Source organism: Spermophilus citellus, assembly GCF_964194105.1.
Source record: "Spermophilus citellus genome assembly, chromosome: 14".
Taxonomy (NCBI): domain Eukaryota; kingdom Metazoa; phylum Chordata; class Mammalia; order Rodentia; family Sciuridae; genus Spermophilus; species Spermophilus citellus.
The window spans coordinates 103,984,046-104,101,867 of record NC_138194.1 but is presented as its reverse complement, the minus strand read 5'-3'; the positions used below and the strand labels follow the sequence as shown (position 1 = coordinate 104,101,867).

The 117,822-nt window shown below is 59.7% G+C and overlaps 10 protein-coding genes and 1 long non-coding RNA gene across 25 annotated transcripts in view; 8 read left to right on the top strand and 3 right to left on the bottom strand.

The window, feature by feature from the left end:
* Positions 1-15,558: 15,558 nt before the first annotated feature.
* LOC308633800 (ly-6/neurotoxin-like protein 1) lies at positions 15,559-22,455 on the top strand (the record flags this gene model as incomplete). The annotated part of the gene is made up of 3 exons (XM_081266887.1): positions 15,559-15,610; positions 19,008-19,106; positions 22,244-22,455. The coding sequence occupies 3 exons, from the start codon at positions 15,559-15,561 to the stop codon at positions 22,453-22,455; spliced, it is 363 nt and encodes a 120-aa protein (XP_081123013.1).
* LOC308633801 lies at positions 15,590-31,026 on the bottom strand. Its single transcript, XR_014018869.1, has 3 exons — positions 30,552-31,026; positions 16,271-16,344; positions 15,590-15,719 (listed from the first exon to the last, which is right to left on the bottom strand). It is a non-coding gene; the product is annotated as an uncharacterized lncRNA (long non-coding RNA).
* Positions 26,875-34,328, top strand: LY6D (lymphocyte antigen 6 family member D). The gene is made up of 4 exons (XM_081266886.1): positions 26,875-30,440; positions 32,054-32,141; positions 32,879-32,977; positions 33,159-34,328. The coding sequence occupies exons 1-4, from the start codon at positions 30,360-30,362 to the stop codon at positions 33,389-33,391; spliced, it is 501 nt and encodes a 166-aa protein (XP_081123012.1). The 5' UTR covers positions 26,875-30,359; the 3' UTR covers positions 33,392-34,328.
* A 7,700-nt stretch (positions 34,329-42,028) lies between these two features.
* On the top strand, positions 42,029-47,436 carry LYNX1 (Ly6/neurotoxin 1). The gene is made up of 4 exons (XM_081266260.1): positions 42,029-42,274; positions 43,128-43,280; positions 43,473-43,574; positions 43,736-47,436. The coding sequence occupies exons 2-4, from the start codon at positions 43,229-43,231 to the stop codon at positions 43,930-43,932; spliced, it is 351 nt and encodes a 116-aa protein (XP_081122386.1). The 5' UTR covers positions 42,029-42,274; positions 43,128-43,228; the 3' UTR covers positions 43,933-47,436.
* An 811-nt stretch (positions 47,437-48,247) lies between these two features.
* LOC308633434 (secreted Ly-6/uPAR domain-containing protein 2-like) lies at positions 48,248-51,728 on the top strand. The gene is made up of 3 exons (XM_081266261.1): positions 48,248-48,595; positions 50,947-51,051; positions 51,366-51,728. The coding sequence occupies exons 1-3, from the start codon at positions 48,544-48,546 to the stop codon at positions 51,500-51,502; spliced, it is 294 nt and encodes a 97-aa protein (XP_081122387.1). The 5' UTR covers positions 48,248-48,543; the 3' UTR covers positions 51,503-51,728.
* A 3,548-nt stretch (positions 51,729-55,276) lies between these two features.
* On the top strand, positions 55,277-60,687 carry LOC308633676 (ly6/PLAUR domain-containing protein 2-like). 4 transcript variants are annotated; one of them, XM_081266643.1, is made up of 4 exons: positions 55,277-55,433; positions 56,199-56,310; positions 60,023-60,142; positions 60,423-60,687. In XM_081266643.1, exons 3-4 carry the CDS (start codon positions 60,025-60,027, stop codon positions 60,626-60,628), a joined length of 324 nt encoding a protein of 107 aa, XP_081122769.1. In that variant the 5' UTR covers positions 55,277-55,433; positions 56,199-56,310; positions 60,023-60,024; the 3' UTR covers positions 60,629-60,687. The 4 variants fall into 4 exon arrangements, with proteins under 4 accessions (XP_081122769.1, XP_081122768.1, XP_081122770.1 ...); XM_081266642.1 differs by having other exon boundaries at positions 56,165-56,310; XM_081266644.1 differs by lacking the exon at positions 56,199-56,310.
* Positions 60,688-64,972: 4,285 nt separating this feature from the next.
* LOC308633561 (uncharacterized protein) lies at positions 64,973-66,846 on the top strand. The gene has a single exon (XM_081266408.1). It carries the CDS (start codon positions 65,987-65,989, stop codon positions 66,827-66,829), a length of 843 nt encoding a protein of 280 aa, XP_081122534.1. The 5' UTR covers positions 64,973-65,986; the 3' UTR covers positions 66,830-66,846.
* Positions 66,847-69,361: 2,515 nt separating this feature from the next.
* Positions 69,362-73,770, bottom strand: THEM6 (thioesterase superfamily member 6). 7 transcript variants are annotated; one of them, XR_014018836.1, is made up of 3 exons: positions 72,272-73,770; positions 69,723-70,897; positions 69,362-69,690 (listed from the first exon to the last, which is right to left on the bottom strand). XR_014018836.1 is itself a non-coding variant. In XM_081266614.1 (3 exons), exons 2-3 carry the CDS (start codon positions 72,846-72,848, stop codon positions 70,845-70,847), a joined length of 630 nt encoding a protein of 209 aa, XP_081122740.1. In that variant the 5' UTR covers positions 72,849-73,333; positions 73,488-73,515; the 3' UTR covers positions 69,362-70,844. The 7 variants fall into 7 exon arrangements, 4 of the variants coding, with proteins under 4 accessions (XP_081122740.1, XP_081122739.1, XP_081122742.1 ...); XR_014018837.1 differs by having other exon boundaries at positions 69,362-70,498; positions 70,721-70,897; XR_014018838.1 differs by having other exon boundaries at positions 69,362-70,498; positions 70,721-70,897; positions 72,336-73,768.
* An 8-nt stretch (positions 73,771-73,778) lies between these two features.
* On the bottom strand, positions 73,779-82,763 carry PSCA (prostate stem cell antigen). Of its 4 annotated transcripts, XM_081266622.1 has the most exons (4): positions 82,527-82,763; positions 77,143-77,290; positions 75,862-75,969; positions 73,779-75,497 (listed from the first exon to the last, which is right to left on the bottom strand). In XM_081266622.1, the coding sequence occupies exons 2-4, from the start codon at positions 77,192-77,194 to the stop codon at positions 75,286-75,288; spliced, it is 372 nt and encodes a 123-aa protein (XP_081122748.1). In that variant the 5' UTR covers positions 77,195-77,290; positions 82,527-82,763; the 3' UTR covers positions 73,779-75,285. The 4 variants fall into 4 exon arrangements, with proteins under 4 accessions (XP_081122748.1, XP_081122749.1, XP_081122747.1 ...); XM_081266623.1 differs by lacking the exon at positions 77,143-77,290; XM_081266621.1 differs by lacking the exon at positions 82,527-82,763 and having other exon boundaries at positions 77,143-78,703.
* Positions 82,764-82,816: 53 nt separating this feature from the next.
* Positions 82,817-87,317, top strand: JRK (Jrk helix-turn-helix protein). 3 transcript variants are annotated; one of them, XM_081266610.1, is made up of 2 exons: positions 82,817-82,877; positions 84,401-87,317. In XM_081266610.1, the coding sequence occupies exon 2, from the start codon at positions 84,813-84,815 to the stop codon at positions 86,481-86,483; it is 1,671 nt and encodes a 556-aa protein (XP_081122736.1). In that variant the 5' UTR covers positions 82,817-82,877; positions 84,401-84,812; the 3' UTR covers positions 86,484-87,317. The 3 variants fall into 3 exon arrangements, with proteins under 3 accessions (XP_081122736.1, XP_081122738.1, XP_081122737.1); XM_081266612.1 differs by lacking the exon at positions 82,817-82,877 and adding an exon at positions 82,895-83,288; XM_081266611.1 differs by lacking the exon at positions 82,817-82,877 and adding an exon at positions 83,967-84,077.
* Positions 87,318-117,383: 30,066 nt separating this feature from the next.
* Positions 117,384-117,822, top strand: part of ARC (activity regulated cytoskeleton associated protein) — a 3,783-nt gene continuing 3,344 nt past the window's right edge. Inside the window, exon 1 of the mRNA XM_081266528.1 lies at positions 117,384-117,822. This exon is cut by the window's right edge and continues 2,023 nt beyond it. The gene's annotated coding sequence lies outside the window, so the exon portion shown is untranslated.

Sequence of the window (117,822 nt, the reverse complement as noted above, 5' to 3'; positions counted from 1 at the left end):
GGCCCTGGGGTGGATTCTCAGCACCACACAAAAATAAATAAAGATATTGTGTCCAATCACAACACATATCTATTTCCCTTTGTGTGTGTGTGTGTGTGTATATATATATATATATATATATATATTCAAATAAATACCACTGCGTTTATCATCCGAAGACCATGAGAAAGGAAACACTAAAGCAGAAGAAAAGTGATCTCAATCATAAAAGAAGGAGAGGAGAAGTAAAAGGCAGTGGGAAGGAATAGTTAAAAGTGAGCGAGCCCCGGTTTGTCAAGACAGCAGGAGTCTGAGAGGGCTGGAATACTGGGCAGGTCGACAGCCATGCAGAGGTTGGATGAAATGCCTAAGAATGCTGCTCAGAGCTCTATGCCACCAGCGGAGGGGCGGTCCCCAAGATGTGCTGTCAAAAGGTCCTGGGCACAAGCCGGGTTTCTCTCCGACAAAGCCCACTCGAGAACACGGAGGCCCGGATTTCATAGACATTGACAGAAGATTCTTTACCTGCCACCAAACATTTAAGTAAATAAAACAAAAACTTCAAACACTTTTAGCTCCCAGAGCTGACAAAAACAGCAGGGACATCTTCCTACAGGTGGCACTTTGCCACAGACACCAGCAGGGGCCAAGCCTGTGCGTGTGACAGCTCTGCGGCCTGGGATAAGAAGGAATGTCGCCGATTCTTAAAGCTAGACCGTCTTTGGAGGCCGAGCCGCTGGCAGCACAGGGAGGCTGGCTGCACCTGGGTCTAGTGGAGGAAGCAGTACCCAAGCAGGGTCTTCCCAGGGTCTGGGGTGGGTACAGACCCTGAGAGGGGACAGATTTCGATCTGAGCTGCAGGATCCAGGATGGAGCAGAACGTCGGGGTCTGAGCTCAGGGGTCTAAGGTGGGTGTGATATCTAAGCTGGAGCGGGTAGGTGGGTGCAGAGCCATGGAGGGACAATCTGTGTTTGTTTTCTGTTGTTCTTTGGTCCTGGGGACTGAACCCAGGGGCGCGTAACCACTGAGCCATATCCCCAGCCCTTCTTTATTTAGAGACAGGGTCTCACTGAGTTGCTTAGAACCTCAGTAAATTGCTGAAGCTGGCTTTGGACTCACGATCTTCCTGCCTCAGCTTGGTCCAGCTGCTGGGATTACAGGCGTGCGCCACTGCGCCCGGCGGCCACCTGGGTTCTGAGCTGCAGAGGCTAAGGTGGGTCTGGCCCCTTTCCCGGACCTTCTTCTGCTGGGGTTGGGGTCACAGCAGTGTGGGGAAGCCAGGTCGTGTGCAGAGGAACCCCCGACCTTGGGCTAGTTGTCGAGAGAAGTTCCTTCCTGCCTGGTGACTCGGAGTGGCAGGCCAATGTGCTGCGGCGAGGAGAGACTGGCAGGAGGCGCTCAGGCTCCTTCCTGAGCCTCTGCTGCTGGGGAGGCGCCCGGCACGGTTTCCTACCGTGGCCAGCGGCCAGAGTTTGGGGAGCCAGGGTGGCAGAGGGAGGATGGGTGGGGAGTCAGTCTAGTACCTGGAACTCGACAAAAGGACTTTGTAGAGTTCCTGCTGTCACACCAAGGAGATGGCAGGACAAGACACATCACTGTAATGGAAGGCTTCTCCCCTCTGCAAAGGGCAGAGCCCACTGGTAGATACAATTCCTACCCCAAAATATGTAAAGCAAGCATTAACAGAAACAAAAGATGGAATAGTAGGTTTCAGCATACTTCTTTTGGTGTGCAATAGACTAAATCAGCAAATTAATAAAGACAATATTTGCACATCATGATCGACAGTCTTGGCTCAGCAACAGAGAGCCCTACACTCAACAACTTAAAATCATGCATTTTCCATATGCCTGGAGCATTCATCTATTTTTGTCCATATGCCAAGTATAAAACTAATCTCAACAATTTCAATTGATTGACGTCACCTAGAGTTTTCTTAATTATCGTCACATCATGATCATACATAGTAATGAGATTTGCTGCTACATATCCATATCTGCACATGTCATGGCAATGGAATGGGTTCACTGGGTCCTCTTCCTCTGTGGAAGTGTGTTTTGACCATAGTGAAATGAAATACAAGAGTAATAACAAAATTAAAATATCCCTATGTGTTTGGAAGTTAAACAATACATTTCCAAATTCCCTAAGACTGAAAAAAAAAATCACAATGGAAATTAGAATGGATTTCTATTTGGTTATAATATGTACATGATGTATTATCATTTGTGTCATATTTAAGAGAATTTTGTGATCTCGAATCACGTTTTAATGAAAAAATCTGAGATCTGAGAATTAATTTCAAGAAATTAGAATAGCAAATAAACCCCAAAGAAAGTAGAAGGAAACAAAAACTAATGAAATACAAAATTCACAAAAGAATCAATAAAGTTGAAAGTTGTTGCTTTGAAAAATGAGTAAAACTCATAAATTTCAAGAAAGGCTGATGATAAGAGAAAAACCACAAATTATCAATTTCATGAATGAAACAGATGATATCTTTTATGAAGAAGACATTAAAAAGTTATCAACTAGGACAAAGAGTTTGTACTAATACCAAGTACAATTCTTAAAAGGGAAAAATGATGACTTGAATTTCACCAAAATGGAAATGTTTGCTCTGCTAAAGTTGGTGTTGCCGGATGGGAAGACACGCCACGGACTTGGAGGAGGCCGCAGGTCTGACAAAGAATCACCATCCAAACTCTATAAAGAAATCCCAAATTCAACAGTTTAAAAAACCTAGTTGAAAACCTGGTCAGGTGTATGAACAGTTATTTCATGAGAAAGCAGACATGGGTAGAAAATAAGTGCATAAAAATTGTCCAGTATAGGGCGAGGTGGTGGCTCAGTGGCAGAGCGCTTGCCTTGCACATGTGAGGCACTGGGTTCGATCCTCAGCACCACATAAAATAAGTAAACAAGTAAAACAAAGGTACTGTGTCCATGTTCAACTAAAAAAAATCAAAAATAAAAAAATGTCCAGGATTGTTATTCTGTATGAGAACTACACACCTATGAGAAGAGCTAAGATAAAAAATAGACTATATATCAAGTGACAGGGGTGTTGAGAAGTGGGGTCACTCATGCACAGTGGGTGAAATGGGAGGCTGTGCAGGCACCGTGTGAAATCATTTGCCAGTTTTCTATAAAACTAAACATGGAACCTCCATATGACCCAGAAACCGCACTCAGAGGTGTTTTTCCCGAGAGGAAGGCTTAGGTTCTCACAAGGAACCTATTGGTGAATGTTGGTAGCAGCTTCACCCATAACAGCCCCCCCCCAAACAACCCAGACACCCCCAGTGGGCCGGTGGTCAAGCCAGCTGTGGTATAGCCACACCACAGAGAAGCATGCACACCCCCTGTGGCCCCTGGGGGACCCAACTCTGGGGAGGCCTCATGGCAGGACCACAGGAGAGAGGGAGCCACTGGGCGAGACAGCAGCCAGCACTGTGAGAACTAACCACAATCCCTCGGGTCCCTTCCAGGGTGCGTTCCCAGTGACCTGCCTGCCTCTCACCAGGTCCTGCTTCCTAAGAGTCACCATCATGTGACAGGAGCACGTTCAGACCTTCTCCAACCACAGCACATGGCTCTGGGGTCCTGCACGCACCTCCTCCTGCTGGGCCATAGACTCCCCGAGTCCCCACAGCTCCCGGGACTCTCTCCTGCCATGTGTCCGTGTGTCCGTCCGTAGCCTGTGCGGGCGCTGAGGGTGTGAGTTTGGCTTCCTGGGAAGCCAACCCTGACTTGCAGGTGAGAGAGCCAGAGGCTTATGCAGGAAGTGACATCCCCGGGAAGGAAGGCAGCGCAGAGCCATTTGCCACTGTAGGTCACCAGCTCCCTCCCCAGGAGTCCCCTGGAGCCTGTGGAGTCCTCAACCTAGAAACGTCCACCCAAGGAAGCAGGGAAGGGTGTGTCCTTACCAGCCCCAGCATCATCTCTGGGGGCTCGGGGATTCCTGGCAGGCCCAGTTTTGAGGAAATGGGCTCCAGACCAAAGGCAAATTCCAGTCAAAGACAGGCAGCTGCCAGTGTTGGAAGCTGGGTGTGGCCCTGGTGGTGGGCGGGGTGCAGGGGCACCTGCTGGCCCCACCTCACTGAGTCTGCAGGAGTGCCTGCTAGGTTGGCCATGCAGGGCCCCTGGGAAAGATGATGAGCGAGCCGTGGGCAGCAGGAGCAAGCGCCTCAGGCTGGGAGGGCACAGCTCGGCTTGGGAGCCAGGTGATCCTGTGCCCTGGGCCAGGAGGATGCTCGCCTGCGAGATTCCTCAGCCGCCGGTACTGTAGGAGCACATTCCTGGCGTGGGAGTTATTCCCTGTGGCCTGTGTTCTCACCACCTGCATCTCCCCCACCCCAGCCTGTGCCCTCAGGGGTCCAGTCAAAGCCACTGTGGCCCACACCAGACCCACACCCCACATCTCAGAGGTACAATAAATATTTGTGGAACTAATTAATAAATGAGTGGTTTCGTGCATGGAAGCCACACCTGTTTCCTGTTTGCGATGCCCAAGACCTGCAGGGTCCGGGAGGCGCCAGGAGGGCTGAGCCCCAGCCTGCGTGCTGGTCAGGCCTCTGCAACAGAGCCTGGCCCACCAGCTGCCCACGGGCCTTCCAGCTTCTGGGAAGCCTGCTGACCCTCCTGAGGATCCCCAGCTTTCCTGGGCCACCTCACCCCATGTTCCAGAGCCCTCCATGGGCCAGCCTACAGGTTGGGCCTCCAGGCTTGGAAAGGCACCCCTCTGCTGAGTGTGCTCAGTGTTTTGCAGGCTGGTCTCCTGAAGGCTGCCAGACAGGACAGTGCAGTGGGAGCAGAAGAAGAAGGTGGACCCTAGCAAACCTCAGAGCGACTCTGGGTGCAGATTTTCTTCAAAGCTGCCCCCGGCCCTCGGGCATTCTCCAGGTGGCCAAGACCCTTTCCCTGCCTGGCAAAGGTCTGGCCCAGCAGAGAAGCCTCTTTCCAACAGTCCTGAGGGCATGTGGCCTCAGCTGGGCCCTGGGCTCCAAGGGCTGCTCCACCTGCATCCTGGATGGGAAGCCCAGGCCACCTGTCAGTGGCCCTCAGCAGACCCCTCACCAGCTTCCAGGGACCTCCTCCGGGCACTGCACTCTGCTTCTGCTGCCTCCTGGTTGCAATCCCCACCCCTCTTGCCTCCTCTGTGCTTTTCCACCATGCCCAGTGGGACCAGGGACCCCTCAGATCAAGTCGACACGTGTAGGGCTTGGCATGGCCTGTGCGTGGTGGGGAAGGGCAGGTGGAGGGGAGGAAGTAAGCTGCACCACAGACAGGACTAAGCTACAGCCCTGCTTTTGGTAATCTCAGGCTCCAGTGGCCTCAGGAGCCAGGACTGCAGCTGCCCAAGGGTGCCCCAGTGTCTACCCTCAAGGAGAAGGTGCAGGGAAGGTTGATTGACGAGGGGCTTCAGACCCTTGCAGAGTGGGCCCAAGCAGAACAGGGAGGCTGAGCAAAGCCCAGTGTGCACCTGGGGATATGGTAGCTCATGGTCCCCTCCCCTGGAAGCCAAGAGACCCAGAAATCCAGGGAACAGAGGGCTCGGTGTGGGGTCAAGCGATGCTTCCTGAAGGAGACAGGGAGAAGAACTGGGGGGGAACGGAGGGGCAACTGTAGCTCAGGAGCCCAGCCCTTGGGAGGGTGGCCAGCACAAGAGGCTGGCCAACATGAGGCCGAGCTCCATGGGGTCCGCCCACACTGAAGCAGACCGCCGATAAGCTGGGCACTCCAGGGGCTGGGCTGTGGGAGTGCCTGGAGGGTCCTGGGGCCCGTCGGAGGCCCAAGCTGGGGGCCAACAGGCTGGTGTCAGCTGGCAGAGGGAACCCCTGCCAAGATGATCACCACTCCACTGTACCCCGCCTAGTTTCCCTGAGGTGCTCAGAGGAAAATCGTCTTGCCAGGGCTCCTCTGCACAGGCATCTGCTGGTGCCTGGTACCCCTAAAGCTGAGCCTGCCCACAGAGGCCACGCTCCCTCCAAACACTCCTCGGCCACCCGAGAAAACCCACTCCTTCACCTGCAGCGGTGGCCAGGGTATCCGCTTGGCAGGTGGGCACTGTGTCTGAGGGTCCTGGGGAGGCGGGAGAGCCAGGGCCACCTCCCAAGGCCCTCAGTGGGGAGAAAGCCTGGGCCACCATGGGACCTGTGCAGTGTGGGAAGTATCTCAGGCAAGTCAATGCCCGCCTGGGCCTAGCCACGTCCTCCGCTCAGGGGCCACGCAGACAGCAACGCCCTGCACACCCAAGCTGCCCAGTGCCCACCCCCTCCTTCCCAGGTCCTTCCCCTCCCCTCCATACCAGTCAGATGCCACTGCCTCACCCCTGGCACGTGGCATGCCCAGAAGAGTCCCTTGCCAAAATGAGTCTCTGGGCAGTGTGTCCATGTGACCACCTGGAGCCCTGGGTCCAGATGCTGCCCGTCCCCACTGTCACCAATTGGGCATCTCTGGAAGGGGCTCCAGGAGGCCATCCCTGTATGCGGGAACAGGAGCCGTGCTGCGGGACTCAGACCAGTGGAGCAGCCCGCTGGCCCGGTGCAGGTGGGCAGCCTCAGCTCTCATCAGGCTGCCCCACCCTGAGGGGACAGCCCCGCCCCAGGACAGAGCCCAGCTGGGATCCAGACTCACCTCAGACCACTGCTCCCAGACCTGGGCTTCCTAGGCTTCACACATCACCACGCAGGCTTCCTTTACCAGGAGTCAGTCCCTGATGGCCACATGACCTGTCCCTCAGGGATCAAACTGAGCCCCTGAAAAGAAGTGCTGAGTGGGTACCAGAGTATGCATCAGAGGGATACCAACTGTGGGAGTGTGTCAGGGTGTGACTGTGCGAGGGCGTGTGCACATCTGCAGGCACGTGTGCGTGTGTGAGAGTGTGTCAGGGTGTGACTGTGCAGGCGTGGACACATCTGCAGGCACATGTGCGTGTCTGGGAGTGTGCATGTGCCTGTGCATGTATGACTTTTGGTGGACTCACCTGCAAATGTGTGAGGGTCCTGAGTGTGCAGGCATGTGTTAACATGTGCATGTGTGTTTGGGTGCCTATGCCTGTGTGTTGGTGGGTGGTGAGTGCCTGTGGCGTGGGGCAGGGGCTGTGACAGGACGCATGCTCTCTGTAGGAGGACTCCGTGCTCCGCGTTGGTTCACACGAACCTCGACCTACAGGAGCATTTAGGGGGCTGTCTGTGAAGAATGAGAGGGGCCAGGATGGATGTGTGAGCCATGGGCCACCATGCCTCTGACTGGTGTGGAAGGAGAGAGGCAGAAGGGTCCCGCTGGAGGGCCATTCTGAGGTCCAGCAGCCTGGCCGAGTACCTGGAGGGGAGGTCCAGGGTGCGACTGCCCGCTGTGGCGGTCATTTGTTTTAAGCAGGGAAGGCACCCATAGAACTAACAGGCTGAGTCCACAGGGACAGTGGCTGGGGTGACTGTCCACTCCCAAAGCTGGCTGCGCAGACAGGGTGCTGGCAGAAGTTCCGGACTCACACCCGACACTGCAGCTGCTCTGCAGGCAGGGGTGGCTGGAAGGACCCTGGACGCTGGGGGCTGGGGGCTGTCCCTCAGTCTGGCTTAACCAAACAGGATAACTGAGCGTCCATCCCTCAGATGTACCCAGTGTGGAAACCTCTATCATACGATTCTGGTCAAGAACTGAAGGGCTCATGTCCCAGAGGCCAGTGGTAACCACACTCCCCAGGACAACTTTGCCCGATTCTCTAAGCACTGTCCTCCTGGCCCAGCAGGCCGGTGAGCTCCTATCCGTCCTTCCTGGCCCCCCTTCAGCGTCCCCCACTAGAGGCCCTTCAGGACCAGCCTGTGGCTCAGCCCCAGCTGTTGGGGAGGGGCACACAGAGCTGTCCCAGGTGCACCCCAAAGAGCGCTGGGGCCTGGGAAGGAAGCCAGAAGCCCTTGTCACCCAGCTGCCACCTCCTCACTGCTGGAAAACACGGGCCGCTCCCTGGCTCAGAAGCACCTGCACAAGCGCCCTGCAAACTGGCTCCCGGCCGGCCTGACTGGCTGAGCCTGGTGCAACTGGACTGCTTGGGAACCCAGGACGCATTATCAGTGTCCACACCCCACCCCGCGGCCTCCTACAGGAGCCAGCAAGGCTCAGGGAGGGGCACAGGGACACGTCTGGACAAGCAACTGGCTGGTGCAGCTACCATGGCACTTGGCGAACCCAGACCGAGACTGGCCCCTCTGGGTGGGCCTAGGGAAACTGGTGTCTGCCCCAGAGGAGAACAGGAGGTAGCAGGGACAGAGGTACAGGGCTGGGCAAGTCGAGGCACCTTGGATGCCCAATTTTTACCTGGCAACTCCCCCAGTCGGGATGCTCAGCGCCCATGGCCTGAATCCGCAGTGCTGCTGAGCCCTGCGTGGGGAACTCTGTGCCCAGGCAGACGGGCACTGCCTTGTCCCCAGGTTCTGTTCTGAGTCCATGACCTGAGCCAGGGCCAGCAGGTGAGCAGGATTGACACCAGAGATGGGGACATTTGGCTCAATGACAAGAGACATGAAGATGGGCCAAAGGGTATAAAACAGGGAAGGCTTTCTAGGAGACGGGCTCACCCAGGAGGGCAGCGCCGCAGTGGGGAGGAAGCCCGGGGAGGGAGAGGCTGGCCTTCCATCAGCCAGCGAGGCAGGGCGGGGGCTGGTGATGTGGGGGAGATTTTAAAAGAGCTTCCTGTGAAGGAGCCTCAGGGTATCCAGACGGCCATGTGGGCACCTGGTGTTTATGGTTGATCTGATTAAGAAAGTGCATTCCACAAGAGCTAGACAGTGGGGCAAAGGCTCCAGTGTGGAAGTTGTCGGCTACAACAGGTTCCGAATCAAGGACCAAGAGCGTCTCTGTTCTCTCCCATGACTATCTCGGGGTCAGGGCTCAGTGTGTGTCCAGGGTCAGGACTCACTTTGTGTTTAGTGTTAGGGCTCCATGTGTGTCCAGGATCAGTTCTCATGGTGTGTCCAGGGTCAGGCTCAGTGTGTGTCCAGGGTCAGGGCTCAGTGTGTGTCCAGGGTCAGGGCTCAGTGTGTGTCCAGGGTCAGGGCTCAGTGTGTGATTGGGGTCAGGGCTCATGTGTGTCCAGGGTCAGGGCTCAGTGTGTGTCCAGGGTCAGAATTCAGCATGTTACTAGGGTCAGGGTTCAGTGTGTGATCAGGATCAGGGCTCAGTGTATCAGCAGGGTCGATCGAGGCTTAGTGTATGAATAGGGTCGGGACTCAGTGTGTGTCCAGGGACAGGGCTCAGAATGTGGCCAGATATTAAATTTTAGCCATTTTCAAAGTCAGAATACCCTCTAAGGGCAGTGGCTGGAGGGCATGTTGTGGCCTCTGCCCATGGTCTTCACATTTGTCTCTTGAGGAGCCATTCCCAGGGCTTCTTCAAGCTAAAGAGATGGTGCCACTGCCCGCACAACCAAGCCATGCCAGTGGGACGTTTGAGGTGCCAAGGCAGCACCCACTCTAAGGTCTGTGGGAGACCAACCTTACACGTGACTGAGTCACACTCCCCAGCTGGGTGCTGAGGCGCTCAGTGTCACGTGCATGGGTGTGTCTTGCTACAGCCCCATGGGTGAAGCTACGCTCACCTGTTCCTTTGTAATCTAACCCCTTTCCCTGTTTAGGATAGAATCTTCCATGGAAGTGCCTTGTGTGTGTGTCCCCTTCTCTTACTGTGCCCTTGGGTGTGGCCTACCCAGGTGTCCGTCAACCTGCTGACAGTGGACATCATGAAGATAGACTCAGCCCCCTGAAACCTGACCCCTGGCCTCATTTGAATAGCTTCTCCTCAATAAAAGGGGTCAGCGTGTGCTCTCGCTTTCTCTCTCTTCCTGTGGACCCTTAAGGTCAGAGGAGCCGTCACAGCGACCCCGAAGAAAAAGGTCTTTGTGTCTCTTGTGTGGTTATTTCGTGCAGCCCAGTCAGCCCAGTTTACCTGGAGTGACCCCTGAGCCTTTTAGTCGCGAGAACAGAAACCCAGCCAAGGTCGACCAGCTTGGGTGGAAGAAGGGCCGTGGCTGCCCGTCGCCCTGCCAACCACGTAAAACCTCGTGTGAGGCTCACCTTCTGGAGGCCGTGACTTGTTTTTTATGTAAACTTTCCATTTTAGATTGGGCCTGGGTCCTCAGAGTGGTCGGAGGGACAGCGAGCATGGTGCCGTTTCCCCCTGGCACCCGCACGCGTTCTGCCCTGTGGTCCGTGAACGGACATGGCTGTCTGCTCCCAGGGAAAGTTCAGACCTCCCTGCTTCTCCCTGCGGATGTTTCTGCTCCAGGGTCCCTTCCAGGACCCCCACGACACTTATTCACCGTGACTCCTTGGACCCCTCAGACTGTGACCCTGGCCCAGATGCCCTTATTTCCCATGACCCTGACTGCTGGTCAGTAGTTTTTAGAATGTCCCTCGAGGAGGTTGAGCCAGATGGACATGGCCAAGAAAGCCCAAGCAGAAGGGAAGGGACTTTCCTGTCAGGGCCTCACCCTCTCGGTGTGACTTGTCACCCAGGACGTTGGCCTTGGTCTCCTGCAGGACCACGCTGGCCATATTTCCCCATCCCAGGGTTCTGTCCACACCACACTGCACTCCTGGAGTGGAGGTGTGGACTGATAAACACAATCAATGAGAGTGTGAGTCACAGGTTATGGATTAGTAAAGAACATAGACCACAGGTACAAGGTTTTGATAAGTGAGACAAGACAATCATTTTGCTTTAGCAAGACTGTCCCAGGCCTCAGCCTCCATTTTGCTGCCTTCTCTAAAAACGGTTCCAAGAGCTGTTTCTGAGAAGCTGAAATGAAAGCTGTTTTCTTATTTTGAAAACTTGTTTTTCTGCACTTTGTACCCCAACCACTGAGCCCTACTCGGGATGCAGCGGTGGTCTTGGGAGCTCCACCCTGGGTGTGAGTGCCCTTGGGGGTCTACGTGACTTTGAAGTAGATTCTTGTCCCAAGTTCAGGGGGTGACTGTCTAGCACCTGCTTGAGCCCGGGACTGTGGTCATCTGAAGCGCAGAGCTCTGCATTTTTAGCTTCTGTTTATCGCTCGCTTGCTGACTGGAGTCCTGCCCAGAGCCCACGGTCCCATTATTAATGTTTTAATTTCTGTGATAAGCACGTCACTGAGTTGGGGTTTTGTGCTTTCTCCTTGGATGGACAGGAAGCTGCTGTCCTCCCACAGAGCTTGAGTCTCTGCGGTGGGTGGCAGTCCCTGGCCAGGTCATTCAGACTTAGTGGCTTTCTGGAACGGCTCCCCATGGCACTGGGAGGCAGGCCCAGCTGGCTGGGGGGGGTGAGAGCTGGCCGCCTCCTGAGGGCCGAGGCCCATAGAACCTCTGAAGGGTCAGCCGCATCTCGCACCCACTGTGTCTGGCTCTGCTCTTCTCCCGTCGTCTGTTTGTGTCGTGGTGGACTCAGGTGGACTCAGGTGTTCACTTGACACATGGGGCTATGACACAGGGTAGTCCTATTAGTCACTTGGCTGTTCAGAGTGGTCCTGGAAGATTCTTTGGTTGCCTCATGATTCCCTCTGTCAGAACACCATCATTTTTGTCTTATGTTTTAGCATTTTCTCATTTTCTGTCCCACAAGATGCTCCACGACCCAAATGTCCACCAGTGAGACACAGCGTGGCCCATCCACATGAGGGAACATCACCCCATCTCTGAAAGGAAAGCGGGACGGACACCTCCTACCACGTGGGAGAACCTCAGGTCACCAGGGGGTTGTCCACAGAGACTGTCCTGGGCTGGAGGGAGGCAGGTGGCTGCGATGACACGGGGCTTCTTTTCTGCAGTCATAAGAATTTGGACCTAGACTGTGGCGATGGCCACCCAGCTCTGGGAAGGCTCCAGGAGCGACAGTTGCTCTCAGGCTGTGAACAGGGTCTGGACCAGGAAGGTCAGGCAAGGCTTCTGGCCCTTGCAGCTCCTCATCTGCCCCAGACCCACCACCTCTCTGCCCAGTGACACCCCTGTGTTGGAGCAGGTTTCGTGGGCCAAGGGCTGAGCGGTGGAGGGGCTCCCTGGGCCCCATCAGTCTGCAAATCCACACCCCTGAGGCCCTCCAGTGCCAGTGCCGGGCCACTCAGTCTTCCGGATGACAGCTGGATGCTGGTGATCTTGAGGGACAGCCCAGAGCCTCACAGTGCAGGTGGAGTGAGCCATGCCACTGGCTTTGGGTCCTCCCTAGATGTCCTCGTCTGTCCCCTGAGAGGACCTGAGATTCTTCCATACTCCCTCTGACTGATGCCAGCCCAGGGCCTGGACATTCTGCTGTCCTCAGCATAGGGGTCCTCCGTGGGTACAGAGCCCCCAAGTCCAGTTGTCCCAGTCCCCAGCACAACCCCTTTCCACACTTGCCTCCCAGTGGAGATGCCTGAGTTCAGCCCGGGCTCCTCCCCAGCCTTCCCTGTGTCCCGACTGAGGGGGCCTCCTGGCTGAGCGCCCAGTGCCTTCAACCAGCTGGACCAGTGTGCCTCTGCCTGGGGCGGGGGGCACATGATGGGCACAGGGGGTGCTAAGAGGTCTCAAGTGTTGTTGGGGCTCAGCAGGCAGCAGGTGGTGAAGCGGGGATGCACACAGCCTGGACCCTCCACATCCAGGGGTCTGGGTGCGTCCAGCCACCAGACCACACTGAGAAACCCCGCCAGAGGCTTTCCTCAGCGCGGCTCCCTCCCCAGGGCTGTGAACGGCATTCAGACGGCATCAGGTGCCGTGACTCCAAGGTACAGGAGGAGATGCGTAGGTCCAGTGCAAATGCTGAGCCATCCTGTGTGAGGGACTCGAGCATGCAATCATGGGTCCTGGACCAACTGCTGCAGAGACCAGCAACATGTGCTGCTGCCCCTGCCAGCCGAGCAGGAGAGTGCGGGGTGCCTGCCCACCCACCTCCAGCTCCAGCCCCCCCCCCCACAGGTGGGAGCAGGCAAAGTGGAGGCTGGGAAGGGCCTCAGGGGGAGAGAGCAGAGCGGGCCTGGGCCCTGGCTCACTGGGGAGTCTTGGGCTCCTAAGGGGACGCAGGTCCTTCCTGACAGGCAGCTTGAGCTGGGCCTGGTAGAGCCGTAGATGTCTGACCAGTGCAGCACCCCACCCTTGCCCCGTCCCTCGCCTGCCCTGCACATCCCTGGTCCGGGAGGCCTATCCCTTGTGGGCTGCTCTGGGAATGGAGGCCAGTGCCTGGTTGGTGAGGCCAGGGGTTAATTACGGCCCTGAGTGAGCATGGGCTACAGCTAGTGCACACCCAGCTCATAAAGGAGTGAGTCTCCGATGCCTGATTAGATTAATGAAGAGTTCACAGCCAGGCCGCAGCCTCCCCAGGTCCCCCGCCCCACCGGCCCCCAGATTAGAGGTCTCCCTTTTCTAGGACCACCTGAGCACCTCCCCCTGGGGGCTGAGGAATCCTTGCCCCTAGAAGGCCCTTTGGGATTTGTTGAGTGCAGCATTTCTCATTGCTTACTTTCATGGGTTCCTGACAATGTAGACCCCAATCTCGGACCCTTCTTGGGCAAGGAGTAAATCCCGGCCGACTCTGCCGGCACCGAGACCGTGGCATCCAGCAGGCCCTGGCTCACCCTGTCTGGGTGGCTTGTCCTCCACTTTCAAGGGTCCATTGGGACATCCACCTTCTCCAGAAAGTGCAGCCTGCCCCTGCCCTGCTGTCACCTGGCTGTGATCACTCCTGCTACTGTGGGTCCCACCACACACACAAGCCACCCCAGGCCCCTTGTCGCTTCACTGGTCAGGAGTCCTGGGGCAGGGAAGCCTGGGCCCAGCTGCTACTCCCCTGTCCCTGCTCTCAGCTCTGTCCCTTTGCACTCTGGGGCCAGTGGAGCCTGAGCAGGGTGTGTGGGCTGAGGGCGGGGAGCAGATCAGGGTCTGGGGATGGAGGAAGCTTGTTCTGATCCAACCGTCCACACACTGGCCACTGGCACAGCCTCCTGCTCGGGGAAAGGTTCGTCCTGCCCTGAGGGGCCCGTCTAGAGCCCACCTGAGGGAGGTGCCCAGCGGGACCTGCTCTGGGCCACCCCCACTTCCCTCAAGGGCTAGGCCCAGGGCCTGTGTGCTGCTGGCTGCCGACAGTCCTGTCCCACCACACTCTTCCCACTGCCTTCCCTGCCACAGAGCCAGAGAACCTCGGGTCAGGCCGAGGGCTGGGGCTGCATCTGGGGAGGTGCCCAGGCCTCAGGTCCGGTCCCAGTCCCAGGCCAGCTCTAGACAAGGCTGGCTATGGGCCTGGGAGACTGGGGCTCATAGCACAGGAGGAATGAGCCCATGCCACTGGCTCTGGGTCAGCCAGGCCCTCCAGGGCCTGCCCAGCCTGGCTGGACTCACTCTGTCGTGCCCAGCACCAGGGGCTCCAGGCTCAGAGGAGACAAGAGTGGGCTGAGCAGAGCCCAGGTGGTCAACCTGGGCGTGTACAGCCGTGTCTGCCCTCACAGCTCACAGAGGTGTCCCTGTCCCAGGAAAGCTTACGAGAGCCCAGGCCTCACCGTCCCCCACCACAAACAGGAGCTCACACACCATGTGTCCAAACTAGGGAAGTTCTAAGGAAGTCTAACACACAGTCAAAATAAAATAGACCACCCCAACCCCCTGGAGTGCCTGGTATGTGCTGACCCCCATCTTCCCTCCCCAGCGCCATCCTCACAGCCCCACCCCCCTCCCTGGACCTGACAGATGCCCCTTCCACCTGGGGCCCAGAGCAGGCAGCCAGCAGCTCGGCCACCCTCCAAGGGGCGGGGAGAGAACCTTGGGCACCCAGGTCCCCAGAGAGGGTGTGGAAAGGGGTCAGGCCCCCTATGAGTGCCTCCTGGGCCTAGCCAGGACAGGGCAGGTGGTGTTCTAGACAGAATGAGTTCTCCTTGGGTTCCGTGTTGTGAGCACAAGGTCCGGAAGGGCCTCGAGGTAGGTGTCATGGTCCACACAAGAGGGCCAGAGCCACCTGGAGTGCAGGGAGGGGTCGAAAGGGACAGGGAGGCCTGGAGGCCAGCTATTAGAGGGATGGAGGAGAGACTAGGGACCAGAGCTCCTCCCTCAGCCTCCAAGGCCCAGCAAGACCCACCATGGACCAATGCACAGACCCTTTCCTGTGGCCCCTGGGCACCCTGGTTGCACCCTGGTCACTCGGCCGTTCCCAGTCCAGCCTGCAGGCCAGGCTCAGGAAGCTGGTGGGGATGGCTGCTGGGTGCTGCTCGGCTCTGCCTCAGGTTCGGCTCTGTGGGTGATGGACAGTAGCACCATCAGCCCCAGGACGAGCCCAGATCTTCACCCTACCAGACCTCCACGTCAGAGTCAGCATTAGTCCCCAATAGGCCCAAACAGGTGTCCATCATCGACCTCAGGGAGGAGAGGTGGCTGGCTCAGAACCCAGGCACAGCCAGAGTGGGGCACAGAGGACCTCCTGAGAGCCCTGGGCCCTGGGGGTGGGGCCGAGGGAGCCTGGGGGCATGAGTCAGGCCAGCCCTGCCATCCCAAGCTCATCTTCCTGCTAAATTACCAGGTCTGACCCCGGCACCCGCAGCCGTATAAAGGCACCCTGACCCAGGCGGCTCCCAGTCCTGGCGGACGTCCGCGATGAGGCCCCTCCTGGTGTTGTTGCTCCTGGCTACTGTGTGTACTGCCCTGGGTAAGGCTGCTGGCTGCAGGCGGGGCGGGCCCCGGGCAGGGCGCGGGGACCTGGGCACTGGCGAGGCTGGCTCTGTGCGAGGAGACCGAGTGCTCCCTGGAGCCTCAGCCTGGGTGGGGGGTCACAGGAGTGAGGGGAGTCCCTCAGGCAGTCCCCTGCCTGGAAAAACGTTGTGGCTCTCTACTTAGGGCCTGGCTCTTGTGGAGGCAGAACTCTGGCGGAGGCTGGAGAGGCAGACTGTGTGCCCGGGGCACCGGGGCTGGCCTTCCACGGGGCAGTTCCATCCCCTTCCCCCAGGACAGGGTTCCTGGGGTGCGGGACTGTTCACTCTAGGAAGGGAGTTCCCCAGCAAAACAGAATGATGGGTCACCCCCACCAGCCCACTCTGCCCTGACCCTGATAAGCTGGTTTGGGGACAGAAATGAGGCCAGGGGTGGGAGGGGATGCTCTGCAGCATGCGATTATCAGCTGAATAATTATCATTTGGAGGATAATTAGCCCCCTCAGCTTCCCCTGGGGGTGTGGAGAGGGAACCTTGGGGATCCATCCAGCTGGAGGGACACCTTCAATAGGAGGCTGGAGAGGCAAATGCAGGGGCATGGGGCAAGGGCCTGAGGCTGACTCCAGAGGACATGCCAAGGTCAAAGCTTAGGCACTCACCAGAGGAGGCAGGGTGCTGGAAGATCCCAGGCCACAGCACCACTCAGGTCTCACCAGCCCTGGTCAGGACACCGCTGTGGGAGAGAGGGGCTGAGAGGCCTGGGTCAGGAGGTAGGACACTGCCAGACCTTTACCCTAGGGCTTAGCATCTGTGGTAGCTGATGAGGACATACTAAGGGTTATCCTGGGGTCTCTCACAAGTGCCCAGGGCAGAGGGTCTGGAGAATCTCAGGAAAGAGACTCAGGTAGGGTCCTTGCTCAGAGAACCCTGGGAGTGCCTATCGGGCCTGGCAGGACCAGGGACCAGCTGCAGAGAGAGGAGGCAGAAATGGCCAGGAGTCACCCCAAAGGCAGCTATTTCTCCTCGGGTGGTTCCAGAGCCCTGACCTGAGAAGTGTGGCCTCTGAGCTCAGAGTGGGGACTGAGCACCCCCCACTCTCTGCCCAGGGCCGTGACAATGGCTGTACATGGGCTGACCCACGCACAGTGGGGCTCTTCAGTCACAGTAGGTGTGCACATCCAGGGGAACCAGGGCACCCCACAGACCACCCCTACAGGACTCCCCTACAGGACTCCCCTACAGGACACCCCTACAGGACACCTCTGCAGGCCATTCTTACAGGGCACCCCTGCAGGGCACCCCTACAGGACACCCCTACAGGACACCCCTACAGGACACCCCTACAGGACACCTCTGCAGGCCATTCTTACAGGGCACCCCTGCAGAGAACCCCTACAGGACACCCCTACAGACACCCCTACAGACACACCTACAGACACACCTATAGGCCACCCCTACAGAGAACCCCTACAGGACACCCCTACAGGACACCCCTACAGGACACCCCTACAGACACCCCTACAGACACACCTACAGACACACCTACAGGCCACCCCTACAGGACTCCCCTACAGGACACCCCTACAGGACACCTCTGCAGGCCATTCTTACAGGGCACCCCTGCAGAGAACCCCTACAGGACACCCCTACAGACACCCCTACAGGACACCCCTACAGGACACCCCTATAGGACACCCCTACAGGACACCCCTACAGGACACCCCTATAGGACACCCCTACAGACTCCCCTACAGACACCCCTACAGACACCCCTACAGGCCACCCTTACTGGCCATCCCTACAGTCACCCCTACAGGACACCCCCATATGACAACCTATGGGACATTCCCTACAGAACACTCCTTACAAGGCCCCTCTCCCGGCAGCCCAGCCTCCACACAGGATGCCGTGGGGGGGCCTCCTGGCCCCTGCATGCCCTCTTGCAGCCCCCAGGTCCTTACATCTCTTTAACTCGCATGTCCCTTCCCCAGACTGCCCACAGAGATCCTTACTGCAGGCCAAACTCTGGGCCTCCCACTCCAGAAGACCTTTCCAGGTCACCCTCTTCACTCTGTGGAGACAGCGTCCACAGAGTGACCATTGTATCTTCTGCTCCAACCCGCTGCAGGTCATACCACTGTCCCTGGGCCAGCCACACCCAGGCAGTTTGTCCTCTGTTAAGGGAAGCCTTGGCACAGTCCTTGTAGTCAGAAGCTGGGGTAACCACAGGGCACCAGAGCCAGCCATCTCCAGGGCCTGCCCAGCTCCTGACCACTGGCAGCCTGGACCAAGGCCTTTTGCTGCAGATTCTGTTCATCCCAGGGATGAGGGTCACCTCATCCTGGAGGCTTCTGCCCTCCTTCCTCAAGGAAGGAGAGGACTGGACACACACACGTCACGCATTACACCACTCCATGATCTGAGAACTCCAAGAGCATCATTGTTAATCCCATCTCATAGGTGAGGACACCCTGGCTCAGACAGAGAGGGGACAGGGATGGTGGGATTAGAACCCAGATCACCTCTGAAGCCAACCAACCCACTCTGCACAGATCCTGCTGCTGAGGACTGTTGCTTTCTACCACCCATTCATGCACCCACCCACCCACCCACCCAGTCATCACCATCCATCCTCCCACCCATTCATGCACCCACCCACCCACTCGTTGCCAAACACCCATCATGTCAAGGGGGTGCCTGTGGTCTGCAGTGGCCCTGTCGGCACTCTGGACCCACTGTCCTGTCGGCTCCAGTTGGGCACAAGGTAGGAACAAGGGCGGCCAGATCCTGCCCTGCAGGCATCTTGCTGGGAGAGGAAACAAGGTGCCACCCAGAGAAACAGATGCCAGGCCCCAGAGCCACTCTTCTCCCCAGTGGTTCCCAGTAGCTCAGGACCACTCACCTACCCATCATCCACCCCCGCCCCCCGTCATCCACCCACCCATCCATCCATCTGCCCATCACCCATCCGTTCACCAGCTATCTACTCATCAGGACTTTTCCTGGTTCAGCTGTTGTGGCTCCGCTACTCTCTCTAGTCCTCTCTCTAGAGGCAACTGCAGGCAGAGACAAAAGAACACATGAGTTCACAGGTGCCAGGAAAGCCATGGGCAGAGGGACTGTGAGCCCAGCCCCAGGGCAGCCTGTCCACAGCACACCCCACACCTACCCATCCCTCAAGCTGACGGCCTGGCACTGACACATGGGACCAGAGGGAAGGGAGTTGGGAGCATGTCCAAATCACCAAGTCCCTACCCCCAACCCTCCAAAGACCTGGAGCACCCCTGGAGCAGGGAAGAGGAGACCCAGAGAGGTGACCCTGAGTGGGCCGCAGGGCAGGCAGCTGGGCCTTCAGCCCCAGCCCAGCCCAGACTGACGGCCTGTGCTTCCCCCCAGCCCGGGCCCTGCACTGCCACGTGTGCTGCGGCCACGAGAACTGCGAGTCTCTAGTGGAGTGTGCCCCGACGGACAAGTTCTGTGTGATCACCAGGGCGAGTGAGTACCCTGGGCCACGCGGCCCCGGCCTGCCCACCTCCACACCCAGCTGGAGCCCAGTGCCCAGCCCCACCTCAGTCAGATCCCAGGGACACCCTCCAGTCCACGTAGGAGATGAGGGATCAGGGGCAGCTGTCCACACACTGGCACCTGGAAGACGCTAGCCCCACTCCACCCCAGCTCCTAAGCCCAGCCTTCCACATACTGTGTGCCTCTTGGACTCTTCCCAGCTCCCTCTCAAATCAGCCATGACTGCCATGACCTCCTGCCCCAGTGCCCACTCCCTGAGCTGGATCTCTGCCCTGTCCACATTGTAGCAGAGCAGCCTCCTCCAGAAGTCACGGCCTGCCGCCCTTCCCACACCTCCACAGGCCAGAGCTCCTCCTTCCTGTGCCCCTCTGCACCCGGGCTTTGGGGGCTGAGCTAGGGCCAGAGCTCAGGTGTGGGGCCAAGAGGTGCCTGTGACAGGAGTCCGGGCAGTGCACGGGAGTAGCCCAGAGGTCACCTCACAGGGCCTGAGCAGCACAGAAGAGAAGGTGCTGCGCACAGTGAAGCAGGTCACCGTTGGTGACCCCGAGGGCTGTAAGGCCTGACCCGGTTGCAAAGGATGAGACTGGGCAGTGGGGAAGCTGGCCAGAAGGGGCAGCAGGACCAGGTGAGACTGCAGAGAAGGAAGGAAGTGTACAGGCAGAGCCTCTGACCTTGGTCAGGGGACCCTGGGCAGTGTCACCTCTAAGCCTGGGGTGCTCTCCCCTTGCAGCTTGCTGCCACCATTGGGATCATGTCCATGAGGTTCTCTGGCCCCTGATAAATGGCAGCTGCAGTGGTGACTGTCCCCAGGCTCCTGGCCTGCGTGTCAGGCAGGGGAACCAGGCAGCACTGCAGCTCTGGGCCATTCCCTGGGCCACAGACTCCTACAGCTCCCAGAGATGACAAAAGCACCCTCAGACTCAGTCACCCCATCTACCGAGGCAGTATCCTCCCCGGGCCCTACAAGGACCCAGGTGGCCCTTGTGTACCTCCCAGCCCTAGAGAATGAAGGGGAAGCAGCATGTGTCCCTCCAGGCCCCCCACTCAGCAGAGCAGGGGCCTGCCTGGAGACACCTGCTTGCCCCGCTCTCCACCCTGCTCCACCCTGCTCCGTAGCCCCGAGCTCGGGCACACCCGCCCTTCCGAGGCTCACGTGATACAGGGGGTGGCAGGTCAAGGGGGTGCCCGTGGTCTGCAGCGGCCCTGTCGGCACTCTGGACCCACTGTCCTGACGGCTCCAGTTGGGCACAAGGTAGGAACAAGGGTGGCCAGATCCTGCCCTGCAGGCATCTTGCTGGGAGAGGAAACAAAGTGCCACCCAGAGAAACAGATGCCAGGCCCCAGGGCCACTCTTCTCCCCAGTGGTTCCCAGTAGCTCAGGACCACTGGGCACCCCTCGCCCGAAGCCTCGGGTCTCACAGCCAGACAGTGCCCAGTGCCCTGAGGGCCCCGGCCTCCTCGGGATGGGGGTTCTCTCAGGCTCTGCAGGCTCCTACTCCACGCCCCTCCCTCCCTAAATAGTCACTGTGTCCCTGAGTGCCAGCTAGGGTGGGTTCAGAGATGGGTGCAGACTTCCGGTCCTCCAGGGACCTCAGGGTCACCGCTGACCGTGGGACAATGGAGTGCCAGGCTGACAAGTAGTCAGGGGCACTCCTCTGAGGGGCACCAGGAAGCACCCTGGAGCAAAACAGGAGGCTGGGGACACAGGCTTGGCAGGAAGGTCCAGGTGGAAGGACCCCACACCCTGGGCCACCAAGCTGACCCCAGCAGGTGGTGGGATTCCCTGACTCTCCTGGCCCTGAGGAGGGAGGGAAAGGCCATGAAGCTGCGTCAGAGACTGACCCTGCCGAGCCTGGCCCGCGTCCGTGCCCACCTCTGACTAGAGCCTGCAACGGTCCGGCTCAGTAGCCCATCTCTTGGGCGAGGAAGCCAGCTCAGAGCCCAGCCAGGGAAGGAAGGCCAAGCCCCGGCCAGAGCCAGAGCTTTCTTTCTCCAAACCAGTGCCGGCAAGGACACTGTGCCTGTCCACGTCCCCAGCAATCACTCAGAAATGGCCGGTGAACATTGTCTCTCCTTCACCTGACCCATCAAAAAAGCTCCTTGCTTAAAAACTGGGCATAATGACCTACTGACCACAGGTCTCAAGAAACGACTCACGCAGGGCAGGATGGGAAGGGGTGCCACTGCCTGCCGTCCTGTCCCACCCTGGGAGGCTGCGTCCTCAGAGCCTCTCAAGAGTTCACTCAGCCTTAGCCAGCAGGCGGATTCGCACTGACCTCAGAGGCTCCCTGTGTCCAGGAGAGCTTCGTTCCACCTGGACCCAGCGGCTCTGTCCTTCCACTCTGCCAAGGGGCTGCTCAGACTTGGCCCCGAACTCTGCTGTTAACCACCAAGGCTCCCAACACGACCCCAAGTTCACTCGTGACCCCAGAACAAGGGCAGAGGCTGCTGGCTCCACTGTTACCAGATGGAGAGACCGAGGCACTGGGACCTGGCCCGCGAGGGGCAGAAGCACCTGACCCCACCCACCTATTTCTGGGCCAGTTGTAAACAAGAGGCCCCTGGGGGCTGGCCCGCGTCCTTGCCCACCCCCGACTGGAGCCTGCATGTCAGGCAGGGGACCAGGCAGCACTGCAACCCCACCCCACAGCCCCCGGCCTCCCCCGCGCCCTGTGCACACAGATGCAGAGTCACCTCCCAATAGCAGCCGTGAGGCCTGGAGGCAGCGTGCAGGCCACGGGCCTTGCCACCCTGTCCCTTGCTGCCATGGCAGGCTTCCTAATCCCCAGGTGACCAGGGCTGAGGGTGGGGTCGGTGCCTTCCTGAAGCCCAGAGGAGGGGAGGGGAAGGGAGGGAGGAGCCTTCAAGTCGCTCCTTGGACTTAGAGACCACAACGGTGCCAGGCAAGGGGGAGACGGGTCACTGCAGGTGCCAAAGTAGGACCCCACCTACTCCTCCTCCAAGGCTCCACCTCAAGCCCTCGCAGGCATTCGAAGTCCCAGGAGCCCCCAAAGCAGGCTGCACCCTGGGTGTTTAGGGCTGGGTGGGTGCCGGGGCCTCTGGGCCTGTGGTTCATGCCACCCAGGAACCCCGTCCTCTCTCCACAGCCAACCCCGGCGGCATCCTGGTCATGAAGTCCTGCGCCCCGACCTGCCCCAACAGCACCGTGTCCTCGGACGGCCGCGCCCTCTCTGTCTCCTGCTGCGAGGGCAGCCAGTGCAACCGCAGCGCGGCCTCGGGCCTCGGGGGCAGCCTGGGCACCCTGGGGGCCAGCGCCGCCGCCAGCCTGCTGTGGGCCCTGCTCCACGCGGCTTGGTGAGGGTCCAGCCTGCATCTCTGCGCCTCGCAGCAGGGGTCTGCCTGGAGGCCCCAGACCCAGCTAGCACCCCTCCCCCACTTCCCCAGGACAACCCAGCCCCCTCCCCAGCCCTTGCCCAGAGAGAAATGAAGGACCACAGCTCCTCAGTCCCCTACCCAGATGAGGGAAGAGCCCCTCCTGCCTTGGGGGCCGTCCAACAGGCTGCCCAGGAGGGGACATCTCCAGCCGGCTCAGCCCTTTCCTGCTCCTGAGGCTTCCTGGCCACTTTGGAGTGGGAAGGGTGCCCCAGTGTCCCAGCTGTCTGCACCCCGACTCAGGGCTAAGACCCAGGGGCTCAGGCTGGGGTTCTCCCTCTCAAGGGTGCCTGTAGGACCTTGTGCTCATGGCCGTCGGGCCCCTGGGCCTCTCCTGTGCCAGGAGTAGCCCTGACACGGAGAACACGGCTGTGAGTTTGGGGCAGCTCTCTGCACCCCGTGCAACCCCTGTTCTTACCCCATTCACCCACCTGCCACCACCCACTGCTGTCACTCACTGTTCCTCACTCTCACACATCCCATCTACCACTGACCACAGCACTGACCAGTCACAGATCTACCTCCCAGGGCTTCCCAGGGACTCCAAATGCTAGCCAGTGCCCCCAGCCCAGGGACCACCACCAGCCCCTGTCCAGGTGAACACAGGCTTTTTAAATGGTCCCTTGGTGGCCCCCGTGGGGGTGGGGCAGGGCCTCAGGACTTGGTATCAGGCTTTGAGACATGGGCGGTGGGCTGTCCATTCCCACAGAGCATGGGGGGACCCTCCTACTTCCAGAGAGTGCTGCCTCCCAGCCCGTTCCCCAGGGTGTCCTGAGAAATGAATAAAGTGGCAGAGATGTCAGGTCTGGGGGACTTTCTGGTCCTTGGTCTTCGCACTCAGAGAGAGGACGGGCCTCAGCTTCAGACAGCGGGGGGGCTTGGGAAAAGGCTGCTGGTTCCCCTGATGCCAAGCCCAGGCATGAGGGAGAGCACTTGCTTGGTACCTTGGTCTACTGCAAGCCTCAGGAGGGCGCTAGGAGTGCATGTCCAGTCAGTCCCAAGTCGGGGTGCCCTTGGGCTGCTCTGGGGAGCTCTTCTGAGCCTTGGTGTCCCCCAAGGTGCCCACATCCTCCTTGGTGTCCCCACATGGCCCCATGCCCTCACGGTCCACATCCTCTCCACCCCCTGACAGGCCCTGGGACTCTGAGGCCTCTCAAGGCCACGTCTCCTCCCAGGGCTCTTTCTGGGGAGCAAAACCAGAGCCCCCCAGTTCTGGAGGAACTCTGTTCCCCCACCTTCAGCCCAGGGCTGGCCTGCAGGGGCAGCAGGAGGCCCATCCTCAGAGCCTGCCCAGGTCCTACAGGCCATGGCTGGGGTTTCCCTGCTCCCGCCATGGGCCTGCCTGCCCTGCCCACTTCAGTGTCCAGTCCTGAGTCCTTCCCTGCTCTTCTGCCCTTTGGAGTTCAGAGGCTGGAAGAGATGTCGTTTCCCTTCCCCTACTTCTTTATCCCCCATATCCCTGCCCCAGGTGACAGGAACAAACACTGGGCCCAGGCAAGTGGAGGCAGGCCTCCTGCCCACCTGGCAGAGCCGGCTCTCATGGCCAGGTGTGGCTGCGAGATTCCCTCAGCAGTGTCTGTCTCCACTCTGGGAGTCTGGCAGCGGGGGAGGCAAGGCGCCCAGCCTCCCCCACAGTCTCCCTTAGCCTCTACCCTCTTCACCTGCCTGCTACAGGGTCACACCCAGAAGGAGGAAGGCCCCACCACAGTCCTACCTGTCCACTGGCCCCTGCCCCTTTGTGCCCAGACTCGAGCCCCCTGCCTGCATGTTCCTGAACAGCCTTGCCTGGCTGATCCAGAGTGTGCAGTGGCCACTCTGTGGGACATGGGTGTAGCTGGAAACGAGGGTCAGGACACGGAGATCTGGAAGCCACACTTTATTAGTGGAGCCACGGCCCAAAGGGATGATTCCCAAAGTCCGAGCCCCGAACGCAGCAGGGTTCTTACTTTCATACATAAGCAAGTTTGGGGTGCAGCAAGGCAGGGAGTTGGTGCCCTTTCACTGGAGGGTGTGTTCTACGTCTCCTGTGCGGGCACAAGCTCGTGGACAGTCCAGGGACTCCACATACAACTCGGGGACTTTCACTAAGTCTGAGGGGACGGTTCCTTTGCTTTGTTTCCTGCTTCTGCTGCTGAGGTTTTCTGTCACAGGCACCTGCAGCTGCTGCAAGCCTCTATGGTGATCTGTCCCTGTGCAGAGTGGCTGTGCTTCCTCCTGCAAGACCGCAGCCCGCCAGCTCTGCCCCTGCTCAAGTTCCTATTGTGTTCTTCTACCCCATGGGAAAGGGGGGGCCTGGGGCAGGGGGTGGGGTTCCCCTTCCGCTCTCACCACACCTGGCGCTGGGAAGACGATGAAGGGCAGTGCCCCCACTATGAGCCACCCCCTGGAAGCCAGGCTGTCGGACCCCTCACCCTTTGGCCCCAGCCTCCAGGCCCTGCGTGGCCTGCCACTCTGGGTTCCTTGGGAGTGCTATGGCCCCCGTGAGGGACAACCATCCAGGAGCAACATGGGTCTTCCCTTCTTAAGGGTGGAAAGCCCAGCAGGACCCAGGAGGGACCCACCCTTAGGGCAGTCCCCACCTGCAGGTCCCCAGAGAGACCGTCAGATGCCACATGGCATCACACCACCTCCTCTCAGAGCTCCCTGCTCCACAGGCAGGCGGGACACGGAGGCTCTTCCCCTCCCACCCCAGCCCCCAGCTCCAGGGGAGTGGCGTGGGCAGCCTGGGTTCGCCACCTCCCACACACTGAGTCACCACACACCCAGGCGCCCCTGCACACCAGGCTCCATGGACTTGGGATATCGAGGGACAGCAGACTGGGTCCCTGCCCTTAAGCAGGAGAGGCGGGGGCCCTGTGAGCAAAGCGGCAAGCCCCCGTGGCCCTGTAGCAGAGAGGAGGGAGGACAGGCCTGGGGAGCATGGCCGAGATGCTGCCCATGGGAAGACACTGACCGTGGGCACAGCACAGCCAAGGCCTGGAGGAGGGGGATGGGTCCCGGGACGAGGAGGAGCCCACACAGTGGGAACAAATAGGGGTGGGTTCCTGCGAGTGGCAGTAGGCCTGGCCAGCCCACAGGGCGCTAAAGCAGGGCCAGGAGGCGGGTCTGACCTCAGGCACTCTGTGGGCACAGGCCCTCCATCATCATCTGTGTCTAGAGTCTGGCGCCCTCCTGGGGACCACACTGGGGATCCCGAGGGGATGGCAGGGCTGGGGAAGCAGTCTCAGCCCCCGCCAGCCAGAGATGGGGCTACAGAGGAGAGAGAGGAAGGAGGGAAATGGGAGACCAGGACTTGGGGAGGGTTTAGATGTGCCCTCCTAGGTCCCTTCTTGCTGCTAGACTGGTTCTGGAGGAGCCATTGCCATATGTGGGGACAGGAGCCAGCAGGCTGGGACAATCACCCCTGAAGGCCAGGATGGGGGAGGCATCCAGAGCCCACAGGAACTCGGCCAAGACTCAAAGTGCAGGCGAGCCAGACCCGGGGCCAGCCCGTGGCGGCCCTGCTGGGAGGGCGGTGGGGAGTCTGGAGCGGAGGCGGGGCCCTCTAGACTCTGCCAGCTCAGCTCATCAGACCTGGGCCCAGAGTCAGGCTGCACCTCTGTCCTGGCACCGCTCCTCTGCCCCACAAGGGCCTGCCAACGTCTCGCCCTACGTAACCCTAGGTGCTCACAACACACTTGAACTCTGAGGACTGTGGTAATGAGAGCTCAGGGAGGGCCTAGTGGGACCCTCCTCCATCCCCTGGGGTTGTCACCACTCCCCAAGAGGGGACTGGTAACAACATGCAAACTCCTGGGTCAACTTCCCCGTCCCTGCCCTAGACAGAGCACCAAAGTGGGGTCCCTGGCTACCAGGCCAAGCCCACCTACTCCAGACTCAAGCTCAGAAGCCACCTGAGCCTAGGGGGACCCCAGTCCCCCCGCTCCCATCATGCCAGGTGCAGAGAGCTGGCCTGCTCCCAGAGATGAGGACCAATGACAGAGGCCAACCCGGCAAGCATGTCACAGGCACGCCCTTTCCCTCTGGGCGAGCATCCCAAAGCCCCTCCCAGACCCCTCATATCATATAATCCTTAAAAAGAGCCTGTCTGAAGACTGGGTGTCTCAAGTCCCAGAGCCACCGCCCTCCACCTGCAGACCCAGGGTCTCGGAGCCCCCCATAGCTACTCTACAGCTTGAGAAGGACCGCTCTCCCGTAGGGAAGGTGCGTGTGGGCGGGAAAGGGCAGGGGGGAAGAGGAAGCAAGGCAGAGGTAACCTGGCGTCTGCCCTATCTCCAGGGGGCACAGCCTTCCAGTGGGGACTTCTAGCTGGGGACAGGGCCTGGAGGAACAAAGCAGACCACCAGGTGGCCCTTTCCTGGGATGAGCTAAAGGTCTCCATGCCCATGGGCCTTGTGGGACTCCACCCTGGGAGTTGGTCTGCACTGACTCACAGGGAGGGGTCCCTGGGTGGGGTAGGAACACTCCAAAGGCACAGGGAGGCCCTCAGGGAGAGTCAGAAGACCAAGGCCCATCCAGAGGGCAGGGAGCAGTTGGGAAATGGATATCTGGGAAGGGACTCTGGGTACCGTCACCGTCCTGGGACTTGTTCCCATGACTAAGGGAAATGTCATTGTGCAGCACTGCTGAATTCACCCAGGTCGTGACAAGATCCAACTCACTGCTTCTTCTGGAACAATCAACCCACACAGCGCCCCACTCCTCATCCCCCACCCTGTTCTACTCCTCTTCATAGGTTCTGTCCATACCAGATGTCCCAGAATGCATTTTGCTTTCTTTATTGAACAAAATCAAACCTTCAGCACAGTCCTGAAAAAGTGAATTCTGTGGGGAGGAAGGCTCCTCGTTCGTGTGGGCCTTCCTGTGTGCTGTCCAGCAGGCAACCAGCCCATGTCGGTGCTCTTCCGACCATATTTATGTGATGGAAGATGGATGGATGGGCACAGGGACGGATGGATGGATAGATAATGGATGGATATGGACTGATGCATGGATGGATGGATAAATGTATCAGTGAATGGATAGGGGATGGATGCATGAATGCATGAATAGATGGGTAGATGAAAGGATGGACGGATGACGCGTAGGTGCATGAATGGACCAGTGTGTGGATGACGGATGAATGGGCGATGGCTAGATGAACTAGTGTGGAGGTGGATGTTGGGAGCAAGTGAAGGCAGGGGGCAAGGAAGGAAGTGAAGAAGACGCTGTGTTCTCTTCCCCCATGGAGCTCAAGGCTTGGCAGCCACCATCTCTGGGCTATAATGGGAGGTGAAGTGAACTGCAGCTCAGCAGAGGTGAGCCCAGAAGTTGAGCCTAAGCGCAAACCCTCGTCCTTCCCTCGAACCTTGGAAGGGATTTATCTCAACATGCAGAGAGCAGATCACCTTCCAGGTACCTGGTCCTCGGGGCCAGTCAAGCCCACACTGCCACAAGCCTGCCATCCTAGTTCTGTGGTCCCCGTAGTCACTTGTGCCACTCTGCCCCACTTCAGCATCACTCACTAAAGTCTTCTCCCTCATCACCCAGACGGTGGCACTAGGCACCCCTTGCTGAGACCTTGGTGCCCGTGTCTGTTGGTCCTACCACACAGGCCTGAGAACTGGTTGCTCCCTCTCTGAAGCCTAGGGCCGCAGTTTTGCCCTTCCCAAGAGCAGGCCCCACCCAAGGCAGGGCTGAGTTGCTCAGGCTGACTCCATGACGTGCTCCTTGGATGTGTACCATGGCAGGCAGAAAGGAGAGGCCCAGCAAGGATGAGGGCCAGCACAGGGCATGGCGCCAGCCACACACCCAGACCCAACCCAGTCCATGGACACTAACTGCACCCAGCCCAGCCCAGCCCAGCCACGGGGGGAGGGTACACAGAATAATGACTGCTGGGGGCCAGGGTCCCAGAGAAGGAGCAAAGACGCAGGCAGGGTCATGTAGGCCCTGGGAAGCAGGCGAGCAAGACCCACTTCCAGGCTGTGGCTGAGCGTCCAGGTGACTCCTGTGCCTGGAGGGAGGGCTGCGGAGGAAGAACCCCAGGCCCCGGGGACAGGCCCAGCTATGACTCCACTGGCAGGGTGATGCTGGGAAGGCCCCACCCCTCCCTGGGTCACCCGAGGCCCTGCCTGCCAAGTGTGTGATCTGGAGGGACTAAGTGGCCCAAGGGAAACCCTGCCTCACTGACTCCTCTGGGAAAGCCCCAGGTGACAGAAGACTTGGAACCAGGCCCTGGTGCACTTGCAAAGATGTCCTCCTGGCTCCACAGCTGATGGCCACCTTCCCTGAGGTCTCACTTAGATGGCTCCACCCAGGTCTGCCCTCCTGCAGCCCAACCTTCTGGATGGTTACATGTCTGCAGTGTTAGGGGCCAGGCTCTATGGGCCACGGCCAAACAGACTCCATTTTACCCAAAACTCCACGTCATGTACGACGTGCTTCTCCCAGGGACAGCCCCCTCTGTGCCCATGGACTAAGCATGTTGGGCAACACAAGATGGCAATTCTCATACAGTGTAAAATCATTCTCTTTTGGTTCCCATTTTTCTTGGACAATGTACCCTGTCAGAAATGGACTGTCTAGATGTTAGTAACCATTCTCTAACTTGTACTCAACTAGGGACATTTTGGGTCACTCCCCCTTCTGCTTATGATCTTAGATCTCATGACGTTTCTTTATGGTTTTAAATCATAGCAACAGCCACTTATGATTAATATGGTTTGGGACCATAAAGATGCACTCAAACCCCAGGAGGGGGTCAAAGGGTGTAGACTTGCAGCCTGCCCCTTGGCCTGCCAGCTGATGGGTCCGGACCTCCGGCTGGTGAATAAAGCTTCTGTCTCCTGCTTTAAGATCAATTTGGTGATGTATTGCAATCTCGCCTTAACAGCATAACCGCGTACACCACAGATCAGTCTGCCATCTCTCTCTCCCCCGCTGACCTGGGGCCTGAGACCTGGGTGCCTGCATATGGTCTGTCCTTATAGAATGTAGACTGAATAAGTGAAGTGCCTGGAGGGGCCTGGGGAGTGGCCAGGACTCGTGCCTGCCCACATGGCAACCTTCCTTTGCCCCAAGTTTCTTGGACATCTCCAGTCCAGGGGCCTGACCTGTCTGCCTGGTGTCCGACTTCAGGCCAGGGCAGGGACCAGGGCTACACTTTCAGAGGGCCTGGAGTAGCATGCTCTGCCCCCTGAGCCAGGGCCTTCCTTTCTGAGCTCAGGCACCTGGTGATCTCCTGGCACACACAGGAGGACCACAGGAAAGCAAAAGGGAGGGACATGAGCAGAGGTCTCTGCTCCAGAGCAAGGTTCAGGCCTGTTCCCCAACTTCCTGGCCACCCAGCCAAGTTCAGGGAGTGGGCTGGGCGAGGGGCAGCACAGTGGAGTCCCTGCTCTCCACTCTCCACCATTCCTATTGCCAATGTCCTGAGGGTACAAGTCACATCAGGGTCCTGGTCCCAGGGACTGAGAGAGAAGGGACTCTGTGGGAGGAGAGTACTGGAGGGCCAGTGGAGATGGTAAGAGGGCTTGAGACCACTCCAGGGGTGCTGCCCTGTCCTCTCTGCCCTCATGTCCACCAGGAGATGGGTGCTGGTGGGGCAGAAGTAAGGCACCACGGCTCCTGGGCCCGCCATACCTCCGAGGCCCTGATCTGGCTGCTGCCTACAGAAAGCCCAGAGTCCCCATTTCCTCCTGAGTGAACTTCCTTCGAGCCTGTTTCACACTTGGGCCAGGAAACTGCCCAGGAAGCCAGCTCACGTCCTCTCAGGCAGCCCTGCCAGGGACAAAGGCCCTCCCCACAGACTGGAGCCCAGCTTCTCTCTGGGCCTCGGGACACACAGCCATGGTGAACCCCGAGGCCCCACCAGCTCTATCACACCCATCAGAAATTCCAAACCCGTTTTTCCAGCAGATTCCTAGCCCAGTGAGTCACCCCTCCCACCTGCCATGCCCCATCATCACCACCCTGTCCCCAAGCTCTGGGTTCTGCTTCCCATGGCCTCCAAGTCACCCTCCCTCCAACCACCCTGCATACCCTGGGCCTGTTGTGCACAGCGGGCCTGGAGCTGGGGTGGCCTTCTGGGCAGCGTGGGCCCTGCATTGCCTGCCCACCCTGTGAGGCTGTGGCAGTCCTAAGCCAGCGCCCGGGGACCGGGATCAGCCAGGGAACGGGAGCCCTTACACACACAGGCTGCAGAGGTGGGGCTGCCCCAAAGGGCTACTCCCGACACCCCTCTGGGTCCCAAAAGGCATCACCCGTGCCCTCTCTGTCCTTGGGCAGGTCTGGCAGGCCCAGGAACTGTCAGAGAGAACCACACTGCAGTTGTCAGGCAGCCTGTCCTCTGTTCCCCCGCCTACGGCCTTAGCTTTTTTACCCCCAGCTCAACACAGAGCCAGCTGGCCCAGGTGCAGGCCACAAGGGCCCAGCCGTGTCAGAACCACAGGGCTCCCAAGAACTTCAGACTGGCCCAGGCCCAGCCTTGGGATAGGCCCAGAGCTCCCTCCAAGTTAGCCTGCCCCCCCCCCAGAGCAGGGGCAGCAGCGGGGGGAGCCGGAGGACTCTGCAGGGTCCACCCACACTCCCAGCTGGGCCCATAGGGGACGCCCCTGCTCCAGTGAGGTGGGTGCTTGAGAGACTAGCTCACGGGGAAAGAAAGTCCCTCTTATACATACAGAGCAAGAAGTGGCCTCTGCCTCCACTTGGGACCAGAGCCAGCACCTGCCAAGGATCCTGGATGCTGGGCCCAGACTTGAGGAACTCCGGCCTGGGAGGATTGAGCAGACGGGCAGATCAGGATGGTGCTGGTTCTGTGCCCCTGAGCAGGGCAGGGAGTGCTGGGTGGGGAGGGTTATGGGCTCCAAGGGAGGGAGGGGGTGAGTCCTGCCTCCACAGGCATCTACAATGGCCAGATCTCCACAGCCTAAGGTCTCCACACCACCTTCCTGGCCCACACTCGGCTTCCAAGTGCTGTTCCTGCCCAGTGGCTCCTCCTCCCTAGCCCACAACCCACAGCTGGCCCACAACCTCTGCCTCAGCAGGGATGCTTTACTCCCTAGGGTTCCTTGCTCCAGGGTCCACTGGGCTGACCCAGCACCCTGAATCAGAACCCAGGCAGACAGGGTCAGTGCCTCTCCCCTGCCTCCCTGCAGTGGGTTCCCCAGAGCATCTGGGACAAGCTGTGGCTTGAAGGACCTCTCTAGGGTTGGGAAATGCAGGGCAAAGACACAAGGTGACAGACCAGGTAGATGGTTAGAGACAATGTGACCCAGGACCAGCAGACAGACAATGAGGGGACTGAGCAGAAGCAGGGAGCCGCCGGGCGGGACGGACACAGAGGCCCTGTGCACACCCAGCCCTGGCTAGGCCCACAGAGGTGGGCTAGGTGCAGTGTCCTTCCAGCTGGCAGGAGCCAGGCATGAGTGAGGCTGGTGGGTGTGGACCAGGCAGAGTGAGGCAGGTCCAGGTGGCATGCCACTGGCTGGCTGGCTGCCACCCCACACCCTCCACGGCACCATCCAACTATAAGTCCTCCCCAGAGGAGGGGCCCCCACTGCTCCCAGATGATGCTCGGTATGAAGACGGTCCTGCTGCTCCTCATCATCCTGGCTGTGGCCCTGGGCCCAGGTGAGAGGCTAGGCCTGGGGGGTCAGGTGAGGGTGGGCAGCTTTGGCCTGTTTGCCAGACCCTCAGCCTCAGCCAGGGCAATCACCAAACCCTGGAAGCCTGGAGGAGTTCAGGCTCAGAGAATCCCGATGTTGTGGAGGGCTCGACTCTTAGAATCTAGAGCAAAACGAACTCCATTTCGACTTGGCAGAATCCCAGACTTAGGACACTTCAGAATCAGGGAATTTTGTAATGCACCAGGAGAATCTCAGGCTGAGAGCCACAAAGCCTGGAGTTGTCTTGAGATGCCGCTCTCCTGGGAAGGACAGACTCAGGGCCATCGGCCCCTGCTGCCAGCCCCTCCCTGACAGCCCTGGGGTGGCTTAGCCCCACTTCCCCAAGACTCAGGAGGCCAAGCCAAGAACCCGCTTCCTCAGAACCATCAGGGTGGAGCGGCAGCTGTGTCCTAAAAACTATCCTGGCCTAGTCCCAGGGCTGAGACCTCTAGGAAGGGTCTCCCCAGTACTCCATCCTCTTCACTTCCTGGCTGCTCCCCAGGCATGGTCCAGGACAGGACCTCTAGGAAGGGAATCTGAAGGGCCAGCAGAGTCCCCTAAGCTGTGCATGGATGAGGGTCCTGTGCATCAGTGGGCTCAGGGGCTCTGGCCGGGGCAGGAGTAGAGAGGGTTCTGTCCTGCAGGGGTCTCTGTGGGCAGTGGCCCCAGGCCCAGCTGAGACCCGGACCCCTCACCCACTAGCCCGGGGACTCCGCTGCCACGTGTGCTCCAGCTCCGCCAACTGTAAGCAGCCGCAGACCTGCCCAGCCAGCTCCCGCTACTGCAGGACCATGACTACAGGTGGGTGGCAGCCCAGCTGCTGCAGGGCGTGGGGGACCGCGGGGGAGCCACGCTCGTGACGGTTTGGTCTTAGTGGTCATCCTGGCCCACAGGTGGAGGGTGCCCGTGGCAGCTGGACTCGGGGCTGTGTGGGTGTGGGCTGGGGTGAGGCGGGCAGGCCTGACACCCTGTCTATGTGCAGTGGAGCCTCTGTCGGGGAACCTGGTGAGGAAAGAGTGCGCAGACTCGTGCATGCCCAACAACAGCCAGCAGGGCCAAGTCAGCAGCGGCGTCCAGTCCACCCAGTGCTGCCAGGACGACCTGTGCAACGAGCAGCTGCACAGCTCTGCGCCCGCCCGCACCCTGCTCAGCGGCGCCACCCTGGGCCTGCTGCTGGCCCTGGGCCTCCTCGCCAGCGTGGCCCCCAGCCTGTAACCCCCCAAGGCAAGGGTGTCACCCCTTTCCACCTCTCCCCTGGGGCCCCCCACAGCCCCCTTCCTCCCTGGCCTTGATGGGAGTGCCCGATGCCCAAGACGGGGCCTGCCCAGGAGGCTGGGCCAGGTCAGGGTGGGCATGGAGAGTCGACCTCCTGGAGCAGCGCCTCCCCCAGGACGGGAGGGTGTGGCCGGCCAGGCACACAGGAGGGCGGACAGGCCACCCTGGTCCCCTGGTTTTGTACTTGCTCCTTTATTTTTCTACTTGAGCCTCTGCAAGGAAATAAATGATGTCAAACAGCATGGGTGTGGAATGGGGGTGGGGCAGGAGACCCCAGTCTCCAGCACTGGCCGCCTGGGGCAGCCTGGGCCGCGCGGGCAGTGCAGGAGGCTTCACCACCCCTGGAGGGGTCAGGCCCTCCCCGTGCCTCCAGCAGCCACAGAGGAGGAAGGTGCCCCTGGGGTGAGGCACTGTGGAACACAGGCCAGCGGCGGAGGGACACCCACCCAGGCCACATCCCTGAGATCTGGGTACAAGAGGCTCAGAGAGACCCCAGTCTTGAGCTATGCAGACACTGCTCCAAGGCCAGGCCAGCTGTCCCCTGACCACACAGAGCCCAGCAGCCCCTGGGCCAGAACTCACCCAGGGGAGCTGGGGGCCTGACTCAGCAAGAGGCTAGGTGCGGTGGCCCAGGGACAGGGAAGGGCCTGAGGACAGGCTCCAGCTGGCTTCCTGCCAGGCTTGGACATTCTCCAATTTGGAGGCTGAGGTGGAGTGAGAGAGATGCCCAAGCAAACATCGTCCCCATCCTGGGAGCAGGCCAGTCCCACTCTCCAGTAGCCATCCTCTGAGCCTCCTGGGGTCAGCACAAGGTTCTGACCCCCGCCAGGACTGGCACGGTGGCTCCCTGGCACCGTGGCTCCCTGGCACCGTGGCACCCTGGCTCCCTGGCACCGTGGCACCGTGGCACCCTGGCACCGTAGCACCCTGGTTGGGCAAGCTCCTCAGTGCCCCAGCATTACCCTGCCCCCAGCAGACAGGAGGGATGACACCGAGGAGGGGTCTGACCTCTTTTCCCCGTGAACCTGCCCTGAGAGGCATTCTGGACACGCTGGCTCAAGCTGAGGGCCCTCAGCCTGGCGCACTGTGAAAGGTGAAGTGTGACCCAGGAAGCAGTCACTCTTAACCCCACCAGCATCTCGCCTCCCCTGAGACCTGGGCCCATGTGGAACCTCAATGCCCAGGCTGCCCCTTCAGCTCTGGGCATGGCCTGGGTGAGCCCCACAGCCTCACCCTGTTAGCCCCCGTTCCTCAGGGCTGGCCTGGTCATTCCTGGTCCTTACCAGGTGAGTTGAGCAAGACACTCGACCTCCCAGAGCCTCACCCACCTGGTGGGATCAGCATCTGCCCCTGGTGCTGGTGCCTGTGAGGGGTCCCTGGTCTTCTGCAGGACCACTGCTGAAAGAATCCTCCACGCAAGACAACTCGCCGGGGAGAGTTCCAACTTTATTGTGAAAGGCTCTGTGCTAATATAGATCTAGGAGAGATGGCAGGGCTTAGATAAATGGCAGGCCACGCGTTTATTGATATCAGCTCTGGAGCCCAGGAATTAGTTCTTATTGAGGCTCAGGTTCCCCGCCAGCGAGATTTGAACTTGGCGCTGGCGGGAGAGTTCAACCCGCGGGAACTTTTCAAGCCAGTGGGAAAAAAGGGGAAAGTAGGAAGAGAAGGTCCTTAGACGCCATGTTGGGGTTTTTCTCTGGGGTGCGGCTGCTGTTATACTTTTCCCAACAACTGCCCCTCCTTCCAGCCTCTGCAGGGCAGCAGGCTTTCCCTCTTGCTGCATGTACAGCACCCAGTGATCGGCTCCCGTTGGCAACTGTGCCCCAGGGCTGCAGGGAGGAGCTCCTGGGGCCCCTTTTGGGCCAGCCACCCCTGGTGGCTGCCAGATCCGGGTGTCTGAAGGCACCTGCCAGGATCATTCTCTTCCCCTGACCAAGCCACCCAGAACCCGTGTGTGCCTCTCACTGTCCCCGCTGGGCACCCAGGACAAGGTATAGTCTGGACGTGGGAGTCAGGCAGAGCCGAGGGCAGGGGTACTCCTGATGCAGACCCATTCCCCATGTGGACTCGGAGGACAGGAACAGGGAAGTGCCTCCTGCTCACTCCACAACAAGCCAGCTACAGAGTCCAGGGGACAGCCACAGCCACCTTGGGCAAGGGAGGCTCTGTGTCCAGCATGGAGGCAGGGAGAAGTGTGCCCCCACCCCAGAAATTAGGCCACTGAGTGAGTGCCGTCTGGCGGGTCAGAGAGGGTTTCTAAAAGTGGTGACCAGTAAAGGGACAGCAGAGGTGATGGGTGGGCGTGTGCAGGCCCCAGGCCAGGGTGCAAAGTGGTCTGCACTCTCGAGGGCGCCAGGCTCCTGTGTGGCGCAGCAGTGCCTGTGACCCGGCAGCTCTCCTGAGCAAGCCCAGAGCCACAGCTCCTAGCCAGACCCTGTGCCGTGGCCTGCAGTCCCCGGGGCCTGACTAGCCTCCTGGCTACCTTGGCGTGACCCCACTGGGCAGCCCCTTCAGTGGTCTTAGGCTCAACCTGACCCCAACCTAACTGGGATCCACCTCAGGCCAGAGCCCTGGGCAGGGTCTGCAAAGGTGGGGGCCCTGTGGGTGTGGACAGAGCTTCCAACCAGTGGGAGCCCCAGCCCTGCCCTCTCCTTCCTGGTGCCCTCAGGAGGGACTCCCCCTGTAGAGCCCAAGCCCAGAGCCTGCACCATGCTGTTGGGGAGGTGATGGCAAGGGGCAGGGCTCCCGATGGCCACCCAGAGGTAGGTGCTGACCCCTCCTGACCACATGAGACAGGGAGGGCTGCTTCTCTCTGCCTGAGCAGAAATGCTCCACACAGCCCAGCCCCAGGGCAGCCCCTAGGCCATCTTCAGCCTCACCAAACACGGGTCCTCAGCCTGTCAGGCCTGGCTTCCCCACAGAAGGAAGGACAGGGGTCTGTGCCTCCCTGGCCCCCAGCATGGGCACCCCATCCTGGACAAGGCCTGGGGGCAGCCCCACCACCTGCCCTTCTGGTCAGCTACCAGCCAGCTGGGTTGGCATGTGACAGGCCCTCTTTCTGGTCCTGCCATGGACAACCTAGATAGTGCCATCCGTCCTCTCCCGATGCTCTCAAAGAACCAACAGGTGGGCTCCTGGCCCTCTTTGGTCCAGCTATTTCTAGCTCGTGGTTCTCTGGTCGCTCTTCTCCTTCTCACAGCTCCCTTGTGCTGCCTGCTCTGGTTGGTCTGCTCATCATGTTCTATTTTCTGGTGTTGTGGTGTGAGCTGATGAATCAGTAAGAGTGTAAGTTACAGGTTCTAGATTAGTAAAAAAAAAAAACAGATTACAGATACAAGGTTTTGATGAGTCAGATAAGACAATTATAAAAGCAAGAACTGTCACAGGCAGGCCTCAGCCTCCATTTTTCTGCCTTCTCTAAAAAACTGTTGCAATGGGGCTGGGCCGTGGCTCAGCGGTACAGCACTCACCTAGCACGTGCGAGGCCCTGGGCTCGGTCCTCAGCACCCCATAAAAATAAATGAATAAATAAATAAATAAAATGAAGTGTCCAACTACAACTAAAAAATAAAAACTGTTACAAGAGCTGTTTCTGAGGAGCTGAAATGAAAGCTGTTTTCTTATAAAAGTTGTTTTTCTGCACTTTGTACCCCACAAACCGTACCCTATTCAGGATGCAGCAGTGGTGGTCGTGGTGAGCCACATCCTGGGTGCCCTTGTGGGTGTACATGACTTTGAGGTAGATTCTCGCTCCCACCAACCCCTGCCCCAATTCAGGAGGCGACTGCCTAGCACTGGCTTGAACCCGGGACTGTGGCCAACTGAACTGCAGAGCTGATGCCTTTTCTAGCTTCTGTACTTGTTGCCTGCTAACTGGAAAATTCCAGCCCTGCTTAGGGCTTGCAGGCCCCGCTTACTCTTGTTTGATCTCTGTGATTGGCTGACTTGCATGACGTCTTTACGTTCCCAGGATACAGGCCAGGAGGTTGCCGTTCTCCCACAGAGCTTCAGTCTCAATGGGTGGGTGACAGTCCCTGACCAGATAAATAAAGCGCTCACTGATCTGAATGTGGACTTAGAGTGTTTTCTGAATGGCTCCCCAGTACCCGGAAGGTGGAAGATCAGGTCCTTTCCGAGGACCTGCCCAATCCAACACAGCCCCTGGGCCTGCGGCAGCTGCCTCTGCAGCCTAGGGCCCCCCTTTCACCTTCCTTCAGCTGGAAATATTTCCTGATTTCCTTTTTTATCTCCTCATTGATCAATAGGTTATTTAGAAATGTTTTGTCAGCCAGTTTCTAAATATTTGGAATCTTATCAATATCTTGGTCATTAATATCTAATTTCATCCCATTGCAGCTCAAAAAGAAAATGATCTGCCTGATTTCCATCCTCATACGTCCACCGTATGCTCGGGACCCAGGCTGTCCTGTTCGGGGTTGGGGTGTGTTCTCTTTCTGCAGGACACAGTGCTCTGGGGGGCCCCACGGCCACTGGGGCTCTCCCCCGTACCTTGCATCCCATCAGGAGTGTCTGCTGCTTTGAAGGTCCCGGGTCAGGTCTTGAGCTTCAGGCTGCTCTGTCCCCCGATGACCCTCTACCACTTGGAAATGGCCTCTGCTCCAGTTTCTTCCTGTGCTTGAAACCTGCTCTGTGGGATATCGCTGAGTCCTTCCTGCTTCCTTTCTTTCCCCCAGTCCCCACCCCGTGGTACCAGGGATTGGACCAGGGGTGCCCTAGCACTAAACTGCGTTCTCAGTCCTTTTCATTTTTCAACCTTGAGACAGGGTCTGACTGAGCTGCCCAGGCTGGCCTTGAACCTGTGACCGTACCACCTCCACTGCACCTGGCTCTTTCTCTTCCTTGGTGTCCCCTTCCCTCTGTCTCCATCCTTCAGTTCTAACCTACTTGTGTTTGCACGGGTCCCCTGGGGTTCCTGGCAGCGGCTGTCAGGCTTCCTCTCGTCAGTCCGCCTGTTCTGGAGGAGGGTTAGTGCATCATGGTGGGTACGCGTCAGCAGGACTCTGCCAGCTAGAGTCCTGTTCCACTTGTCTCTTCTGTTTTTTTTTTTTTCCCTTTTTCCTCTTTTTCTGTCTTCTCTTTAATAAACAGGTTAATTTTGTTATGATTTTATATTGTCTCCTTGGTTGATTTATTATCCAGAACTTGATGTTTCCCTATTTCTTTTCTCTAGGCATTATTTAATGCTTACACCTTAACTTATTACAGTCAACCTTCAAGAAATATTGTGCTGGACACAGTGGCACCTGCCTGGAATCTCAGCAGTCTGCAGGCTGAGGCAGGAGGATTGAAGTTCAAAGTCAACCTCAGCAACTAAGCAAGACCCTCAGCAACTTAGCAAGACTCTGTTTCAAAATTTAAAAATTTTTTTAAAGGGATGTGGCTCAGTGGTTGAGTGTCCATAGGTTTAATCTCTAGAAGAAAGAGAAAGAAAGAAAGAAAGAAAAGTAGATTGATTGCATTGAGCTAAGATATCCTAGTCCCAGCTACTCAGGAAGCTGAAGCAGGAGAATTACTTGAGACCAGGGGTTCAAGACCAGCCTGGGAAGCACAGTGTAAGACTCACCTCCCCCAAAAGAAGAAATAAATCACTCCACACTTAGTCTAATACTTTAAAACAGTAAGCTTCCATGTTCTCTGTCAGGCACTTTGGCTCTAAGTTGCTAAAAGTTCCATAATACCTTATTATTGTTTCTGCCCCAAGCAATCAATTATCTTCTAAAATGATCTAAAAATCAGAAAAGTTGCCATGTGCCTCCCAGGGCTGGTACTCTGTGTCTCCCCTTCTATCTCAGGGCTTCAGAGACAGCCTTCTGCTTTGGTGTCTGAGACTTCTCCATTTCACCTTTATTTTTCAAAGATATCTTTGCTGGGCATAGAATCTAAAATTGACAAGTGTGTGTCCCTCTATGTTTTGGGTTGGGGAGGGTCCTGGTATTTTAGACACTCCTTTGTTCTGATACCTGTGTTGATTCTGACAAGAAGTCATGGCCATCCTTATCTTTGACCCTCTGTACAAAAGTCCGTTTTTAAATCTTTCTCTTTGCCACAATCACAAGTGACGTGACTACCATGTGCTCTGGGGTGACACTCTCCCCGTTTCCAGGGCACGGGGGTGTGCTGACCCTCTGGGTCCACAGTTCATGGCTTACGTCAGATCACAAAAGGTTTGGCCGTTACGCCTGTTGGAGGTCCTCCTCTCAGAGCCCCCATGCCATGTGAGCCCTCCTGAAGGTGCCCGGCAGGGCTCCAGCCTGCTGCTCTGTGCTTCCTTCCCAGTGGGCCCTAACGTGTCCTCAAGGTCACGGACGGTCTTCTGCAGTCTCATCTGCTGGTGGTTCTATCCCGCGTATTTGCGGTGTATTTTCTCAGTCTAACTTACTTTCCACCTTTCCAAGTCAGGTTCTGTTTTAAGCTTCCTCTGCTGCCCCCCCACCTCCCCACCCCTCCACCCCTGTTCGTGTCCTCCTCTACCCACTGGGACACATGAAATGGCAGCTGTGTCTCCCTGTCCTTGCCATTGATGCTCATCTCTGAATTCCCAGGCTTGTTTCTGGTCATCGGCCTGCGTCCTCCGCCTGGTCAGTGAGGCTTAATTGTTGTCAGGCATCTCACTGGATGGGCTTCATATTGATCCAACTTAAGTGATCAGAAGCTTTTGAGGAGTGCTTCAGCTGTGATCCTGAGGGCCAGGGTGGCCTTTGGCCCGGGGCTGATTTGCCTGCCATAAGGCAGGTCCCTGCAGAGCAGGCCCACTGTGGCCTGTGACTGGCAGGGTTTCTCCTGGCCATGCTAGTGAAGCTCCCAGATCAGTGCTAGCTCTGGGGATTGTCTGCCGGCTCCTACCCAGGGGTGCTGTCCACGCCTTTGGGTAGGTTCCCCAAACTCACACAAGGATCAGAACTCAGTTGAAGGTTGTGGGAAGTCCTCTACCAACCTCCTGGCTCTCTTCTGGGGTACTTTTGCCTGTGAATTCCAGCATCTTTGCCCCCCTTAGACACCCCCCAGTCTCCTTCCTAGGACACTGTGCACTGTTCCAAAACAGGCTGCCCAGTGCCTGAGGGCAAAGATAGCTCACTCCCTGCCCCCTTTATTCAGGGGTCACTGCCCTGTGCCACCTGTAGAGCAAGATCTGAAAAAGCATTATTTTGTGTACTTTGCCTCGATTTTCAGTTTTTAAAGTCAGGACAGTGAATCCACTTCCCATTCTGTCATGGGGTCTGATGGTTCCACACGGCTAGGATTGTGGGAATGGGGTGGGCTTTACTCCCTCCTGCATCAGGACTTTCCGCACATTTGGTGAAAAGCACGACCATCCAGCCCAGTTGCCATGAACCCCAGAATCAAGCTACTCTCCAGCAGCCAGGCCCATAACAGAGTTAAAAAAGAGAAAGAGAGAGGGGGTGCTGTCAAGGTCAAAGGAACCAACACTCTTGAAATAAACCCATACAGCAACAGCTGAGCGTGTTGAGGGCTGAAGCATCAGACCTGCTTGAAGAAATAGGAAGTGCATTCACTGTCCTGTCCATAAAAACTGAAAAACAAGGCAAAATATCCAAACAATGTGATTTTTTTCACAATAGAAAAAACGAAAATTTTAGGGCCCATGAAAGTCTCTTAAATTTTGCCTTAAACAGGCCATAAAATAAAATGAAAAAGTTTTAAGTCATATAAAAATAATCATTTAACATTGGAATCATGACAGTGGTAGGGAAGCGTTAACCACATGAAATGGCAGCTGTGTCTCCCGGACTTCCAAGGCTCGCTCCTAAGCTCTGCTAGTAGACCAAGGCGCAGAGACGTTCCCAAGCAGTGGGTCACCAGGCAGCGAAGCCGGCGTCGGTCCGGAGTCAGCTCACCCAGGGGAACGGGTTTAGCCCGCCCCGCCGCTGCAGGAGAAGCTCACCGTGGGAGGACTCCGGCGGGGACACGGGGGACAGCGCTCGGGAGGTGCGCACTCGCCTGAGGTCACCAGGTTGACACTGCGGTGCTCCTTGTGTGTCGAGGTCTCCGCGGGCAACCCTCGAGCCGGCCAGGGCCACTCGAGGCAAAGTACACAAAATAATGCTCAGTACAGGGGCAGCCCAGCGGCTGGGCCGGAGGTGAGCTCTGGTGGCAGAGTGGCGCGGGGCGGGGCGGGGGCGGGGCCTATGGTGGGGGCAGAGAGGCGGGGGCGGGGGCGGGGCCTACGGTGAGGGGGCAGAGATGGGCGGGGCGGGGCCTATGGTGGGGGCAGAGAGGCGGGGGCGGGGGCGGGGCCTACGGTGAGGGGGCAGAAATGGGCGGGGCGGGGGCGGGGGGGCAGAGAGGCAGGGGGGGGCGGGGGCGGGGCCTACGGTGAGGGGGCAGAGAGGCAAGGGGCCGGGGGCGGGGCCTTCGACGGAGCAGGGGGTGGGGACGGGGTGGGGACGGGGTGGGGACGGGGTGGGTCTGTGATGAGCAGGGTGCCAGAGAGGCACGGGGCGGGGCTTTCGGAGGGACGGAGGCGGATCTGGGGTGGGGCCTGCGGGCAGCTCGCGGGGCGGGGTGGTACCGGGGCAGGACCGGGATGGCGCCGGAGATGAGTTCGCGGGGCGGAGCGGCATTGGGGGCGGGAACAGGGCGAGGACGGGGCGGGGCCATTTGTGCGTTCGCTCAGCCCGGGCTGCAGAGCTTGGGGGGCCGGTGATGCACCACCACCAGCACTGCGAAAGTTCGGACCGACGCGCAATCAGACCGAGGGAGGGACGGGCTAGAGGCCGCGGGTGAGTTCCTGGCGCGGCGGGGTCTCGAGCTGTTGAAGGTCACTGTCTTGGTCACCAGGTACCGCACCCGTCTGGAGCCCTCCCTTGGTTGGTGCCGCAGTCTTGGGGGCGGGGCTCTCCGAGAGGGGGCGGGAAGCTCCGGAGCCGCAGGCCTGCCCTCACTCAGGCCGGGGTGGGTGCCTGGGAAATGGGTCGGGAAAGACGGGAGTGTCTTCCAGGGAGTCTGATTTAGTCCCTGGGGGCAGGGTCGGCCCTTGTATGCGGCGGGGAGAGACAGTCCTGGTCCAGATCCCCGCTTCCCGGCCAAACCCCTTCCCAGACACTGGCCCTCTCCGTCCCAATCACCCGGACTGGGAGTTCTTCTTCCCGTCCTGCCCGAGTGCCCTCCCTAGGCCTGTCAAGTGCATTTCCCTGGGTTGTGGACAGAGCTCATCGCGACCCGGGGCTCCTGCGGTGCTGAGGACTCAGACCTGAGAGTCCAAGCAGGGCTCCAAAGGCCTTCCTGGGAGACGGAACACAGGGTCAGCCAGGGGCAAAGTGGAGGGAGACCAGTGAGAAGAGACGCTCTCCTGTCTTGCCCTGCCCTGCCTGCTGGCCCCAGGGCCCTAAGGGGAGGGAGCTGTGTACCAGGCTTCCGTAGCCTTCCACAGGGCAGCTCCTGTCCAGGGTACAGATCTTCAGGGCCCTCCAGCCTCCCCTACTCTTCTCTAGCCCTGCCCCTCATCCTCCAGGCTGTGCCTCAGTCTTGGACTTGGTCAGTGCTGGTCTCTGGTTGGAATGCGCTGTCTCTGCTGCCAGAAACCCTGTCCTGATATCTATTGAGTTGGGTGACTCCTTTGCCCACCACATGCCTGCCCAGCACTGACCACCTGTCTTTGTCACCAATTATGCAGCCTGCCTCCCTCCTCTAGGCCTGGAGCTCTGGGAGGGCAGGGGCTGTCCCCCTCCTGAGCTGGACCTGGGACTGGTGCTGCTCACCTCCCCACCACCACACTGTCGCTGGCCTCCAGTCATGGCACCCCTGCTCGTGCTGTTCCTGGCCGCCCTGGTGGGCCTGCCTCTAGGTAAGGTAGCTAAGGCCAGAGGGGTGCAAGACCCATGTTTGGGGGAAGCAGGCTGGAAGTGGAGAGGCTGGCTACAATTCCCAGTGACCACCTTTCCTTTCCTTCCAGTTGTCCTGTGGTGGGGAGGGATTGGGCTGGGCAGTGGGTGGGGCTTCTCCCAGTTCTGTGACCACCCCCTCACCCTGACCCAAGCCCAGGCTCTGGACTGCCATGTGTGCGCCTACAATGGAGACAATTGCTTCAACCCCATGCGCTGCCCAGCCATGGTCACCTACTGCATGACTACACGTACCTGTGAGTCTGGCGGACCCTGGTCCCTGCCCCAGAGCATTGGGGTACAGGAGGGAGGGTCCTTCCTGGGGGTTCCTGCTGAGGGTCTGCTTAATGGCCCTGCATGCTGGGATTGAGCCACGCAGAGTCCCTCCCCTCTCAGGAAGGCCTTCTTGCCTCTTCAGACTACACCCCGTACAAGATGAAGGTCAGCAAGTCCTGTGTGCCCAGATGCTTTGAGACTGTGTATGACGGCTACTCCAAGCACGCGTCCACCACCTCCTGCTGCCAGTACGACCTCTGCAATGGTGCTGGCTTGGCTGCCCCAGGGACCCTGGCCCTGGCCCCCATTCTCCTGGCCACCCTCTGGGCCCTGCTCTAAAGCCCTGGTCCCCCGGCAGACCCACTCGAGGACAGAGCTCTCAAGAGACAGCTGCACGCTCTCACATGGTGTCCCCACCTGACATTCTGCCTCCCAAGACCCCCTCAGCCACACCCAGACGCAGAGCTGTCTGCAGAGGGACTCCTGGCCTCCCACCACCCACAAGGCCTCACTCTGAGGCCATGGGCTTTCATTTTTAAACAGCTGCTGTGTGGGACTGGACCTCCCAAGGGTGCCTGGCCTTGGTGGGCAGGCTGGGCCCTGCCTCAGTCCAGGGACAGAGATCTGGGAAAGTGCTATTTATGGGGAGATCCATCAGCTGAGAAGCACTGATTTGATGGGAGTAGGGCCAGACCCCACCCTGTGTGCAGCAGCTGGTGGGTGTGCTGGAGCGGGAGGGAGACAGGAACCCACTGTGGGGCATGCAAAACCCAGCAGGACCTCCCTGCATCCTACTGAGGCCAGCTGCTGCCCAGGGCATGTGAGGAAGGACTCTCATTATCAGCTGTCACAGGAACTGTGCCTGGCCTGGTGTCTGAGTGGCCCTCAGCATAGGAGGGGTCGCCCTGCCTCGACAGACCCAAGGAGAGATTTGTGCCCTCCTGATCAGCCAGACCTCTAGCTTTTCCATCCCCACCCCCGCCCGGGTGCTGGACAAGCTTAATCAGCCCAAGACTGGCAGGACTTGGAGTGGGCAGGCCAAGCTATATTTGGTCTAGCCTGCGCTGACCAGGGCCAGGGCTATTCTGGGAAGGGCAGGGCAGATAGGCCACCCAGGCCTGGTCCTCAGCCCAGTGACCCTGGTAGAGAAAGAAATGTGCCCACAAATCAGGCAGCCTTGGGGAACAGGAGGACCCAAGGGACAGTGAAGTGTGACAACAGGAGTGGGATCCGAGGCTGCCTCCTGGGTCCTGCAGGCCCCTCTGCCCTGCTGATTGCTCTAGATCTCAATAGAAGGGAAGGAGCACCCAGGGAGGCCCCCAGGGCTGCACCCACTGGCTGAGAGCCCTTGACCCCAGGAGCTCCACCCAGCCCAGATCTGGGAGGCTGGGTCGGCCCAACACCTGCCATTCAAATGTAGAGGGCCTGGGGAGCATCTGTCCTTTCCAGTGAGACCAGATGGGGCTGGATCTTCCTCCCTGATCAGTGCCCAGACCAGTGCTGGCTGACGAGACCCCAAGCTGATCCAGCCCAGGTGGGTAGGATGGTGGCCAATGTTCATGTGTAGCATTATCCCTGGCTCCAAAGCATGGTCCTCATGGGGGAGGCCTGCTGGACACTGCATCCTGAGACCTTTGCTTGTGACTACCCCTCCAGGGGTGTTCAGGAGATGAGGACTTCCATCCTGGGGCTCCTCTCCCCAGCCTTATGCAGGCCTGGGCTCTACTACTGGGGCTGGGGGGTGGATTTTCCCACCTCCGTTAGCTTCTCTGGAGACAGGTAGCTGGAGTGGGGAAGTGGAGGCCAGTTCCTCAGGGAGGACAGTGTGGACCTCTTGCAGAGGTGACTCTGGTGGGAAGGGCCCCAGGGGTAAGAGCATATTGACTTCCCAGAGAGAGAAAGGAGTAGCACACACAGGGGGCAGGCCTGGACACACGCTGTGGGGCCAGTGCCAAGCCCAAGAGACCACCCTGGCTCCAACTGACATCTCCTTCCCCCAAGGCCCTCTTTGCAGGCTGGCAGAAAGCCAGGTACTGACCTGAGCTCCCACTGGACCCCCACCAGCAGGCAGCCAGCCTCAAGACAGTAGTGATCAGTGCAGGTCTCAAAGTACTGGCTGGGGGCAAGGGACAGGTGTGGGCCCTGACTCCATGGGAATGGCCCAGGAAGCTGTCACTACCCCACTTGTGCAAGTCCATTGTCCCCAGTCAGATGGCATCCTGAGACAGAGTTGGGTGGGGCCCCAGGCTGGTCCTTCCTTTGCTCTCTGTAGCTCCCCAGGGTGGCTGGAATGCTGCAGGGGCAGCGGCTCAGACCTGCCTCCTACATCTATCTGTCCATGTCTGCCCCCCTGACCTGCCCCAGCCCAGTGACCACACTGCCCTCAACCCTAGTACTGTGCTGCCCGTGCCACCTCCACAGCCAAGGGTCCTGCCTGCCTGGCCTGTCCCTGGGACCTAGTACAGAGCATGTGGAAGGTGTCCTTCTGGGCCAAGGCTGCCCAAGGGCAGCAACGGCTTGCATACTGGGGAACTCGGACAGCAGTGCTGGGGGTTGGCCTGTCCTGATCCTGTCCACTCCCACTGCAGCTGGCTCTGAGCACTCCATGACAGCCTGCAAGGCAGGAGCCACAGCCATGCCCCAACAGGCGAGGAGACTGAGGCCCCGAGAGGGGAAGCCATTAGTTGCCCCAAGGCCAGCTGGCCTCCCACAGGCCCACAGCCCAGCCACCTTGCAGGTTCTTCCCCCACAGGCTGCTCCTCCAGGCCTGGGAGTGGGTGGAGTGCTTAGAACCTTCAGAGTCTTGCCATGTTATGTAAGAACCTAAGAGCAGGAAAGCTTGGAAAGGAAAATTGGAACCATAGGTTTGAGAAGCCACAGGCCCGTCAGATCCAGTCCTGCAACTGGCTGTGAAGGGGAAGGCGGTGAATAGGCAGAGGAGGGCAGAGGGCCACCGGGCACCAAGGGCTGGCCCTCCTGCCTGTGTCTGGGCTCAGGTCTGCTGGCCAGGCAGTGGATGTCCCTGCTCTGGGAGAAATAAGAGCCCCTCCAATGTAGGTGGGTGCTCAGGGCTATTCGCTGCTGCTCTCTATGGAGTCCCAGCCTCGAGACAGGCTACGGATGACACTGTGGTGCCAGGAGTGTTGTGTGTTCTCCGTGGCCCTGTCTAGCTGTCTAGACCCCCTGTCTAGCTGCAGCTCTGGCCACCGCCTGCAGGCCAGACCTGAACCAGCAGCAAAAGGCATGCTTGGCAGCTGTGGGCCTGGTCTGGCCCTGTCGCAGAGAGGCTGTGAGGTGGAACTGTAGCAGGCCAGGCCCTGCCGTGACATCTGGACTCTCCCCAGGAACTGGAGGTGGGAAGGGAGGCGACTGGCAGCTGCACCTCCCAGCTTCCTCTCAGTGCCAGTCACAGGGCATGTGTGTTCTCAACCCCAACTCTGAAGACACACAGAAATGGAGGGTCCCCTTTCCTCGCCACTCCATCCCTTCCCTAGCACACTTTGTGGGTCCCAGAACTCTGGGCTTCTCAGCATAGTTCCAAACCTCAGCCATCTCATTGATAAGACGGCCGTGGGTGTAAGTTTCCAGCCTGGGGCCTGGACACAGGGGCCCCAGATGGGTGGTGCCCTTCCCTCCTAACTCCCTAGGGTCCAGGAGCTTCCTGGGGCCATGTGCCTGCCAGCAGCTAACGTTAACCCTAAGTCCCAACCCGCACCTGGCCAGGATGTGAAATGCCACCCCTGTGCCACAGGTCCCCCCTTACTTAGCACACACACCCAGCCCCCAGGAGAGGTCCTGTCAGTGTCCCCTGTGGAATGCATGAATAAATGGACAGATGCATGTGTCTGCCCCTCTCTCCCTCCGACAAGCTGGCCTGAGCCCAGCCTCGCCTGTCCAGTCTGCTTGGTGGGGTCTCCTGGCCTGGGTGGTCCTGTCTCTGTCCACCCCAGCCCTTCCATCTCCAGTTTTTCCTTCCTCTCCTCCAGGCCTGATCTGACCTTGGGATCAACCCAGGCACAGGGTGGGGGGCAAGAAGTTTCTTGGGGCTCCCTGGGAATCACCCCCAGTTCCATGAGAGAGAGCCAGACCCACCAGCTCTGAGGAGCCACAAGCCCTGGGGAAGGCCGGGGGCCCGGGAGCTCAGGACCTGCTCTATTTCCCATCCCTCTTCTGTTCCTGACCTATTTCCCTACCTCCCCTAGGAAGAGGGGCTGAATCTCAGAATCTCCCTCCTCTGGGCCCCACCTCCCCAGCCTAGGAAGGCCACCAGACAGGAGTAGACCACAGCCACTGGGCAGCCAAAGCAGACAGAGGGTGCTGGTCAGCAGGGTCAACTCCCTGTGATAGCCCCAGCACCCCTGTCCTCACTGGCTTTTGGTAGAATGGCCCCTTCCTTGCAGTGTGACTCTTCTGGCTGCTACCCTGTCTTGGGCCCCCTGAACACCCAGGGCCTTCTGCCCCACCCACCCCGCGGGAGCTGCTCACTGCTTCCCGGAGACAGACCCATGACAGGCTTCCTTGGCTTTCCTTGGCCCCTGGGAGGTCGGACAGGTCTGCAGGCCCATCTGGCACCGGCCGCCCTCTGGGTGGGTGCTGAGGAAGGCTCTGGCTTCCAGCCAGCCCTCAGTTTCAGCTGCAGTTCATGGCGCCAGGGGTGCCCCAGCCGCCGGGGAGAGCGCCCAGCCCCCGCCAGCCCCCGCCACAGCCTGGGTCCTGACAGCAGTGGACAGGGAAGCGGGCTCAGGGCTCCAACCAGGCTCACTGGAGGACAGTCCGTGGCCCCTCTGGGGCAGGCTGGTTCCACCACTGCCTGGGCCAGCCCAGCTCCTGGCTGAGCTGGATGCTGGGTGACTCAGAGCTGGGAGCCAGTGGCCGGGAGGCCAGGCGGGGTGGGAGCAGTCAGGTATAAGGGCACGCCAGGGCGCCAGGCCTCCCCTTCACCAGGAGAACATGCGGCTCCGCTCCTGGCTCCTGCTGGCTGTGGTCTTGAGCCTGGCGCTGGGTGAGTCTGGGGGTCAGCCCACCCCCACCCCTCCTCCCCTCCACGCCTCCCTCCTGTTTGGCCACCACTAGCCCTGGAAAGAGTACCCCTGGGCAGCCCTTGACCTGGCCCCTCCACTCACCGGCGGCACTCACAGCTTTCCTCCTGAAACCCACAGAGCCCCCTTAGACGGCACCCATTCAGACGTCCCCATCCCCAGAGACACCCTTCTTGGCCTGGCCCCACAGGGACCTTCTGTCCCGGGAGAGGCCACACCACTGATCCTGGGGGTCTGACCGGGTCATCAGGGCAGACCCACAGGCCTCCTGGGATCGAGCTCAGAGTGAGGGGAAGCCGCTGCCATCGTCAGGCTGGGGCTCCAGGGGCAGCTGCACTGTCCAGGGTTCGTACCCCAGAGCATCCCGACTGGAGGGCGCCCTGGGCCCTCCCTGCCCCTGCCCCAGAGGAACAGACCCCAAGCTGGTCACAGACGAGGAGTTGGTGCCCGTGTCCTCTGTGTGGCTGGGTGCCTGCTCTGTCACACATGGGCAGTGCCACCTCCCCAGAGCTCACGGTGGTCCAGGAGAGGCTGCCCACCCCCGCCCGCTTCAGATGAGCAGATCAGGCCGGAGGGAGGCGCTGAGCGCCCACAGGCCTTCCGCCCCCAGAGCCCACCCATCGGCTCTCCTCCCTCCTCCCAGAACCCCTGCTCAGGCGCAGGCGCTGCTCTGGCTCTGTCCCCCGGACCCCACACTCCATCCTGCAGGCAGTGTCCCGCTGGGCACTGACCCTTCTGCCTGCGGCTGACGACAAACCCCATAAGGGACATGACCAGCCTCCACCCAGAGTCATCCTGCAGGCCTCTCTTGGCCTCACTGGGTGTGGAGGAGGGCTGCTGTGTGGTGGATGCCTTGGGGGACACTGAGGAGCAGGAAGAGAGCCCCAGGGCCTCGTGTCTGGTGGGGGGGGGAAGGAGTCCTGAACACGGTGCCACCAGTGTAGCCCTCAGCTGGGGGCTGGTGTGCCAAAGGAGGCACCAATACTCCTGTGTGGAAATCCGGTGGCCTTCCTGGAGGAGCTGGTCTTGTCTAGACCCGAACCTTTGACACTTGACAGGTATCTGCAGCAGCAGAGGTCAGAGGGGAGGGGCCTGGGACACTGCCATGAGGGTGGATGTGGCAGCCTGCACACTCGGCCCACTGCCTACCTGAGGGTCCTGTGCCCGGGGGACACCCCTCAAACACCCAGCGGTGCCTGGCCTCACCGTCCGGCAGCGGAGCCCAAGCTCTCTGGGTAGCTTGAGCAGCTCGGGCAGGTGAGGTGCCTGGGCCTTCTTGCTCCTGGACGGGGTCTCGGCTTGCTCCGCCGTCCTGGCAGACCGCTGAGCTGCGAGGGGCCCTCTGCCTGTTGGGGTGTCCTACTGCCACAGGCCGAGGCTCCACCACAGGCCCAGGGCTGAGCAGAGACCCCCCGCACACTAGCCCTGGGGGCGCTGGGCTGCTGCTGACCTCAGGACTGGGGGAGGATGCCTGGCCAGGTGGGCATCAGGAGGGCTGTGTGGGGCCCAGGCTTCGACTCAACTCCCTGGAGCACAGCAGGACGGAGCCAGCTCGGGACCAGGAGGGGCCGTGTGCGCCAGCATGGCGTGGGGCCTGGCCCTCTGTAGGCCCCTGAGCACCAGGACAACTCTGCTTTCCTTGGGAGAAGGGAGGAGGGAGACCGGGAGTTGGGGATTAAGAAGCAGATGCAGGGCCTGGGGCAGGGGCTGAGGGCAGGAGTGGAGAGCAGGGGCATCGGGAGGCGACAGCCAAGGGCAGGGCAGCTGGGACAAGGACGCCCATTTGCAGGAACAGGCAAACAGAGCTTAGTCCGCCCTGCATTCCTTCAGTCAGCCTGGCCGGGGGTCCCCTCCTAAGCAGCAAGGCCCATCATCTCAGCCCCCAGATCTGAGCCCCCAGCTCTAAAGGGTCTGCCTGGGTCTCCAGAGGCGCAGGTGGGCATGGCCAGAGAGCACAGCCAGACGCCCACCACCCCACCCTGCCACGCCTCCCCCCAAAAGCCCACCCTCCCCACTCCCCCAAAGCGCCACTCCTGCTTGGTGTCCTGGCAGAGGGAGGCAGGCCAGCTGGCTGCGACGTGGTCCCCTGCACCCTGTGACGAGCAGCTTCACAATGGCGGGCTGAACACCCGCCTCTCACCAGCCCCCAGAGACCTGGAGCAGGGTGCCCCAAGGTCCATGGGGACTGGCACCGCAGGATGGGACCAGGGGACTGGGCCACCCAGCTGAGGGACTGGCCTGAGGGTGGGAGAATGGGTGTGGCCCTGCAGGAGGCACCCACCTGTGCCCCGTCTGTCTGTCTGTCTGTCTGCAGCTACAGCCCAGGGCCTGCGGTGCCACCTGTGCAAAGGCTTCGGAGGTTGCTCCCACGTGTCCAGCTGCCCGCGGGGCTCCACCCACTGTGTGGTCATCGCCACCCGTGAGTGCCCGAGGCTCCACCCACTGTGTGGTCATCGCCACCGTGAGTGGGCGGGGGGCAGGCTACATCTGCCTGGCCCAGGTTTGGAGATCCAGGCTCAGAGGGGGAAGAGCAGACCCAGGTGCCCACAGGTCAGAGGAAGAGTGGGGGACATCTGTCAGACTCTGCCCTGGACAGGGTCCAGACCGGGGCTGAACATGTCCTCTGTGGCCCATATTTCTGATGAATCTGGATGTGACCCTGAGCTCAGGGGCAGGGGGGACAAAGGGATTTGGGATGCTCAGAGCCTCAGGGACCCTCTCCTGCCTCCTCAGGGTCCCCCATCAGCTTCCAGGACCTGCCTCTGGTCACCAAGATGTGCTACAACGGCTGCCCTGATGTCCCCAGCCTGGGCCTGGGACCCCATGTCTCCATTGCCTGCTGCCAGTCCAGCCTCTGTAACCATGACTGACCACTCTCCTCCATCATGACAGACCATGTTCCCTACCCTGGCCTAGCCCCTGAAGACCCTCTCAGACTGGCCAGTCCACACCTCCCCAAACTCACTCTTTCTGGGGAAGTCCTGCATGAAGTCTTGCCTCCATCTGCTGCAGTGCACGCCTAAGCACCCCTCCCTGTATTTCATCTCCCCCCACCACAGTCCCCACAGACCCCCAATAAACTGTGGCCACTACCCAGCACAAGTCGTCCAGTGAGAGCCGCGGCGCATTCCAGGCTTGGGGTTAAAGCGATGGGTCCACCAAGCCTTGGCCCCCCCACCTCCTCCAAGCTGCGGCCTCCTCACCCCAGGCCGTCCCCAGTGACACCCACTCCAGCACCCTCCTCTACCACAAGTCCTCCCAGCTCCAGCCAGACAGCAGGGCCTGAAAGGTCAGCCCAGAGATGGGACCCAGTGACCTCCAGGCCAGCATTGCTCCTGGGCCGGCGGGAAGGGGAGCTGGGCTGGAAGCAGAGTGGGTGCCCGGGGGCGGGGTCCAGAAGTCTCAGGGAGGGAGACTGGGAGGCTCTGGAGGCCCAGGGGAGGGAGGGGCCTCCTGGAGGAGGTGGCACTGCGGTGACAGGCCTCGCTGGAACCTGTCAGCTAGGGTGGGGCCCCCTGTCTCACGCACAGCTCATGGGAAACCTGTCCCCTTGGCTGGGTGCTTCTGACACCTTCAGCCACGCCAACCTGCGGCCCTGGGCTGCCCACTCCCCTAGCTGAGCTCTCCCAGGAGCCTCCGGGCCACTCAGGCCCTGCCTGCCCCTCTCTGGGCAGAGACTCTGCCTCCAGCTCCTGCAGGCCACCAGCCTGCCCACAGGGCCCAGTACCCTCAGGCCACAGTGGAGCTGTGCCAGTGAGGTGTGGGAATGGGCTGGCCACCTCCGTGGCGATCACTGTCTCAGGGTGGACACGGGAGTTAAGGGGGAGGGTGTGTGGAAGCTGCCCACTCACTCGCTCGGCAAATATTTAATCACCGGGCCCTGGGCTAAGTTTCGGGCTCCTGGTTTCAGAGACAGTGAGGGAAGTCGGCGACCGGGTCCCTCCCCAGGTAAATCCTGCCAGGAAGCAGGCGGCAGGCCCTTCCCCCAGCCTCCCGTGCTCTCGCTGGGCAGCCTTCTCATGAAAATAAACAGATGCTCACGGGAGGGGGACTGCCCCAGACAACAGCAGCCTGACGCATGGCACCCCAGCGCCCACCTCACCCAGAGAGCAAACAGCCACCATGCTCGCGGCGCCCAAGTGGGCACAAGAGCGGGGAGCAGGGAGTGCGTGCCAGCTAGGGTGCCAGGGAGGTCGGCAGGGAAGGACGCCGCCCGCCGGGCGGGCAGCTGGCCACACCTGCGAGAAACCAAGTGAACAGGCATTCCAAGGAGCCCAAGACTCCAGTGCCCACAGAAGAATTTAAAAGTGCTCGACAGTTCAGAAGTCCTCCCGAGGCTCTGACTGGATTTTCTAGTCTTGCAAACCATTAACTGAATGGAGAAGCCCAGAGTTACCACATGCCCCACAGTGGCGCCCCTGGGCACATACACCCAAGGGAAGTGGGGCTCGCCCACACACACAGGCCACAGACGCTCACAGCACTGTTCACAGCAGCCGTGGAAACTACCCAAATGTCCTCGCCTGGCAGCCCAGGGACAACAGGCGAGGCGCCCAGGGCGGACGCCACCCAGCCCCACCACCTGGCTCCGCATGGGGACCCTCGCAACAACACTGAGTGAAAGGTGTCACACACACAGACCCTGTCCTCCAGTGCTGTCCCAGGAAAGGGCAGAGTGGGGACATCTGTGCAGTGATCCGAGGCTGCTGAGGACGGGAGGCAGATTTCTGGGAGGAGAATCTTCTGCCACGGCTCAACACAGCACCGCCTCTGCTCCGCTAAATACCGAGGGTTCTCTTGTCCATCCAAATAACCGGGAGACACTCTCCCAAGAACAGTGGTCTTATTTTGGAATAACGGAGTGTTGCAATGGCAAACTGGGGGCTCGCTTGAGGAGGCTGAGGGCAGGGGAGAAGCTCGGGAGCTGCTTGGATCCAGAGCTCCATGATCTCGGAGACCCCCCAGGACTTGGCGTCAGGGCTTTGGTGCAGGGGCCTTTGCTGTGCTCTGGCCAGAGCCTCTCCTCTGAGCTGCCCCTGTCCTAGAGAATGCTAAGGTGACCTGTGCAGGGACCTGTGTGGACGCGTGCCCGGCGCACAAAGCCCGGGACGTGTAGAACGGGGAATCTCTTGTGAGTCTCTGAGGAATTCCTCGAGCAGGTACAGGAACGAGCCCTTCCCAGCTGTTACTTCCTGGCTCTGGTTCTGCCTGGTCTGAGAAGAAGGATTTCATCCTGGGATCACCGACTTTCACATGCCCCAACAGCAGGCAAGCAATCTTGAAGCAGGCATGAGCTGGGCACCTCCTGGCACCATTGGCATGGAGACAACACGAGATGGCATGGGCTGAGGGCTCACTTCCAGAGACTCCCCCTCTTCCCATATGAATCCCCAGGATGTGGCCTGCGCATCTGCCTGACCAGCTCTAACCCCTGCTGGGGTTGAGGAGCTAGGGAGAGGGCCTCACACTTTTGTTATGTTTACCTAAAAAAATTTATTATCAAGGATAGACAAAGGATGCAGATGGACAGGGGAGGAGAGGCGCAGAGGGTGAGGCTGTGGGACAGGCCCGGACTCCCAGGCGCTCCCTGGGTGTGCCACCCTCTGGAACCTCTGTGTGTCTGGCTGCCCAGAAGTTCCTCGAACCCTGTCCTTCTGGGGTCTTGTGAGGCTTCAACACGTGGGCATGGTTGGCACCTGACCACTGGTGACCAACTCAACCTCCAGCCCCTTGGACCTCCCTGGAGGCTGGTGAGGCTGCAGTGTATTTGGGGTGACCAGTCTCACCGTGAAACTATCCAGGGGCACCCAGCTGTCAGTCATCTTTTGAGCTCACAGAAGACACTCTGTTGCTCTGGAGATTCCAGGAGATCTAGGAGATTGCACCAAGAAACTGGGTTGGGGACAGAGAGTGTTTCCCAGTAGCTGGGGAAGGGAAGGACAGGTGGTGGCTGAAGACGCTGTGCCTTTGAAATGAGAAGTGCTACCCACTGCAAGTGACTAAGACCGCTGGACCATGTACGAGGTGGTGAACTGCACATTGTGTGCAGCAGGTTCAAGCCGTCTGTCAAAAACTTGAAAGAAAAAGATTAACAAGGCGCCAAGTTCAGATGGAGAAATGTTCATAGATGACTCCAGTGCGATGACAAGGGACACCACAGCAAAGGCAAGGTGACCAGGAAATGCCCGCCTGCAGGCCAAGGACTGTGCTCTCCAGGTACAGCGGGGGCTTGCAGCTCCCCAGGGAGGGGAAGCCCTGCAGGAAATGGGCAGAGGTCCTGATGCCCAGCCAGGCTGGCGGCTGACCACAGGGACTGACCACAGGGGTAGAGAGGGAAGCTCAGCCACAGCCCCACAGCAAGGGGGTCGGAGGCCATGGCCAGGAAGGAAGGGCACTGCCCCAGAGGGCAAGTGGGGTACTCTCGAGTGCCCCTAAACACTGGCCCCACAGCGTCCCCTAGACACATCTGGGATTTGGGAGCCAAGGAGGGGCCTGATGAAACCGTTTCCCACGGCCAGGAGTGTCTCAAAAGGTCCCTGTTCAGCCCATGGGTCCCCTGGTTGGTGATTGGTTGGTCATTAGCCGATTCTGTCTCTGGACTTCCTGAAGCCCAAGCCGAGGCAGAGATGGTGGGGGGGGTTACACTGTGGACGGCCAGCCCTGGGTCGGCTCTGGTTCCAGCGTGACGCAGCACTACCCTGATGAACACTCCCAGGAATCTCAAGGAACTGTGCTGGGGACACAGCCAGAGGGGACAATACCAGCCTCCACGGCACTCCTTCCTCTAGACGCAGGAACAGGGTGAGGCCTCCCATGCACCATCAGAGGTGGCCTTTCCTGGCCGCAGCACCCCACCAGGGTCCAGGCAGTCCTCTCCAGAGCAGGCTGGGGCTGCCCCAGGGAGACAGAAGACAGGACAATGGAGGGGCCCCAAAACGGGCAGCAGGGAGAGGCAGAAGGCCGGGGGGCTGGGCCAGGCTCCGAGTAGAGGGCAGCACACCAGCCTCATGGGTGGAAGGCCCGCAGCACCCCCCAGCCCTCCAAGGCCCACCTTGGCCTCCCTTTCTCAGACCCCAGCAGGGACGCGGGAAAGGCGCCAGGGTCCCAGCACACAGCCCCTCCCCTGACCAGGAAGACAGGACCCTGGGCTGGCTGGCTGACCTCTGAGGGTGCTCCAGCCTGAGTGGGGGGAAAGGGCAGCATGCACGGCAAACAGGCGGCCCACCCTGGGATGCGGTGGCCACTGAGGCACGGGTGAGGGTTTGTGGACGGGCGCAGGCTGTGCTTCATCAGGGCGGGAGAGCAGGGGCCAGAGCTGAGGCAGGCGGCCTCAGTGGCCGTGGAGTGCCGGAAGGGACGGTCAGGTGGGGATTCTGTTTGTTGCAAGATGAGCCAGGGATGAGGAGCTCCTGCTGGGGCAGGAGGAAAGACCCGGGAGGACCCGGCCATGGCTGACTTGCACGCAGGGCGGGTGGGGAGGACTGCGGGTGGCTCCAGAGCAGTCCCACAACCACGGGACCTGGTTCTGCCAGCTCCTGGGTGAGCCAGGACTCCCTTCCTCCCCAGTGAAGAGTCCATCCAGTCCACAGCTTGATTTCCAGAGGGGACCTGAACACAGAGCCCAGCCAAACCCACATGGCAAGAAAGAACTGAGCCAACAATGGGCACTCTTTCAGCGGTGAGTTCTGGGTGACCTGTTTCATGGCAGTACACGTGCAGGTAGCTTGCCAGCTGGGAGCTGGGGCTTACACTGTGCTGGAAAGGCCACGTGGCAAGGACCTGAGGGCTGTCTCCACCGACACCCGTCAGAGCCTCCCTGCCAGCTGCACATGAGCTGGGAAGCTGCCCCTGCCCGTTGAGCATGGTGACTGCAGCCTACGCCAACCTGGACAGTCGCCTGGGAGGTGCCCTGGAGTACAGCAAAACCAGCCCATCTCTGACCCACAGAAACCTGAGACAGTGCATGTAGGTGACCATCAGATGTTGACTTATCACAGACGTTGGTTGACAGTGGACATGGAGTGACATGGGACACTGGGGACCACAGACACTGGATGAACACAGACTTTGAGACGTGGTGGCGTGGGACACTGGAGACCATGTACCTCTGTAGCCATTCCACACTGGGCACTGGCGGGGCCACTGAGCTCTTAGCAGACACAGCCAAGGGAATGACATGGCCTCTCCTCACGCTGCTCCACGTTCACCTTGACTTGTGGGGAGAAGTCTGATCGAGGCCTGAAGAGGGTCTGCCCAGCAGAGTCCCAGAATACCCAGAAGTCAGGCTGAGGGGCAGGGGAGGAGCAAATGGGCAAACTTCAATTCCTGGATCAAGGTTCAAGGGCAAGTTCTTGAGGGCCCAGCTCCAGTGGCAGAATCACCCCAGGTGAGCAGCATCTCTGCAGAGGCCCTCCCTATTCACATGCTGAGTTCTGACCGTGGTCACACGCTGAGCCCTGCCTGACCCTGGACATACACTGAGCCCTGACCCAGAGGCTCCGGGAAAAACTGAGGGAAGGGTGTGGCCCTCTTAGAGCACAGGCCCCAAGCAAAGCCAGTCCAGACCCTGGCAGGCCACATTCCTTCCTGCCCCAAGCAGAGAGGTGCAGCAGGCAGGAACTCTAGGAGGAGCCCAAGCCTGGGGTCTGGGTGTGTGAGTGTAAGGGGAAGGAGGAGCCCCTGCCCTGAGGACAGGAAGGAGCCGTGGGAGGCCTCCTGGCAGGGGAGCTGGGTCAGACCTAGGGAGGCGCCTGGGTGTGTGTGGTGGGTGTCTGATCCAGTTAGCTGCGGCCATGTCCCTCCAGGTTACAGCACCGTGGTGTGGTGACTGACATGCAAAATCAGACAGGCCCAAGCTGCTGCCTGGCTCACCAGGTGACCTTGCCTCAATCAATTAGCTTCTGAGAGCTCAGTTTCCTTATCCAACTAAAATTAATTAGCACTGTGCACCTCCAGAGCTATCAGGAGGAAAAACAGATCCAGCAGCTGCCTCTGACACACACCGGACTCTGGGCTGCCAGGCCGGCTCCCCTCCCGCCATGCACTCACCCTGCCCAGTGCTCAGGAGGACGAAGGCTCTCTCGCACCAGGGGAAGCCCAGATCCCAGTGGAGCTGACCCAGTAGAAGGCCTAGGACCATAAAAGGACCATCAGAGACCCCCATAGGCAAAATTCCATCCATTGGAGGGGCATCTTCTGCAGTGGGGTCAGAGAAGCAAGAATCAGGAAGGGAGTGAGACTTGGACAATCCACCGGCCCCACCCCCACCCCAGTGTGAGTCCTGCCCAGCATGTTGAGACTGTGCCCTGGACCACTGGGGGACAGACAAGCCAGGCCCGTGGACCCAGCCACACTCCCCCCACATACTCTGGCAGCTGGGCCTGGAGCAGGGGTGACCAGGACCCCTGGGGATGCAGGTAGGGGTGGAAGCTATTGGTGGCTCTCTCCTGATCCTGGGCCAGGGAAGTCCCTCTGAGGGACCAGCAGGGTGGGGCTGGCCCCCAGAGGACACTGGGACTAATGTCCCCAACGTGACCCTGGCCCCTTCCCTACACTCACCGCCCGGCCAGGCCCTTTTCTGTTGACCCAGCAGTTTTCGTTTTTTGTTCCTTAAGCCTCTGAGCAAACTCTGGGCTGGTTGTGGATGGCAGTGCAGCCCCACACCCGGTGCCCCAGATGGCCACCTCAAAGGAGCCCAGAGAGGGCAAAGTGGTCCTGGGAAGATTCCAGCCCAGAGCGCTGGACCCACAACCTGCCGGGTGGGTGGCAGCAGAGGCAGCATAGAGGGGTCCTGGAGAAAGCCCCTCCCTCTGCTGTCTCCTTCCCGTCTGGGTGGGAGGGAGGAGGAGGAAGCAGAAAGGTTAGGAATTGGGGAGGGAGGTGGGGCCCCCAGTGGAGAAGGGGCAGCGCCCTGGGTCCACAGAGGAGCAGTAATACCCGCCTAGAGTGCCCGAGGAATGAGGAAAGGGCGGGGAGGGATCCGGAGGAGGAGGGGGGCCTGGAGGGTCGGGAAGGGGCGGGAGGAGAACCCTAGGGGGTGGGATGTCCCGAGGAGCAGGCGGGGAGGGCCGGGGCTGGGGCGGGGTCGTCGCGCCTCCGCCCGCCCAGAAACGAGATCCCGCTGATCCGCTGGCCGACTGGCCGGACCACCGCGCTGCGTTCGGAGCCCCGCCGGGCAGCGGGGACCATGCAAGGGATGAGGCTGGCACTTCTGGCGTTGGCTCTGGCCACCTGCGGGGAGCTCGGTGAGGGGCGCCGGGCTGGTGCGGGACAAGGTCTAAGCCGGACTGGTGGGTGGGTCTGTGCTCTGCAGGATGCCCTCACCTGTGGACACTGCGTACTGGTACTGTCCTGTCCGCATTGAAGGCACTCAGGACAGAGCCTCTGGGAGGAGGAGGACAGAAGGGGAGTGGGAAGCTGTGTCCCACCAGTTCTGTCCAAGATGGGAAGGGAAGCAACCGAGGGCTGGGTGTGTCCCGTGTGGAAGGACTGGTCCCTGGGCCCAAGTTGGGCAGAGAAGGCCAGCCTCCCAGGTAGGGCAGAGCCTGGCCAGAGGGGCTCTGTACAGGGGAGGAGAAGGGAGGCCCTGAGGCTGCGGGGGACCTGGGAGTGCCGGTGGGGAAGGAGACCCAGAGGGGTCCCACCATGGGGTGATTCCTGGACCTGGGACCCACATCCTGGACCTGAGGGGCCCCAACTCAACAGGAAAGGAGTTGGGTGGTGTGGGCTAAGCCAGCAGGCTCTGCCCCTGGTCCAGAGTGAGAAACTGAGGTCAGCCAGAGAGGGTAGAGGCCCTGCCTGAGTACCACAGAGGGGCCACAGGGACCTGTGGCCTCCCTGCACACCTGGGCTGGGGCTTGGGCCACTTGGAGCCAGCCAGGTCCCCGGGCTCCTGGACTTGGACAGGGACACCGTGCAGGGAAGTGCAGTAGCTGGCAGACAGCTTACCCACCCGCACCACCCTTGGGGACCTGCAGTCTCCTGAGCATGGCCAGCCACCCTGCACTCTGTGGAGCTCCCTGCCTGACCGCTAACCCGTGTGCTGCTGAGGAAGTGGAGGGGATCCTTGCCTGTTCTCACCGAAGCCCTTCACCCCTTAGTGCCTCTTGCTGTGGCAGTGTCCAGGGCTTGGTCCCCTGTGCCTCCCAGCTGCTCCGAGTGGGTTTTCCCCTCAGGTGGAGCCCACCTCCCCCAGGGCACCTTTGGCCTCTGGAACCCAGGGGTCCAAGTCAGAGCCTGGCCTGTGTCATCTTCCCTAAGCTTTGGCTGGTGGGCAGCTGGCCCCTGGCTAGGGTCATTGTTCTCTGGGGACTGGCTGGGTATGGCATCACCTGTCTGGAGTTTGGGAGGGGCAGAGCCTGCTGACCTGCCCTCTCATCACCTCTCTCCAGCAATGGCCTTAAAATGCTACACCTGTCTCGAACCCACGGGTGTGTCCAGCTGCATCACCATCACCAACTGCGATGCCAACGAAACCATGTGCAAGACCACGCTCTACTCCCGAGAGATTGGTTAGTAGGCATTGGGTGGGGCCGGGCTGGGACCCAGGGTCACAGCTGCCTCCAGCCCAGTCTCCCCTGGCCAGCTGGGCCCCCTGTCAGCATGAAGCCAGCAGCTATAGGACCACTTGGGCCTTCTCCCTCCTTCCCCTCTTCCTCCTCCTAGTGAGTGAGGCCAAGAACCCAAACGCACAACGCCACGTGTGCCCCTGGGGGATGGGGGACTCTGGGGCTGGGGCTGGGAAGCAGTAAAGAGCTGACCCTGAGGGCCAATGCCTCCTGTACTCCACAGTGTACCCCTTCCTGGGAGACTCCACAGTGACCAAATCCTGCGCCAGCAGGTGTGAGCCCTCGGATGTCGACGGCATTGGCCAGACCCGGCCAGTGTCCTGCTGCAACACTGAGCTGTGCAACGTGGACGGGGCGCCCTCCCTGGGCAGCCCCCACAGCCTGGCCCTCGCCCTCACGCTCACCCTGCTCCTGGGGCTCCTGCTGTAGAGCCCTGCCCACCCTACTGCCCCACCAGTGCCCGGCCCCACCCCTCTGCCTTGAAGAAATGCAGCTGCCTCCTGAACCTGGCCTCTGGGTCTCATTGCTGGGCACAGGCCTGCCCTGGGGGGCAGGGAGAAGGGTCTTCTGGCGGCATCTGACTTTGTCCCCATCCCTGTCCACGTCTGTTTCTCCTCCTGTCTCTTGTGATGGGTTCAAGGTCCACTCCACAAGCAAGGATAGCCACCAAGTCTGGAACCCCCACCCAGATCAGGCAGATCTTTGCCCCTCAGGCCCTTGGGGACCAAGGGGAGCCAGGTCAGGGTGGGCGGGGATGGAGAAGATCACCTGGGCCCCCCTCATTCACCCTGGCATCTGCCCCTCCTCCGACTCTGCAGACCCCCACTGGCCCTGGCCATCTCATCTCCCTGCTGCAGGGCCCTGCAGAAGGTGGCCCCCTCAGCCCCTGAGTGGTGTTTCCAGCCTCACTGAGATGGGCAGGTCAGGCTACCTCCTGGCCCTGCCCGAGTCCTCCCTCCCCCTGAGCCCTGGCCCCTCTCAAAAGTTTCCTGCCCCTGCTGGAGGGAGGCTCTGTCCCAGAGGAGGCTCCCACGGCTGGGCACACGAGGACATGCCTGTAGGGGGCTCTGTAGTCCTGGGCCTGGGTGGAACCCACAGCCCAGTGAGTCCCACCACCAGCTCCAAAGGCACAGCCCAGCATGGCCACCATCTGTCTGGAAGCTCCTGGGGACAGAACAAGGGCAGCTTCCCAGAATGGGGGTGGCATGGAGATAGAATGTCTAGTGCTGGCCTGGGTGCCCCCATCTGGGGCTGTGACCCTGAGCCCTGACTGTCAAGAGGGAGAGATGTCCTGTCCACACCACCTGGCTTTTCTCCCATCACACACACACACACACACCCTGCGCGTACATATGTACTCCCCAGACTGCAGACCAGGCCCCGTGGTGACCAGAGTTCAGCCTGTGATCAGATCAGGCTCAGTCTGGAACCAAGGATCAGGACTAAACCGTGACCACGGTCAAGCAAGGCTCAGTGTGTGGTGGGAAGGAGTCTGACCTCAACCGCACTGGCTGAGAGCTAACTGGGCTATCACCTGAGTCCCTCAGCCCCACTGACTCACCGGTAGGGAAGGAACACAGAAAGTGAGTGCTAGGGCAAGGACTCCACCTGAGCCAGGACTTACCACTATGGTGGCCTGGAAGTCCACAGCCAGTAGGAACTGGACAGGACAGGAATTAGGGTAGGAGAGAAGGGAGGAGTTGGTGGCTCCAAATTTTGGCTGAAGAGCAGACAGAAGCCAGCAGGGAAGGAAAGAGCTGAGTTCAGTCTGGTGGGCCCGGCCAACCCCAGCCCTGGTCTGATTGGTGCAGTGGGCTGGGCTTTGCTCCTCTCCTGGACCCTTCACCCTGGCCCTGAAATCAGGAGGGACAAGACCACCTGCCTGTCTCTGACCTCACTCTTGCACCGATTCTTGCCCTGACCAGCAGAGGGAGCCCCACCAGTGATCGCCCGCCTTGGTTTTCCTGCCCAAGAGCGAGTACCCTGCCTCACCACCTTCAGGGCACAGATATCTGGGTCTCTGATGCAGACAAACATGCCCTCAGACTGCCTGGCAAGCCTGGGCTTGAGCCAGGGTGAGGCCACAGCTTAGCACCAGCCTCTAAGGGGAACGTGGAACCCACCCAGGGCCTCGATGGCTCCTACATGCCGTAGGTCCTGGCATCCACCTCCGCATCCTCTTTCCATCCCTTACCCATCCACCCACCCTCCAGCAAATGCTGCCCAGTAGTCAGCACAGCAGAGCAGGTAGGATGCAGGAGTCCCAGGGGAGTGGGAACTCGTTCCTCCACACAGGGAGCTGTCTAGCAGGCCCTCAGGCCAAGCAGGGAAGGGCAGGCGTCAGTGCCAGTGGCGGGGATGGCTCTGCCGCTTGCTGAAGGAGTGGAGGGCAGGAGCGTTTCTGGGGAGAGCAGTGTGCGCTGTGCTGGCATTGAAGCCAGTCCTTCTGAGTGGAAGGTACAGGGTGTGGCCAAGGAGGAGGAGCCAGGAAGCCTGGGGATGGTTGAAGGGAACAAGCAGGGGCCTGTGGGCCGTCTTGGGAAAGAGGAGAGGATGGCTGTGGTTGCCTGGCCAGGCTGGGGAGTGACCCTGGAGATTGGGGGCTCCCCTGCTCGGGCAGGCTGTGAGAGGAAGCAGTGAGGGCAGGGTCCCCCGAGTGTTGGAGGTTTACACACACCCTCTCCAAAACCCGAGGACAAGGAAGATCATCAGGGTCGCGGAGAGGAGAGGCCTCTTCCAGGGGAAACCCGATGGGCGTCCCCCGTGTTGACGATCAACACCTGGGAAACGCCAAAGCAAGCCACAAAGTAGATTTTATTTAAGAATCAGAACAGAGAAAGGAAGAGAGAGACTCCTTCAGAGAAGAGGGCTCCAGAGCTGGTGCCCGGGGGAGTGGGGATGTCCCCCCTTTATAGATTTCAGGTCCTTCCCACCCTGCCTAGGTGACCAAAAGGGCAGGAGGAGAGCCGTCCAGGGGTGAGTGCTTGTGCTACAAACTGTGATCCTTCCCTTCCCCTGGAGGGTGTTAGCAATGTGTGTGTGTGTGTGTGTGTGTGTGCGCGCGCGCACACACACGCCCCCACATGCTCACACGGTGTGATCTGTCCACTCCTTTTCTTTGATAATCAGCTACCTGTCCTTTATCCTGGTCTCACAGTCACCACAAGCAGCTGTCAAGACCAGTGCTCACCCAGGCCAGTGCAAAGCCTTGTCCCCAACTGCAGGGTCCTAGGCTCAGGGAGTGAACTGCCCTCCATGTCAACTCTGCCCTGGTCTGGATTCAAACCTGCTCTCCCCGTTGGTTCCACACCTGGGGACACAAGGATGTGGGCAGAGGGGAGGGCAGCTGCTTAACTGGAATGATTTCTGCCCTGCACAGTGGCGTCTGCCCAGGCATGGGGCTGCTTTCCCACCTCCAACTGGGTGCTGGCTCCGATGGCCACCGTGGTGCCCACTCTGCCTGCAGAAAGCTGCGAGTGCCCCTGTTCTGTCACTCCACCCAGCATCCTCCCTGCCATCCTGACCTCCGAGGTCCTCCCTCCTCAGGCACCCTCACCTGGCGACGTGTCAGTGTCTCCTGTCCCCAGCGCCCAGGCCTGTACCTTTCCTTGGCACATGGGCACCGTCTGCCCATGTGCTGCAGGTTCACCTGCACTGTGGGCTGCAGGGGGCTCACAGCTCCAAAGAGACCTGTCCTTTGCTGAGCACTAGCCAGTTTGCACAGTCACCCTCTGGAGCAGATGTCCCTCTATCCAGTTTACAGATGAAGGAGGGAGACCAGAATGAGTGTCTTGGGGTGAACCCAGGCTACACAGGAGGCCACAGGGGGCCAGGTGGAGCCAGCACTGGGCTGTCTACCAGGCTTTGGAACCACACATTCCTTGGCGCCTCTCAGAGTGTCTGGGCGTATTGTGGCCTCAGCCCAGGGACAAGCCCCCCCTGCTGCTGTCCCTGCACCTCCCCACAGGTGGCCCCATTGTTTGAAGTATCATTCTCTCCCTTGCAAAACCACACCCTTTGCTTTCTTGCAAAGCCTTGTACAACTCCCTTCACCCACAAAGCCAGGACATTTCCACCCTGCAGCAGACAAACAGGAAGCCAAGGTCTGGAGGGGCAAGGGAGCCACCCAAGGCCACAGGGAGGCAGCTGCAAGGGAAAACTCCTAGGTACCTGCCCAGGAACCCTTTCAGCATCCCACCCGCCACACAGCGTGACCCGCCTCTGCCACAGAGGACCCACCTTCAGCCTTCCAGGGAGCCACGTGCACACCTGCCCAGTGAGCTCCTCATCCACACTCCACTCCCACTTGTCTACTTACCTACCCCTCCATCACTCCACCCACCCACCCATCCATCCATCATCTTCCGTCTGCCCATCCATAAATACTCCTCTCCTTTCATCTCTCCACCACTCACTTTCTCAATACCACCCATCGGAATGTCATTCTCCACCCACCCGCTCATCCCTCTACCCATCAATCCAGCCGTCCACCCATCTATCTAGGCATCCTCCATCTATCCATTCTCCCATCCATCATCCATCGACACACCACCCACCCATCCTCCATTCATTCACCCATCCATCTGGCCACACAGCCAACCACCGATCAGGACCTTGAAGAACAGAAATGGAGGAGGCGGATCCTGGGAAGGGCTATGAAGGAGGAGCATCTGGGTAGCCTTATGACACAGGGAAGATGTGAGCCATCGGAGGGAAACCATTGTCGACACTGTGAGAGGCCTGGCACAGGAAAGGGTGTGGACGTGAGTTGGTGTGTGGTAAGAGGTGGACAGTGAAGAAGGCCAGAGGGCTGGCAGAGCCCTGCTGTCAGGGGCCTAAAACTCCCAAGCTCAGGTTTGGTCCAAAGGTCATCAGTTGGGAGAAGACGGGCAATGATGAGGGGCCAGGCCAGGGCCCCACACCCAAAGGGGCCTACTGGCCAGCAGCACTCCCGTGCCACTCCCACTTTACTAGGCACTCGCCCTTTCCCACGTGGATCAGGCCTCTGCTTTGTGGGCACCAGGTGGAGAGAGTCCAGGACCGAGGACACCTGCCAGGACCCTAGCTGGCCAGCTGGGCTGCAGTTCCTGTGGAGTCTCCTTGCAGCTGACCTACACCTGGGTCTGGAGGGCCTCCAAGGCATCTGTGAACCCCACGGGCAGAGCCAGGTGACACGAGGGGGGTCTGCTGGAGGTGTGCCAGCACAGGGCAGGGCCATACTTCTCAGACTGGGGCTCCCAGGGAGGCCTCTGAGGGGTCCCGCCCCAGAGGGTTGGTGAGTGACAACAGTTCCCGGGCCACCACCCAGTCCTGCCAGCCCTCCCCACTCTGCCCTGTGCCGCCCCACTGAGTCACGGCCAGATCCGCCGCCGCCCAGGAGCAGGAGCTGCGGGGGCTGGTATAAATCCTTAACATGGGGCCAGCCACCCTCCCAGCGCCAAGCACCCAGGAATGGCCTCTTCCTGGGCCACGCGGCTGCTGCTCCTCGCAGCCTGGAGCATGGGCTGTGGTGAGTAGTGGGGGAATCGGGACCCTGCCCTGGGCCTCAGTCTGCCCACCTCCCAGAGGGCGGGGGCTGTTGGGGGCTGTATGGCTCTCAGTGAGCCTCCAGAGCCCAACTGCACCCTGGGAGAGTGTCATGGCTCCACTCTCCTTGAAGGGAGAAGAGGCTTGGGTGGTAAGGTGCAGGTTCACACCCGTCTCCAGCCAGCCCGCCCTGGAAGGAGCTCGCCAGGTGTCCTCCAGCCCCGTCCTCCGGGCTCCAGGATGGGCTGAGCAGGCCAGGTGATGAGGTTCTGCTGCCCCCCCCCCCCAGGTGAGGCCTTCAGGTGCTACTCCTGCGAGCGGCCCACGCCCATTTACGCATGCAAAAACATTACCTACTGCAAGCTGGAGGACACGGCCTGCAAGACCACACTGGAGAAGGTGGAGAACGGTGAGGCTGGGCCCAGGGCAGGCCTCAGCACAGGGCGGGCCCACCTCTCCCAAAGGCCTCCCTGGGTGCACTTTGCTCCTCTTGGCCTGGGAGGCAGAGGGGCAGGAAGTGCAGGGTGGAGGCTTCCATCTGAGAGGGGTGCCTGCAGCAAGGGAAGCTCAGCACCCCAGACCCCAGGCCCCAGGCCCCAGGCACTGGGAGTGGGGTGCGCTCTGCTCAGACTGTTGGATGGTGCTGCTGCAGCCTCAGGGCTGGGCTCCCTCTCAGGCCCGGGCACCCTCTCAGGCCTGGGCACCGAAGGTGCTCCGGGCACTAGTGCTAAAACCTGTCACCGTTGGGGCTGGGGACTGGAAGGCTCCCAGATCTGGGACAGGAATGCCGGTGGGGTTGGAGGAGGTAGGAAGCAAAGGTGGTGGTCAGGAGCAGCAGGGGGGACACACAGAGCCAGGCAGGCACTGCAGTGGGTGCAGGCTCTGACGCCTGCCCACCCTGCAGAGTACCCCTTCGACCAGAGCCCCATGGTGACCCGCTCCTGCTCCGACTCCTGCCTAGCCACTGACCCCGACAGCATCGGGGCTGCCCACCCCGTCTTCTGCTGCTTCCGCGACCTCTGCAACTCAGTGGAGGCAGCCCAGCTGGGTGCTGGGACTCTGGCCACAGTGGGAGCAGTGCTCCTCGGGCACCTCCTCTCCTGACAGGGCCTAGCACTGCTGATGGCCACCCCTGCCTACATGTCTCCGTGAGTGGAGCTCACTGGGCCTCAGGCCACTCACTCTGTCCCCAAAACGTGTAGAAAATAAATAAGCCAAGGGTGGAGATGAGTTTTGTCCTTCCTGGGCACTGAGAGCCCACAGAGGGGTCTTTAGGAGAGCTGGGCCCGCTTGGCCTGCTCCAGGCTCCTGACCCTCTTTTTCACCCAAGGCCTTTGGATCCATTTCTCAGATGGGGAGACAGAGGCCTGGGGCAGAAATGCCTTCTGGGTCACCCTTCCTGCAAACTAGCCCCACGTCTCAGGCCAGAACCTGTTCCTTAGTCCCAGGAAAACTCTTCCTAAGAAGCACCCCTCAAATCCTGGGGGTCAGTGCTACCCCAGGGTGGAAAGGGTGTTAGGATCTGATTTTCCCCATGACTGGGGGGGTCTGGTTCTGACCAGCCTGGCGGTGCCATCGATGCAGCCAGGAGAGGCAGAACAGGAGGTCACAAGAATCCCCCACCCCAGGTCTTCCCAGGGCAGATGCAACTCCACAGGCTTCAGTCACCCCTCTGACAATGGTCTGCTCATCACCTTGGGACGGCTAGGACAACCAGATGAGACTGGACAGTGCCAGCTTGTCTCCCAGACCCCATGGCCAAGACTGGTTCTGTGCCAGCCTGGACTTGTAGCAGTCCCAGCGAGCACCAGCCAGGGCTGTCTGGGGGACATACAATCCTCAGGGCTGACCCCCAAGACTCTGCCCTCAGGTTCTCACTTGGCCCTCGCCCCTCACAGCGCTCGGCTCCATCCTGGGGTACCCAGTGTTAGTGCCCTTTCCAGGCCCCAGTTTCCATCCGTGTCCTCGTGGCATTTTCTGGGTTCTGCCCAGCGAAGTCTTGGGTCATCAGGCTCCTGTAGGCCACCAGGCCATGACCCTGGGGTCCCTTTGGCACCTGCTAAGCGCTGATGACAGCAGGCTGGCCGGCTTGGCAAACACCCCGCACACACCCAAGGGCACAGGGAAGTAGCTGGGATGGTGGCGAGGCTCCTCTACCTGCCTGAAGGCACCCCTCTGGGTTCTCTGCGGGGCTGGCACCTGCAGTCCCCAGTTAGGATCATTTCCCGCATTACGGACCTCCAGTTCGCCCCGGGATCCTGGATCAGAGTCTAGGGGTCAGAGCCGCAGCCTTGCCCTGGGGACCGAGCAGATGTCACTCCCCAGCAGAGGAATTGGGGATGTGCCTCCAGGCCCTCTGAGAGGCAGAGGAGGGGGGGATGGGAGAGCCTTGATGGTCATCCCCATCCCTGGGGCGGCGGCAGCGCGGCCAGCAGAGGGCGCGCGTCCGAGCCGGGGGAGTCGCGATAGTCAGGATCCCTCCGCGCACCAGAGCACTGCGAGACCTGGGGGAATCCACACCCCGAGCCTGGCTAAGCCTCCTGCCCAAGAGACGCAGGGAGCTGCGAAAGCCGTTGCTCTTGGCTGACCTTAAGAACGCTCACCTGCCCCGACCGCACACATGGATATAATATCTTATTCGAATCACTAAGCCCAGAATTCTGTCCAGGAGAGATGCTCCACTGACCCCAGGGGCAGCTGCTGAGCCAGGGACCCCCGAGAGGCTCCTCCGCATGGTGCCAAGCAAGGGCCAAGGCCCCATCCTGAGCATCCCCTGCTGGCCCCACTCCCAGCTCTCACCGGCACTGGGTACAGTGGCCCGATGCCCACCACTTCCAGTCTGGAGTTCTGCCCAGACAAGCTGCCCCTGTCTGGCAGCACTCGGTTCAGACCTTGCCACATCCCAGCAGCGCCCCAGCGCGTCCTCTCCAGATGTCCCTCAGAAAGCTTTGAAAGGTCTAGCCAGAACCTTCCTGGACCCCTTAGATGAGGGGGAAAGGCACTGAGTGGCCACCCCTGTGCAGGGTGCCCACAGGCTCACAGCAGGGTGCAGATAACAGAGCAGGGGGCAGTCTCTCCAGTCCCACTCCCCTTGCCTTTCCAGGACTCCCTGGGCAGGTGGGCAGAGCACGGAAATGGTGCATACCCCCACATTCACCTGCTCTGTCTTGGGGACCACTCCTCAAAAGACCTGCACAGCAGCTCCTATGCTGTCTCTCCTCCACCAAGGCCCAGTGGCCTCTGCCCCTAACTGCCACCTCCATCCTGTCCCAAGTCCCAAAGTTGAGGGTCCCTGACGCAGAATGGGGCATGACCTCTTAGAGCCACCCCTTGACTGGAAGGAACCAGGAGGCCTGGGCAGGTACCTGTGGTCTAGTGCAAGGCTCATGGGCCAGCAGGGCAGGGAGGCCAGCTGGGAACTTGGGGCAACTCCTGGTCTCATGTTCTGCAGGAACTGGACAAGTCCTGCCCTGCCAGCCTGACCTCAAGCTCAAGGGTGGCCCAACACGCCTACACAGCATCCCCTGCCACCAGAAAACATCCTGGGAATGGGACCCCAGGCGGGTCCAGGCTTTGGAACCAGAGTTTTCCCAGCACACACACCTTTAAAACTCTTTAATCTTGTGCTTTCTTTAATTAAGACAAAAAGGTGCAGCTATGGCCAGAAGGGCAGCATGGGGCGGGAGGTGACAGGTGAGGGGTCCGGGGCAGCTCCTGGGGGAGGCAGCTCTGGCTTTCCAGTGATGTCCTGACCCTGGGCTGGCAGGGCAGATGTGGGGGTTCCCGGAGCAGGCAAACAGAGATCCCCACACCCAGCACTCCTGGCCTCAGTACCCCAGCTAGACAGGGCGTGGCCAGAGCCTCGGGACCAGCCCCACTTGGTCCTGGGTTTTCTCAGCAGCTCTGGGTTGCCCCAGGCCTGTTTCCCCCATTGTAAGGTAAGGGATTAGGCAGGAGTAGGCGGCCTGAGCCGGCTTCCAGTGTCCCTTAGGAAGGCCTGAGAGCAGCTGCCCAGGGACCTATATCAGAGAGAATGCAAGACCCTTCCCTGACCCCAGTCCCTGCAGGGAGCAGCGCTTAGAGTGGGGCAGGGTATGGGGCAGGCACAATTGGGGCTGTTGCCCAGAGAGGGCAGGCTTCAGCCTGAGGTAGCACAGGCCTAGTGGGTGCGGTTGGGTGCAGGTAGTTGAGGGTGCCCTTGCAGAATACCCCAGCTGTTCCCTCCCTAACCAGAACACTCCCAGCAACCCTTCCGGGAACCTTTGGGCCACAAACCCCAGTTGCCTGCCCTGCCCTCCAACCCAGCCTGGAAGGAGAGGCAGGAGACCAACTCTGCACCAGGGGACCCTGTTCTCTGGGGCAGGTGCAAGGCTCATGGGCCAGCAGGGCAGGGAGGCCAGCTGGGAACTTGGGGCAACTCCTGGTCTCATGTTCTGCAGGAATTGGACAAGTCCTGCCCTGCCAGCCTGACCCTAAGCTCAAGGGTGGCCCAACCCACCTACATAACATCCCGTGCCACCAGAAAACATCCTGGGAATGTTCCCTCCCAAGTGCTTTCCACCACCTCCCCGACTCTACTCCCCTCCTGAGCCCGAGCCTTACTGGGGGCCAGAGGGAGCAGGCTTACAATGCTGTCCCTGCAGAGGGCCAGGAGCAGAGCCCATGCCCAGCACTGCTCTGGCCCCTGCTTCACTCCGCACAGCTTCAGCTCCAGGATCCATGCTCAGGCTACTCCTGCTGTCCCTCTGCTCCAGGTACATCCCCTACCTGGAACTATGGGATAGTGGCCTTACTACAAGGATGATCAGGGCCCCCTCTGCCCATCCATCCCCAACTAGCAGGCAAAACTGGGTCAGGCACCAATGCCACTCCATTGCGTCCAGCATGGGGCCCAGCAGAGGGTGTCAAGCAGGTGAAGGGGACTATGGTGGTCACAAGGTCACTCCAGCTGGAGCCCAGCCTGGCCTGCCCATTTTGTGGGAAATGCCAACTGACCAGCTGGGTAGGTAACCAACTTCCCCTAGGCGGAAGCTGATGGGCAGGCAGTGGAGGAAGCGGTCACTGGTCCTTGATGACATCACTGAGTCCACTCTCAGCCCGAAGCAGCTGGCTGCTGGCCTCATTGTAGGTGATCCAGTGCTGCAGGTCCTCTGGAAGCTCGGGGGGCTCCACCTGCAGGACAGGAGGGTGAGGCTCCGGGGCTTCCACCTGCTGCTATGGGGATGAGTGAGGGGTACAGCCCAGGGTCCTGTACCAGCCAGGCTGCTGCCCTCCCATCTCTGGGCCTCTGCCCATGCTGTTCCCAGGCATGTGACCTTCCATGAGGCCCCTCCCTGTCACCTACTCAGTCCCCAGGCCCCTCTGAGCTCTCACTTTGGTCCTAGCTCTTTAGATACAACCCCGCCTCTGCCAGGCCTGCCTCCCCAGAGCCAGGTAGAATCCTGGAGGCCATTAGAAGACAGCGTGCAAGGCAGAGGCTTTCTGGGAGCCCTTCTGTTCGTCAAGCACCAAGAAGACCCAACTTAATGTCCCAGGTCAGCTCTGGGCCTGCCCACTGTGTCCCCATCCCTCCCTGCACACTCTTATGGATGAGGTCATATGCCTTGGGTCAGATGCCTTGCAGGGCTTCAAGAGCTGCCAGAATGAAGGGAGGAGCAGGTGCCCACCCCACTTCAGGACAAGCAGCCACACGGTGGACTGGGCCAGGACAAAGTGTCCCACTCACAGGGCTAGTCCAGGCAGGGCTGGGGCTGGGGTTGCTCTCACTTCTAGTACTGATTTGGGAGTCACCTCAATAAAGATAAAACCAAGGGTCTGGTCATTCTGCAGCCCTAGGCAGTACCACTTTCTCTGCACCCAATTCCCCAACTCAGATACAGCCCCTCATAAGGGTGGGACTGTCCCTCCTGTGCTCTGGAGGTGCCTGTCTGATGCGAGAGGGTGCACGAGGGTGAGCAGACCCTGGCATCTTTCAGGAGGCAGTCTGTGGCAGAAACCGTCTTGGCAACCATGACTGCCCTGGCCATCCCCAGGGCCAAGGTTGCCTGGCTGCAGCAGCCTGCTGCCATGGAGCAGGCCCTGGGAGGGGCCTTCAGCCCTCCCTACTCCAACTGTGGAAGGCAGAAAAGCTGCAGCCTTCCAGGGTCAGCCAACCCCATCAGGACCAAGCCCTTTAGCTCTAAGCTGTATGAAAGGGAGGTTCGGGTCCCCCCAAACTCCCAGCAACCACCTTTAACTGCCTTATCCATCCCATGTTCAGAACCAAGAACCAGAGGTGGTGGCTCATTACTCCAGGCCACCAGTACCAAGACTTGGACTCCCGGTCAGAGGCCTGGTCTGACATGTTTTTGAAGGGGTAATGGGTAAGGAAAACCGTGAGGGGCTGAGCTCAGGAATGGCTAAGCCTGACTGTGAAGACTTGATCCTGGGACCCTGGGACCCCCAGAACATGGGCACGGGTGAGGAAGGCCCTGAGCCCTCAGTTAAAGGCAAGAGAAGGTACAGTGCTGGGCGGGGTACTCCAGGAGAAGCAGATGGCTGGCCTACCCTGGGGGAGAAGGTCGGAGACAAGGAGCCCCGGGGGTCGTGCCACGGGTCGGGGGCTGCTCACCCTGCGCTTGCACAAGTGCTGCACGACGCGCTCGGGCGAGGTGCCCAGCACGTGCTGCCGGGAACGCAACAGTGCGCACAAGAAGCCGTCGCGCAGACTGACAAAGCGCGCCTCCAAGTAGAAGGCGCGGTCGTCCCAGCCTAGCAGGCGGGTGCGCACCTCGAAGGGCTCAAACAGGCGCAGCGAGCGGCGGTAGCGCGCACACGAGGCGGCCAGCACGGCGTGCGCCCCCAACTCGCGCAGCGCCCCAAGCACACCGCAGCGAGTCAGGTGCGCAGCGCGCGCAACGTCAGCCTCGCGCAGGTAGCGCGCGTTGTTCATATGCAGCAGCAGATCCAAGTCCGAAGGTAGCACGCGGCCCGCATAGCGTTGCTCCGCCAGCAGGTCGCGGACGCGCGGCTGCAGCAGGCGCGCGCGCAGCACAGCGCACGGCACGCGCACCAGGTACCAGCCATCCAGCAGCGCGAAGAAGGAGAGTGCCAAGGCCAGCGACGCCACCAGCAACCCCAACATCGCGGCGTGCGGCGGAGCCTGCTATGCGGATGCCAGCCGGAGCCGCTGCGCCGCTACCCGCCGCCAGCAGCTTGGGAGCCAGCAAGCGCCGCGGCTGGAGCAAACCACCGCGCGAGGCCGGTTGAGGGGGAGGCGAACCGGAAGCCGCGGGCAGGAGCCCGCCTACAGCTCCCGGCCCCCCCTATCCACGCTCGGTGGTCGGTTCCGCGTCCCCCCCCGCGGACGCCGCTTTCGCTTTTCGTGGGGCGGGGCTGGGCGCGGCAGGGAAGGGCCAGCCTGGGCGAGGAGCGCTGGGCATCATAGCGACACTCGGCGGACGCTCCCGGCACTGCGGGAGCAGAGGCGGCGGCAGCGGACCCAGCCACGCAGGCTCCGGTTGCGAGTCCCAAGCCGGTGTCTCTCCGGTTCTTGAAGACGAGTCCTGAGTCTGGTTCCTTATCTGAGCTGAGTCAGAGCTCCATTTCTCGGGCCCAGGCTGCGGGACTCTGCAAGGAAAAATGGAACACAGCGGGTCCCCAGAGGCGCTGCTGCGCGACTCCACCTGCACCCGACGCACCGGCCCCAGGCCTCTCGCCCACAGAGACAGAGCCCCGTGTGGATTTCGTTCCAGACTGCAACCTCATTACTCACAACACTCACCCCGACCCCGCCAAAGATCGGTGACCCCAAGCCCATCCCAAGCATCTCTGCCCCCTGCCCCTTTAGAAACCGCTGCTGGTAACATCCGAAATGGAGGGGAGGAGCCGGGCGGGCGTAAAGGCCTCGGCCACCGAGATGGAGGTGCCAGTGTTTGGCCTCCAGGCTGCCACACACGCTCTCGGTGTCAGTCCGTTGCCCCAGGGATGGCAGTTGACCCCGAGAAGACCCAACCGGCTCTCTCCCGCAGGCCCCTAGCCTCTCCGATGACCGCGAGTGTCGGTGACCCTGGGGACCGCCGCAGCAGCGCTTTGTCCTGCACGTTTGAGGCCGCCTTGAAAAGAAGCGGCCCTCGGGGGCAACACCACCACTGCCACTCCCCTGCCCCTGGATTTTTTTTTTTTTTTTTTTTTTGGTCTGGGCAAGCCATTCGCTTTGGTCTGCGTCAAGAGCAGAAACTAAAGTACTTGTTTTTCTGGGTCTGCTTTGCTCCCGCAGCCAGCAGCTGTGGCAGTGGGATCGGTTTCCCAGTTCCCTGGATCTTCTTGGATACCCCCAGAGACAGGGAGCTCACTGCCTGTCAGGGCAGCTCTAGCTTCTCCCAAGCATTCATTGCTCACAGTTGTCCCTGTAACACCTACTTGTTCTGGTTGGGATCTGAGCCCTGTCTTGGAGAGGGTGACCCCTCCTGGTGAAGAGACAGAGGGTGTTATGTGCTTTGAGCTCATTTGCTGTTGCTCAGAGAATGTCACCCACCAGGCTGCTTTCTGAAGGGGCTTTCCCAGGAATGACAAAGGAAGGGGTGGGCGTACCCTTCCAGGGGCCTCCAGCACTCTGTGAGCATGGACACAGATTCACCCAAAGGAGCCCGGGAGGTGTGATGGGGCAGCAGAGAGCAGAGCATGGGCCTGGGGGTTGGATGAGGGTGGCAGCCGGTCCCTGGGCCCCTCACAGTCTTTGAGTGTTTACTGTACGCCTGCAGCTTTTTGCACAAACAAAACAGCTTTGAAAAACAGGTTTGTTGGAACCAAAGCAGGCACTTGCCCTTCCAGCAGGAGATGCTCCTCCTGAGAGCTCGGGGCCTGTCCCCACAACAGGGAGGTCCACAGATGAGCATGCAGGCTCAGAGTCTTGGCCACACGCTCAAGGCTGCACATCAAAGGCCAAGAGGGCTGAGAGGTGACCTCCTGCCTCCTGTGGACCTCCTCCCTTCTGGGTGCCACACATTTGCTCTTGCCAAGGCCAGCACTCCAGCCCTCTCAGTCAAGGCCACGTCCATGAGCACAGACATGGCCTAGGTGGAGCCCACACACTCCCAGGCCTGGACTTGGACTGTCAAGGACACAGGCTCTCTGCAGCTTGTCCAACAGGTGTTTATTGAGAGCATACTGTATGCCAGGCTGCTCCCAGGTTGTCCATGAACGGGGGCTCGTCCCTCCCTGCCTGCCTCATCTAGATCCCAGGGCCTTGTGACCCTCCCAGCCCGACTGCTACCCAGCCCATCTCATCTCAGCCTTGGAGGGCCCTGGCTCAATCCTGGAGGAGAGGGCAGAGAAGGCTTCCTAGAGGAGGCACCTGAGCAAAGGTGGCCAAAACATGGGCTGTGGCAACAGCAGCAGCCAAGGCCTGCAGAGGAGCCGGCTGCAGGCTGTTCTAAGGCACTGCAGCCCAGCCTCCTGGGCAGGCGGGCACTGGACAGGAGTCCCGGGGGAGCTGTGGAGGTGGGGAGCAGGGTGAGGGTTAGACCTCTGCCAGGTCATGAGGTCAGGGACACAGCATTGGCTGTGGACCCTCCTGGAGCCTACAGCTGGCTGGGCCCCCACAGCAGCAGGCTGCCAAGCGTGGCGAGCAGCCCCAGCGTGGTGGCTGGCTGCAGGCCGTGGGCCCCACTGGCATTGCACAGATCCTTGGAACAGCACGTGATGTTCTTCTTGCCCACGTAGTAGTTCTCCGCATCCTCCACACAGTCCGAGCTGCAGCCCTTACTGATAACGGTCACGAGCCCAATTGCACCTGGAGAGGCATGGTGACGGCTGGGGAGGCCAGTCCTGTCCCTAACTGAAGCTCCACAGCCACACCCCAAGCTGGTCGCAAGGCTGCCAGCAGCAGGAGACCAGGGGCTTGGTCTTGTCCATGTCCAAGGACCCAGGGCAGCTGGGCCTTGGGCTGAGCACCAGACAGATTCAGTGGGTAGGTGAGTGCAGGATGGGGTGGGTAGATGTGTGGGGTGATGAGGGCGCTGGAAGGGGTGGGACATGTGGGGATTATGGGTAGATGGTCAGGTGGGCAGAGGACAGAAGGCTGAACAGTGGTGGAGACCAAGCCCAGGCTCCTCCATCAGCCAGTGGCAGGGAGGGAGCCGGGCGAAGGCACTCACGGATGCGCTCCGTCTTGCACTGGGTCTGGCCTTGGGTGCAGTTCTGCACGTTGTGGCAGTCCCTGTTGCTCACCTGGGCCGTGCAGGAGTAACACTGGAGGGCGGTACCTGCGGGGCGGGGCAGGCGGGGCAGCGAGGTCAGAGGCTGTCCTCCCAGCCTGGGCCTGCCACACTTTCTCTCCCCCTCCAGCATGGAGAAAGGCATGAGCCCTTCCAGACTGCTGGGGTGCAGACCTGAGCCCAGGCCCCTCGCGAGGTCCTGGGTGTACCCAGTCCACCGAGGACTGGCACCCACTTCCCCTGCTGCGCCTATGAATGACTTCCCCTCCATGCCCACGTTGCAGCCCCTGGCTGCATACCATGCCATGCTCCCTGAAGGGCAGAGATGACCAGCCCCCGTGTGGCCTGGCTAACCCTGTCTTGCAGGGGCCCAGCTGGGCCCTGGAGAGGAAGGGTTGGGGTGTCGGGAGACCGTTCCCTGACTTTCCTAGGCCACCAGGCCTCAGGCCTACCCATTCTTATCCCCTAGACCCACCTGGTCTCAGCCCCTCTCAGGCCTCTTGGTGCTATGTGACCACAAGTGGCCCCTGGCCAGGTCCTGCCCTCCCTGGGTCCAGTGACCCCAGCTACCAGGGTGTCCTGCTTAAGTCTCCTCCCTTCAAAGCTGCTACAGCTGGCTCCGCAGCACCTCCTCGAAAACAGGTCCAAGCGCCTCCCCAGCCCTACCCTGGGTGCCCTTGGAGTGTTGTCCTGCTCAATTTCCTGGTGGCCTCGGGGGACAGCCCCCTGCCCACACTTTCCAGAAGAGGACACTGAGGTCTCAGAGGGTCAGTGACCTGGCCAGCTACAGCACAGGCTGAACCATCCCCTTGGGTCCTCCACCTGGACACAAGCTCTCCCGTGGAGTGGACGTCAGGACTGGGGGGGGCTTGGGTCTTCTCAGTGCAACCCCAGCGCCTCCTCATTCCAGCCTCCTTCCTTCCCTTCTGAGCATGAGATGCCTTGCCCCTGTGCCTCCCAGGACTGTTGGTCAGCATCCCTGTCCCTGTCCATTTGACTTCTGCCCTTCCAACCCTGAGGGCAGCAGGGAAAAATTCACTGCAAGGTGTCATCCTTGCTTCCCAGATGTGCCCAGAGTCACCCTCCAGGGAGCCCAGTGGGCAGAAACCCGCCTCCTTCCTCCCACCTGACCCTCCTCCTCCTCCCGCTTGCTCCCTGGGACCCTTCTGGCCTCCACAGGCCCCTTCCTTCAGTCCTGCCCCATGGCTGGCTGAGGCTCACCTGGCTGGAGGGCCAAGCCAATGGCCAGCAGGGTAAGGAGGACAGCCTTCATGGTCACAGGCGGGTGGGGGACAGACCTCAGGGAGGCTTTATATGACTTCAGCAGGCAGGGAGGTTCCGTGGGCCTTCAGTCAACAGTGACGGGCTCCTGGGGGCCAGTGAGGCTCCGGGCTGGGCAGATTCCAATCTGGGCCCCCCCAAATGGCCCCTCCCACTCCCTTTGTCCTTCTTTCTGCCTTGGAGGACACAGCCTGCCCAGGGTGGAGCCATTCTCCCCGGGGAGGCTGTTTGTCAGCCACCCCCAGAATGAGGGCTGCGAAGTCCTCAGGCCCCAGATTATGCCTCATGCCTTACAGAGGGAGGCCTGTCCTCCCTCCTGCGGCCTGCAGTCCATGGGGGAGACAGGCCTTGATCAGAGCATCCCAGACAGATCAGCAGCAAGTGCTGCCCATGGCAAGAGCAGCTGCTAGGAAGCCGCCCCTGGGCTGGGCAGTTCGGGAGTTGCTTTCTCTAGGGAAGGGTCTGGAGGCCCGTGGGGACCTCAGATGGCCATGGGCTTTCTCAACAGGACCATATTCAATCCACAGCTTGGAATTTCAGGTGCAAGGAAGTTGGGGACCACATGGCTTTCAGCAGCCCCCCGCACAGGAGGAGGGGTGAGGAGTCGGCACTCCAGCTGGCTCAGCTACCCAGACCCCTCTGCACCCTGCCCTGCCCAGCTGTTTCCTTCTCCAGCACCCTGACTGCAGGGCTGGGATGGAGGTGCCGTGTCCCTCTGGAGGGGCCCCAGGTGCTATGGGCCAGCTCCCCAGCCAGCTCTGGTCACTGTTCCTCCTGTCTGCCCTGCCAGGCCCAGGACAGTAGCTTCCTGCTGCTGCTGGCCCTGGGGTGACTCATGGTCCCTGTTGCCCATCTCTGCTGAGGCTTATCTGCACACTCGGCCCCTCCGCCATGCTCCTGTGACCCTTTGGGCACACTGTTGCTCCAGCAGATGACTGTGGACAGAAGTGCTGGCCACGGCCACTGGTCAGTTGTACATGGCTGGGAAAGAGCCCCTTGTCCTCTGATACCCTCCTTTCCCTGCTAATGGGCACTGAACTATTCTTCCTACCCTGGGGATATCCTCCCTAGAAAGGCCCTGGCATGCTAGGGTGGGCAGTGGGTGCAGGGAATCAGCCCAACCCAAGGACTACTGAGGGGCTCAGAAAGGCCAAGAGGCACCTGCATCCTGGGGTCCTGAGCTCAGCAGCTTGCAGGAACCACCAGAGCCTGGGTAAGGTGACCTAGCTGACGGGACGGGTGACATAAGGCCTAGATCCTCCAGCACTCTGTGGCAGAAGCCCATGAACTGCCCAGCTCTCCAGCACCTCTGGGTTGGTCTCTATTCTCATAAATTCTCTTTTCTGGCAGTGAGAAACCTGGGGCTCAGTGGTGGGGGGGACAGGACTGGGCTCAAGGTCACACGGGCTGCGTGTGGCATCCCCAGGACCCCTTCATGCCCTCTGCTCTCATCTGGAACTTTCTCTCTGAACATCCCCTCCAGCCCACAGGCCTGTTAGTGCAGCGCAGGCGCCACATGCAGGGATTCAGCTCTCCGAGGCTGTTTCCTCGTGTGGCTGCCCACCTGCCTGGTCCTCCCACCAACCCCAGCCCACGAGAACTCTGGCTGCCCTGGACAGAACCTTCCTTATCTGTCTCCACACTGGTGGCACCCGGCACCAGCACTGACCTGGAACACTCATTCCCCAAACATTTACAGGTGTGTAAATGTTTGTCCACTGGATGTGATATGAAGCGGGTGCTCGGCCCGTGTTTAGCCTTGCCTGCAGGCGACTTGGGTTGTCCCAACCCAGGGTGTTGCTGGCATTGGGTTGAGTGGTCCCAGGATCTGCTCAACATCCTGCTGTGCACAGGACAGCCACTCCCCTCCCCAATCCCTGCCCTAAATGTCAGTAGTGCTAAGGGTGAGAGCCCTGGTCTAAGGGTGGCCTAGTAGCCACAGCTTCCTTATAGCCCCACCCTGACCTCAGCCCAGCACTGAGACCTCACTCTGAACTCTGACCCTGGTCCCCAAATAAGCCAGGAGCACATCCACCCACTGATGTCTGCCCTCTGTCCTTCACTCTTTGGGCACATATCACATGCAGCCCCTGAGCCACACTGGGCCTGATCCTCTGGTGGTCCTGCTTCCTGGAAGGCTTGTTGCAGAAAGGCATGACCCCCTGTGGTCCCTCTGTGAGTGGATGGGGTCCAGATGGGGCCTCAACATGACTCAATCTTTACCTCTGTCCCTTGTTCTCTAGCCAGTTCCTGGGACTCCAGATTCTTCTGCTCTTGTGGCCCTACCTGACCCGCCCAGCCACCGCAGTCTCAAACCTGCTGGGCTCCCTGGAGATCCTGCCTGTCCACATACCACAGGAGCTGCTTCTCCCTGGGTGTGGACCCCTCACAGGGAGGTCTTGCCCACAGACCACCATTTCCAGTGGAGCCTGCCACTCAGGCCCCTGCTGGAACACTCATCGTATTTGTATATTTTTATTTCATGCACAGCTAGTTTTTAAAAATAAGCATGTTAATCACAAAAAGAACTGACTTCCATTTACACCACCGAGGGTCTCTTCCTGTGAAGACTGCCTGCAGCCAGGAGCATGGCCTGTCCACAGCAGAGCTGAGCCTCCTCTTGGAAACAAAGGCCATGTCTTACAAACCCTGAGTGATTTGAATGTGTGCTGTCTGTAGACTGTATGTGAGCATGAGTGTGTAAATGTGTGCCACATGGGAGTGTGAGCCTGTATGCAGATAGGAGTTGGGGTGCTCACCCTCTGGGGAGCCGACTGGGCAGCCTAGAGCCCCTCCTGCCCCTGACATCAATGCCCTTCTTCCCTTCCTCTATTTCTGAATCCCCTCCCACCTCTACTTCCCCAGAGGGCCTGGCCCCAAACCACCTTCCCTCCTGTGCAATGCACCCACCAAGCCCCAGGAGCAGAGCCGTCTCTCCTCTCTGTACCCCTTTCCTTACCTTTTCTTATACCCCCACTCCTGGAGGGAAGTCAGTGAGTGGAGACCCCAGGCCCACCCAGGACAGTTTCCTTCTCTGCCACGGGCCTCAGACGGGGAGCTGCAGTCCCCTCTTCACTGTGGGAGACAGGTATCCCCGAGACCCTCCTGAAGGGAGGACTGGCTGTTGCCTTTCCCACCTGAGGCCTCCAGAGCTGGAGTGAGGGGCACTGCCAGGTCCAGGCACACCTCCAGACAAAGGGGGCTACACAGAGGGCACAGCCCACAGGATGGACCCAGGGCTTGGTAAAGGGCTGTGGGTCCAGAACACTGGGCCTTGAGGACCCGGGCTCTTTTCAGAGAGGGAGGAGTGACCTTCCCAGTCTGACCTCTCCAAGGTCACTCTGGCTGTGAGGAGTGGTCAGCAAGGCGGCTGTGGCTGTGGTTCGAGGGCTTTATCCTGTAAGCTGGGGGAGGCTGGGGAAGGCCTCTATTTCTGAACCCCCTCCCCACTGCCAGAGTGAACTCAGTCCATCTGATGAGGTCCAAGGATCCTGGAGCGACATCCCAGGCCCCAGTTCCATGCCCAGGCCCACCCTTCCAGCACGGCTGGTCTGGGAGGTGCTTTCAATTCTGGGTCCAGTAGGCGGCAGCAGAAAACCACTGGTGGGCCAGCCAGTCTGGGCACCTGGCTGTCCTGGAAGCCCAATCAGGGAGCCTGGGGGTCTTGGGGTCCCCTGTTAGGCTCCCACACTCTCTCTTCCTGTCAAACACACTTAATGCTAGCAAACAGCACCTGTCATGCCACTGAGTTTCCCACAGAGTTTCAGGGTGGTTCACTCTACAGCAGCCAAAAGCTGACAAAGAAAAGAGCCGGGTGGGGTGGGTGTGACCACTGCTGGCCTGAGGCAGGACCAGGGGCAGAGCCAATCAGCGCTCCTGGTCTGTGGGGGGTGTGGAGTGGCTGGAGAGAGAGAGTAGAGCCGCCATTTGTCAGGACAGGGAGCCCTGGGCTGGAGCAAGACAGGCAGCAGGGTCTGTTCTAGAAATGCCGGTTGACGAGCCTCTTAGGAAGCTGTGCAGAAGTGTTCTGTAGGAAGAGGAGTTTGGATTTCAGGGGAGGGCCTGGCAAGAGACTTGACTTGGGAGCAGCCAGACTTCCCTGGTACTGAGGCCCTGATACTGGAAACCACCTGGGAGTGTGAGTGGGTAGAGAGCCAGGAAGTGAGCCAGGTGGGGACCAGTGAGGGAGGGCAAGGAGAGAACCAGGTGGTGGCAGGGCTGGCCCAAGGGAGGACTGTGAATCAAGGAGTGAGTTAGCAAGCTCTGTATGAGTTTTTGTGGGAGCTGTGACCAGGTGCCATAGTGAGACCCATTATCTCATGTTTCTTCCTCTGTCAAACACTCAACTCCAGCATGCCACTCCTGACCACAGGGTGGTCACTGTTTCAAGGGCTGCTGTGTAAGTTGCAGGGTGGCTCCAGTGTAGCAGCCAAAGCAGGTCAGAGTCTGAAATGAGTCTTAGGATGCAAAAATCCAGGTGTCACAGGTGCACGCCCCAAGAGAATCTGCTTCCTGGCTTTCCCAGGTTCTCGAAGCCTCCCCCACTGGGGACCTGGTGGCAGTTCCTGTCAGGTCAGTGGTGGTGACTTGGTGGTGACTCAGAACAAAGCCGCCCACCCCGGAAAGGAACATCAATCAGGTGTTGGCAGAAACGCCTGTCAATCAGCAGGACCCCCTGGCCAATCCTGGAGTTCAGCCAACTCCCCTGATCAACTCCAAGGGAACAAAGGACCCTAAAAACACCTTTTCCTGTCCCAAGCCCTTCCCTTCCTGCTGTAAGCCCCATAAAAGTCCAGTCCGTCGAGCTTCCATGCGGTTTCTCCTCAGACCCTTCTTGTGTCCACTCTGTGGGTCCGATTGAGTTCCGCCTGGGAATGATATCTCAATAAAGCCTGGTTCAGCGGCCCTTTTAAATCTGCTGCCTTTGATCGCTGCCCGCCTCACCTTATCTGACAGTTCCTCTGCCAGTAAAGCACGTGGATCGCGGGTCCCAGCGGTGATCTTTTTGCCTTCATGGGCACACTGTCTTCTCCCACCTGACCTTCCTGCTCCCTCTTACAGGACCCTTGTAATGACACGGGGCCGACCCACACAACCCGAATAACCTCCCATCTCAGGATCCTTAACTTAATCGCACCTGCCAAGTCTCTCTCCTCTGGCATGCCAGGCCATGAATACACAGGTTCTGAAAATTAGGAGTGGGCACCCTCGGGGGCCACCATTCAGCCCACCACAGTGCACTCCACAGTTCACCAGCAAAACGCATTGAGTTCCTCGGTGTCCACCAACACCAGTGCAAATCTCAAGACGCCTCTCCAGCTCACCTGTTTCAAACCTCAGCATCAAAATCATCTAGGTGAGCCGCGAATGGGGCTTTAGCTAAGTAGGAGGTTGAGCCGGATGCCCCTGTGGGGAAGCCACACTGCCGCAGGCACTGGCCCAGCAACCGCGGTCCCAACAAGCCTCGCACAGAGCGGGGCCGGCAGCCCCTGCCGACCTGCAGCATCCTTGCGCTGGGTGCTTCCAGTCCCTCTCAGACCCCTGGGAGGGCCACAGAGAGGACGAGTCCTCCGCCTGCCTAGAGCGTTCCGGAAGTGGCCGGGGAAGGCGGCGAGGCGCGGGCTGGGGAGAGCGGCGCGGCGCACTTCCGGCCGACGGCGGCGGCCCGGACGCAGGTGAGTGGACTCGGTTGCGGCCGGCCGGCGAGGCGGGGCCGGGTTGTCGCGGCGCCCTCGAGGCTCGCACGCCCGGGCCTGCCCTCGCCGCGGTCCCGGGACCAGGTCTGCGCGGCCCCGGCGGTTGGCGCCCCCCTGGCCGGGCCGCGGCAGGAGCAGGATGGGGCTTGGCCGCCGCTTCCCTCGCACGGAGTTTGCTCGCGGTCGTGGTACCCGGGATGCAGTGTCCCTCCGCGGCCCCCAACGCGCCCGCACCCCCTCTGCAGTGTGCACTGGAGTCTCTCCCGGGACCCTTCCTCCCGGGGCTCCGGGTCCTCGCCTGCCCAGTCTCCAGGACACTTGTGTTTTGGATCTTTGCCCCTGATGGATGCCCGCGTTTGCCCGGGCACAACCATAGTCGTCGGTGAAAAGGTCCATTCTTAACAACCTTGGCCTAAATGCCTCAGGGCCTTTTCTAAGGAAATTTATGTCCTTGCACACAGGACCGTGTCTGAGAGTGGACGAGTGCCGCTGTCCTTCCTGCCGCACCTCTGTCCTGTCCACCACCACTCAGTGTGTTGTCCACCCCTGGGCTCAGGAGGATACTTGAAGTCCATGGTCACGTGGCCTCATGATGTCAGTGCTTCCTTTAAATTGCAAGGGAAGAAGCCACCAGAATGTCTCTTGCCATTTCTTGTAGCCTGGAGCTTAAGGTTTCAGAAGTAATACCTGAATTTCATTTCTAAGGAAAGCATTTCAAGCGCTTTGTCTTGCAAGCCAGACAGCAGCGTTTTCAGCCACCTCATAACACCTGCACACATCTGCACATCCAACGCCAAGAAACATTCTTAATCGCCTCCTCCAGAAATTTGTTGGCCCCTCACAGGTTCCTGTGTGATCCCACGGATCCCCCAGTTTCCTTTTAGAAATCCTCCTAAGGCTGGCCTACGGCCTGATTGCCGTCTCTTCCCACAGTGTGATGCACCTCCTGGGCTGTGTATGCTGTGCTAGGCAGGGTGCTCACTCACACTCAGTACTGTGGTGCAAAGCACCAGCAGGACATTTGGCAGACCAGGAGGCCAACTGATGGAGAAAGGAGTTCCCAGAGGTGACTGGTGACAAGCCTGCCCTGTGTCTATGAAGCACTGACTACATTTGAATACACATCTCATTTCTCTTGAGTTGTGGTCTTAGGGGCTGTGTGTTTTACATGCTGCACCTGTAAGTAGCCTTCTGGCTTCTTGGACTGCAGGAAGTTGGATGAAGCAATCCACATAAAGGTTTAGAAGGGAGGTGGGAGGAGTGGACCCCTCAGGAGTTCTTTTGGGGGTCCTATGTGCCTTTTCATCAAAGAACGGGGTGGTGGTGCTGCAGCCTCTGTGATCTGTACGCTCTCCCTGTGCCAGGAAGGGCTGGAGTTGAGAGGGTGGCAGGACTGTCATAGCAGTTGTTTCAGGTAAAGCTTCCTGTTGGGTCTGAGTAGTGAGGACGTGCGCAGGTATGTCCTGGCGCTTGACGTGATGTTTTCCTTCTCTGCTTTTTAGTTCCTGAAGCACTGTGGGTGAGACACCATTGTGGACCCTGGAAACAAGCACCTCGCTTGTGCCACAATACCTTCATTAATCGGAACCTGGGCATTGTTTGAGGAAGACCTGCTACTGTCCCTGAGAAGAAGGCTGAGGATCCAGCCACACCAAGCAGTCTAGGGCAGATTGATGCTGGAAATTTCCCCTGCGGAGAGGATCAGCAGCTGACCACTTTGCCAGTAGCTGAGGCCTGAGCTTCCAGAGCCTGGATGCCCAGGGGAAGCTGAGGAAGAGGTTGCTGCAGGTAGAGGGTAGAGCCAAGGAGGACTGGGCTTGAGCCCAGGAGCAGCAGAGACAAGAAGGGAGAACCTGAGGCACGGAGGGGAAGCTCACAGCGGGAACGAGAGGCAGCAGGCTGGCCACCCTTCCCATGGCCTCTAAGCAGGCTGCCGTGAAGGGCAGGGTGGGGAAGCGGAAGCGGGTGGTGCTGACGCTGAAGGAGAAGATTGACATCTGCACACGCCTGGAGCGGGGCGAGAGCAGAAAGGCGCTGATGCAGGAGTACAACGTGGGCATGTCCACCCTGTACGACATCAAGGCCCACAAGGCCCAGCTGCTCCGGTTCTTCGCCAATTCTGACTCCAACCAGGCACTGGAGCAGCGGCGCACGCTGCACACACCCAAGCTGGAGCACCTGGACCGGGTGTTGTATGAGTGGTTCCTGGTGAAGCGTGCTGAGGGTGTCCCCGTGTCAGGCCCCATGCTCATCGAGAAGGCCAAGGACTTCTACGAGCAGATGCGGCTGACCGAGCCCTGTGTGTTCTCTGGAGGGTGGCTTTGGCGTTTTAAGGCCAGGCATGGCATTAAAAAGCTAGATGCATCCAGTGAGAAGCAGGTAGCTGACCACCAGGCAGCGGAGCAGTTCTGTGGCTTCTTTAGGAGCTTGACCACTGAGCACGGGCTATCTCCTGAGCAGGTGTACAGTGCCGATGAGACCGGTCTTTTCTGGAGGTGCTTGCCAAGTCCCAACCCAGATGGTGGGACTATGCCCAGCCTCAAGCAGGGCAAGGACAGACTGACTGTCCTGATGTGTGCCAATGCCACAGGTTCCCATAGAATCAAGCCCTTGGCCATCGGGAAATGCCGTGGCCCCAGGGCTTTCACAGGCATCCAGCACCTGCCCGTCGCCTACAAGGCCCAGGGTAACGCCTGGGTGGACAAGGAGATCTTCTCAGATTGGTTCCACCGCATCTTTGTCCCCTCGGTCAGAGAACACTTTAGAACCATAGGTCTGCCGGCAGACAGCAAGGCCATCCTGTTGCTGGACGACTCCAGGGCCCACCCACAGGAGGCTGCATTGGCATCTGATAACATCTTCACCATCTTCTTGCCTGCCAGTGTGACGTCGTTGATCCAGCCTATGGAGCAGGGCATCCGAAGAGACTTCATGAGGCACTTCATCAACCCCCCTGGGAGCCTGCAGGGCTTCCACCCACGGTACAGCATGAACGATGCCATACTCAGCGTGGCCTGTGCCTGGAACGCTGTGCCCAGCCATGTCTTCAGGAGGGCCTGGAGGAAGCTGTGGCCTGCTGTCATGTTTGCAGAAGGCTCTTCCGAGGGCGAGGAGGACGAAGAGGCCGAGCCTTGCAGTACCAAGCCTCATAACAAGACTTTGGCCCACATCCTCGAGCTCGTGAGGGAGGGCCCCTTCTGCCCAGGCCACAGGCCCCCGCCCAGTGCAGAGAGGGAGGTGGAGGAGGCACCCGCTGCTATGCTGCCGGCTGAGGCTGACGGGAATGCAGACCGGGTGGAGAGAGACCCTGGGGAGGACTCTGCGGCCCAGGTGGCCTGGGAGCAGGCGGCCGCAGCCTTTGAGGCACTTGTGCACTTCGCGGAGCAGCAGCCCTGCTTCAGCACGCAGGAGGTGGGGCAGCTGCACGCACTGCACTCTGCCTTCAGGAGGCGGATGCAGCTGAGGCAGCAGCCCGTAGCCCTGAGGGCCCTGGTGAAGCTTGAGGCCCTCCAGGATCACCCGGGCAGGTGCAGGGCCACAGCCCACTCCCCCCTGCCCTGCTCATCCACAGCCAGTGATAACTGATGGCTGTCATCATACCCATTTGACCCCTAGGACATGGGGTCAGTCCTGGGATACAGACTGCCCGCTGGACGGGAGAGCATGCTCAGAGAGAGCTTAAGCGCTCCCCCAGGGGGTGGTGCCCCCAGCACATTGTCTCCATTACTCAGAAGGACCCAGGCCTGTGTGTTTTGGCTGATTGAAGTTTACCTGTGTCATTTGCTACGTCCTGTGAATGGGAGGAGACCCTCTGGAAGAGTCCATGCTACCTTAAGCACACCCAAGCCTCCTCTGTTGAAACTGGGGGCCAGGCTGGGTGAATTCCGAATCTTCTGTTGCCTGGCAAACCTTGCTGTGTTGGATAGAGAGTGTCTGTCCTGGCAGAGAAGAGCACTGTGCTAGCCCACAGGGGCAGCGCCTCCTGCCCCAGGGAGGCTGGGTAGGCTGGGCTGGCAGTAGTTCATGTGCTGGGTGGACCCCAAGTCGAGTGTGAGGGCAGGGACTCAGTTCCTGACCTCAAGTGCCCTCAGGCCACACGTCTCCCCATTGGCACATGCCTACTTCAGCCACTGTCATGCTCAGCAGAAGAGCCTGTAGTGTCCCCTGTGGCCTGCAGACCCTGCCCTTCAGGCCCAGGCAGGCCCTCTTGTCACCCCCAGGGACCCTGGACTGTTGTTTTTAGCATTTGGCTCAGAGACCACTACAAAGTTGGTATTCCATGCTCCCAGACTTTCAGTTAGAGCCCTAACTGAACAAGCCGCCATCAGGAGTTCAGAGACTAGTCTTAGGTTTGCACACGGCCACTGAGGACAGTGACACAGGCCCCAGCAGTGTGGAAGCTTTCGTCCTTGCTGTTTCCAGGGCAGCGGTGCTCGTGGGGAAGGCCTGTCTGTACCAGTGGGTGTGGGGAGGCCGACCCTAGGACGCGGTCATTTCCTCGGCCTTAGTAGCCCTCTGTGGCTTTACCTCTAGCAGCACCATGCTTCCTGGCTGTGACTCCAGAGGCCCTGTCCACCGCGTTAGCTGCGTTGTGGCCGTGAAATGGGTGTTTTTCCGAGCTCACTCCTTTGCCCTTGAGCTCCATTCCTTCTTGGATTCGCATCCTGGCAGCTGAATTGGCACGTGGTTTCATTCCCACGCTCGTCAGGTGCTCCATCAAGAGACGCGCTGCTGGGATCCTGAGAGCCAAGGGGCTTACAGGGAGGTTTGTGGTTCTAGTCTGTCCAGACGCTGAGGCCGTAGTGACGTTGATATAGCGCTGTGTTGTAGAATTTGTGTTTCTTTGAAGCATGTGGGAAGATCATAGAAACCAGATAATTTTTGAAGTTTCGTTGCGGATTCTTGGGGCTCTGTGGCCTCGTGTTGTGTTGCCGTCGTGCTCTGCTTCGTGCCTGTGGAGGGCACCTGTGTGTCTGCGTCATGCCGTTGCTGGCTCACAGCGGAGGCCTGGGTTGCAGCTGCCTGGGGTTCTGCAGGGTGGAGGGCAGGCGACACACCTGTTGCTGGCAGAGCCAAATCTTGGACCTACCAAGCGAATGTGCACCCTGCTGGCAGCCCTCCCCACCCTACAGATGATCTGTGCCCATCAGACTCTATGATCCAGAACCATCTCACCGTCACAACTGCTCCTGTCCTGTCTGGGTGTTGTGTGGCCACAGGGCACCCCTCCTTCCAGAACAGCTCCAGGGACAAGCCCCCTTCGGGCTGACCCTGTACTCTCTCTTCCTGTCCTCTGCTCTCCCTTCCTGTCCTCTGCTCTCCCCTCCTGTCCTCTGCAGGCTTTTGGCAGCTTCCTTGTGGGCTTGTCACTAGAGAGTTGCAGACTCCACAAGAGAAGGCCTGAGGCGAGTGCTGTGCAGAGGCACAGGTCCACTGCCCGCCTCTGAGTGCCAGGTCCAGGTTCCTGGCACAGGCTCCTGCCTCGGTACTTCCATGCTCCCTGAAGAGCCCTGTGCTCTCTGGACAGCGCAACCAGCCTCTCCAGAAGTCATGTGGCCCTGCAGCTTAGCCTCAGCACCTTTCCCAAAGAGTTCTGGGTGGACCCACCATGCCCAACTTTACACCTGAGCTGGTGGGAACACGTCTTCCCCTTCCCTTTCCCCAGGGGTCTGCAGAGCAGTGTGATCTCTGTCCCATTTAAGTGCCTTCCCCTTCTGACCTGGGAACCTTGGCCAAGTCCACCCCTGCAGGTCGAGAGGGCTGGTGGGCACTGCAGTCCAGTCAGGACCCCGGCTGCTCCAGTCCCCTGGCCATGGGTTTTCTCCCCTTGCTGACCTTTGGCTCCCCTGAGGGCAGGACCTGGTGTGCTTGCACTCCTCTGTCCTGCCCCAGTGAGACGGCTCTAGGGGCAGCTTCCCACCCTGGGGGACATGCCCGCCCTCTGTGGGTTGGGTATTACTGGTTCAGGGGCCCTCCCTGTCACCTTTCAGACCCTGCAGGCCACTTCCTGGGAGGTCCGTTTGCCAAACCTGAGCCCCCACTTCCTGACAGTCTGGATGGTGGCAGACCTGCAGTGCCCTCAGCAGTGCCAGGGCAGGACCAGCCTCTCCACGCCCTCCTGAGAGGTTTCAGGAGTCAGTGCCTCTGTCGTGGCTGTCCAGTGAGTCAGGCCTTGTTCTGGGCCAGTGCCCTCAGCACTGAACTCTCATTGGGAGGAGACCCCCATGTCGGTGGGGAAGTCGTGACTTCCCTGTGAAGCTGCCCTGACTCCATTCAGGCGGCCTCTGTGAGGGATGTCCACAGCCCTGGGAGCATGTGATGTGATGTTGGAGAACTTGCACCGGCAGCAGCACTAGGTAGGGCTCTGCCCTCAGCCCTCCGATGGGGTGTTGGGTCTGTGGCCTGTATCCCTGAGACAGCAGTGTTGTGGACTGCATGCCTTGTGTGGGCTCTCGTCCAGCAAGGAGGTCCACGGAACAAGGTAGGAGAGTGTGGCTGTGGAGTCGCTGATCCAGACCTCCAGGGACCAGGCAGGAAGCAGGTCTGATCTTACTGCGCAGTTACCATGTTTGTACAGTCAGGCAGCAGCTAAGCAGTCAGGCAGCCACCAGTGCAGTGTCTGCTAACTGTCCTCCAGCGACCAGGCAAGGAGTGGGCCATGCAGCAAGCACAGGGACTGCAGCACGCGGCCTCACGCCAGTGCTGTGCCTACAGGGCAAGCCGTGTGCCGCTCGCACAGGGGAGTGGTTTGCCACTCAGATGCCCTTAACGTATGCCATGTGTGCAGAACTCCATGCACGTGTCCCCACAATGTCTGTCCTTCCCAAGTTCATGTTGAGATGCTAACTGCCAGTGGGATGGCATGGGGCGGTGGGGCTTTGGGAAGGTGGTTAGGTTAGGTGAAGTTGCAGTGTGGGGCACCAGGAGGTTGGGTCCTTGCACGAGGAGAAGACTGGGCCTCCTTACATCATTTCAGCTGCTGCAGCTCCACCACCATCTACTTCCAGCCTGAAGGAAACAGTCCGTCCCTTCTGTGAGCACCCTTCAGCTGCCACCTCACTTCCTCTCCTGCCCCTCAGGCCACGTCCCTCACATGAGCTCAGCTATCTTCCAGGGGTCCTGGCAGCATGCTTGTAGAGGACCGGAAAGCACCTGGGCACAGGAGGGAAGGCCAGTGCAGGTCTCCTGCCTCAGGCCCTCCACAGCCACGTCGTATTTCAGGTGAGCCCAGGTGCGGGACTCAGTGGGCCTCAGCTCAGGAGACCGGTGTTCAACTCTGAAGTAGGGGAAGAAGGGCGTCATGCAGAGATGTGATAGTGTCCGCCCCAGCCCAGAGCTGGCCGAGGAAAGCGGCCATGAAGCAGCTGCAGACCCCTCTCTAGGAGCTGACTTCATTTGCTGGGGTGTGAAGTTCAAGTGGAAGGGTGCTCTCAAAACTGAGTGGGGCTGGGGGGCTGGGGCGCTCAGTGGCAGAGCAGGTGCCTAGAGTGTGTACCAGGCCTTGGATTCGATCCCAGCACCACATGAACAAAAAAAAAAACAGATGATGGGGTGGAGAAGGGCACGGGGAGTCATTCACAGCTCTCCTGGAGAGACAGCGGACAGCTGTCTAGGAGTCAATTACAAACACTGGCCTCGGGAACTGTCCCACTGTAGGAGCCCACGTTTGGTTGGGCTCAGCTCTAAAGTGGTTTATCACAGGGCACTGCTGCAAAAGTTGCACAGTTGGCCACAAGTAGAGGGCCCAGCAGCTGGTGTGGCCAGGAACCTGCAGTCGGGGAGCACAGCACACTCAAACCACCGTCACTGGGCGACCAGTACCCAGGCTGTGCCCGGGAGCAGTCGAGGCTCCTGCAGAGGCTGTGGGAGAGGATGACTGGTGACCACTGAAGCGATCCTGCCAGCCGCTCGGCACAGTAAATGGGAGCAGCAGTGAGGCTCATGATTGCCACAGGACGCTGGAGTGGACTTTGTGGTCCACTCAAGGGGACTGCAAGGTGCCTTTTCCAACAACAAATTATGAAACGTGCTAAGAAACAAGCACAGGGCTGGGGATGTAGCTCAAGAGTAGCACGCTCGCCTGGCCTGCACAGGGAGCTGGGTTCACTCCTCAACACCACCTAAAAATAAAAATAAAGATATCATATCCACCTAAAGACGAAAAAAATAAAAAAAACATTAAAAAAAAAAAAAAGAAACCAAGCAGAGCCGGTCGACTGGGGGAAAGCCGGTGGTGGAAACTGCCTGCCAGAGCAAGATGCTCCCTCCACAGAAAGAGAATTCTATGAGGTTTATGAATACTGTCAAAAACCAAAAGGGCACCATGATCAAGACACAGGTGAGAGAGGGAAGGGAAGGACTGAGAGTGCATTGCATAAGATAGAGTTTATCAGTAAATCCTGTAAGAGCCAAATGGACACTCTGGAGTTGGAAAGGACAGGTACTGAAATTAAAAATTCAGCAGGCACTCAAAGGTAGATCTGACCTGGAGCAAGAAAGAAACAGTGAACTTGAAGGTGATGGGTAGGAATTACGTGGTTGGAAAAGCAGAGAGAAGGGAGAAGATCAGCAGTGTCAGGGGGATGTGGGCACCAGTGTGCACACTGTTGTGACGGGGACACCAGGAAGAGGGCAGGAGAAAGGATCCAAAGAGCCAGTGGCCTCAGATCCCCAAAGTCATTGAAAAACATGTCCACAAATCCCCAGAGCTTGAGATCCGCGGTTCCAGAAGAACTTGGTCCAGTGGGTGAGAACTGGCTGCAAGGTGCCCTGAGACAGAGGGGAGGCGGGCACAGCCAAGGTCTTAGAGTGTGGTCCTGGGTGGCAGCAAGACGGGGAACTCTGTGTGCCCCATGTGGTGCCTTGACAGGGGCCTCCAGGCTGGAGTGCCGAGCTCCCTGCTGCCCACCCTTTTGCTTTCCCTTGACCTTGGGCTACTGTGCCAACCTACCAGACCCCCTGAGAAGGGGGCTCCCCGACCTGTGGGTGTGCCACCTGCCACTGCCTGCTACATGATTTACATGGATGTGGTCCTGGCCCGAAAGCACTGAGGGCAGCTGGCCCAGTGGAGCAGTGACTGGCACGTGTTTGTATCCTCGAACCTTAAGTGCCAGGGACTCTGGCCATGGGCCATCTAACAGGTCTAGACCAGGGCTAGGGCCTGCACAGAGAGGAGCCACTCCACACTCAGGGAGCCTCAGAGTCACCTAACAGTTCCTGGGCTGCTGTGACACAGGTCAGCTCTGCCAGGCACAGGGCAGGCAGCCGCTGATCTGGAGTGCAGCCACAGGCCAGGGGAAGGGGATCCATTCCACGATGGCCTTGTGCCACTCTCCCCTGCCCCTCTGGCCCTCCCAGAGCCTGCCTGTCTTCTGCCCTGCCCGTTACCCCTCCAGGCCAGGTCCCAGAGGCCAGTGTCCTTGCTGCCTGCAGAGGGAAAGGAAGGGGATCTGGGCCCCAGAGAGCCGCCTAGGGAGGGCTGCCGTGCCCCTGGGGCAGTTCTGCTTTACCCAAGACCTTCCTTGAAAAGTGCTGACCTGCCCTTGCCTGGGTTGGGTGACGGTCACCTTGCAGACATGGACACGTGGGCAGAATTGTTCTCTTTCCTGGAAGAGCTAGACTGAGCCCAGGACTTGCAGGGTGTGGTGCTGTGATGACCCCGGGCTCCCAGGGGGTCAGAGGCAGGGGCTAGACACCATGTGTCTTGCAGAGTTATCTGAAGACAGGGAGGCCCAGGCAGTCCTGGAAGGAGAGGGGCCTGGATGGGGGCTGTGGCAGTCACTGTTACCTCCCTAGTAGGGATGGGGCCTGAACTCAGTGGGAGGAGCCTCTGGCGATACACAGTTGGTGGTAGGTGACCCTATGATTGGGCCTAGGCCTGTGGGACCCAGGGGAAGGGGATCCATTCCACAATGGCCTTCTGCCACTGGGGTCTTCCTGTGACCCTGGCCCTTGGTGGTGGAACACCTGAGCCCAGGGGTGTGTGGCAGGTCTGGGTCCGTGGAGGACAGCGGATTTACAGCCCTTACCAGGGGAGCCCTCTGCACACCCCGTCTCCCCAGAGCCAACCAACCATCATGGGACAGTGGATTCTAACCCAGGGTTATGTTTTCCCAGAGGCCTGGAGTCGGGGCTCCCTCTGCAGTGACGGGGTTACCCTGCACAGGCTGTGTGTCTTGAGGAGACTCATAAATCTTTCCTCACTTGTGATTCCAGGAACGAGGCCACCAGCCCTCAGTGTACCTTATTAACAGCAGAGAGCAGGGCTGGTCCCAGGTCTGGGGTCGGCCTCAGAGGGAGGACCTGGGCTGGGAGGCCGTGTGGCTTCCTGGGTGTTGGGCAGGGAATGTGCCAGGCGTCTGAGGCCCCTGTAGATACCCAACACTCCGGCCTCCCCAGGCTTGCTTTAGCCCCTCTGCAGGACCCTTGGGCCAGGGTCTCTCTCCAGGTGAGCAGCCCCTGGCCTCCTGCCCAGCACCAGGCTCCTCACTTCAGTGTATTCCTAAAATCAGGCAGAGTCCACTCCCCACTGGCCACAGAGCCCCAGTCTCCTGTGCCTGGGCACAGGCACAGGCACAGTCCCCGCCCCACAGCGCATCTTGCTCATCCAGAGTGCGTGCTCCCTCAGGACGGGCAGCGAGGTCCGCAGCCCACCCGGGTCAGGGGAGAGGCCTGCTTTCTGCAGCCAGGACAAGTGCGTAGAAGAGCCCTCTGCTGCACTCCATCAGTGGCCAGTCCTCTCACCCTGCCTGCCCCTCGCCCCAGGCCTCAGGGTGGCTGTGGGGACTCACTGAGTTGGGGTCTCCATGCTGCCACTGGAGCCAGGTGTGTGCCTTACCTTGGCTCCCCAGATGCCAGCCAGTGAGGCCATGGGCTTCTGGGGCTGTGACCTGCAGAAAGCTCCAAGCACAAGGGCAGCAGAGACTCCCAAAGCCTCGGGTTGCCCCTGCCTCGGTGTCCGTCTGCCACTCCCCAGTGGAGGCTCTCGCAGCGCCCCCTGGTCATCTGCTTCCCACGCGGTGCCACCCAGCGCCAGTTCATAGTCAAGCAGCCCTCATGTGCGGGGGTGGGGGTGGATGCCAGCCCCTGGGTCCCTTGTGCTGCAGCCAGGCCCTGGGCTCTCCTACTGATTGGGTTTTATTGGCTGACATGACATGGTGCAGTGGGCTGGCAAGCCTGGTTTCTGGTTTACAAATGGGATCAAAATGTCACTGTGTCTTTTAAAAGGACAGGTATGCCCATCACCCATGTCTAGCATGGGGTTATTGATGGGGTTATTTGGTTTTTTGGTGTTAAGTTTTTTGAATTCTTTATGCCACCGGCTGCTGTGGGCCTCCACTGTCCTCCTTCTGGCCTTGCCAGCGCTTGCCCTGAGAGCCCAAGGATGGGCTGGTGCTCAGTTGCAGCAGGGAGTCTACAGGCCATCTGTGTGTTGGAGACCAGGGTTGCTCTCAGCAAGACGAGCCAGGCACAAAGGGGCCCACAGCGGAGTCCCCCTTAGGAAACGTTTCAAACAGGCAAAATCACAGAGGAGAAGAGTGGAGGCGGCCAGGCCTGGGGCAGGGTGTCCCTGTTTAACCTGGTAAGTTCCATCGTGCCTGAGGGGGATGCCCAGAAAAACTTAAATTGAGCAACAAATAAATCACTAATAGGAACTGGTTTTTAATTTGTTTAATTAGTTACACATGACAGCAGAATGCATTAATGCGCCATGATATACCACACATAGGTGGGATATAATTTCTCCTTTTTCTGAGTGTACATGTTGCAGAATCACATTGGTCATGCAGTCACATATACACACACAGTAATAATGTCTGTTTCATTCATTTTCTCCAGTGAATGTTTTTGCACCCTTGTCTAGCGTAAGATAACCATATTTATGTGGGTTTGTCTCTGTGTCCTTTAGTTGGTCTACAAGTCTATTTTGGTGCCAATATCATGCTGTTTTTTGTTACTATAGCTCTGTCATATAGTTTAAAAACTTCTAGAATGAATAAATGAATTCAGAAAAGTAGCAGGATATAAAATAAACACCCATAAGCCAGACTCATTCCTATACATCAGCTAAGAATCCACTGAAAGAGAAACAGGAAAACTACTCTATTCACAAAAGCCTCAAAAAAAGATAAAATACCTGGGAATCAATCTAACAAAAGAGTTAAAGACCTCTGCAAAGAAGACTACAGAACACTAAAGAATGAAATTGAAAGAAACCTTAGAAGATGGAGAGATCTCCCAGCTCCTGAATAGGCAGAATTCATATTGTCAAGTGGCCGTACCAACAGAAGCGTTAAACAGATTTAATGCAATTCCTATTAAAATCCCAATGACATTCTTCCTAGAAATAGAAAAAGCAAACGTGAAATTATTTGGAAAAGTAAGAGACCCAGAATAGCTAAAGCAATCCTTAGCAAGAAAAGTGAAGCAGGAGGCATCACAATACCAGACCTTAAACTATACTACAGGGAACTTTTGAATAAATATTATTTTAGAGTTTCATGCTTTTGCAAAAGTAGTAGGTGAATGACTGGAGCATTGGGAATACACATGTTTCCATTCCTATGTCAATGACTGCAAAGGACGCCCGGCTCCGCCTGTGATTTCCAGCCTCTTAATGCACCTGAGAATGCTGTGGTGATATTTTCAGGCTGGGACACTTGAGACTCATTGGCCCACAGGGTGCTCGGGAAATGGTGTTGGCAGTGGTCACACAGCCTGGTGCTGAAGGACAAGGGCTTGAACAGGGCTTTTCACACCACGTGTGGTCTAGATGACCAACCCGGCACAGTCAATGGCCTGGTGCTCTGGGATGAGGACCAGGGAGCCCTCAGAGAAGAGGCCAGGGCCACCAAGAGCCCAGCAACAGCAGGAGCTCTGCAGGGACACGGGGGGAGGCAGGGTCTCCCGAGTCCAGGGCGAGTGCCCGCGGAAGCTGAGACCACAACCTGAGAAGTCACACAGGCAGGGAGGGAGGGAGGGGGCAAGCACCCACCTGGTCCTTTCATCCTCCCCCTCACTCCCTGGAGCCCAGCTGGCCAGAGCCCAGGTGACCCGCCTGCCTAGAAGCGCAGAGGCTGTGCTCTGTGGCCAGCAGGCAGCCAGGAAGCACAGGCCGAGAGAAGGGGTGGGGGGAGGAGGACACTGAGGTCTTTTGCCAGTCCCTGGAGGGGACCCAGGCCTGGAAAAGCCAGGGAGAGGCTGAGGGTCAGATGTGGAGTCGCAGGCCCATATCCTTGGCCCCCGAGGGATAGAGTGGGCGACATGAGCCGGGGGGCAGCCCCATGCTTCAGGAAGTCATAGGGCCAGGCTGCCAAGGGCTGGGCTGCACCATCAGGGGTGCCTTTACCTCTTCCTCTTTACCTTTTATCACACTCATCGAGCACCGACTGTGTGCAGGCTCTGGGGATGCCATCCTGATAAGAACAGGCCTTGGTGGCCAGGGTCTCAGGCCTGAAGGAGACATGAAGAAAAGGAGGTCCCTAACCATCTGCTGCACGCTTGCCATGTGCCCAAGGCGCTCTGGGCACAGCAGGGCATCAGCATGTGTGAGGACTAGGTGCCATGGTGTCCAGCATCGGGTTGTCCAGAGACGTGGCCTGGGTTTGCTTCTGGTCTTGCCCTTCTGCACGTGTGTGTCCACGAGGCTTCTGCCTGGAGTCCCCCTGGTGCCAGGAACACAGCCTGCAGCCAGGCCTGGCGGCTCCACCACGGTGTGGAGAGCGCAGGGACCTGGGGCTAGGGATACTCGCTCAGCTGGCTCAGCCAGTGTCATTCCCTCACTCATTCCCTCTGTCCCTCATTCATGCACTATCCACTCATCTACCTGTCCATCACCCAGAATCCACACCCTTATCCATCACCCGTCTGCCCACCTGCTCTTAGATCCAACCATCCATTCATCCATTATCCATCCAACCACATCCTCACCTGTCTATCTATCCATTATCCATCCATCATCCACTCACCCGTGCATCTGTCCACCCATCCTCTTCCACCCATCCATCCAGCATCCATCTCCCAACCATCCGTCCACCTGTCCATCTACCCAAGCAACTCTGCTGGGCTCCTCATTGCATGCTAAGGAGTTTTCTCACCCATGACACACAGAGGGAGAGTGCCTGAGGCCTGGAACTTCACTATACTTGTGTCCACTCCTCCAGGCCCCCGCTGGGGAGGCGTGCAGTTTCTCACCCCTGACTCACGCATGGCTCACCTCCTGCCCCCAAACAGACAGAGTTATATAGTCTAAGAGACTGACAAAGGCAGTGGGGCTCAGGGTGGGGTTGGGGTCTTTCAGGGATGCAAGGGTCCACACCTCAGCTACACAGCCACCCGGGGCCGTGGCCATATTCTGCTTCCTGTAGAGCAGTCCAGCTCCCTGGACCTCACCCAGAAAATGCCAGGCTTGGCTTTCTCTCCTGGCTTCCCAGTCCTTATTCTAGGACAGAGGTGCTGCCTGGGGGAGTTCCTGCCATTCCACCAGCCCAGAGTGACCACACTTGGTGGACAAGTCAGCATGGACTTGAGTCAGCTGGGCTTTCTTCAGGCTCCTCCTGCCCTCTCTGGTTCACTCGTAGCTCTCCTGCTGAGCACCACTCGGGGGGCTTGGTGCCTCTGACTGCAGTGTTTTCTTCCACTCGTCCTCCATCATCTTCAGCATCTATTGAGCAACCACTGTGTGCCAGAGCCTGGCCTGGGCACTGGTATTCCTCGAAGGCCCCTGATGAAAAGGGGGTGTGGCCTCAGGACAATTGTGGGTGGCCATGCTACCTCCCAGCCCAGGTGCCATCGAGGTCCAGGCCCCCAGCCCTCCGAGCTGCCACCCTGCTCCCACCCTCACCTTAGGTTTGGCCAAGGTGGGATGTTTGGGAGGGAGAGAGGGGGCAGGCTGGGCTCGGCTCCCTCAACCTACCCTGGCCAGAGCCAGCAGCACGGCTCGGCCCTGTCCCCTCCTGCCCTTTGCCTGGGTGGCCCCAGAGCCATGTTGGACTGTGCCTAGGGTGGGAACAGCTCTGGGAGGGGATGTGCAGACAGCGGGGGATGCCCCAGCCTGAGCCAGAGCCCAGCTGCCCACCAGTCCTCTGGCCTCATGTGGGTCCAGGCTGAGCAGCTCCTCTCACTCGCAGAGACCTGGAGATCAAGGCGGTGGGAAGCCTTGATCTCCAGGTCTACGCCGTCGGGATGCTTTGCAAATGGCCCACACGGAAGGCAGAGTCCTTTAGGGATGGAAAGAGGTCTCTTCTGTGAGAGGGATTTGCTGAGTGTCCCCAGCGGAGGCAGCCAAGGGGCAGGGCACGATGGGCAGAGACATCACGGAGGAGGAGTTTGGGTTGTGTCTGCTCCAGGCCCCGACTCAGCTCCCGGCACACGGGGGTCCCGGCGGTCAGCAGGAGGATCCTGAGGGCAACAGAGAGGGCAAGGTGTCCTGTGGGCCGGGGTGGCTGGCCCTGCAGTTAGAGCCATGGCCACGGTGAGCACGGGGGCTCTGGGGTGCAAGAAGGCCCCGTCCTTCTAGGGGTGCTATGAATGTTGAGTGTGTCCCCCAAGGGCTGAAGCCTGGTTCCCAGTGTGGCCATGGGAGAGGTGCCCGGACCCTGTGGGAGGTCCTTAGGCCACTGGAGTGCTACCCTCTGAAGGGATTGTGGTTTGCAGGGGACCTGATTGCCTCAGCCAGAGGGTTGTTATTGAAGGGCAGGGCTGGCCCCCTCCTATCTCTGTGTCTGTGACTTCTCCTTCCTACACGAGCTCTCACCATGGCCATGAGGCTCTCCAGGGCCAAGAGGATGGGTGCTGGCACCATGCACTCAGCCCTCCACACCTGTGAGCTAATAAACACCTTTTTCTTTATAAAGTTTCCAGTCTCAGGTACTTTGTTATAGCAATGGAAACTGGACTGACTGATGGTCCAGGATTCTGCAAGCTGTGGGTTAGTCCTGTGTCTGCTCTCCTTGCCTCCTCCCTCACTCATTCTTTCACACCCTGTGTCCCTCCCTCTTTTGAACCCAGACAATAAGCCTCAGGGACCTGAATGAAGCCCCTGCTGTGCTGAGGGCCAGGTTACCTGCAGGCTCTCTCCACCTGTTCATCCCATTGTCCACCTACAACCAGCCTCAGGATGCACCTGTAATCCGTTATTGGGAGGGAGGTTGAGGCAGGAAGATCACAGGGCTCAGCAATACCTGTCTCAAAATGAACACTAAAGGGCTGGGCAGGTAGCTCAGTGGAGAGCTCCCTGGGTCCAATCCCCTGACCCACACACATACACACAAGCCCATCGGAGGTGGAGGTGCAGCAGAGACCCCTGGGCTGGGCAGGCGGCCACCCTGTCCTGGCCGGAAGCCTCTGCCTCTTCCTCTGGCTTGGCTCAAGGTCCCCGGAGAGCTTCATTGGACGTCATGTGGCAGCAGGTCCCCACTGCTGTGCCCCGACCCTCTGGCTGCTTACTCCCACTGCTGATGGGGATTTCCTGTAGAACGACCTGTCCCCAACGAGGGCACATGGGCCATGGGACCCAAGGCCACCGGGTTGGGGTGGACAGGAATGGACCTCTGTGGAAGGACGGCTGTCGACTGGGGAGAGCAGCACTGGCAGCTCCACTGCGTGATGAAGGGACTTGGCTGTGTCTCCCAGGGCTTTGTGTCACCAGATACAGGTGAAGGATGTGAGGTGGGTCTGCCCCTGGTTGCTCCAGGGAGGAGGAGGCAGAATCCATGCCCAGGCGCTGAGGGCCCCTCCAAAGGCCCTGGGGGAAGGGCAGGGCCCTACCAGGGCAGGTTCTAGAGGGCAGGGAGCCCGGCTCCGGACACAGGCAAAGGGCTCGCACCTCCCCCCACAGCTGTGGGGGGCTCGCTTTCTCGTGCTGACGCCAAGGTTCTCCAGACACAAAAGCTGCTTTCCGCTGCAGAGGAGGCCGGATACCTGGGAGGTGAGTCAGCAGGGATGGGGCTGGTGCCTGCAGAGAGGAGAGCGGGAGGGAGGGAGGTGGGAGAGCCTAGGACAGGAGGGAGGGGAGGGGAGTGGGGATGGAGGGGAGTGGGGAGTGGGAGGGAGGGGGAGGGAGGGGAGGGACTTGGAGAGGAGGGAGGGGAGGGGTGGAGAGGAGGGAGGGGAGAGGTGGAGAGGAGGGAGGTGGGACAGGAGAGGTTGGGCGGGCATCAGGATTTCAGCCATCTCATTCCCCCCTCCCTCACTCATTCATTCACACCCTCTGCCCCTCCCTCTTTTGAAGCCAGATCCTGGAACTTGGGCACATTGTTTGACCCCTACATCAGTGCCACAGCCAGGGATGCAGGACCTCCTGCCAGGCCCCACCCTGGGGTAGGGGAAGGGGTCCTGGGCTCGCTGTGGGCCAGCCCTGGGCAGCCAGGGGTCAGCCAGCTCACAGCCCACTCAGGGAGCCTGCTCAGTGGTGTCTGGGCTCACTGCTGCCCCTCAGGCCCAGCAAGCCTGCCAGGTGGGGTTGTCCCTCTGCAAGGACAGACTCCCAGCCTGAGGGTGGAGGCAGTATTGCTGGGCATAGACACTGGACCACAGTGCCTCTGCTGGACTCCTGGGAAGTGCAGGTGGCCTGCCGCTGAGGTCCTGCAGCAACTGTGGGCTGCGGACAGGGAGGGACTGCTAGAGGACCAGGGAACAATCCCAGGATCAGACCTGCCGTGGCTCCAGTCCACAGTGCAACCCTAGACCCTGGTCACACTGAGCCCTGGTCCTGGTCACACGCTGGGCCATGACTCCTGTCCTCTGTGGGTCCCTGAGGCCAGGGAGGTGGGAGCCCCCCGTATGTCTTGCTCTCAGCCTGGAGGCCCAGAGCTACCCTGCCTCTCCCCCACGTGTGAGTCAGTGCTGTCCCTGGCCACTTTCCTCCGCTCTCCCACCACAAGTGCACACTGAGTGAGGCTCTAGGTCCGCTGGGTGACAGTCAGCTTGGGAGTGGGTGACTGCGGGGCTGACTCACTCTAGAATGGGGGAGTGTGAAAGCCAGAGCCAGGCCCTGTTCAGAGTCAGAGCTGCCTCCTTCCCTGAGCCAAAACCCACTGCCGGAGTCCATGGTGTCCGGGCTCTTGCCTCCCACCCATCAGCTGGGCTGGGTGGCCTCTTTACCACACAGAAGGACAGCAGGGGAGTGGCACGTGGGCATGTTTGCTGGACACAGCCACCACCTCCAGGGGCCTGCAGATGCCTGCTGGCTGAGTCTGGGCCCGGGGACTGGGGTGGGTGGACACAGCTGAGGAAGGGACTGTCCAGAGGTGACAGTGGAGAGAGGAGAAGAGAGGGCAGTGTCCTGGAGGGCCAGGCCTGGGGGCTCCTCCGCCTGGTGGCGCCTGAGAAACCAGCACTTCCTCCTGACCGCAGTCTGGCACCTGGGAGGTCAGCGGGTGGGGGCAAGGGTGCCAGGCCCCTCCACCCAGCACGGCTGCCGCTCCGGGCACAGAACTCCATCTGGCCCCACAGCAAGAGGGCAGTGGACGGGCCTGTCACACTGCAGGAGCTGCAGCCTGACTTCGCCACGGGCAGGGTGGGGGTGGGCATGCCAAGAGGGGCAGCCTGTGCCCCACCCTGCCCTGCTCTGGGACCCAGCAAGCCTCGAGAGGCCACCACCCTTCACATTTTCCAGATAAGCACTCTGAGGGAGTAGGGAGCAGAGGTGACCCTGGGGACAGCTACCCTCAGGACCAGGACAGTCAGTGACCCTGGTGTCAGCTGGATGTCCCCCAAAGCACTCCTCTCTTACAGGCGGCAGGGTGACCTGTCCAAGGTGCTGAAAGAGGGCTGCTGGCTCTCTGCCTTCTGCCCAGTCACCAGGTCTGCAAGGCGCTATGGCAAGGGTGGGGCGGGGGGGGCTACGCCTGCAGACTGCGGGGGCTAGGTGTGTGTGCCAACTCACGTGTGCACGCACCGTGCTCCTGCCCACCCTGCAGTCCCCACCTGGGTCCATGTAACCCCGGCATGCACGGCCCACCCACCCTCCAGGGACTGCAGTTCTGGCTTCTGGACAGCCACCCTCAGGACCAGGACAGTCAGGACCAAGCCCTGACCCTGGGCACTCTGCTGCCCTGGGATTGTGGTGTTGGATGGGACAGGGCACAGAGGTGGGGAGCCACATGCTGACCCCCTGGAACCTGCCAGAACCAATTGGCGCTCCTGGAACCAGCCCAGCCCACCCCCACTCTGACCCCAGTCCCTGTGCCCTCATCTCCATCCTGAGACCTCAGAGACCCTCCTCCCAGAAGCTGCAGCCCAGGGAGCGAGGCAGCCCTACTCCCACAGAGAGGGGCCTCGAAGCTACGCCTCTGCACAAGCCCCTGCTCTGCTCTGGGCCTGGCCCAGGTAGGAGGCCCCCGGATGCATGGAGGTTTCCAGAGGGCCCATGAGGTTTACTTCCTGGTGAGTTGGAGGAAGGAGGTGAGTTGGACGCGGGAGCCTGCCCGTCACCTGCAGGCAGGGAGACACTGAGCCCGCCCCAGGCCACTCCCTCCTCTTCTCAGAGGTCTTCTTTGGCTCTGGAACTTGTCCCAGCTCCAAGGAGCCCTCTGGATTCTGCAGGAAGAGAGGCTGGGGAAGGCCGGGCTTTGCCACTGACTGGTGGCAGGGGACACAGAGAGCAGCACGCAGCCCAGGCTGGGAGGCCATCCCTGCAGCCCTGAGTCCCTGACCTGGGACCTTTCCCCCAGGTGGGGAGCGCTGGGCGAAGCCTGCCGACAGTGTGTTTGTGGCACCTTTAAGACGCCCGGATCCACAAAGACACCTCGCTGGAAAGGAGGAGCCCGGCTCTGTCCTGCGGCCTGTGCACTGCAGGCTGCAGGGCAGCTCCTAGAAGACTCCTGTCCCTTCCTCCCCCCCCTCCCCCACCACCAGCAGCCAGCCAACAGCAGTCGAAGCCAACAGGACTGACCAGGAGCAGCCAGGTACACAAGCCAAGACCAGAGGGCGTCCTCGGGCCACCATCCAGTGGCACCCGCGGGCACCTTCCCCACCACCTCAGAGACCCCGAGTGGAGTTCTCCTGCTTCAGGCCCCACAGAAACAGCCAATGGTCAGTGTTGCTCAGGGGCACAGAGCATCCCCACCACCTCTCAGCTGTGTGGCTCTCAGCCCCAGCGGGTAACAGTTCACCACACCCCCTCCCTGGAGGACAGGAGGATGCCGTGCCATCCCTGGGCAAATCGAAGCCACAAGCCAGGGCATGTGCCATCTCTGTAGCACCCAGCTGGGTCCCCTGGCGCCCCCCTCCACACCGCAGGCCTGCCTTCCCGTGAGCTTCAAGTGCTGGGACACAGCTGGCTAGAAGAAAGGAGGCTGGGCTGACTGAATCTAGCACAGGCAGACATCTGGGCCCCCTGGGCCCCGTCTTCCTCTCTGAGGTGTCGACTGCTCCTGCCCTTAGCTTCCCCTCCCACCCCGTTACCTGGCGGGTCCCAGCACTTCCTACCTGGGGTCAGAGCCACCTGCAAGCAAGCCCAGAGCTCTTCAGAGCAGTGATGTGACCTTTGGGCTTCTTCATACTCTGTCCCCAAAAGAAGCCACCAAAGCAGCTGTTGAATGAAAAATAAAGATAAGTGGCCCTCCGGTGCAGCAGAGTCCAGCCCTCGGGCTGAGGCTATGTGTGGCCAGCCTCTGGTCCTGCCATCTCTGTGCCTAGGGCCGCATTCTTTCCGGGCCTTCCCAACAGGCCTCCTAACCCTGGCTTGCAAAGGGGGACGCTGCATGGACATAGCCTGCAGGCCCAGGCAGCACCCGTTGTTTAGCCACACTCCATCTGCCTGGCCTCAGGAGCCACTCACTGAGGACAGGGCATCCTCCTGACCATCCACCCAGCCCAGCTCTCATCTATCATCCCCAGGACCCGAGACGCTCAGGGGCTCCTCCTTCTGAGCCCCAGAGTCCCTGGGGTCTGAGCCCAGACATCTGCACACACTGGGCCCAGTGAAGACTGAAGTTTGGTCCTATCCATCCTTGGCCTCAAAGGGTGCGTGAGTAAGGGGGCAGAAGATGGGTGGGACTGGCTGGCTGGAAGAGTGGGCCGTGAGGGTGGAAAAGATGGGTGAGTGGGGAATGGTTGTCGTTACACGACGACCAGCGCAGCCTGAGGGTGTGGTGTTGGGTCTCAGGACACCCACGTGAGAGAGGTGAGACCGCGCCTGAAGGATGACAGCGTCAATGACGGTAATGAGAGGCTTGTGATGGCAAGAGGCCCAACTTAGTGGTGTCCCAGAGCGATGACGGCAATGACGGCTACAGTGATGCAGACGTGCTGACAGTGGTGTGAGACAGCGATGGCAGTGATGGAGATGATGAAGGTGATAATGGTGACCATTACAATAGTGTTGCTGGAGGTGATAAAGGGATGGTGATCATGAGGGTTATGATGGCAGTGATGGTGAAGACGGCCGTGGTGAGGACTGTGATGGAGGTGATGTTGCTGGTAGTGATGATGGTGATGGTCATGGTCATGACAATGTTGATGGTATTGATGGTGGTGGTGATGGTCATGGTCATGGTGGTGATGGTGGTGTTGATGGTGTTGATGATGATGATAGTGATAGGGATGGTGATGGTGAGAGTGACAACTGTGGTGGTAGTGATGATGGTGATGGTCATGGTCATGACAATGTTGATGGTATTGATGGTGGTGGTGATGGTCATGGTCATGGTGGTGATGGTGGTGTTGATGGTGTTGATGATGATGATAGTGATAGGGATGGTGATGGTGAGAGTGACAACTGTGGTGGTAGTGATGATGGTGATGGTCATGGTCATGACAATGTTGATGGTATTGATGGTGGTGGTGATGGTCATGGTCATGGTGGTGATGGTGGTGTCGATGGTGTTGATGATGATGATAGTGATAGGGATGGTGATGGTGAGAGTGACAACTGTGGTGGTAGTGATGATGGTGATGGTCATGGTCATGACAATGTTGATGGTATTGATGGTGGTGGTGATGGTCATGGTCATGGTGGTGATGGTGGTGTTGATGGTGTTGATGATGATGATAGTGATAGGGATGGTGATGGTGATAGTGACAACTGTGCTGGTAGTGATGATGGTGATGGTCATGGTCATGACAATGTTGATGGTTTTGATGGTGGTGGTGATGGTCATGGTCATGGTGGTGATGGTGGTGTTGATGGTGTTGATGATGATGATAGTGATAGGGATGGTGATGGTGATAGTGACAACTGTGGTGGTAGTGATGATGGTGATGGTCATGGTCATGACAATGTTGATGGTATTGATGGTGGTGGTGATGGTCATGGTCATGGTGGTGATGGTGGTGTCGATGGTGTTGATGATGATGATAGTGATAGGGATGGTGATGGTGATAGTGACAACTGTGCTGGTAGTGATGATGGTGATGGTCATGGTCATGACAATGTTGATGGTTTTGATGGTGGTGGTGATGGTCATGGTCATGGTGGTGATGGTGGTGTCGACGGTGTTGATGATGATGATAGTGATAGGGATGGTGATGGTGATAGTGACAACTGTGCTGGTAGTGATGATGGTCATGGTCATGGTCATGACAATGTTGATGGTTTTGATGGTGGTGGTGATGGTCATGGTCATGGTGGTGATGGTGGTGTTGATGGTGTTGATGATGATGATAGTGATAGGGATGGTGATGGTGATAGTGACAACTGTGGTGGTAGTGATGATGGTGATGGTCATGGTCATGACAATGTTGATGGTTTTGATGGTGGTGGTGATGGTCATGGTCATGGTGGTGATGGTGGTGTCGATGGTGTTGATGATGATGATAGTGATAGGGATGGTGATGGTGATAGTGACAACTGTGGTGGTAGTGATGATGGTCATGGTCATGGTCATGACAATGTTGATGGTATTGATGGTGGTGGTGATGGTCATGGTCATGGTGGTGATGGTGGTGTTGATGGTGTTGATGATGATGATAGTGATAGGGATGGTGATGGTGATAGTGACAACTGTGGTGGTAGTGATGATGGTGATGGTCATGGTCATGACAATGTTGATGGTATTGATGGTGGTGGTGATGGTCATGGTCATGGTGGTGATGGTGGTGTCGATGGTGTTGATGATGATGATAGTGATAGGGATGGTGATGGTGATAGTGACAACTGTGGTGGTAGTGATGATGGTGATGGTCATGGTCATGACAATGTTGATGGTATTGATGGTGGTGGTGATGGTCATGGTCATGGTGGTGATGGTGGTGTTGATGGTGTTGATGATGATGATAGTGATAGGGATGGTGATGGTGATAGTGACAACTGTGGTGGTAGTGATGATGGTGATGGTCATGGTCATGACAATGTTGATGGTATTGATGGTGGTGGTGATGGTCATGGTCATGGTGGTGATGGTGGTGTTGATGGTGTTGATGATGATGATAGTGATAGGGATGGTGATGGTGATAGTGACAACTGTGCTGGTAGTGATGATGGTGATGGTGAAACTGATGGTGGTGGTGATGATGGTGGTACTGATGATGATGATGGTAAGGATGATGCTGGTGATGGTGATGTTGATGTTGGTGGTGATGATGGTGACGGTGATGGTATTGATGGTGATGGTGCTGAGGACAGTAGTGGTTGGATTAGGGTTCTCTAGAGGAACAGAATCAACAGGAAGTATAATTATAACAGGGAGTCTTATCAGGTTGGCTTATGCGACCAGAAGCTGCATAGTCCACAATGACCCAATGACCATCTGCAGGCCGGAGAGCTGGAAGAACCAGTAGCTGCACAGTCCAAGAGGCTGAAGCCCCAGAAGAAGAGGAGTCAATGGTGGTACCCTAGTCGGAGACTGAAGGCTTCTGGAGAACCTGCTTAGGAAGAGGGAAGAAGCGAGAGTCCAATATCCTCAGACAATCACAGTAGCAATGAAGAACCTGTTCAAGAAGAATGGAGCTTGCATCTGCTGCTTCCTTGTTCTTCCAACTTTATACCATCCAAGCCGTCATCCTATTGGACGGTGCTGCCCACACTTAGGGAGGGTCTCCATTTCAATTGGCTACCCCACATTCTAATCATTCCTAGACACACCCTCATTGACACACCCATGAGCCTCTTAATCCAATCAAGTTGACAGTTCAAATTAACCATTGCAATGGTGATGGGGATGGGGTGGTAATGGTGATGATGGTGATGGTGATGGTGATAATGATGGCTTTGATGGTGATGGTGGTGTTGATGTTGGCAGTGATGGTGTTGATGGTGGCGATGACGATAGGGTAGATGATAGAAATAATCATGGAGGTGTCAAAGGTGAGGGTTGGGGGAAGTATTGAAAGTACTAGTGCCAGGGCTGGCGTTGGTCTTGGTGGAGGTGATGAGGTGCTGGCCAAGGGAGTACCACAGTAGTGGTAAGGATGATGATGGTGTTGTCAGGACTGGAGATCCTGAGGAGACTGGGTTCTTCCCAGAACTGACTCTTCATGAATCCAGGCATATCTTCCCCCCAAGTGCCTGGAGCAGGTGTGGCCTGGTAGGGAAATGGGGGCTGGGTAAGGCCCCTCGCCTTCTGCCCAGAAAGAGAGGAAGCCTGAGGGCCAGCAGCACCCTCGGCTGCTGCAGTTTCTCTCTGTGGTCTCCTGCAGGCTTTGCCTTCTCTGTAGAGTTGGGTGGAGCAGGGACCCCAGCCCCACCCCTGTGTGTCCCACTGTCCTCTGGTCCCACCCTGGCCAGGAGGGGGAGTGAAGGCACCTGGGTCAGTGCTCCCCTGATTGAGGAAACCGAGGCCAGAGGGAAAGTGACAGGGTGAGCCACAGCTGGGTCCTGCCTAGACCTGGGTGAGCCTCCCTTGTGTGGCAGACCCCTCCCTGGCTGGGCATCCCACTCCTGGGTGCTGGGTCCTGGGCCCAGTTGGGCCCCTCCCATCCTGCCTTCCCCTGTAATGGGGGGGGCGCGGGGGGGGATGCCCACACTGGGCTCCTTCTCTTCTGTCTGGTCCAGTAGTGATGGGAAATCGAGGGTGGGCGGAGGGGAGGGCCAGAGGAGTCTAAGGCGGAGCTAGGTAATCAGGAAGTTTCCGGGCTTCTGAGCCGCCCTGCTCCAAGACGAGGTTCTGCGCCAGGCTCCAGCAGCGTGGGAACCTGTCCCCCTCTCGTTTTATTAATAAAGCAGGGCAGCAGTGTCACTTGGCTCTCCCGCAAACGTGTCACTCTGCTGACTAGTTCTTTTTAATTAGAAACAAAAAGGACAGGAAAGCACTGTCCTTGGAGGCTTGACAGGCAGGGACTTCATGAGGCTGAGCGGCTGCCGCCACCCACTGGCCCTGGCATCCCAGGCTCTTTTGCCCTCCTGGGAGGTGGACCCTATGCCCCTGGCTCCCTGTTGGGCACGAGTGAGTGAAGCAGCCTTGGGGGGGAGCAGATGTTACCGCTCCCATGGGTACAAGGACACCAACTGCCACCTCTAGAGGGGGTCGTAGGGCCACCCAGCCTCTCCCACACCTGTCACTCAGGCAGGACAGATAAGGGCCTTGTGGCAGGATGAGTTCTGGAGGGTGCCAGCATATGTGGGAGCCCAGGATGGGGACTTCTTAGAGTCAGAGGGTATCCTGCACATGGGGACCGGTCAGTGGCCCTCCCCATGTCCTCCTGTCACTGTGCCAGCACTGCACGCCTGCCTCGCGCTGAGGGAGGGGGTGGGGGGCCAAGGCCAGTGCAGCCCCCCCAGGCGGCTGAGCTCAGTGAGCACTCAGCGCAGGCACTGCCCATCTGACCCCCGCCGTGCTCCCAGCGGGCGCCCTGTCACCCTGGTTGTGACAGCTCTAGTGGCGGCTCCACTGTTGAGCTGAGAGGACTGAAGGTCGGCGTCAGAGCACAAAATGGGAAGGTGAGCAAACGCTTCAAGACTCACCAGACCCCTGAGCTCTGGCACCCGCAGCAGAAGACAGTCCCATCTTTCTTCCTCAGTGACAGAATGTGTCCCCAGCCCATTCGCAGAAATGGGCTGGGAGCCATGCTCCTATAAGAGCACACTCAAAAGGCTTTAGAAAGTGACCGTGTCCTCCATGTCAGCCCTGAGCCTGGGAGCTGCAGCTTCGCCTGATCCTGGCACCACGTGGAATCTTCCAGACACTTGATGACAGGGCATCCTCCTGACCATCCGCCCAGCCCAGCTATCATCCCACCATCATGCATCCCTAGGAGAGAGCCTAAGTCCTGGAGGCCAGGGGACCGGCATGTCATTCCAAAAGTTGTCACATCACAGGTGAAAGGTCTGGGTTGGAATACCCTCTCCTTCCCACCAGCTAGGAAAGCTTAACACCTTGCCCACAGCTCACAGCTCCTGGGGGTCCCACACAGGGCTGCCTCCAGAAGCCCTCGCTCTTCACTGGTGAAGCCCACTGGCAGCCAGGGGCAACCTGGTGTCCAGGTGTCACGTTGACAATAAAAGTGGTGGCAGTGATGGGCGATGGCAATGTCAATGGAGATGTGGATGATGGGCGTGGTGGGGTGACGGGAGGTCGTGGGTGGGGTGACCGTGTTGAAGTGGTGGTTTTACGGGCGGTGATGGGGCCGCTGGGTGAAAGGTGGGATGCTGAGGGTGGTAGAGAGAGGTGGTGAGGCTAGGGATGGAGGTGACCGGCAGTGTTGGTGGTATGGTGATCATGATGTCAATGGAGGAGGTCAAGGCGGTGATGGCTGCCATGATGGGAATGAGTCACAGTGACCATGGGTGGAGATGGTGGTCACTGGGTTGCTGCCGGTGAGGTGGTGGTAATGGTGTTAGTGGTGATGCTGTTGGCAGTGGGGCATGCAGAGCTCAAGTTCTGGAGGCTTGGAGGTCGGGTGGAGGTGAGGTGGTCCTTCTAGTGATGGGCGTGGTGTTGGGGTTGGTGGGATGGGAGGAGGGGACTGTGATGGTGATGGTGTGCGGAGTGACGGTGGTGAGGATCATGGTGGCATGGCGAGGTGCTGTAGCTGTGGGCCTGGTGAAGACTGGCGGTGCTTGTGATGGTGGTGTTGATGGAGATGACTGTGGCGGTGGGCTGGCCTGTGGTAGGTCACACACAGGACGCTCACCATTCTGCCAGCACCTGAGCCATTCAGGAGAAAGCAGTGGATTGTAGGGGGGGGGGGCATTTCTTCTTAGACTCTCAACCCCCGCAGCAGCACCTGGAGCACACAGTCCTGCTGGGGAGGCTGCAGACACCTCCTCCTCCCTCCCTCAGGCCCAGGCTCATCTGTCCTAAGATGGCATTTTATGTTGATTTGGGAAAAGATTCCCTTGGCGTGAGGTTTCCTTGGGGGGGTGGTGGCTTGGCTGTAAACCCAGGGTCGGTCCTCCATTTGCTCCTCCTGCTGGAGGAGAGTGGCTCCTGGAGCCAGGGTGGCGTGGGCTAAATCACACAGCTAATGAGGCTGCTCCGAGCTGGTCACCTGGGGTCTCCATCTCTGGCCTGGGCATGCTCAGAGGGGCATTCCTCTGCTCCTCCCTGGGAGGGTGGTAGTGCCTGGGCCCAAGGACCCCATTGCCCACTGGTCCGGCTGCCATCCAGCCTCCTCTTTCCTGATATCCTCTGCCCCAAGCATGGGAGGCCTGACTCCCCAGGGTGGGGCTGTGTCTGGGGCTGTCTGGCTTCTGCTAGAAGTTTCCTGGATCTCCCCAGGCCTTGCCTGGGCCTGGTAATGAGGCATCACAGACCAGAGGAGGACAAGAGCCCTTACTAGCTCCTGCCATCACCGTCTGTGGCTGGCAATGAGCCCTGGGGACAGCCTGAGGGTACTAGGAGGTCTGATCACACTGGGTGAGGTAGGGAGAGCAACTCAGTGGCCTGGGTGGTGCTGATACCCCCTGATCTTCCCACCCACCTCAGGCTCCCTGGAGGGTACATTGCTCTAGGGCCAGTGGGCACAGGGATGGGGTGCTGTTCCACCACGGGCCCCCAGCCTTGCCCAGCACACTGCAGAGGGGCCCCTCCTATGGTGGCACCCACAAGGAAGTCTGGATATGTCCACTCCTGGCACCTTCTAGGTGCTTAGGAGGCTGTGGCTGTCCCCACCTGTTGGCTCCACATCACCTCAGGGCAGAGCCTGGGTCCCTCAGCTTGTGGGAAGCTGCCTGGGACAGCCACTCCTCCTGTGATGGCCGAGGCCTTCCTGGGCCTGACTTTGGGGTGCTGGTGGATAGCTGTGGAGGTTCAGGAGCAGGGACCTGCTGCTGTGGCCACACAGCTGCCAGCGGCAAGGGCAGGGGACGGCTTCTGGCCTCAGCCTGGGACTCTGGCCTTCCACTGCCGGTGGGCACGGCAGGAAGGGGTCTCTTTAGGGCAGCCCCAGCAGCGGCGGCTGACAGGTGGCGCAGAGCCTGCCTGCGTGGGGAGCTCCTTGCTGCGTCACAGCCGCTATTCTCAGCCGCTCTCCTTTTATGGCTCCGGAAGTGAGCAGCTGATGCCGCTGGCGGGGAGGTATTTAGATGGAGATGCCGAGAACAGCGGGAAGGGCAGTCGCCAGGGTGGGGGCGGTGGGCTGCCCAGGATGCCACCTCCCTTCCTGGCACGGGCATCCCAAACCCCCAGCTCCGGGGGCGTCCACACAGGCCAGCTGGCGGCGAAACCCCCACCTCGGGATTCCTGCAGCACGATCCAGGCTGGGTGGGCATCCCAGGAGGCGGCGGGGTGGGCATCAGCCTGGCTGGGGGCCCAGTAGGGCAGGAATGGGGTGGCCACCTGGCTCCAACCCCCTGCCTACCAGACCTGCCCCCAGCCAGTGGCTTCTGATGAGTCCTCCTCAGGCCCTGCCCATCAGGCAGCCCTGCTGAGGCTCCCCCGCTCAGCACTAGCCACCTGGACATTGGGGATCCTAGTGTCCCCTCGTCTCTGACCCTCTCAGCCTACTCCCCATGACTGGAGGCAGCTAATTCAACTGGAGTATTGACCCTGAAGCAACTCCCCATCTGCCGGTCCCTCCCTGTGCCCTTCTTCCCAGGTCACAGTGTCTCAGGTCCTGGCTCAAGGCCTTCATCTGGCCCAGATGAGGTGGGTCCTGCAGTTGTGCCCCTCTCTCTGGTCTCCTCTGCTCTTCAGCATCAGCCCCGATGGACAGGACCCGGCAGCCACCCTGCTCTCCCCTGGCCAGCAGCGTCCCCTGCCCCTGGGCCATTTCCCCTTACCTCATGGGCAGGAGCATTTCTGACATGCAGACCCTGAAGGCCAGAGCCAGCCCAGGGCCGGCAGGCAGTAGGTGTGCCTGAGGAGGTCCAACTGGAGGGCAGAAGGGCACCCCCGGGCACACCCGTGGACCCATGCACACAGACAGCATCAGGCCCTGGGCTCCCAGGAGGTGCACACAGGGAGGGTGAGGCACAAGGAGGGCCCAACAGTGCTGCTGCCCAGGGGCCTTCCTGGAGGCAGTGACACTGAGGGACAGCCACTGGGCCTGTGTGTGTCAACTGAACAAGGGGTGGTGGGAAGCAGGGAGGAGGGGCCAGCCCAGTGTGGGGAACATGTGCAGCCCCGGCTCCTCACCCCACTGCACCGCCCACACTGAGAAGGGCCAGGCAGCCCTTTGGAGCAGCATGCGGAGGAGGAGAGGGAGGCCCAGGGCAAGAGGAGTCTATACTACCCCTGACACTCGCCAGCCGGAGGGGCTGGCTCTGCTGAGGGGCCATCTCCCCTCGTCCCCTCCTCGCCCACCTGCGAGGCCAGGGCCCCTTCTCCCTCCTCCCAGCCTGGGCACTGCCAGCCAGAGGGCTGGCCGACTTCCCGGCAGAAGACCCCAGGAAGCGAGCACCCACAAGTGTCCTTGGGAGAGCTCGGATGCTTAGAGCAGGGCCACCTGCTGGTGCTGATGGGGCAGAGGAGAGTGGTCCTGCTGGCAGCACAGGGGAGGGCCCCTGGTAGGGCCCCTTAGGCCAGGGAAGGGTGAGGGCTGAGGAGAGCTACCCAAGGTCCCCAGTGAAAGTGGCCCTGGGATGTGTCTGTGTCCCCTGCCCCTCCCACCCTGACTCTGGCCCCCTCCTCCTCTCAGGGCCCCCTCCATTTTCCCTTTTGAATGAAAATTGGGTAGTGGGTGGGAGCAGCTCCTTTGAGGACAGCTGCACCAGCCCATTGCCCAACCGGCCAGCAGGGGTGGCCAGCGGGGCTCCCTGGGCCTCTGGGCTCACTGGGATGCCAGGGGCACTGGTTGCCGCAGGGCTGCGCAGGATCAGTGGAAAAATACCACTCTTCCCTCGGAGGCTGGACGGGAGGCGCCGAGGCAGGCGGCAGGAAGGAGGAGGGTCTGGTGTGTGGGGGCCTGGAATGCACAGGCTGCCTGTTCCGGGGACAGGGATGCGGCACACAGCCTGCCAGACGGAAGAGGAAGGAAGGAAGGGGGCAGAGAGAAAATGTTCCCGCAGCTCCGGGAGGTGGGGCTGGCTGGGGTGCTGGAGGCCTCCTGTTGTCCCCGCACCTGGAAGGCCCACCTTAGCCACTTGCCAGTTCCGATGGGGCAGGTCCCCCACCTCTTAGGACCTCTGTGAAAACAGTTAAGGCAGTCTTCATGAGGAATTAGTGAGAACAGCCACTTTTCTGGATCTTTCTCTGCCTCCCCTTTCCCCACCTCCACCTCTCTTCCTTCCTTGGTCTCTTCTCCCAGTCTCAGCCCAGGCCCTTGGTGGGGTCTGGACCCTCACCCCTCGGTCCCTGGGCCTGGCCTCCCCCGCCCCCACTCCTGCAGCCCAGGCTGGCCACAGAGATGGCAGGGGGCTTCTGTGCGGGGCTGTGGGAGGTCTTCTGCAGTGACCCCCCCGCCCCCGGGTCAGTACCAACGCCAGGTGGGCAGAGGCAGTAGGCAGGATGTACCCAGGGCCCTCCCCTGAAGAGCCAGGTGAGCCACCTCCCCGCCTCTGTTCCAGGGGTGACATTCTGAAGGGGGCTCCTGGCAGGAGGCAGGGGATCCCTGGCTTTCCGGGCAGCTCCCTGTGTCCTGCAGCCTTACTGGACACCTAGCCCTGGCACTCTGACCCCTTCTACAGAGGGAAAGGCTGGGCTCAGGTGAGCACCTGCCAAGTCCTCTGACTAGAAAGGGAGGGAGAAGGTGCCTTTCTCAGTTCCTCAGACTCTGGCCAGGTGCCTGGTCTGGGTCAGGCCCACTCCCGGCTCCAAGATGCACTCCTGACCCCAGACATAGAACCTTGGGAAGCCCTGCCCTGTGCTGAGAAGGAAGGGCGGGGGCTGGGGGCAGGTTGTGGGCCAAGGCCAGCAGGCCTTGCAGTTGGGACCCCTGGGCAGGACAGTAAGGGACACCTGGCTTGAAGCAGTGGCCTGGAGACCGTCTCCAGATCTGGGCCAGGACCCTGGGCTTGGAAGGGTTCTCGGGGGGCACAGGGTCAGCCTGCCCTTTTCTCCCATCCCCACTGGGCAGTGGTCGGCAGTAGAATGAGGCCACCTCACCTGACCCTGCAGGGCAGTAGGACTAGGGAGCCTGGACATGGGGGCTGGACAAGAAGTTCAGCCAGACCAAGGGCAGGAAGCCTGCATGCCCAGCCCTGTGCACCCCTCACACCAAGTGTCAGGACCACTGCCATCATCTGGCATAGACAGATCACCTCACTTCCCTGGCCTCCTGCTTGATGAGCACTGGGTTGGGGGGCTACAACCCAGGCCAAAGGGGGCAACAGGGGCTCTGGAGCACAAGGCAGTTGATCGGGGAGTTCCTGTTTGTACACATACAAGTATGAGCGTATACATGTGCGTGCACACATGGTCAGCCTGCCTGCGCACAGGCTGAGCGTACACTCCTGTGAACACGGGCATGAGAGGCACACATGTGCGGGTGCCCTCACGGAGTGTCTTCACACCCTCGGCTGCTCCACAGCAGGGTCAACAGGAGGAGCAGGCTGGACTTGGGGCTGGCCAGGTTGTGTCCAGGCCACAGCCTGTCAGGGAAACACCTTCCTTGGAGTCAGGGAGGAACAGCTGGGCAGCCCTACCCGGGGCTAGGAGCAGCCTGAGGAGCGTGTGCCCTGGGGAGTGGGGGAGATGCAGGAGATAGGAGTCCCTCTGGGGGCCCAGGCTGTGGGGACCCTGGGGGCAGGTGTGAGTCCTATCAGAAAGCATGTCACCCAGCAGACTCAGGAGGGGAGGGGGCTCTGGAGGGGGGTTAGAGAGGCCAGACACTGGGGGGTGAGCTCTGCAGAGAGAGGGAGTCCATCTTAAAGAGGCACGTCAGCGTCACAGGGTTAGAGCTTGGTGCTAGGCACCTGGAGCCCGGGGGCAGGAGGGGAGAGTAGCTTGAGCCAGGGGCACCTAGATCCTAGTGCTGCGCAGTCCCTCTGTGGCCACTCCCTCGACCTCTCCCCTCCCCTGGGGCACCTCCTTCTTCAGACTAGACCTGAAGAAACAGCCCACTTTGGCTCTGGGAGTGAAGGTCCCCCAGTCCCCTCCCAGGCCTTCTGGGGCTGGGGGTCAGCATTTGGTGCCCTGCCCTCTTGGGGGTGGACAGCTGTGGGAGTGCAGGCCCTGTGACAGAAGGCCCATGCCCAGAGGCAGAAGAATAGAGCCCCAGGATCCAGCGGGAGTTTGCTGAAGGCTTCTGGGGCGATAATTGGGCAGCGATTAAGTGTTCCCAGAGCAGCTGCTATTGCCTGTCACCTGTCACCTGTCACTGCAGGACCTGCAGTTCAGAGCTTCTGCAGACATGGTGAGGGGGCGGGGACTCCTTTGCCACCAGCTTTTGTCCTTGTGCTGTACTGACCAGAGTATGCACTCCACCCACAAGGTCTGCCTGGGGCCACCTGTCCAGCTCTTCAGTGGTCAGGGGAGGGGTGTGAGTGCCATGCATCTGAACACGCAGCATCCTCCCTGGGCCACCTGGGGCACTGCCTTCCCTGTCCAGGCCTGGTCCCCGGGGGACTGGCCTTCCAGACCAGCACCGCAGGGCTCCATGCCTATGGCCATCCCAATCTTTGCTCCCTCACCCCAACCTCCCACTCTGGGAAGCCTGTCTTTGGCTTTGACCTAGGCTCAGAGTAGAGAGGGGAGCTGGAGACCTCTGGGGGCTAGAGGCCTGAGAGCCATCCACCCAGGGCCACATGGTCAGGCTTTTAAACATGGAGGGCTAGCCCTGGTCACTGAAGCACTGGCTCCCACGCTCAGAAACACAGGACCGGTCTGTGTCCAGCTGATTCATCAGCCCAACCCATCGACACAGTCCTTTGGTCCCCTTGGGGACCCCTGCCCAGACCAGACATCTCAGGGTCAGGCACAGGACCTGTGGCCTCCTACTCTGGGAATCCTCGGTGTGAAGACTCAGGGTCCCTGTTCTCGCAGCTTCTCTGCCTGCTCTCCCTCCCAGCTCGGAGGTGCCCCTCCGCCCTCCCTTCTCTGCCCGCCCACTTGCCTTTAATTAGAAATGCCAGGAGAGCCATTTTTGGGGAGTTTTTTTTTTGCCAGAAAGACATTCCCCTCAGGGGCGGACGCCCAGGGGGGAAAGGAGGAGAAGGCTGGCTGTGAGGGGGGCTGAGGCTCCAGAGACAGGGGATGGGGGCAGTGGGTTCAGGCAAGGCATGGAGATTGCAGCCAGTGTGTGAGCAAGACAGCGTGGGGCATGAGCGTGTACGGGGCTCTGAGTGGGGGGCATGAGTGTATACATGGGTGCTGAGTGGGGGGCATGAGTGTGTAAGTGGGGCTCTGAGTGGGGGGCATGAGTGTGTACGTGGGTGCTGAGTGGGGGCAAATGCTGGGGGTTTCTGAGTGGGGGGCATGAGTGTATAGTGCATGAGTCTGAGAGAGGGGAGGGAGTAGCAGCGGGGGATAAGGTATCCTGGTTGTCACTAAGCATCTGTGGCTCTCTGAGGGGGTATTAGTGTGTCACCTGCTTCTAGGTAACATCAGAGGCTGTGAGAACCACACTAACCCATCCTGCATTGGAGTAATCCAGAAAGGATGTCCCTCCCCCACGGCACTGCGGTTGCCAGGGAAGCGGAAGGGGCCTCCCTCCCGAGGGAATCGCAGCTTCCGGAGCCCCATTCCTTATATGGTTCTTGCTTTCCTCTGCATCTCTGTGCTGCCAGCATCCCTGCCCCTCCTCCCTGCCCCTCCTCTCTGCCCCTCCTCCTGTTCCATCCTCAGTCTTGCAGCTTCTGGACAGGTTATGGCTGTGACTTGGGGCTTTGGGGTCAGCACTTTGGGAGGCTGAATGACCCCGCATCTCTTCCAACCCTCATCCCTTATCCCCAGGTAGCAACTTCCAGATCACCTGGAGGCCCAAGTAAAATCTGCGGCTGCACCAAAGACCTGGCTGCGGGCACTGTGCAGTCCTGTTCAACCATGGCCACACTGCTGGGTGTCACACAACTGGTGCCCAAGCAGACTGCCTGGGTGAATGTCTCACACAGAGCTGGGAGGACCAGGCCAGCACCTGGACTCAAGGAAGTGGGGGCAGGGACGGACAGGAGTGTGTGTATGTGTGTGTGTGTGTGTGTGTGTGTGTGTGTGTATACCACTGAACCCGCAGGTGAGGCGGGGGGGGGGGGGCTCCCAGGGAAAGTATCCTGCAGGGCTCTTCCTGTTGCTCATACTGCAAAGCCGCGATGAGCAGGGGCAGGGGCAGCGAGGATCTAGAAGGGCAGCGTCCAGCAGGCCCTGCTGCTTTTAGGTAAGATATTCTGAGACCTTGGGCGGTCGTAGCGGGTAAACAACCTGGTCCTGCCCACCCTCATGGCCCAGCGCTGGCTAGGGCGCGGGGACTCGCTGGTCCCCAGCGCATCCCCCGAGTGCCCGCAGGGTGAAGGAGCCTGCGTCTCGGGTGGGAGGTGCGCAGGGGAGCGGATTAGTCACCCGGAGCGTGCAGAGGGCGGGTCCTCGCTCGGCGCCCGCCCGGGAGGTGCGAGTGGGCGCGGGAGAGGCGGGGCCTGCGGCGGCGGGCGCGGGCGGGACGCTGGCGGGAGCCTGCGGCTGAGCCAATGGGAGCCGGGCTCGGCAGGGGCCGCCCACGGGCCGCGGGCAGCATA

Bases quoted from the DNA above. Each gene is read 5' to 3' on its own strand.
- LY6D (XM_081266886.1), top strand. From the start codon at position 30,360: ATGGTGAACCCCGAGGCCCCACCAGCTCTATCACACCCATCAGAAATT. The intron at 30,441-32,053 runs GTGAGTCACCCC...AGTCCTCCCCAG, and splicing joins TCCAGCAGATTCCTAGCCCA to AGGAGGGGCCCCCACTGCTC. The intron at 32,142-32,878 runs GTGAGAGGCTAG...CTCACCCACTAG, and splicing joins GGCTGTGGCCCTGGGCCCAG to CCCGGGGACTCCGCTGCCAC.
- LYNX1 (XM_081266260.1), top strand. From the start codon at position 43,229: ATGGCACCCCTGCTCGTGCTGTTCCTGGCCGCCCTGGTGGGCCTGCCT. The intron at 43,281-43,472 runs GTAAGGTAGCTA...CCCTGACCCAAG, and splicing joins CCTGGTGGGCCTGCCTCTAG to CCCAGGCTCTGGACTGCCAT. The intron at 43,575-43,735 runs GTGAGTCTGGCG...TTGCCTCTTCAG, and splicing joins CTGCATGACTACACGTACCT to ACTACACCCCGTACAAGATG.
- LOC308633434 (XM_081266261.1), top strand. From the start codon at position 48,544: ATGCGGCTCCGCTCCTGGCTCCTGCTGGCTGTGGTCTTGAGCCTGGCG. The intron at 48,596-50,946 runs GTGAGTCTGGGG...GTCTGTCTGCAG, and splicing joins GGTCTTGAGCCTGGCGCTGG to CTACAGCCCAGGGCCTGCGG. The intron at 51,052-51,365 runs GTGAGTGCCCGA...CTGCCTCCTCAG, and splicing joins CTGTGTGGTCATCGCCACCC to GGTCCCCCATCAGCTTCCAG.
- LOC308633676 (XM_081266641.1), top strand. From the start codon at position 58,819: ATGCAAGGGATGAGGCTGGCACTTCTGGCGTTGGCTCTGGCCACCTGC. The intron at 58,877-60,022 runs GTGAGGGGCGCC...ACCTCTCTCCAG, and splicing joins GGCCACCTGCGGGGAGCTCG to CAATGGCCTTAAAATGCTAC. The intron at 60,143-60,422 runs GTTAGTAGGCAT...TGTACTCCACAG, and splicing joins GCTCTACTCCCGAGAGATTG to TGTACCCCTTCCTGGGAGAC.
- LOC308633561 (XM_081266408.1), top strand. From the start codon at position 65,987: ATGAGGTTCTGCTGCCCCCCCCCCCCAGGTGAGGCCTTCAGGTGCTAC.
- THEM6 (XM_081266613.1), bottom strand. From the start codon at position 72,848: ATGTTGGGGTTGCTGGTGGCGTCGCTGGCCTTGGCACTCTCCTTCTTC. The intron at 70,898-72,271 runs GTAGGCCAGCCA...CCTGTCCTGCAG, and splicing joins CTCCGACCTTCTCCCCCAGG to GTGGAGCCCCCCGAGCTTCC.
- PSCA (XM_081266620.1), bottom strand. From the start codon at position 76,228: ATGGCATGGTATGCAGCCAGGGGCTGCAACGTGGGCATGGAGGGGAAG. The intron at 75,498-75,861 runs GTGAGTGCCTTC...ATGCCTCTCCAG, and splicing joins GTGCAAGACGGAGCGCATCC to GTGCAATTGGGCTCGTGACC.
- JRK (XM_081266610.1), top strand. From the start codon at position 84,813: ATGGCCTCTAAGCAGGCTGCCGTGAAGGGCAGGGTGGGGAAGCGGAAG.